The following is a 121,896-nucleotide window of genomic DNA, read 5'->3' as shown; positions in this document are numbered from 1 at the left end:
TAAACAAGCCAACATCTTGTAAAAGCTTTCCCCCCCCCCTATGCAGACTCTGTCAGTCACAGCCAGAGTAGATGTGACCAGGGCTGCATAAACAGAAACAAACGTGATTTAACTCCTAAATAGCAGATAAATAAGCAGTGAGACTGCAGGGGCGTGAGCTATACACAAAAACTGCGTAATTAAGCTAAAGTTGTTTTGGTGACTATGGTGTCCATTTAAAATTCAATTTACAGAGCAGGAGATAAAATGTCTAAAGTAAGTTAACTTTTAATTGAAAATGGCACCATAAACCAACCTAAATTGGGCTAGCAAACGCCTACTTCCCAACATTTCAAATAGACAAAGCGGAACACTTTAATTTTAGGGATGTAAGTGGGGGTGTGGCCAAGGTGAGGCTGTTCTGAAAAATTAAATGTATGCAATTAAAAAGATTATTTACAAGAACAATGTATCTTATTTACACAGACACATTTCTGAACCCATTTATTGTAGTTTAAATAGACACTACTGTGAGTATTACTGTGTTATACATTCAGACACACCAACAATATGGAGTTCCCAGAAAAGAGGAACATTAAATAGGGACACGTGTAAAAATATGGCAAAGATCTTATATAATTCTCACCTGCTGCCTGCCTCCTGAAGTACTGTACCAACATTCCAATACCTATACTTCTATTTTAACCCCCAAAGTTTCATGAGAGGCTGCAGCTCACATCCCTGAATTCCATGTTCCACAGCAGATATTCTGAACTTTGATTGGGTGTTGTGATTAACACTGCTCCCTTGTTACAAACGCAATGCAGACTAGTAGTTATATATCTACCCATTCCCTTCTGAATGACAGAGCACTACATTGCGCGTTGAACATTCTCTGTAGCAGTACTACCATCCCTCCAGCTCACTGCTCGTTTTCTGTTATTGTGCAGTGTTTAAATAAAGATTTAGATGCGTTTCAAACTGTGCTAGAGCCATGACGTGGCGCTAGGCATGCCGGGGGTTGTAGTCCAGTGGTACAGAGAGCCCTAAGTCTCTTGATCTCTCACGTGAGTGCCTTGAGGGTGTCGAGGACTTGCAGATTTGGTCACCTGGGTAATTTAATGTGGTTTTGTCACATGGTGGTTTGAAGTGTTGTGTTAGCAGTCCAGATTTACTAACCTGTGATGTATGTGTTATTTACATAACGACATATTCCTGTTAGTACAAGGGACAGGCACTGCTGTGGGTTTTAACCCGCATCTAAACTTAATCCGGATTTGAAACGAATTATCGCACAAGCGGAAGGGGAGAGCTAAATAGCACACGGAGTGCACAAGTAGAGGGAAACAAATCCCAGGACCAGCTCCTCCCTCAACCCCATGTGAAATAAATCAGAATTGTTATCAAATTGGGCATGGGCCACTGAACCCCTAACACTGGCAAGAGGATAGGTGGCATTATTCCAAACACAATGACATGGGATAGGTGCAGGGTGAATACAAATTGTGTAGTTGTATGGCTTGGAGCAACAGGTATTTGCTGTGAACCTTTTTTTTTACATTTTTAATGTAAATATCAGACTATAGGAGGGTAGTCCTAAAGAGGTACTGTCACCAGGGCTGACATCAGAAATCGCAGGGCCCCTTAAAAAATATTGTCTGTGCCTCCTCATCTAGATACACATACACTCTCATACACACACTTTCAGAATACACGACACACAAATACACAATGTCATGCACACATAGTTGGACATGTACACGCAGCCAAACACACTCTTATACACTATCAGATGCAAAGACTCATGCACACTTTGTCAGACACTGGGACATACACACTCACACCCGATAGATACACATACTCTGTCAAACTGACATGCAGAGATACACACATAGTCAGACACTGACAAATCCAGTTTCCCAACCTCTTCCTTCCACAGCAACGAATAAATATGTCCTGCCCCTATCCTTTACTCTCTCCAGACAGTCCTACCTAAGATGCCATGTATAGTAAATCGAATTCCCCCCATGGCAGCATAATTGAGATGCAGAGGGTGGCAATATACCATGCCTTATCCCCTGCTGCTCTACACATTATCTTAGTGTGACCCTCAGCTGCCAGTTAGAGCAGCTCTATGGTGACACTGGGAGCAAGTGACATGTATATCACTTCCTTCAGAGTTTCCGCCTGGGAGAGAGCTGTGTAGACTCCCTTTGACAAAGAGCTTACTCTGAAGCTACTAGCCAATACATTCCGATTCAGGGAGATATATCAATCTCCCCAATCTGACCAATAAGTGCTATAGGGCCATATGCGTGCCCCTGAGATGGACCAGGCCCCTTCCAAGTGTTCTGACTGGGTTTGAATTTAATTCAAATCATAAAACAGAGCAAAGAAAGACGTGATGAGAACGTGCATTGTGCATGTATAGAGCTACTGAGAATTTTAAGGTGGAGGGTTTGCTGGAACGTAGAAGCGCAGAGGAGGGAGAGGTTCAGATTAGATCTCCCCTCCACCTCTTTCCTGCAAGAGAACAATGCTGTTTTAAAGTAGGTGCAAACCTATAAAGTATATAAACCTAATTTGCAACATGATTTAAACATTAAAATGGCACTTTATGGACTACAGCTTTTTGTAGTGGTTAGGTGGGAGATAACCCTGGTGCTGCCCCCTTGATTTAATATCAAACCATATACGAGTAGCTTGATGTAGAGCAGAATGATCACTTCCATTTTGAACAAATTGATAATGCTATATTAACACATCCTCCATATTAATAATCACAATTTTGTCCAACGTGGCCTATGGTGATTGGCTAAACCGCACCCACTACATTCAGCCAATTACTGCCATCCAGGTTGAAAGAAACTGACATTGAAGCCAAAGATGGCGGCAGCATCAGGAAGAGTCTTGGTTTGTAAACTTTTTCTAAACTTTTTTTGGTAGTAAACCAGTCCCGGGGGGACTCTATGCAGCATAAACAGGACAGCACACTGTAGTGGTTAGGTGCTCAGAGTGTTAACATTAAAAATGTGAAACCTTTGCACTTTGACCCTGAACATTTTTCTTTTTTCCTGAGATGGAGACTATGCCTATTCTAAGATGCCACCAATTTGATAATCTTCAGTCTGGCCATTCACAACAATACTTGAAAGCTCTTCCATTAGGTTCTGCCTTCAGGAAACTGACATTAAGATTGGAGTTAAAAAATTCCCTTAAAGGGACATTCCACTACCCAAATACAAAAATAATTACTACTTCGTAGTTATACCCCAATGAAAACATGCATGCATTTAATGATGTATATTTTTTTCCATTTGGGATATATCTAAAAACAATTTGCAAATGCTGCAGATCTTGTCTGCAGCCCTTACAAGCCCCCACCCCACACCCCCTTCTTTCCTAGGCCATACTTTATGAGGCTTTCCAATCAAAGACTTCCCATAGCAGCTCAATGAGAAGTCTTTGCAAGGTAGGTGCTCTGAGCAATTGCTGCCTTTTGAGTATAACAAGGTTAATTATAAAAGTGCCAGTTTCTATTGAAATGTGCGCTTTTAGTAAAATGCCAAAAGAGTACACACATAAAGTACTTCTGCAAACTAAAATGCTTTTGTTCGTAGTAGTCCTTGAAGAATTTAAAGGATCACTATAGGCACCCAGACCACTTCAGCTCAATGAAGTGGTCTGAGAGCCAGGTCCCCCTAGTTTTAACCCTGCAGCTGTAAACATAGCAGTTTCAGAGAAACTGCTATGTTTACATTGCGGGTTAATCCAGCCTCTAGTGGCTGTCTCCCTGACAGCCACTAGACGCCGCTTCCGCAATCCTCAATGCGAAAATCGTGTTGAGGACATGCTGACGTCCATAGGAAAGCATTGAGTAATGCTTTCCTATGAGCGGTTTGAATGCGCGCACGGCTCTGGCCGCACATGCACATTTGGAGCTGACGTCGGCAGGGGGAGGAGAGGTCACCAGCGCCGAGGGAACCCGACGCTGGATTAAGGTAAGTGGGAGGGGGGACCTAATAACCCTTTGAGTTTTCCTGGCACTATAGTGCTGATTTAAGGCTTGTATCACCCCCCTCCTTTAGTTCTTCTTGTTCTTGTCTCATTACTGACTCAACACTTTCTGTTCCCTGTATAGTCCTCTGTTGAGTTTGTGGCTCATTCTTTCAGTTCATTTTGTTCTTTGAACGCCTTTCCCCTTACTTTTTGCCCTCCATATATTGTTAGCAAATTCATCTCTTTTGCCACTATTGGATGCACTGAGTGCCTCTCTTCATTTTGACAGTATTGGTACGCTGACCTGCCGTTGCCCTTGTACTGTCAAGTCAATACACACAGGCTGTAAAGGTGAGTAGATGATAAACATAAAATTAATCATGGGGAAACAGGAGAGAAACAAACAAACAATATATTGTTGTATGGAGTGAGTAAGGAAATATGTACTAAATATTGCTCAGTCGGGGAAGACCATTTGAAAAAAAATAAATGCATTTCGTGAAAAGATGGATTCTCAGAATAAGGGCCTAACCCTAATGTTATATAAACAGAGAAAAGAGTCCCTACAAATGGGGACCACAAAAATGGTTACCCACTTTGAACTGAATATAATCTAAGTAAATAATTTCTCCAAGCGTAGGTGGTTAAAGATAAAAAAAAATCACCTTTATTTAATAAACCCAAAATATTAAACGTTGTGCAGACATATACAGGGAGAGACCGTATTTTAAAAGATGTATATTACCACCTACAAACTCCTAATGCAATTTGTTATGGGGAAATTCCTTTATTTTATGCTAGGATGTATGAAGTGGTATATCACCTAAATATCTATCATGACAGGGAACTAACTTGAGACATGAAGAGTAAGTAGAAACTTAAAGGGACACTATAGTCACCAAAAATTATTTTAGCTTAATGATGAAGTGTTTGTGTAAAGATTATGCCCCTGCAGTCTCACTGCTCAATTCACTGCCATTTAGGAATTAAATCACTTTTGTTTCTGTTTATGCAGCCCCAGGCTCACCTCCCTAGCTGTGACTCACACAGCCTGCATTAAAAAAAGATGGTTTCATTTTAAATGAGATGTTAACTTGTTTTTGAAATTTGTATCTCCTGCTCTGTAAATTGAACTTTAATTACACGCTGGAGGGCTCCTGCAGGCCGTAGAATGCTTTTAACAGTGTAGGAGCTAAGTAATTCTAAATTAAACCGAATTTGCAATAAAGGAAGTGTAAACATTAAATGACTCTTTACGGGAAGTGTTTAGGAAGGGCGATGTGACTAGGGTGCATAAACAAAGTGATTTAACTCCTAAATGGCAGAGAATTGAGCAGTGAGACTACATGGGCATGATCTACACACCAAAACTGCTTAATAAAGTTTAAGTTGTTTTGGTGACTTTAGTGTCCCTTTAATTGCCAAAATTTGCTACAAAAAAGATAAAGGCCCAATAAGACTTACTAAATTATTGTGCTACACTATATACAAAGCAATAATTTAGTAAGCCTTATTGGGCCTTTATCTTTTTTTTAGCGATAATTGGCAATTAAGTTTCTAGGTTTGTAGGTGGTAATATATATCTTTTAAAATATGGTCTCTCCCTCTATATGCCTACAAAAGGTTTAATATTTTGGGTTTATTAAACAAAGGTGTTTTTTTATGTTTAAAGAGAGACTCCAGGCAGTTCTTTTTATTCACCTCGTTCCAGCGCCGGGAGCCTCGTGAAGCCGCGCCCCCTATTTCGTCAAAATTACGTGCGAGCAGGGAGCAATCAGATGCTTCCTTTTGGAAGCGTCATTGCTCCCTTGTGCGCATGCGCGGCTTCGCCGCACCTGCACACATACTTCATAGGGCAGCATACTTCATACCGCGCATGTTTGACCTTGTTTTCTACCACTACGCACTACCACTAGTTTGACCTTGCTTTCAATTTTTCTAATTTGCCTGTTCGCCTGTGTTCAATTGGTCGAATCCACCTGTTCGCCTCACTTCATGAGGCGAACAGGTGGATTCGACCAATTGAACACAAGACGAACAATGAAATTGACCAATTGAACACAGGTGAATAGGCCTACATAGGCTGCCAGGTGACCCATTAAATGTAATCAGTTTTAATGTCCTGGCAAGATTTAATTAAAATCGTCAGATCTGTCCCTGAATAGAGAATTGCTGTCCAGTACATATAAAGTAATATGTGCTTTTTTCAGCAAAACCAAATACGTGGAACCAGGCTATAGTTGACATCAGTTTTTAATGCGTTAGAAATGTTATATGATATATAATTGCTGGTAATAAAGAACTCTCTGTCTCGTCTGATTGAGGGAATAGGCTTTAATCCAGCCTTCAAAAATGACTTCTTGACTGGAACATATTTAAATTGCATTTTGGTATCACTAGTGAGTAAACTATATTCATGTCATCCTATCAGGATGAGTGTGCAAGAGTCCTCATCAGATATTATCTGGGGGCTCCAAATCAAGTTGGGAGTTTATGGGGAGCAGGGAAAATAAGGGAGATGATATATGAAATTGGAATTTGGAGCATATCAAACGGGGTGGGGCAAAAAATACCTTTTCACTTATTTGTTTTGTCATGACTCTTCAAGAGCTGATGCTGGCTTCATCTCGACGGGTCATCCAAGCCCTTCACATCACTCCTCATTTGGTCGTCAGAAGGAACATCTCTCATCAGGGACCTCTCAAGATGAGACTGATCCAGTTTCAGAACTCAGGTGCCCGGAAGATTGGGCTAGAGCTGGGATCTGGAGGAAACATTGTTGACTTAAATGCCTTTGATTATTCACTTCCGTGTAGCATGAAAGAGTTCCTAGAGGCTGGAGACACTGCCTTTCAGAAAGCAAAAAGGTACAATGGCATGATAAGTAACCACTTCCAATCCAAAAAAATAGTCTATAGCTACTGGATACATTTTTGGTAACCGTAATGGAGTGCTTTGCGGTATCGCCATCTGGTGCCAAAATGGTTACCTTGATGATCTATTTTCTACAACAGACATGCACCAAATGGAATTTAACCCCTTAAGGACCAAACTTCTGGAATAAAAGGGAATCATGACATGTCACACATGTCATGTGTCCTTAAGGGGTTAAAGAGAAATTGTCATATCTGATATTGTTTTAAATCTAATAGCCAAAACAAACCATTAGAATCCTAAGATGACTTTAGTGCAGGCTTGTTAACATGTGTATGTTCAAATTGCATCATGAGAAATTGGACAATAGTATATGCATTATAACAGGTTTTTGTGAGGATGGTAAGTACATGTGCAATGCATCATAGGAGCATACCAATAATATTACCTAGTACTAAGCATTGTGTGTTTGGGGGTGTTTTTGTTGTTTTTTACACACCTCCTCTGTACATGACACTTTAGTAAATGCATCAATAATGTTTAAGTAAAAGGTGACTAGATGTTGCTATATCTCTGTAAAGAAATCACTTCACCCAAATAAACTTTGATCACTATACATAGACCCTCTTGTTCTCCAGGGCGCTTGAATCTGGACAGCATATCCTGAATCGGTCTCAGGTGTCATTCCTGCCTCCCATTACCAACCCAGAGAAGATAATGTGTGTTGGGATGAACTATGTGGATCACTGCCTGGAGCAGAATCTCCCCGTTCCCAAAGAACCAATCATATTTAGCAAGTTCCCTAGCTCCATTGTGGGTCCATTTGACCCAATAATTCTTCCAAAAGAAAGCAAGGTAAATACAGTTATGGTCTGTGAATGCACAATAAGTTAGTGGATAGGTAAAACTGGAAATAATTGGTGGAATGGAATAAATATTAATGGGAGAAAGAAGGATACAAGAGGGTGATCATGAAGAGGTGAGGAAAGATAGAAAGACAGTTAACAAGAAGTGTTTCTAAAGCATCATATAAAATAGGCACAGTGTGTATTGTTCTTTCTTTGAAGTGAAAAATAATTTCAGAGGTGCGTAGCTTTAAGTACACAACCAGACGGCAGACAATGGAGATCTTCACATGTCAAAAACTGTGTGTTTAGATTGTCATATTTAGAGGGGGGATGGAAAGAAGACTTGAGAACAAAGCAGAGTAAGTGCTGATTAAAGCATATTGCATTTAGAAGTATGTGCACAATGTATGCAGTTATCTCCTAAATACACTATGGGATAACATTTCATGATGTCTCATTTGCAATATGATAAATGGGCTCCCTATAATAAAATATTAGTGCTCCTACCCTCTCTTTTTGCACTTCCTTAACCCCTTAAGGACACATGACATGTCATGATTCCCTTTTATTCCAGAAGTTTGGTCCTTAAGGGGTTAAAGCACCCCAACATTGTAACTTAGTCAGCTGTCTGCTGTTCCCAAATTTATGTGCTTTATTTCCCAGATCTGGTCACTTGAAACTCTCTGTGTATATTATTTTGTGAAGAATTGACTGCCACTTCCGGTAGTATGTTATTTTTCGAGCGATTGCTATGAGCATTGTTTGCCTTTGGTACTGCAATTGTGCATGAGGGGCAAAGGTAGGCATCAGTTGCTGCATTGCCAGTAGTTAGCTATCAATGGCCTACTCACCAAGACAGATTTTACTTTTACTAGAGCATTTCTGTCGACTTGATTTTATGTACACGCCTTGTGAAACATGGATTTTCCCAGCATCCTTCATTGTCTGTCTCACTCTCTAAGATATATGCTTTTCAACAGACAGTGGATAATGATGCTCTAGCAAAGTGGATTTCTTTGTTGCTAAGTACAGGTATTCTCTGAACTTCATGTAAGTAAACAGTAATTTCAAGAGCTGAGATACTCATCAGTGTCTGAAAATGAAATAGCAGCTCTGTGGTGTAATTTAGAAGATTAACCACTAGATGGCACTTTTAGCCTGTGTGCTATAATGTTCTAGTAGTCTCATCTTCTAACTTTGTGTTTTGGATGCGCCTCTGACAACTGGTTCTGTTTTGTAATTCAGGAAGTGGATTGGGAGGTCGAACTCGCCTTTGTAATTGGAAAGGAAGGGAAAGACATAAAGGTAAAATCAAACTCCAGTTCAGTGTCTAAATTGCGCAGAGAAGCTATCATCCTAAACTGTAAGTCATGTCCTGTTTATCTGTACTTGAATCACATTACATTTTAAGGGACATTATAGGTGCTCAAACAACTTCATGTCAGTGAAGTGGTCTGAGTGTCATACCCCACTCATGTTATCCCTGCAGTGTAAAACATTTCTAATCTGCAAGAACGGCAATGTTTATATTGCAGGGTTAAAAAGGCTTCTGACAAAGTAGCCCAATAAACCTCGGCTATCTCAATCAGATGGTCTCATAAAAATATATCATAGAGGCATATTTGTATTCCTAAGGCAAGCATTCAGCATTTAAACAGTATGTATGAGTCTTAATATATTTATTGTGATCAGCCTGTGTTAGTCTTTCTTTACATTCAGTGTGTGATCAGCCTGCCTTAGTCTTCCAATACGTTGGTGTTCCTTTACGACTTTTGTTACAAGGTCATCATGGCACGTATCGTCATGCATGATATAGACCTGCTAACATCCACGTTTGCAGTTGACATTTGTCTTTGTGCAGGAGGAAGATGGGATGGATTATGTGGCGGGATTTACTGTCGCACATGATGTTACTGACCGGGACTGGCAAAAAAGAAACGGGAATCAGTGGTTGCTGAGTAAAACATTTGACACCTTCTGCCCAATTGGGCCGGCTTTAGTAACCAAGGACTCTATTTCAGGTACAGCAATTTACGTTTGTGTAACAGGAACGAATACGAGGCACTCACCCATGCACAGCACAGTCACAGTGGCTAAAGTTAACAATGAAAGCTGCCCTGCATGTGCTATTCTAACATTCTCTGCCTGGAACATCCATCTATACCATGTCTTCTAAATATCTATGCTTGGCAGAGAAGCCGGATGGGCTGTTGATATTCTGCTGACTTATGTCTGTTGATCTATTGGTGTCTGGAACAGATTTCTGACACTAGGCAGCAGTCAAGTGGTTACAGGAGGAAGACAACAGAGATCACTTACAGATAACAAAACATGTCCATACATCCAGGGACCTATTGCAAAGATTTTCACTAACTTCTGAAAACAAACTATAATAGCTTACTAGTGAATAAACACATCAACGTTTTTACCAGTCTTATTAAAGGAACATGCATCACTTGACAATTATTTTTTTAAATGAGCAATCAAACACTTTTAAGCATATATACAAACCAAAATAAAGCAAAAACATTTTAAAAGTATGTAGTAAATGTTTATAAACTTGGTCAGATTGCATTATTGGACATGCCTCTCAGCTAGGAGAGTTTCTTCAGCTAAAGCTTTTGAATGAGACGGTTGTCTCAAAGTGATGCATGGCCCTTTAACCTCTTAAGGACCAAACTTCTGGAATAAAAGGGAATCATGACAGGTCACACATGTCATGTGTCCTTAAGGGGTTAAAGGGAAACTCCAGTGCCAGGGAAACGATCCGTTTTCCTGGCACTGGAGGGCCCCTCTCCCTCCCACCCACCAATCCCCAGTTACTGAAGGGGTGTTAGGAGTAGTGGGAGTTGGCACCCAGACCACTCCAATGAGCAGAAGTGGTCTGGGTACCTACAGTGTCCCTTTAAATATGTGCATTTAGCTAGGCTGGATATTTGTTAGCTGAAATAGAGGCATGGTTCAGAGATATAAACCACTTGAGTTGACCCATGTTTCCCCATTTGGCCCTCAGACCCACATTGTCTTGGGATCCGCTGCCGTGTGAATGGAAACCTTGTGCAGGACAGTAACACAAACCAGATGGTCTTCAAAACAGGAGCTCTGATTGCTTGGGTCTCCAAGTAAGTCCATTATCCTAACAAGCTCCAAGGCAAGAGAGTGACTACACATAAATCAACAGGAGAGAGGAAATGTATTGGTACAGTCAGTGACCGCAGTATTACAACAGCTGTTCCTAATAATAGGACTCTGAGTGTTTCCATTCTCCTCAAGCAATGAGAGGTCATGTACTAACCCTTCATAGTTCAACTGGTTGTAAGTTGCATTTCTAAATGATCAGTGTTTATATGACAAACTTTGATGCCTACATTGTCCCAGTAATTTTTATGGTTTGATAATATCAGTGTGTGATCAATCTGTTCCAGGTTCTGAGTACTAACAACGAGTGATTAATCTCTAGTGTTTGTCATTGTTTATCTCTTGCTGTCAGTGCCTGTGGTATGTGAGTATCTGCTCTTTGCAATCATTTTACAGGATTCTTACTGTTTGGACAACTTGTACTATATTTGGTTCAGCATTTAAACAGTATTGTGATCAGCCGGTGTTAGTCTTTCTTTACATTCAGTGTGTGATCAGCCTGTGTTAGTCTTTCTTTACATTCAGTGTGTGATGAGCCTGCCTTAGTCTTCCAATACGTTGGTGTGTGATCACTTTGGACAATGAGTGTTTGTTCAGCCTGCATGAGTCCTTCTGTACATTTAGTGTATGATCAGCAAATGTGAGTCTTGCTACACATTTACATTTGTTTCAGCGTGTGATCAGTTTGTGAATATGCGTGTGATGAACCAATGTTAAGTCTTTTCATACAGTCAGTGTGTGATCAGCTTGTGTTTCTCTAAGTACATGTAGTGTGTGATCAGCCTGTGTGAGTCTTCCCATATGTTCATTATGTAATCAGCCTGTGTGAATCTCTTAGTACATTCATCATTCACTAACCTCCAAATTGCAGCGAATTGAAACGCAAATTCTAAATGTAAACAATAGCCGATTTAAAAAAAAAATTCTCCAGGTCAGCTGTGTAGTTATTCTTCGGCATTTTAGCATTTCATTCAATTTTCAATTCACTGCAATTCAAAGTTTAGTGAATAAACTGCTCTGTGTGACCAGGCAGTGAGTCTCCCAATACATTTAATGTATGATCAGCCTGTGCTGTCTTGGAGATTACTGTCTTGGAGTAAGTGAGTTATGTTATTAGTATTGTGTGTGTGTGTGTGTGATACTGTCAGTTTTGATAAGCCACTTTTGGGTTCCCAGGTTTTATAGTCAACAGCCTGTCTTTACTTGCAGCCTATAATGGGTTAATGTCAGCCTGTCTGTTCTTTGTAGCCTACAATGGGCTTGCTATTATTAGCCTACATGTGTGTTGCAGACTGCAATTGCTATTAGGGACCAGCCTGTACATTGCAGTCTGTGATGGCCTATTAGTGGCCTGCATGTACATTGCAGTCTGTGATGGGCTATTGGTGGTCTGCCTGTACATTACAGACTGCAAAAGCTATTAGTGGCCTGCCTTTACCTTGCAGTCTGGGATAGGCTATTAGTGGTCTGCCTGTACATTGCAGTCTCTGATGGGTTATTAGTGGTTTGCCTGTACATCGCAGTCTAATTGGCTATTAGTGGCCTGTCTGTACATCGCAGTCTCTGATGGGTTATTAGTGGTCTCCCTGTACATCGCAGTCTAATGGGCTATTAGTGGCCTGTCTGTACTTTGCAGACTGTAGTGGCTATTAATGGCATACCTGCACCTTGCAGTCTGGAATGTGCTATTCATTGCCTGCCTGTACTTTGCAGTCTGTGATAGGCTATTGGTGGCCAGCCTGTACTTTGCAGTCTGTGATGGGCTATTAGTGGCCAGCCTGTACTTTGCAGTCTGTGATGGGCTATTAGTGGCCAGCCTGTACTTTGCAGTCTGTGATAGGCTATTAGTGGCCAGCCTGTACTTTGCAGTCTGTGATAGGCTATTAGTGGCCTGCCTGTAATTGGCAGACTGCAGTGGCTTTTAAATGCTTGCCTGTACTTAGGAGTCTGTGATCGGCTATTAGTGACCTGCCTGTACATTGCAGTTTGTGATGGGCTATTAATGGCCTGCCTTTACATTAGAGTCTGTGGTGGGCTATTAGTGGCCTGCCTGAGTTTTGCAGTCTGTGATGGCTATTAGTGGCCTACCTGCACCTTGCAGTCTGTGATGGGCTATTAGTGGCCTACCTGTACCTTGCAGTCTGTGATGGGCTATTAGTGGCCTACCTGCACCTTGCAGTCTGTGATGGCTATTAGTGGCCTACCTGCACCTTGCAGTCTGTGATGGCTATTAGTGGCCTACCTGCACCTTGCAGTCTGTGATGGCTATTAGTGGCCTACCTGCACCTTGCAGTCTGTGATGGCTATTAGTGGCCTACCTGCACCTTGCAGTCTGTGATGGCTATTAGTGGCCTACCTGCACCTTGCAGTCTGTGATGGCTATTAGTGGTCTTCCTGTACTTGCAGCTTGTGATGTTTTTTTGGTGGCCACCCTGTTCTTGCAGCACATGAAGGGCTAAAGTTGGCCTCTTTACCCAAGCACTATCTAACTAAATAACAAATTGGAACCAGTAAGCGTTTATTACATTATTTCACCTGCACATTTTTTTAAATATATTTTCATCCTGTGCTCCTCAGGTTTGTCACATTGAAGCCTGGGGACCTTTTCCTCACCGGAACTCCTCCTGGTGTTGGTGTATTCAGAAAGCCACCCGTTTTCCTTAAAGTAAGTGCCTATGATATAGTATCCTACGAGCCAAATAATATTGTATTAATGCATCTGTGTGTGTCTGTAAAGTTGGTCAGTCTAATGGGGTGTCGCCTGTGAGAGTGCTGGTTAGTCACCTCTGAGCTTTAATAGTGAACATAACAAATCAGTTTAGCTATTGAGTATGCTACTATTACTGACTTTACAGGGTTATTCACTAGAGTGTGTATTGCCTAGAAATCAAAAGTGAATTACAGATTTTAGGTCAGAGTAGTTGAATTAAAAATGTACCTTCCCCCCCCCCCACCCCCTAATTCTGTTGGCCTAAATACTGAAACTTTGAATTTCTGATAACTCAGAGTTTAGTGAATAACCAAGTTAGTTATTGCATGTTCACTGATTTATGTCTACTATCGTGTTTCTCCGATGCTCGTAATATAAGCCTTACCCTGAAAATAAGCCCTAGTCGCTAGTGTGCTAATCTATGTTCGGGGAATTTTGATTTGCGGCCTTTCATTCGTGATTAAGCTTATCTATGTTTGGGGATTCCATGCTCTATTGAACAGGTCTGTGTTCAGAGGAATTCCCCCAAACGTAGACCTGCTTTCTAGCGTATGTTTGCTATCATTCCCCCCCCCCCCCCCCCCCGCCCGCCCTGAAAATAAGCCTTAGTGCGTTATTCCAGGAGAAAACCTTATTTTTGGGCAAACACCATATATATTTTAGCTTTTCATTAAAATAACCTACATTTTCCAATCTGGGTACATGTCCTCTCTTGATGCTGGCTTGGAAGTAGACGTTTGTGCTTTATTTTATTAGAAATAGCTGGAATTCATGCCTGGAAGCTTAAATCTGCCACAGAAAAGCTCCAGTTTGGCTATTAGAACTTCAAATAAAATGATTTACATGTGAAGGGTATCATCAGGATATTTCAAACCTTAAAAGGAACACTCCACTGAAAATGTATTTATTGTTGTGATAATTTAGTAGATATAGTGGTAAAGTGGTTTGAAGAAAAAACAAAACACATCTTACAAAAGCTGCAGACCTGCAGCCTTTGCAAGTCCTCCACAGGTTTCTTAGGCACATACTCTCAGGCTACGTCAAGGAATCCTCCAATTAGAAGCTTCTCATTGAGAAGCTCACACGTATGCCATCCCAGCTTTCCTATGCTTCTCAATGAGCTATAATAAAAGCTGTTGTCGCTAGAATAGGAGGTAAGACATTTTATATTAAACACATTATACCATAAAGGATACTTTTTCAGGTAATGTGTAGGGAGGTTCTATGTGTCCCAGTGAGTGGTTTGGGAGACATAAACAAAGTGGTTTAACGGCTACATGGCTGAGAATTGAGCAGTGAGACTCTAAACTCATTGTTACCTTTTATTTCTCTCTCGCTTTGCTACAGCTAATACAGGTTAGTTGCATATGACTGCTCAGTAAAATTTGTTTAGAAAAAGGGGTTTGGTTTTTCAACACTATATGAATCAAAATAAATAATCTTTAAAAAAAAATGATCTAAGTAATTCAAGTCCTTAATATTTACTGGTTTTATTTGTTGGTTTCTGGAGTTGCAACCACAAATGGTTTGTTGGAGGCAGCTAAAAAAAAATGGAAATTCCATTGATTTTATGTTCACTCATCCAATTCTGTGGTAATTGCCAAGCTTTAGACCACAGTGGGATAGTTTATTTGAAGTGGTCAGAATATCCCCAAGAGGGCTGCACTGCAACCTGAACATGCTTACATTATAGGGTGCTGCTGGGGCCAAAATATACAAAATACAGAATCCAGCGCACTCGCTTATTAACTAAACAGTGATTTCAAATCTTAGAGATTGTAATAGTTTTATTTAAAAACACCTCACCTAGGCAAAAAAAAAGGGGTTTAGTTTCATTATATGATCATATATTGCATAAGCCTGCCACAACGTCAAGGTACTCCATTTTTGGCAGGTAACTAAAAAATAAATAAATAAATAAATATATATATATGTTTGTGTGTGTGTGTGTGTGTATAACTTTGCTTGGGGTCTTTATTTAACTGAGGATATTCTGCCATGTCATTTGTATGTTTTGAAAAATCCCTGATTTGGTTGAACTTTGCCCCTCTGTGAATATAACAGAATGATGCGTCCACGGTGCTTTCCTTGTCTAAGCCATGCTAATTTTAAAGAGCAGAGGATTCCCTTTCTTGATTGTTTTCAAACTTGACAGTACCAAACCTTAGCTGTAGGTTGTCATGACACCTTGAAACTGGATGTGCTGAAAACAAATACATAGTACTGGTATGTGATGATGTATTTGTACTACATATTGCTAGCGGTTCTCCATATTATAGCAGCTAAAGGCAAGCAGCACAGTGCTTACATTGTAGGGCAGGCTACTGGATACCTCCTTCTTTGCCTCCACATAGTTGCTGGTTTCTTCCATAAAGCTAGTGCAAGCATCTGGTGGTAAATGTTATACAGAGATTCACACTCTGTGTCTGCTAGATCAGGTTTTTATGTTAACTATTTGACTGGCAAGGAAGATCAGGAAAGAACTCCCACAGCCAGTCCTTCTGCTCTTCCAAGCATAGCAACCACAGTGCATGCGCTGTGGTTGCTATGATGCACTGTGGTTGCTATGGAAACTCTATCCAACGATGCTGCACTGTTGTATAAGAACGGAAATACTGATGTCACATCGTTCAGACGCTGGCATGCTGGCAATGAAGGTTACACAAAGAAACACCCTGAAGGTGGCGATACTTAAAAGGTGAGTAGTATATCTTGATATCTTACATTAATACATGAGGTATTTTTTTGAAATACGCAGGGCCGGTGCAAGGATTTTTGCTGCCCTAGGCACAAGAAAAATTTCCCACCCCATTCACTCCGTCCTGTAGGTTTAACCCAAGATAAAACCTTGCCTTACCTTGAAGGGTTAAACATGCCCCAACTCCGCTGTTGGAAGTGCATAGAGCTTGCCACTTATGTGCATCAGGTCCCCAATGCTCCTGCATGAGGAACATTGGATTGGATCAGTGTTTTCCCATCAGTGACATTAAAAGCGAGGTAAGGAGGCAAGCAGTCAGAGGGAGTCTTGGTGCTTAAAAAATGTAAATGAAAGTAAATCCCCCCCTCCCCCCTTTATTTTTTTAATCATTTTATGGTCAGGGTTGTTTGAATCTAAGTAGGAACAGATACACTATAGTATTTGGAATACAGGTTTATATTCCTAACACTAGAGTGTTTGTTTTTTTTAAAGTATTGATTTTAAGGGACATGGTCCTTTCTGCCCAAATAAAATCACTGATACATACATGCATGCTCACACTCAATGGTCCACACAATCACAATTGGTGACCAATGCACACACACACACTGACTCAGACATCAAATGACTTGTGTTGGCTGACACACATACTATGTGTGTGACCCATGCAGAGACACACTGTCCCCAGCAGACACACACACTCACAGTCCCTAGCAGACAGACACACTCTTTAAAGCACACACTATGAAGACCCCCTCTTACCTTAATTTCATATTGGCTCTCCATGTGTCCCAGGCTTCCTCAGTGTGCCTTTCTGCCTCACTCTCAGCTCCGCCTCCGCCCCAGAGTAAAGGGAAAGGGGCAGGAGTGATTGAGCAATGCGCCCTTGCGCTGCCGGCTTTTTCAATGGCTGGGGGCAGCTCTCTGTGGTCACTGCGTGCAGCGGTTGATGCCACCGGGCGCTAGTCTGCATCTATGTAAGGGCTCCCTAGCGCCCGGTGGCATGCAATTAGTTCCTATTATGCTATTAGTTCCTCATAGAGGGTCCAAGACTAGCATTAGAGCTGCTGCCAGCGCCCCCACTTGATCAGCGCCTTAGGCGGCCGCCTACTATAGGGAGCGCCGGCCCTGCTTACAGCTCAGTATAATGTATTACTATAACCTATTTACTGCTCCGTATAATGTATATTTATAACCTCACTTACTACTCCATATAATGTATCGTATATTTTATGTATACGAGGGCGATTTAAAGCTGTTAGTTTTTTCATTACAGGTTTATTTTAAAGGTACTAGGTGTCACATTGATGTAGTGTGGGTGAGTGATGGGTGAACATCTACCTCTATAAGTTACAGGGAAGAAGATCCGATGCGTACTGAGCATGTGAAAAGGGACATCTAAGCTCTGTTTTTACCAATAATGTGGGGGAAATTGACTTACACATACCAAATAGTAACAACCCCTGGATGTTGGGCTAAGGTAACATCCCCAGGACGTACTTGTAAACCAGAGTAATCTGAATGTACCTTTCCTGGTTAAATACTTTGTTATTATTAATATGAAGGAGAATGAGAATGGCCTTTCAAAGCCTTTAATGTGCAAGTACACTACATTTTTTTTCAATCAAAAGTTTACAAGTAAACACTGGTTGGCTGTGCTTCTTCACATGCTCAGTCTAGCTGGGATCTGGATTAATGAGATACTTTAATCTGAGAGGAGCACTCTGTATTTTACACTTTATTGGAGCTACTTCAATCCAGCTGGCATAGTGGTCTTTTAAATGTTCATTAGTCCTTCGTTGAAGAGAATGCCTGAAACCAGACTACTTTTACAAAGTCCCAATGTAGCATGCACTGTTTATATTTGCATAATAAAATGTCAAAGCAACATATTGAGGATTTAAGCATTAAATACAAACATGTCTTCCTGACCCTACAGTATTAACAACACTATCTAGTCCCCGTCCCCGTCCCCTCTTCTAGAATATTACCTTTATTCCAGTCTGCTGGTACTGGCTCTGCCCCTTATCTGAATCCTTGGGTGACATCATCAGAAGTGATGATCTCAGCCAATCACAATGCTTTCACATCGAAAAGCATTGGATTGGCTGACAGTGTTTACTGCAAAACGCCTGCAGGGTTGACTATACTCACCAGAACAACTACATTAAGCTGTAGTTGTTCTGGTGACTAGAGAGTACCTTTATATTTTCCAGGCCCAGTAGCTACTACACATCAATGCAACATGACCTCTTTCTAAATTACTTCTAGATACATCTGCTAGTGTACCTAAGACAATAGTGTCCTCATCTCAGCTTGCCATTCAAACTGAAACCCACATCCAGTGTCTTAGTTATATATGATTTTAGTCTCTTACATGTAGTCATTCAGTCTATTGCATTAATCTGTGGAAGGTTTTATTAGCTCACTTGCCCTGTCCCTTTCATTTTACTGTTGAACTCTAATGGTACATAGGTGTGTTACTGCTAGTCCCCCTAGAGGCGATATATCAGGTTTCCAAAATAAAACTAGACCACTGCTCAGTGACCCACATTTTGAGAACACGTCATCTAGACTGTAAGTATTTTTCAGCAGGGCTATCTTCAACTCTTGTATCTAGGTGTTTTTAGAAAATTTCTAAATAATAATATTGACACCTAGAAGAAATTTTTTTAGCACTTCATCCTTCCAATATTTTTTCTAGTTTGTTTGGTTCTTGAATGATGGTTTATAAATTGTTTTTGTAATCTCATACTTTGCTTGTGTGTTTTCTATTTACAGGCTGGAGATGTGGTGGACTGTGAAATAGATGAGCTGGGAGTTATCAGTAACCAGGTGCTGTGAGGATTTGCAGGGCATAGCAGACCGTCTCACATCATTCTAACACTGACATTTATTAGTGAAAGAAATGATATTCATGATGAGAAATTCAAATTCTACTAAAATCTACAAATGAAGTGCATGCACAAAAATAAACCTCACACTAACTGTACTGTAAACAACAAAAATTATCATTTTAAGTATTGTGTTTGCATCTTGTTTTTTTCAACGTCAGCAGTTTTGAATAAATGTGTCTCAAAGATAATGATCTAAATATTGACAAGCTGTGACAAAATGCAAATATAACCATGCCATGTGAAATTAACCTAAATAATAGCTCATCCACTCTCCTCATAATGTTGTTGACCTGTGAAATCAACACTCATATATGGTGTCATCTGTAATCTTCTTTGCGATCTTCTACTCTTCATAATTTGTAAACAAATTGTTGGATAAAGGAATTCAGTTTTTTGCAGTTCTCTTTAAGCAGGAATGTCTCAGAGATGTGAAGGGTTCCTTCAGGACTGCTTGTAACAAAGACCTGGTAAGGCAAGAGACACACAAGAGTGTGTGTAAAAAAACAAAATCAAAACACAACTATTTAAAATAGCAAACTACAAAATCACTGCAGACATCTGTTGTTTTCTTTATAGTATTGTAACAGAAAAAGTAAAGTTCCAAGCTAAATATATGGCTTTAAAAGTTGCCACATATATTTGGATGCTGCTAATCTAATGATTTAGAAGGGAACTGTCACTTACCAGCATTCTTTACAAATAATTTAAATTTTTGCAACGAAGCAGAATCATTACTGCAAAAATCAGAAAGGGACCGTTCCACCATTTCGAAAATTGAAAAACACAGATGTTGCATAGTGGTCATCAGATAAGCTATACAGAAGATACAATATGCCATCACTGAACTAGATACATAGCGGAAGTCAAATGTATCTGTAAAGCAATGTACAACAGCAAATATGTTCTGAGAGTCGTTGGTGAACTCACTTTATCTAGCTAACAAAATAAAATTGAATATACCTCCCTCACACCAATCTAGCTGTTCTCCCCAATACTGGATCCCATTTCTTCTGCAGTTTGGTTAACAAATTGAATGCTGTGTGAGTCATATATTCCATTTGACAACAATTATCTATTACACCTTTGATATGTGCCATATCGGGAAATCAGTTTTCCAATGTTTAGAAGAATTTTAGTTTATGGGCATCCTGCAGTACACTCTTTGGCAAAATATATAAATGAGCAATTTCTGCCTGAAATTTTAATTGTAAGAGCATAATCTCCTCTACCAACTGAGAGTTTTCAACTGCTTGTGTATAAGGGGTCAAGACCAGCATACGTGAATAAGGGTTCCTTCACTATCGCATCTTTTCCAACTATGGGTAACATATGGCTCAGTCAAACAGGAGTGTAATACCACCTGAATTAATGTTTACAGAATAACTCAATGTAATTCATAAAATTGGAGATACAGGCATGGTTTAAAAAGCATTGAAAAAAACCTTGCCCAGTTCAGTGTCTTTCTTGTAAAAGGCAGGCTTATGATCGTAATAATCTAATTTAATCTGAAAGCAAACATAAACTGCAAGTGCTTTTAAATCAGAGCTAGGTCAGTCTCTAAAACTATTGGGGGGGGGAGAGAAAAAGATAATATTATACACTTACATTTGGCATGGGCCTAGAACTTCTGCTGCACTTTCTCTGTGGACTCTGTAACCCCACACCCTGGTACTGTGAGCCAATGATGGTTCCTGAATAGAGAGGCCAATTGCATGCCTCCACTCATGGGCAGCTGGCTCTACTGCCTGAATGGCAACTCAATGGTAATCCACTGAAATTCAATCTTAAAGGAAATGGGGCATGTGCAAAATAAAGATTCTATATCCGTCTTATTTTTTTTTCCTTTCAATTTATAATTTTTTATTGGTTTAGTATACACATGTATACATTTGATTAGTATCTGAGATTAATAGTAAAACAAGTAATATTACAAGTAACATCAGGAGCACTGCAATACAACAGGACGTTTTACCATAACTGGCGGAAAGGTAAGGTATAAGGTATCATACAGGTTAGTGTGCCTCGTTGGGCTGGTGAGGTAGTGAAGCAGAGAATATAGAGATATTAGAAATTATAAAGAAAACTCTCATGAACACAGTATGTCTATTAACAGGAAGGACAGTTCTCTGCGGCCCATCGCTCTATCCCTTTCTTGCTTTCATGGGTAATTGGGGTTTGGCTTGTGTCTTCGAGACGCCTTCTCTTGGGTCCACCTTAATTAGTTTCCTTTCAGGTCATCGCTGTGTAGTTGCAGGTCATTTAAGAGCGTCTCTGGGTCTTGGTCCTACCTGAGAGAGAGGGTCTTATTTCCTTGTGGAACTAGTAAGGCTCCTTTCGTGCCCCATCTGTACCGGACTGATCGGTCTCTCAGCAGCCTGGCAACTGGAGCCAGCTTGCCATTTTTCTATGCGGACTGCGAAGGGTATACCTCCATATAGCGTCCTCCATATAGTGTTACCTCGCTATTCTCGAACTTGACGCTACCCAGAGCTCTGGAGCGGGCCATGATCGCGGAGCGCACCACTATGTCTCTTGTCACCACTATTATGTCCCTTGGGGAGCTAGCTGGGGCCGTGGTTGCTTTCCGAATCCTAAATGCCGACAGCAGCAAAGGTGAGCCCTCTTCCACTCTGATTCCCATAGTGGTGAACAGCCTCTGCAGATAGAGCAGCAATGCTTCCCAACTGACCTCTTCTGGAATGCCTCTCAGCCTGACATTCCGGCGCCTGTGTCGAGACTCCATGGAAACCACAGCTCTGTGCAGTCTTTGGACCTCCTGTGTAAGATCCTTCAGATTGGTCTCTGTGGCTTTAAAGGACCACTATAGTGCCTGGAAAACATACTCGTTTTCCTGGCACTTCTAGGCTCTCTAGGTCCCCCCCACCCTTAGGGTCCCCCTCCCGCCGGGGTCTAGGGTGAGGAAGGGGTTAAACACATACCACTGGGCTCCCTCGGCGGTGGGGACTCTCCGCCTCCTTTCCCGTCATCAGCTGAATGTGCGGCAAGCGCATTCAGCCAGTCCATAGGAAAACATTCTCAGTGTTTTCCTATGGACGCTGGCGTCTTCTCACTGTGAAAATCACAGTGAGAAGCGCGGAAGCGCCTCTAGCAGCTGTCAATGAGACAGCCACTAGAGGCTGGATTAACCCATAGGTAAACATAGCAGTTTCTCTGAAACTGCTATGTTTACAGCAGAAAGGGTTAATCCTAGATGGACCAGGCACCCAGACCACTTCATTAAGCTGAAGTGGTCTGGGTGCCTATAGTGGTCTTTTAATTCTGTCATCCCTAGCTCTCTCTCTCTCTCGGCTCCACCTCCTTAACCATCTGAGTCACGATGACCAGTTCTCTTTGGGTCTCGTGGAGGTCGGCCTTCCACACTTTGCAAAGATATAGTAGCAGCCTGTTGATATCCCCCTTTGTGGAGGGTGTGGAGTCTTCATCAGACTCTAATTTCTGATCGGGGATTCCACTTCCTCATGTGACTCCTCCGAGTCTTCTGGCATGGGTTGCGCCGCGGCGCCATCTTGGAATTTTCTCTCGGAGCAGGCCTCTAAAAGGAGAGTCTGATATCGGGGAGTTTGGGGCGCTCAGGTACTTGGAACCTCTTATTTTTGCGGCCCATATTATCAGCTGGTGGGGGCAATAGGTTGGGCGTTCTCCTGTGTGGGATTGCCAGGGTTAATCTTTGTTTTATCTGTTTCTGTTGCGAAGCTGCACATAAAAGCGACCGCTCAGTCTGCTAGTTAGCCAATGTGAATAATAAGTATTCATTCCTAATACATTTACACATACTATGTTGTTTTTAAACTCTTTTTTTATCTTTAATTGCTTATTTGGTTATATTTTATGTTTTAAAGTTAATTAATGTTCAGGTCACATGATCAGTGACATCTTCTGACCGTTCAATTTCTCAGCTATTTAAGAGTAAAGGTCTCCTACTCTGTAACACTTTGAAAAAGCCTTCTGTATAGGTGAAACGCGTTAGTGTGCTACTTACTTTTCTTTTTATTTGTTTAATAAAATTAATCTGTATTGTACCCCTGGACCTTCATTGGACATCTTTTATTGGAGAAGCTGTATCTCACATTTCTGGGTGGGGGACAAACCACCTATGCTGTAAAGGACTGAGCAATCCCTATTTGCTCATCCATTGTGAGTATATTTCTCTCGTTATTTTATTTCTTTTATTAATACAACAATATTCCTGTTCTTTTATATCCTATATATATCACTGGAGCATCATCTGGAATACACCACGTGGACTATTGGCACAGGGATACGTTACCAGAGGAAATCAGGACCATCCTAACATCCACAGACGGGGATTGTACAGTCCATACGCTGTGATCTGGAGCTAATCTTGAGCTCCAAAAAAGTGTGAGTGAAATATATTTTTTCCTTATATTCTGCTTCTGCTGTTAGAGACATACTACACTATATTATTATTCCTGTCCCATTTTTTTTTCTTCCTTATATTGTCTCCATTGGACTCCACACCCGGCTTTTAATTATTAAGCGCTGTTTCCCTACATCCCCCGCTTTACAGCTTAATGTAGTTGTTCTGGTGAGTATAATCATTGCCTTCAGGCATTTTCATGCAGACACTGCCTTTTTAGAGACAAGGCAGTGTGTTTACATTGCCCCTAGGGACACCTCAAAGTGGCCACTGGAGATGCTTTCTGGCTTAGTGCTGCACAGTAGGCAGCACTGCCGTTTAGCGTCCCCACGCTGTGCATAGGGACGCTGAATTTTCCTCAAAGAGATGCATTGAATCAATGCATCTCTATGAGAAGTTGCTGATTGGCCAAAATGGCATTTGGCCACGCCCCATTGTCGGTTTTAGCCAATCCACTGCTTTCCCCATAGTAAAGCATCGGATTGGCTAAAAAATTGGCAATTCTAATGTCACCAAGTGGGCGGGGCCAGCGCCGGCAGAGCCGAGGGGAGCTGAAAATAAGGTGAGTTTTCACCCATTGTGATGAGGCTAAGGGGAGGCAAGCCACCTAAATGGTGGATTTTCACTATAGGGTCAGGAATATATGTTTGTGTTCCTGACCCTATAGTGTTCCTTTAAATGTAAGTGTGTTTACACCCCATTATTTTATGTTTAGCAAGGATTGTTACCATCTGCGCCATTTGTTGTTCTCTCTGTTTATCTTTAATATGCTGCTGTTTTAACATTGCTATAGTACTGCATACTGTGAGGGGATAAGATACTCCTTCCCACACAGAGCTCCACTTTGTATTATAAGTCTTGCACTTGAAATATATATTGTTATTTATGATTTCAAGAGAAGTGCCTACTATATTTTTCTTTTCCATGACCATCAGTATCTAAAACTGAGTGTCCAGTTGTAAACACAGGTCCACCAACTGTTCTTTGACAAGGATTATAATTGGCTGGCAGAGACCTATGGGAACTGTAATGTAACAGCTGGATAACCGAGGCTGAAGTGTAGGTGTAGAGAGAAGAACTGCTGTCATCACTGTGAGAAGACATATTTAAGCAATTCCTGACAAACTAAATATGATTGAGTTGAGTGGCACTTACCCCAAGATCTATAAAGGTCCTAACAGCACAGGCAGCCAAGGAATACTCTGCACATTCTATTAGCAAAAAAAAACAAAAAACAGAAAATGAAAATAATATGACATATTCTCCGTATACAGTATGTCTCCCATACAATATCACTTATTTGTTGAGCTTAAAGATTCTCGGTCATCTCCCTGTAGCTGAAAGAGTATGAAGCGTAACGAAAGCTCAAGATAAAATACTTTGTATAATGGTGAGAATGAAGCGTAATATAATAGTGCAGGTGTTTTTCATTTTTCCACTGCAGCTGTAGTGGCTATCATTTCCACTGATGCTCAGAAAGCTTAATGGATGGTTGTCATGAAATCGTAGGTAATTTAGTCCAAAATCTAGTGCAGTGCCCAAGACTAGCCATCATTGTTGTACATTATATCCTGTCTGCTGACATACCAATTAAATGCTCAAGTTCTTTTAGTGAGGTTTTCTATCATTTAAGATTTAGTAAAAGGATTTTTGTCCTGTTGTCCTACTTAAAGGGACTCTATAGGCACCCGGACCACTTCAGCTCATTGTTAGGTTGCCTTTTGGTCACCTGACGCTGGACATTTTAATGCTATGCATGAGGACATCCAGCGTCACCAGAAACCCCACAGGAAAGCATTATACAATGCTTTCCTATGGAGAAAGTACTAAGACTGAGACTGATCTGCTGCTTTTGCAAGCTGTTTCTTGCAAAAATCAATGCATGCTTTCATAGGTATAGGTATATCTACTAAACAGCGATTTTTATTTATTTGTATTTGGACAGTGGAGTGTCAAAGGGATACTATAGGAATCAAAACAACCAACTTTAGTTTAATTCATTGTTTATTCCTTCCACCTCTATCGTTTTCTTGGTTCCATCTGAAAGACCATCAGCATGAGTAATTTATTATTAAGTAAAGTGAAATATAAACAGCTGTTATTTCATGAGTTATTATTTAAACCCACCCACTTATTCTTTAAGCTTCTTCAAGCTTGTTTGATACCTTGGCTTTCCTCCAATATATACCTAACCATTTTTGCATTAAACCTTTGTCTGGGACCATCTTATATCCTGCAGCCAAAGACCCCTCTTTATGACGTGGGAGTGTTTTTTTTTTAGTATTTTCACATTAATTTACATATTTTTTGTGGGGAAGATCTTTTTGTTCTATGTAAAGTACACGAGTAAGGAGGGAAGAGACTAGGAATTCCCTAGTCAGATATTTACATTTAGCAATTGCATTCACAGGCAATGCCTGAATACGTGGGCTGAAACTAAGACTTTAGTGAAGAGAAACTATCATTGTATGTGGGTACTGCTCACAATTACACAGCTATTACATACCATTTCAAATTCTATAACAGGAAAATATGTTTAGTAACTATTCAAATGCTATAGTGTACAGCAACCAACACAACTAATACATTTTGTAGCTTTAGACCCAAAAATATACTGCATTTTAAATGTTAACATTTTTCTATTTTTTGCATTCTGCATTTTAGTCATACCTCAATTGCCCTGCATTCTCTATTCCAAAACACTTCCTTCTATTGTACCCAGATACAGCCCTCTTTATGTTCTCCCAAAACTAGTGTCCAATAGCATTTTTGTATGAGTCATCAAGAAGCACAGCAACAGTAACTTAAAGGGAAACTATAGTGCCAGGAAAAAAAAATGTTTTCCTGGCACAATAGCTCCCTATAGTGCCCCCTCCGTCACCACCACCACTCCTCTCCCCCCAGGTGCAGATGGGGTTAAAAAAACAACAAAAAAAACTCTCTTTCACTTAACTGAGTCCAAGACCAATGTCCTTTGCGCTGTTCGGAGTCCGCTTCTGGTCTTCTTCCACCAACGCCAGTTGGCGGGGGGAGACCTGATGTGCAGCAATGGGCGCACTCACATTAGTATAATGCTTTCCTATGAAGTGTTGCATGGCGCTGAATATCCTCATGCATAGCATGAGGGCGCCCAGTGTCAGGCAACCAAAAGTCGCCTAATGACATGGAAGTCCCTCTTAGTGGCTGTTTTGTAGACAGCCACTAGAGGTGGAGTTAACCCTCAAATGTAATTATTACAGTTTATCAAAAACTGCAATTATTACTTTTGCAGGGTTAAGGGACCTTGGACAGTGCACCCAGACCACTTCAATGAGCTGGTGGTCTGGGTGCCTATAGTGTCCCTTCTATAGTGTAACTACATCTTTTATAAATCCCTAATCTTAAAGATTTTGTTTACCCGTCATCTATTACATACCTCGGCAGTATAATCTGGTACTGTCTGCATAGAAAGTAAAACATAAGGTAAAACGTCTGCACACCATTCTCTTACCTTCAATGTTTTTAAATCAAAGATAAATACTTTCAAATCTAGAGTCGGTTACATATTTTAATCAGAGTTCACATACACAGCGCTGGGTTTATTCTACACAGCAGGTATTCATATTGTGAAACCACTCATTCATCTCTCACCAATTCCAGAATTTTCTTTTAAAGTGCCAACATAATTGGTATATGGGGGAAAGCAGGGCCTACGCGAAAAGTGACAGGTTGAAACACACAGATGGTTTTCCAACAGATGGTTGAAAAGTTCACCCAAATGTTTCAATCTCATAAGGAATGTGGATAATTGACTGAGAGCATTTGTGATTCCGCAAGCAATTCCCTTGCATTACAGACCTAGAAGGAAATAGAAAGTGAGAGATGCTTAGTGGCTTAATATATGGGCAAGTAACTCAACATTGCTCATCAATGATGACGATAAAGGTCCAAAACAAAAAAGAGGATGGAATCTAACAAATGGACAGGTTACTGATCACAAAGGACTGGAGACACTGGGTTCAAGAAAATAAGTTACTGTGTTGCAATAAAGAAATGTGTCAAAAGTAAAAACTGACAGGTTTCTAGGTACAGTGGGTTAAGAGACGGGGCGTAGCTTAGACGTCGTGCTACATGTATGGCTTAGTCCCGAGCTCAGGCCATAGTGCACATTAAAATGCAAATTCTAAACACTTTAGGGCAAAACTTTGACCACTATCCCACTAACTTCCACCCTGCAAATCATGATGTCCTCCCAAAAAGTTGCAACAGAAGCGGGACCCAATAGTGGCCCAACTCTTTACTATGCAACGTAAGGAAATGCACACAGCTCAAATTGGTGGCAGACGGAGCCCATGTGGCTCGATAGATGAAGAGGAGGACGCAGCCTCCAACCCTATTCTGAAGACACTGTGAAAATTCTGCAGCAAATGAAGGCTGACAGGGCCTTCTTGGTCAAGGAAATAGAAAGGAGCATGGGGAAGGTGAAGGGAGAAATCCAGGCCCTAAGGACCTGCTGCGCCGAGCTTGAATCCAGGGTGGAGACGATGGTCTCAGCACACAACACTATTGTGGACTGCACCAACACATTACACAGCAGCCTGAATGAAATGGAGAGTCTGACACCTTTCTATCATGGCCAGCATTATGTTTTTCAGCAACTGAGCTACAGTATCTCTTCTATGTGATCGGACCAGATGGGCTTGCCTTCGCCCCCCATTTGTAGCAATGAGCCTTGGGCACCCATGACTTTGACGACGGTTCACTGGTTGTCCGTCCTTGTACCACTTTTGGTACGTACTAACCGGGAACACCACACAAGAGAGATGCTCTGACCCAGTTGCCTAGCTATTACTTTTTGTCCCTTGACAAAGTCACTCTCCTGCTTCCAACATAATTCAAGAACTGACTGTTCACTTGCTGCTTGATATATCCCATCCCTTAACAGATGCCATTGTAACAAAAGAATCAATGTTTTTCACTTCGCCTGTCGATGGTTTTAATGTTTGGCTGATCTGTGTTTTTGGCTTAAAGAAACCCCAGAGGTCACTACTCTGCACTACCTATATGGCCGTTCTAATGTCCTTCTCTATTTGGGATAGAATAAAATATAAAGGCAGAAGGAGATGCTTGGGATGCAGGGGCAAGGGTCTCTATATAAGTTACAGCTCAGAAACAAATGTTTACATTTTATTAAGATGGAATGGCACTGTGTTGAATGGGGAAAATACCTTCAGATGATTGTTGGAGATAATATGGACATTGAGGTTCTTACTTCCACATGTGGCGCACCTGTCAGGTAAATCGCCCCATACTGGGAGGGAAGGACCTTTAGCGTCTGTGTTCCAAAGACCCCTTGATCTGGACCCCTGATTGTTCCTGTTGTCAAGGCTTCTAAAAGGCTTTCCAAAAACTTACAGAAACTATTCAATAAACTAACCTTGGCTGAAGAAGGAATAATAATAAAATAACCTTGGTTGGAGCAGCATCATAGTACGGTGAGTCAGTCCCTATGATGGGAGAGGACAGAGCTTAAATAGAGCCACAGTGCACAATATTTTACCATCGTTTTATAAAGCCTGGGGCCCTTGATGAGAATTTGCTTCCACGGCATAGCACAGGTGATTACCAAAGGGTTCAGGTAATTACAAAAGAGTTCACACTAACCTCACCACGCTGAGCTCCCCCTCACCCTCCCTCATTTTCAGTTTTTTTGTCCGACAATTTGTTTCTAATTTCACTATAATGTGACATTATAACATTGTATTTAAAAAGAGACAAATGCACTGTAACACTAGCAAATAACTATGTATGTGAATGATGATTATCTCTAAAATAAGGAAATTTAAAAAAATTATATAGCGTCTTGGTAGAATGAGATTCGAAGCAGCAGGCTTATAAGATGAGGAAATTATGGTTCGACGGAAGGAAATGGACAGATATGGCATGGGGCTAGGCAGGCAGGTAATTTTAATATCAAGAAACCTGTGATAAGGGTAAAGATTCAGCTTGCTTCCGTATTTTGTTTCAGTGTCATGTATAAGCATGTATATGCAGAGGTTAGTACTTTCAAGTGCAAAAAAAAAAAAAAATGTGCCCTCATTTTATTTCTTCAATCATACTGCATAATGACTGTGATACAAATATAAGTCACACTTGCATAAAATATACTACACACAGTCATCACATAGAGATATACTGCATGCATCATATTACATACACATGACAGGTGAGGATATGATAAAGCATATAGTAAATGCTTGTCTGCCAGCTACATGTGTGAGGATATTATAATGGTGATTCCCTTAGCATGTTATAGGACAGCAAAATAAAATCTGCTTTTGCTAAACCTGCACATTACAATATTGAAGAAATCAAACAAGCAGGATACAAGAGTAAAGATCTACTTGAAATGCAGGAAGCAGAGTGTTCCACATGGCAAGACTTGTGCAAATGTAGAAAAAATTAAACGTTAGGAAGTGAAAGGCTTATCTCAGGGGGGTTACAGCAGTAATGCGGAGAACTCAGGTTTACAATGGTGTTTACGCACAATATAGTGTAAAGTTGATGTGGAAAAAGGTAGATTTCGATCTAGTGTGCAACTATATCTGCCTTGCCAGTCTTAAGTCTGGAAAAACATCCTGTAAGCTGTACTATTACAGATCTATTTGGTAATGTAAAAAAATAATGGTATATTATGTGATTATTTTTACATAATTAACATATCATATCTAACACATATACAAAACAATGCCCTATCAAACGAATTATACAATACCCAGAATAAAAAGCAGCACCACTCCTTCCGGGGGCAGGATGAGATACAATGTGTGATATATATTTCAGATAACGCATGTTTTTTTTTTTGTAGCATTGCTTATATTATTATTAAAAGCATCATTTGTAGCACACAAATGCTTAGAAATCTGAAAGTCCACACAAACCAACAGCAAGGTAGCTTGACTGGGTATTTCCGATTCAGAAACACTCTGATCCACAGAACTAGTAAATATAAACATGATGTCAGGAGTTGTCCTTAGTCTTATTTAAAACACAAGAAAGTGACTTGATGCAAGGCTAACAATAAGTTTTCATTTGTGCTTTACCCTTACCATGGCTTGGCCCATCCTTTCTCTCTCAAAATAAGCCACATTAAGTAAGGCCATAGAGACAACCTACAGAGTCTCAATAAGAAAAATATTTATGTAATGGTAGAGCTAAAGGGACTTAAAGTGGCACTATCATGATAGGTAAATCTTGAGCCTAAATGCTCAAGATTTAGCTGTCAGAGCACTCTGATTGGTTGTCTTAACCCAACCAACCAGACCGCTCTGTGTCAAATAGCAGGGTGTGGGAGGGCTTTAAAAGACTTTCCTCGCCCTGCGGAGCTCAGAGCCCTCGCTGAGTGAAGATTGATTTCTATTTTTTTTTTTTGATCAACCGGATTTATGGCTTTTTATTTGACCCTTCTTGGGGATGAAAAAAGAAGGTTTTAGATAAAATAAGACATCTAAGGGTAAGTATGACTGTAACGAGACCAATCTTGCCACATTGCATTGGAGGAGCCTGGTTGCCCGCCTGCTGCCTTTGGATTATGGACCGGCAGCTAAAGGGTTAATTTTACTGTGCAGAAGGATTTATTTCTCCCTTTCTGCACAGCCATTCGATAGATTCTATCTACCGATCAAACAGCCTGTTTGCAACCTCCCCAGAGCCGTGGGAAGCCGGCCGGCGCCGTTAATTGGCCACCCAGGAGCTGGAGTGTGCTGCCAATTTACCTCCCTGAAGCTGCGGTTAAGCGCAGCTTAATTGATTGTTACTGGGTGGCCGCTGTTACACTTAGCGGCCGCTAGGTGGCGGTGTTCTGGAGCTCCCCGGGCAGCCAGCGCTTTTCTGCCCAGCTTTCATGCACCAAACCCGGACACTTTTACGTGCAGGCACCGCTGAACCTCCAGCCCCTGGTTCTAATTCGTATGGATTAAACGAATGCATGCAAATTCGGTATTTTGTGTTGGAGGAATGTTTCAACCCAGATAGCCATGCCATGGAGCATATTAGTGTAATTAAAGACTCTGGCTCCATGGCAATTAAACTGTATTCGTGTGGTCTGAGTGCCATTCACCTAATAATGTGCACTCAGACCTGAGCTATCTGGGGATATGTTACATGTCTGTGTTTTATGTGCAAAAAGTAACTTTGTGTATTTTAAAGTGATAGTCTGTCTTTGTGTCCCCACGTGTGTAATGGAGTTTTGCCTTTGTCCTGGGAGATAATTGAATTACTTCTCCAGGGCAGAGGGAAGGAAGCCAGGATGCATTGTGGGGATGTTTTACTTCTGTATGTCTGTAATTGGTACTTGTCTGTCCATCTAGGGGAGTGTCCACCAGGTGGGAGACCTGCATAAATACAGGGGCAGGTAGTCCTCAATAAACAGACCACTGCTTGACCCTCAACACTGAGCCTTGTCTCGTTCTTGGGGGGATTCACTGTATGCTGATAGGGACTGACTGCCAGGAGTGTACGCCACTTGGGAGCTTTTCCTGTTCGTCTGCTAGCAGCTATTCGTGAGATTCCAGTTCGGGAGTTTGGAGTGCTACCTTATTCCCTTGTATGCAGTTCGGGAGTTTGGTGCATTCACTTATATCCAATTTGTGAGTTTTGGTGATTCTACAGTAGCTGTGCCGGTCTGTGAAAAGGGGATTATCGCCTAAACGATTTTAACCCCTTGTCTGCTGAAACGGTCCGTAACAATGACTTTTTTTTTTTAATTTACAGGTTTTTAGTTTATTACTCCCCATCAATATTTTTAGGGTGACAGGGTTAGGTAGGGTTTTATTTTTTATTCGGGCGGGGGGGGGGGAGAGACTATGGGACCCCTTTTCACTGGGTAGGGGTGACTAGGGGCTTGGGGACCCCTAGTTACCTGCGGGGGGGTTATTTTTATGTCTAGCCCCCACCCGCTGCCAATAGGTCGGGTGGGGGGAGACAGTAGGTGGGCCCTCATTGTCACTTAAGGCCCCCACCCGCCGCTCATGGGTGGGGGCCAGGGAGGGCAGTGGGTCTCCCCTGTTTGTCACTTAGCCACAGGCTGCTCACTCTTTGATAGCCATGCCCCTACTCGCGGCATGACAAGTAGGGGCAGGAGGGACATTTTAATCTCTCTTATTTACTAATACTAACAAATTTTCACTTAGTGTTAGTAAAGTAGGCTGAAAGACAAATTTGTATCTTAAAACCTTTTAGTACATAGCTCCCTAAATCTTGCAGCCGAACAAACTGTACACAACCAAACAAACTGTACACATTTTGTTAGGACAAAATTCTGTGAATTCCCCGGCACCCTGTCTATATGACAGGATGTTCAAACGGCAAATGTAGCAAGGCGAGAACACGGAGGAAGGGTGAGTATTGTGGGTGAGTAGTCCCTACTTTGTCTTGTGTTTTAACGAAAACTAGATCAGATATGAAGAAAAGAAGAACAGATTCTGAAAGAGGAAGAGAAGAGGAAACAATAGCAGAAAGGTAAAATGAAATGAGGCTTAATGCTTATACAGAAATAGTTGTAACAAAGGTCAAGAGGAGTGGGTTAAGAGGGCATAGAATAGCTTTAAGTAAAAGCACAGAAAATGATATAAATGCAATAGCTGAGATGCACCTTTTGAGGCTTGCCTTGACGTGGCAGGTGAGCTTATATTCAAATGGCCATTGGAATAAAACTAAAGAGCCTCCATTTTTTAAAATGTACATAGGGATTTAGGCCAGAGTGCAGGAAACTTTATCTTTGTTTGTAAAATTCAGATTAAGTTGAATTTAATAGGTATCCAAAGCGTACATCTAGTGATGTTTTTATAAATGTATAGTATTGTTGTTCAGTCCTACTTTTCGTAAGTGTTATCAAGTGTAGGTTCTGGGACTATATGAAATCACTCCCCAATAAAATTAATTGGGAAGTTGACAGCAATGTTGCAGTCACATTCTATACCTTTTTGAGGTAGCCATGCTTTGTAAATAAATGGTTTTTAAACTCTGCAAACATCCACAGTGGAGGTTCCACAACATTAGTTAGAGGCCAGTTTATGTTTCTAACTCAATGCACAATGGGCAAAAATATGGTTGTATCATCAAAAACATGTAAGCTGTTCTAAGTCTCTTATTTTGACCTTAAAATTTATCTTGTCATGATTATAACAACAGAAAATGTGTATGCTTTTGAGTTGAAAAAGAAGCTACACAATACATCACTGGTTTTCTAGGCATTATTTCCCATTTTGAGGCAAAACAAAACGATAATGCACTTGCGTAATTTGCCATTTCTGATGCCAAATACTGTTGAGAACCTTCCCCTTTAATTTGGAGAATAAGGTTTTTCTAGCCTGTTTAACCCCTTAAGGACCAAACTTCTGGAATAAAAGGGAATCATGACATGTCACACATGTCATGTGTCCTTAAGGGGTTAAAGCATTTTTGCAAAATGCAATAATCTTACTAAACATCCCCAACATCCTTAACTACCAATGGGACAAAAACATAACCTGTTTCTACTGCTTCAAGAGTCCATTTCTCTGCAGCCCATTCTACAGGTGCACCTTCCAAATGCCAAAGTCTTGTAACCGCATATCCATCATTATAGACTGTGAATCTCCATTTAGTATAATACATAATTATCTTCTACCCATTTCACCAACTCTCCCACCCACGCAGATGTTCTACAATTATATTTAATATCCTTTAAATTCTACAACCATTAACCTGAAGTTCTCTTTTGTTGCCTTTTGTCTCAACTCCCATTATTTCCTGTAAACGTAGTAATACAAATGCTAAATTATCAGCTCACAGACGGGGATGTCTCTTTGTTCTGCACTCATGTGTCTATTTATATATTGTAGTGTTTGTAACTCCTCAATTGTGCATAATTACCGTTCCTTGTACATCGCCCTGGATGCAGGCACTGTATAGGAAATAGTAAACAGATATATACCGCAGCCTTGCATCGTGTTATAGCAGTTAAACTCACATCGTAGCATTTCTGGCTCACCATTACACTTATTGGAGAAGGATGTATGCATATGAAGCAGTACTTACCAAATGAGTCATCCTCTCTTGCTTTTTGCTGAAGGTACCCATGCAGTCTGCTCACATAACCTACCTCTGTATCTACAAACAGAATGAGAAATGTAAATCCAAGCCTAAGTACACACTGCAGAAAGTATTGGCACCATGTCTACCAGGGAGCCCAGCACTTACTATACTTAAACTGTTTCAATACTAAATTCCAATAAAAAGTAGAAGATTTACAGACTCCTGTCTTGCCATTAGTATAGCCCAAACATTATACAAATAGTCTTCTTATACCTTGCCCACAATCTGCATGCTGCTCCAGAAACATTGCAGCTCTTTCATATGTTTTCAGCATTGGTCTCAGAAGGCGGCACAGAAAGAGAAATAAATCAGCATTACGGCTGGAGCGTCCCAGCTAGAAGATAAGAGCAGAGATTTATTACCCACCAAATACTCATTACCTATGCTCTTTATTAATAGTTTATGTATAAAACACATGGCAGAATCAATGCAGTAGTGGTTGATTGCAAGTGTCCACATGTGACAACAAAAGAGCAGGAGTGCCCAAAAGGTAGATCACCGGATGTTTTAAAACCACAGCTTCCATGATGCTTTGTCATTCTTAAGGTATGCAAAGCATCATGGGAGTTGTAGAACTAAACCATATGGGGTTCTACCTTATGAACACCCCTGGTGTAGAGTTTATGGATGAGAGCTTAGTCTACAGGGAGTGAGGTCACAGTTATACAAGACTGCCTCATTTCTGCAGTTTTCAGATCACGTGAGGGTTCTTTCAGGTGTGGAATTCACCTATTCCTAGTTATAAAAAGAGAAAAGAGGGTTGCACTCAATTATAAAAATCACTGGGTGCTCACTGAGTATGGGTCAACAAAAAAAATCTCAGGCACTCACTGTGATATGTTAAGCAACTTTAATGCATACGTTACGTTTCAATGAAACATTGTAGTATCCATTAACGCTGCTTAACGTATCAAAGTGAGTGCCTGAGATTTTTTTCTTGACACTATTCCTAGTTATAGACATAACTCAATTATACAAACATTGAGATGTTATACCCATGTGTGCAGTAATCCCATCACCTTTCAGTACAAGAGTTTTCTTATTTCACAATAACCTGATAACATCTAATAAAGTTGGCCAATTGTATTTATTTTTCTTGCTCTGCACTGTGTTTTTTGACCCCTGATCTCAAATTGCGACCAAGTGTACCAATATGTTAGAACTGCATAATGATTAGTTTTAGGAAATGACAATATTTATTCATTTATCCTTATATATTTTCTTCATAACCTCTAGGTCTCATATCATACCTCAACTACTGCCTTTCCTATGATTCCGATCTATTTCCTGTTACTTTAGGTGGCACCTCCCCAGCACATGGCCATTTCTCTTGTAATAACTGTGCTTAAGGGTAAGATGTATGAAAAAAAAGCAGCACTATCCTTTGACAAGTGAAATGTAAGTGGGAGGACAAAGCATTGATCTAATAAGATCTAAAGTAAAGTGTTTATTCTTACGAATTAGCACTTTTCTTGTAAACTATTCATCCAGAGTTATAGTTTTCTAGAAATATTGTGATTTGCTGGGATTTCATGCTTAAAGGGTCATTGTAAGCACCACAACCACTGCAGATCATTGTAATAACTCTGGTGCTAGAAGGCGCTCGGTCAAACCATTGTTGGACTGTTGTTCCCCCGGTGACAACTGTGCATTAACAATATGAATTTAATCCATGTTTGGATATCAATGATAAGCAATATGGCAAGTGAGGGGTCAGGCCATGTGTGCCTACATGCACCCTCATTTTGTCAAACTTCTCAATAATGGTTTGTCACAGAACAAAAGGGATATCATACTAGCACTAATTGTTATATTTCATACACTGTCCCTTTAACCCCTTAAGGACCAAACTTCTGGAATAAAAGGGAATCATGACATGTCACACATATCATGTGTCCTTAAGGGGTTAAAGAACCAGTCCACACACATAAAGCACTTCAGTTTGCTGGAGTGTTTTATGTTTAAGGAGTATGCCATGTTAATTGCACTTTATAAAAGGGTCTATTTCCATGAGAAATATATACTTTTATTAATCAATTAAGAAACACCACCTCAGCTTTCAATCAAGCCATGGAGGTTCTCTTACTCTTCCATTCGCTTCACTGAGCTAATAGAACTAGTAGGAGTCACTGTGAGCCTATGAGTGCACGCACTCGTGTGCACACCTCCACAAGGCTCCATTTTACCTGATCCTCCCTGGCTGCTTATGCTGACCCCTGTTCCAGCATCCTCACTGGCAGCCTCTCTCACTGAACGCTCGCGGGGTGGAATCTAAAGGCTTCTTTCGGTGTGAGCTGGGAAAAGAGGGGATTGCTTGCAACGACTGCAGACAGAAGATATGCAGCTTTTGAAAGCTCCCCCACCCCCCATAAATGACAGCATACATAAATAAATCAATGCATGTTTGCACTGGCGTAGTTCTATAAATAGTGATTTTATTTAGTCCTCTATGAAGTGTTCCTTTAACTAAATCAAATTCCAGTTCTCTATTACCCCAATTGTGTTTGGAATCATAAAGAAAAAAAACATAATTAGTTAAAAAAAAAAAAAAAAAAATTACGGCTTGCGGATAAAGTCTGAAATTATTATAAGTTGCTATATAGCTTTAACATTTTTGAAATTGGAAGCGTTGAAGAAGTCCCTTCTCAAATGAACTTACAACCTATGAGGATTTGAGATATTTAGCGTTAGGTGTTTTGCCTAGGCATGTCATACGACATGTTGCCACTGCTCTAACCAGCCAATATATTTAAATATTTATTTATTCCAGCTTCAAAAATGCAGTGTACAAAATTGGGTCATTTACTAAACAACAAAATGCATTGTATTGAAAATTGGACTGCACAATTTAGGAAACAATAACCAAGCTTTGGCTGTAGATAATCATTTTTTCAATTAATTCTAAATCAGCAATTCCTGAATTTTTTTTGGATAAACCCAAATACTTCACCTTGTAGTAACGTTTCACATCTTCCTCCATGTAATCGCTGTCACTGTCAGCAAAATCGTCCACAGATTTCCACAATAGCTGATCTAAGAAACGATTCCTTCCAGTGTCACAGACAGGCGAGGCGCTGGGATCCTAAAGAGGGGGGAATTTTTTTTAATCAAAATGTCTACATTACCCTAACATTTTCAGAGGAGAGGTGGATATACATTGTATTTACCAATATTAAAACACAGACATGTCTTGAGCAGTTTTAATGTATATATCAGTGGTTCCCAAAGCCGCGGCCCAGGTGATCATGTAGGACCGGAGGGGAGATCAGAGATCTCCCTCACTAGCCCGCTAGCACTTTAATGCTGGCAGCCGGCAGAGGAGGGAGAGAGGACCCGGGGAGCTCTAACCTGCAGCCCCCCCACCGAGTTCTCCTCTCGCGAGCTCAGAGCGTTGCCATGGTTACCACGTGGAGCTGCAAGAGTTCACTCTCACCACTGGGACCACCAGGGTTTAGTACTGTCCCCCCTCCCAAGCAAAGGTAAGAAGGGAGGGGGGATATGAATTGAAAAAAAAAAATATATATATATATACACACACACACACACTGCCTGACCAAAAAACAAAAAATGTATGTGTATGTGTTTTTGTATGTATGTCATGTGTGTGTGTGTCTGTCTATATATGTGTGTATGTGTGTCTTGTCTTTGTATGTATGTGTATGTGTCTTTGTATGTGTGTCTTATGTATGTGTCTTTTATGTATGTGTGTCTTGTGTCTGTCTGTGTCTTTGTATGTATGTCTTATGTGTGTGTCTGTGTGTGTGTGTGTCTGTATGTATGTGTGCCTGTCTGTTTGTATGTGTCTCTTGTGTGTGTGTCTGTATGTGTGTATGTGTGTCTTGTGTGTGTGTCTGTATGTATGTATGTATGTATGTATGTATGTGTGCTGTTATAGTGGGCTATAGTGAGTAATACTAAGTTCCTACTTGGCACTGCTATAAGGAAGGTTAAAAAATGGAAAAAAGGAAGGAAAAAAAAAGGTGGGGAGGGGAATTGAGGGAGAGAAGATGAGCTGACGCACAGATGAGAAATCATATTATGCGCAAACAGAGAAGTCGTCTGAATATCACCGAAAGAGGAGACCTTCGTTTGTTCCTTACGAAAATCTAACCAGATATCAAATATTTAGTCTCGCAGCATCAGCCTCAAGGATGTCATTAATCACTAGTAAAGGTAATTATAATTTACTTTATTGTTTTCTCATTAAACTTCATAAAGTTAAAAAAGTAGAAATAAAAAGATAAATGTACATACATTTATTTTATTTTTTTAAAACACCTGCCTTTCTAAAAAATATTCTGCACTTGCGCGAAAACTGGTGGGCGGTAAGGAAATTTTTCCATCAAGAAAGATGCATTAGTGGGCGGTAGGTAGAAAAAGGTGGACTACCACTGTTCTACACCATACCACCTGCAATTTGTGGAATATATCTTTTTTTTTTACCATTTTTACTAACATTGGGACTCTCACTATTTAGTAATTTGACTAGTTATGCTTTTTTCCCATAATCTTTCTAAGGGGAAGATTGCCTAAGCGCTGATACTATTTATTTTGCTATCTGTTGTCTTTTGGAACTTGGGACGGTTCTATTGTATTTAGCTGCTTTTTTTTATTGCTTGGAATATTTTATATTGTTTGTGCGCTCTCTTATAGTGTATACTGTATAGATCATACCTCTGAAATCTCACTGCTCAATTCTCTGCTATTTAGGAGTTAAATCACTTTTGTTTCTGTTTATGCAGCCCTAGCCACACCTCCCCTGGCTGTGACTGACACAGCCTGCATGAAATAAAAAAAGATTTAATTTTCAATCACGTTAATGTGCTTTACATTTTTTTTTTATTTCCTGCTCTGTAAATTGTACTTTAATTACATACAGGAGGCTCCTGCAGGGCCTAGCAAGCCATTAACAGAGCATGAGATAAGAAATTCTAAATTAAACAGAATTTGCAATAAAGCAAGTGCAAACATTAGATGAATATTTATAGGGAGTGTTTACGTAGGCTGTGTAAGTCACATGCAGGGAGGTATGACTAGGGCTGAATAAATAAAGTTATTTAACTCCTGAATGGCAGAGAATTGAGTAGTGAGATTGCAGTGGCATGTTCTATACACGAAAATTGCTTCATGAAGCTAAGGTTGTTTTGGTGACTTTAGTGTCCCTTTAATAGCAGGGATCTCAAAATGCTGATTTTATTAAATAGAAAGGATTAACTTCTCATCAGCCATAAATGTATGTTACTCACCTCATGTGTAGCAATAAGCCCACACTGAATCAGCTTGTCTAGGATTTCCTGACATATGATATATGGAGACTGACAAGGCTGTAACACAAGAGGAACATAGAACAATGAACAGGAGAAAAAGGCTTACGACTCCCACAATCCCAACTCGAATTGAAGTGTATGAATTCTAGGCTTGCTGGGCATTTTGTAAAGTTGAACTGAACATAATTGTGAACTATGTATTGGATGTTAGATAGAGGTATGAATGGAGAATCTCTAGCACTTGTCAGATTTGTGCCCATGAGCCCTGAATGGGATAAACCAATAGTAAACAGATGTGAGGAGTAATGTTTGTACCGGCTGGAGCAAGAATGTCCTGGGAAGCAGGGTGCACAGACACAGCAGCTTGTCTAAGAGCTCATCATGGGCAAGGAACATCTCAGACATACCCAGAACAGGCAGCTGGGACAGAAGAGCATGCAATGCACAGGCTGTATTGGAAGAGAAAACATAAGCGGTTAGTAGGAGGATGTGTGCAGAGAAATATTGAAGAAAATTTTGCAAAGGGATGGTAACAAGATGAGTATGAATTGTCCAGAAATGAAACTTACATACAATGGTATAAAACCACGGTTACATAACATCATACAAAGTGTGTGAGACAGGGTATCTCACAGATATTAAATCAGGGAAGAGCAACAAGATCACTAGAAAATAGGAGTCAATTAATAATAAAAACATAAGTCCAAAAGCAAAATGAATGTAATGTAATAGCTGGGGGTGAAAGCTATGTGTCGCCCATTCTTCTCATCAGGAAATGCAGAGCAGCAGCGTTCCAACATCTGGACTTCTGCAAAGACTTAATGATACTAAAGAACCAAGCTCTACAAACTCTTTCTTCCCGTTTTTATAGTGTTCACTCTGCTCTAGAAGAAAGTTCGACTGGACAGGATGTCAGAAATAATCTGAATTGATTTAACCAGGAAGGATACATTAAGCTATCTCCAGTTTCCAAGTACTCTTAAAGTTCTGATGCTGAAGTGAAAGGCTAACATGTGGTAATCATTTCTTATCTTGAATTTGGTCTATTTACAGGGAAACGGTTGTCACACTAGGGGTGCATTAGCAGGTGGACTTTGGATTTCTACTCTTGATCTCACCTCCCATGGATTCATGAAGCAAGACAGACAGCAGAGAAGCACTATGGTGACTCAAATTCAGAATAGCCTCTTGAGAGTTTCTGCTTAGCACATAGGTGTCACCAGGAAGAGCAGAATACAATGACACACTCCTCCGCAGAATTTGTAGGCTGTGACAGACTAGGTCCCAGCGCTGACCCGAGAATTCCACATCAAACCCATGAAGAAGAATGTCCTCTGTCAGCAAAGTAAAGTCAGAGAGCAGCCTGGATATTGAGACCCCCTGAAAAAAGTGAAGAAAAAGTATATCACAGTGACTCAATCTGTCCAATTGAAGTGTATTGTTTAAGAAATGATAATGAGAAGAAGTGGGAGCCATAATTCAAGGTGTTAAAGTTTGGATTTGCATGTAAGATGTGGGCAAAAAAAAAAGATGATATTATGGTGTCAGAACGTACTTATTACAGGACATGACAGATAGGACAAAAGGTGGGGGTGTCATAGAGAAAAACAAAAGGGCATAGGAGAAGACAAAGGTGGGAATGTCAAAGAAGAAAGAATAGAATGTCACAGGAAACAAAGATGATAAGAATACCTTAGAAGAGATAGCTAACAATTCTGGCAAATCACGTATGAGAATTGTTATGTAACCAATTTTGAGACTATTTCGTTCATAGATCAACATAATTGCTATATAATTAATTTTATTTCCTTTTGTCTCCTTTGTTACATAGAAAACATAGGAAATATATATTGATAAAATAATATACTGTGGCTCAATGCTAGACAGACCACCCCCAGCATTCCTTTGTACTTACTTTCCTGTATTTGTGCATCAAAAGAGCGGCCATGATGTGAGAAGGCATGATGGCAGAACAGAAAATGGCTGCTGTAAAACAGGAGAATAAACAATCTTTAGTCCATAATGGGGATATCCCAGCACATTGGGACAGAAACAGACAACCAATTCCAGACTACCAATTCACAAGGTATACAGATACTGCAGCTGGAATACTTTAGTAAATAGCCAAAATGTACACAGCAGGTGAGAAATACCAAGATAAGAATAGCAAGAAAATTATATTGTACAATTTTGTGAATAATTCCTGCCTGTATTGATAGGAAAAATAGGTCTTCCTGGCATTGACAGGAGCACCAATTTTATACAGAGCAATATGCCCTATCCATATTTTGGTTATCAATGTTCAGTATCTACATAACTTATCAAGATCTCAAGTTTGGGGTTTTCAACATAAAAAGACTGGAGAAGAGGTAGCTGGACAAAATGGTGCATAGTCAACCATACAACGTATGATTAGAGATCATAGTTGGGATGTGCAGGAAGCACAATAGATAACTAACAATATAAACATATGTGTTTCCTAATACCTTGATCGGTCGCATATAGAACTTAAGTCACTAAAAGTCATTAATAAGCTGTGCATGCATTATATAATGAAAAAGCAATGCTCGGGGAAGGGCAATATTTGCCATTGAAAGAACCACTTTAAAGTTCTAATCTCCTCCCATAAGTACATGTTTGGAATACATTAAAACATTAATTGCATTTCTCTCTAGGTTGGTATGGCAATACAATTTAGAACAAATGACCAAGATATATGTAATGTTATCAAAATGTTTATTTGCAAGAGAATGTTTGCAATGCAGACCCTATATCTAAAAACAGGAATGTTGTTATAAGATGTTAATGTTGCATTTTTCTTCTGATACTCTGATACATGTTTAGAAAGGAAGGTATAGGATAAATCAGGGGTTCCTAAAGCAGCTCTCTAACCTCTGGTCATACTGAGCATTTCATAAAGATAAGAGTTCAGGGAAGTATATCTACCTTGATATATTGAAAATTAATTGCCTTCAATAGACAATTCCCAGTGTCAGAAAGGTGACCATTGCATTTAGGAGCACAATTCTGCAAACCGAGCATTTGGGGCAATTACATTTAAATGGATTTCTAACCTATTTTAAAATTGAAGTATGGGGGTGGTCAATGCCTTGTGTGTAATTTGGGAACCTGATTTTTAAAAAATCTAATAAAACACTCTGGGGTAACTAATCCTACGCTCACCACAATACTCAGTCTGAATAGGTTTATAGACTTCACTTCACTTGATTGTAAAAGCAGATTTTTTCAGTTGTATACAAACATTAGCTATAAGGAAAGATATATAAAGAGTTGATAAGATACAACACGAAGTACCGTATTCAGGTAAGGTGTGTTTGGGTTAAAGAAGAGGACACAGTAGGAACACCATTACTAAACGGGCAGTTGTAATTTTATAGGGTCACGCATCAGAACACAGTGACAACTTCGATAATATTGTTGCACTCCCCACCCTTTTGTTCTGAATTGTTGTCATCTGACAAAAGATCAATTCAGCTTGTGTACGTAAAACCCGCATGTATCAAAGTATTCAATAGACTCCCAGACAAAGGGAATGAGAGAGAAGGAGCAATTTACATTAATGAAGAGGAAAGGCATAAGAATAAATCTGATGGCCGCCCACGACATGATGCCAGGAGGAGCAACTAGCTGTGGAGAGACGGAGGGGGGATATATGCACTTAGATAAAGCTTGGTAATTAAACAACATTAACCCCATCTCTACCAAGCCGAAGATATATTATCCAGCCACCTTTCAGGATACGTGGACTTAGTCACTAAACCTCTGATTGTATGAACATATACATAACACCAGAATACTAAAGGTAAAAAGAGCAACACATTGCAAAGTGTTAAAGTGGTCAAAGCCTGTCCTGTTCGTGTGATTGAGAATAGAGTGCATCCACAAACTTTCCGTTTTAATACCCCAGCATACAATTTGGCGTTTCTATTTGCTAAAGACTACACAATAATAAGTAGAAGGACAAATAAAATCTTACCCAAAATTCCAAAGTTGATCAAAAAAAGTAACATATTTTTCATGTGTTATTTTGACATGAAGTATGCAAACAACCAATTGTTTATTAACACAACCTTAGCCCTCCCTCAATTACAGAGTAGTGACTGCCACAAATAATGATTGTATCCTTCCAATATCCAGGGTGTTATGCCATGAGGCAGTAACTAAGGAGTTGTGGTTCTGTTTGCTCTTACACACATGATTAAAGTGAAGATGTTGGTTTGCAGAAGTTATTTTTGAACTTTTGCTTCTTTCACCACTGACCTACCAGGAATGTCATGATGTAAGTGGATTTGTCTCAACCTTTGTCCTTCAGAAGTTAACAATTGTTTGGATCATATATGACATTTTACAATATAAACATTATTAAAAATGGCTTGTTATAGAAATCTGATTGCTATTCTGTTATGGAAGAGTGTTTTCTCCATTAAAGCAGAATGGAAATCATTTTAATGGGAAACAGAAATATAGAGTGCTGGAATGTTTATCTTGACGGGCTTGAGTCACTTCTCAATGTAAATTACTATGTGAGAAAAATGTCTCAAACTGTTCATAAACATGCCTACAGAAAACAAATAATGTAATAAATGTGACGGTATATAGTTGCAATATATATTACAAAAGTAATACAGTGTATTTCTCATAGACTAGTTTAATATAATATTCCCAATACAATCAAATTAAAAATATTTTCATCTAAATCAACTAAGGTAATTGCAACTTCGTTTCAATCACCATTTAAAGGAAGACTCCAAGCATCATCATTTATACAGCACACTGTAGTGGTTATGGTGCCTGATGTATCCTGGTGCCAACCTAAACGAAAGTCTGTTGTGAGCAGGTCACGTCCTCCATTCATAGCCAGAATCTCCAGCAAGAAGTCTCTCAGCCAATGAGCTAAGCCCTGCACGCCAGCCTAGCACAAAGTAGTGATCTTCCATCTGTCAATGGTGGAGGTGATTGGTGCTCTGTGGTTCCCACATACGTTTTTAAACTATTAGAAAACAGTTTGACTACATACATTGGGGGTGTCAGGGCACTCCTAGCATCACAATCACTGTAGAACAATGTAGTGATAATTGTACTCTCAATAATTCTTGAAAGTTATAAATAAATTTTGGTATGGAAGCAGCCATCTTGGAAGTACAAGTTAATGTTCTCAACCAATCGGCAGGAGCTGGTGTCCCACCTTCAGGGTCAAACTGTTGTCAGATGGTTTGACCCCTGAAAGTAAGATGGCATCTTACCCATAATAGACACTCTTGACCCATAACAACTTAAACGAGCTGACGTTCTTACGGGGGTGGCAATTTTCCTTTTAAGACATATAGTGAAAAAAAGAAGTCTACTGACAATACACAAATAAAATGGTCCTGTTACCTCTCAGAGAATGCAGGATAAAGCCATCAACCAAGGCCTGTTCTTGTTCATCTGCTGTGCAAGTAACCATCTCTAATTCAAACTCATCATATATCTTGTTTCTAATCAGAGAAAAAAATAAACATTCTCATTTAAAACACACCAACAGTAATAGGCACTATCATTGGCACCAAAATAGATATATAGCATATTTGGTTTTGTTGTTGAAACAAATCATATGACCAGTTGAATGAGAGTTTCTACCATCAAATTTTCTAACCCAGTGCTGGATGACTGCTGCTTTCAAATGGTGTTGAAAATGAACTCTTATCCTCCTCTCTACTGAGCAGTTACCCTGGTGCCTTGCTCGAAGGAACGGGTTAGTGACCTGACAGGCCCAGAAGAACCAGTATGTCTCCCAGTCTTGCAATAGGGTCAAAGTAAGGTCATAACCACCCATGAGGTCCATCAACAACAGACTTTTCCCGTTGTATCAACCTTTATGATTGCATTACCTGTAGCCCAAAATGTAAGGAAGCAGTGTGTCCTTTAGGGGAAGAGGAGGCGATAAATGTCTCCATTGATGGTTGAATATGTATTCCTGCAAAACAAAGAAAAGTTAATTTGTTGTTGAGACAGGAGTATAAAAGTAACTCTGAAACCAGTCCAAAGGCGCTAAAAATGTTAAGATTAAATGTACGAAAATGCAAACAATCAGCATACAGGTATGGTTTGTAATGGGAAATCTTAACTATGTCTGTCTCCAGAGGTGCTTGGATAGTAGCTTTGTTTCCATTCTGTCAGACACCTGTAACTTTTTTTGCCAGACACCAGCAACTCTCAGTGCTCATATCATGTAGGCATGCTTAGGCTAGGCCACATGTAATGCCATGGTACAAGACAATAGCATTGCACCTGAACATGTTTATTGTAAATCGCCAGGGAAGCAGAGATTACATGAAGATCTGGATAACCAAGACTGCAACAAGCAAGAGTGTGGGCTTCGTATAAAATAAATCTGCACACAGATTCTTCATTTGCTGTTAGAGAGATATAAAACACTGCACTTTAACCTAAATGCCATTCCTCCATTCTCTATGTATATAATATGCTGCAAATATATAGGACATCATTCAAATGAATTTACAATGACATGCTCAAATGACTGGTAATGAGGTTAGTTCTGTAGCAACACGTTATGTGCTACCTACCTAAAGTTCCCTCCTTTCCTGTGGGTTTTGTGGACATTATAGATTTCTCGACTTGGCTCAGTAGCTGCTTCATTGTGATAATTAATTCAGCTACTTTGGGTTTTTGAAGCAAAGGTCTAATCTTAAGAAACTAAGTATGTGCTGATGTTATAGGGAAAAGCTGCAGTCTATTCAAGGTGTCTCAATATCCCTGTCCTTTAACTGATTTATATAGAGAAGGGAAAAAAAGAGTGACAGAAAGGAGTGAGTGACAGAAAGGAAGTTGTAACCACATATGCAGACACAGTGGCCACAAGAAGGATATATTCTAGAATAGTGTGACAGAGGAGGCATTGTTAACGGACCACTATAGTGCCAGGAAAACAAACTCATTTTCCTGGTACTATAGTGCCCTGAGGGTGCCCCCACCCTCAGGGTCCCACTCCCGCCGGGGCTGAAGGGGGAGGAAGGGGGTTAAACACTCCTCCTCCTCCTTTGGGGACTCTTCTCCTCCTTTGGTTGTCATTGGCTGAATGCGCATGCGCGGGAAGAGCCACGTGCGCATTCAGCCAGTCCATAAGAAAGCATTCTCAATGTGAAAATTACAGTGAGAAGCGCGGAAGCGCCTCTAGCGGCTGTCAATGAGACAGCCACTAGAGGCTGGATTAACCCATTTGTAAACATAGCAGTTTCTCTGAAACTGCTATGTTTACAGCAGGCAGGGTTAATCCTAGATGGACCTGGCACCCAGACCACTTCATTGAGCTTAAGTGGTTTGGGTGCCTATAGTGGTCCTTTAAGATACATAATGCTACTAAACATTTTTTAAACTATGTAAAATATGTTTTATCCTTAAGATCTGTGGCCATAGAACGTTGATGTGTATATTCGATAAGAGCACTACAACAGTGGCAGTGCTTTTTTGTGCTTTATGTTTTTGGTGTTTGGGAGGAGGGTGCTCCCACTCAGAATTTCTCCTTTGTATCCTAAGATATATTTTGAAATGTCTCATAACAGTATATATCAGAAGCATACTTGCAACGAAATGGGCTGGGCAAAATCCACACGTGCACATCCTAAGGTGATGAACCATGGGCAGAGAAAAGACAGAAAGGATCGCAGAACGCCAGATAACAATGCCTGTGGAAAATGACGACATGGAAGGAAGAGCAGGGAGATGAAATGTAGTATCTAAACGTGCCTGTTTTATTTAACAATTGAGACCAAATATTCAGTAACTTTTATGGATGACCAAAGATCCACAAGTCCACCCAACAGTTTTAATGCGATTTCACGTGATATGTGTTATACATATTCTCACCTTTCCTCCAAAGACACTATCTTCTGGACGACAGTCATAGGAAATCCCAACTGGTACAATAAGGATGTCTGATACTGTTCTAGAATGAAGAGTTCCCATCACCTGCCGCACCCATTCACACCCGACTGCTGACAGGGAGCGAGAGCCATGAGATGATGGACATTCCAAAAAGATAAGCAAAGAGTGGCCTTCAGCTAGCAATGTCCAAGTATACTGAAACAGAATTGACAGCAAGAGTAATGGTTTTAGCAGTGGATGCGTAGTGTGTAACAAAGTAGCAAATAATAATGGAAAACAAAAATAGAATATAAAGGCATAAAGAAACAAACAGATAAGAATATGAAGACAAAAGGAAAAGGAAGGAGAAACTGTAGAACTGAGATGGAGACGGGAAAGAGACAGTGACTGACAAATAGGACATAAACAGACAGAACTGGGAAATAAGAGAGTGGCGCAGAATATCAGACAGTGACTGATAATGCCTGAAAATAAACAATGACAGGATATACAAATTATAAAGGGCAGAAGCCTGAATATAGCACATAATGACTTTTTAAATATATCTTACAGCTGAGAGTACAGCATCACTCAATGGTCCTCGATCTGCAGGGAGGAATACAGCTCCCAAACGCTGCAGGACACCCCTACAAGGACCAAACAAACCCCATTAGCACTTTTTAATGCCAAAAAGTTTTAATGGCTGCAAAACGGAAAGCTGCAAGAAACAAGTGAATTTTGCAATCTGTGTTAGCTGAGAGAGGCTTTCCTTACTATACCAGCTATATTGGTAATTCAGTGCTGCTTGTATGAAGATGACACAACACCAAAAAGTTCCTTATTTAAAATAAAAATTACTGAATAAAACCGAATAAGTGGTTACCTTAACAAATATTATACTTGTTTCTCTACAGCATGAAACATTAATCTCTGTTGGTGCTTAAATGATAAATAAAATGGTGCTTTGTTATAAGCTATGTGTTTCTGATTACTGAATAGCAGGACATTTAAATACCTTGAAACCTTGATTTAAATGAAGTTTGGTGAAATTAACATGTAGCCCTCTGCTGGGCGTACATTAATAATACACCTTCGTTTAACACAAGCCCTACATAGGCAGGCAATGTTAGGGGAAAATTGACGATATAAAAACATGGGTGATATAAACCACAAAATAACTAACATTAGGCAAAGTTAAAACAGCATTTTCATGGCTATACCAACTACTAAATATACATGTTTAAATAAAAGAAATGTATTCAGTTCCATATCACTGATCACATTAAAACAGTTCTCCCCAGGAGAAATACTTTCTTCTGCTCAGCTCAGAGCACATGCCAGCGATCAATACCCAGTGGATGTACTTAAAGCAGCAAGCCACCCCATACAAAGTTTGTCTTAGACATGGGGCTAGTTTAAAAAAAAAAAGGAATAACACACAGCTCAAATAACCACATTTACCATGCACACCTTATAAGCTGGGATAAACTGCGCCTTCTCAGCTGTTCTGTACAAACGGTTTATACACATTCATACAGATACACAGTGATGTATGCAGAAAAAAAACACATATACATATGTATAAACATCTTACTCTGTATACAAATCTGGTTTCTGTTACACCTGTTTTATAAGTACTTTATTAGTACTGAATCCGTGTTTAAAGGAACACTATAGGGTAAGGAACACAAACATGTATGTCTGACCCTAAAGTATTAAAAACACAATCTAGCTTCCCTTTGCCCTCCCTAAACATACTAAAATCTTACCTTTACTCCAGTCTGCTGCTGCTTGCTCTGCACCTGATCTGCATGCTTGCTGACATCATTAGAAGTGTTGTTCTGAGCAATCACAATGCTTTCCCATGGGGAAGCATAGAATTGACTGAGACTGTCAAGGAGGAAAATCAGGGGCAGAGTCAACACAAGTCAAACACAGCCCTGGCCAATCAGCATCACCTCATAGAGATCCAATGAATCAACGCATCTCTATGAGGAAAGTTCAATGTCTCCACGAGGGGGTGGGGACACCGAATGACAGTGTAGCACTGCCCCTGGAAGCACCTTTAGCAGCCATATGAGGAGTGGCCAGTGAAGTTATCCCTAGGCTGTAAAATAAACACTGCATTTTCTCTGGAAATACAGTGTTTATTGCAAAAAGTCTGAAGGTAATGACTCTACTCACCAGTTGTTCTGGTGACTATAGTGTCCTTTTAATTCTATGAGGGTTATGCACTAAATGCTATATTTCCAGAGAGTAGTTTTCCCAGTGAGAATCTGCTATTTTCACAATTTTACCATATGGAATTGATATAGAAAATTTGCATTTTAGTGAATAACCCTCTACGTGTTGCCATATTTGCTGTGCCTGAAATGACTGACCTAGAATTGTCTCATACACTTTTCTTTTGCCGGTTATATCTACACCTTTGCTATACTAACTTGGAACTGCAAATAAAAATATTGTTTTTGCAAAAAAAGCTATAGCATCGCCAATACTATAATCACAAACTGTACAAAATGTCAAATTTACAATGGAGATATTGCTTTTGTGTATGTAGAAATACAATAAGCATTATCATTCACACATTATATATCAATAAATATTTGTGTGAGTGGCTAATATTGTGTATGTGGCAGTGAGAGTGGCTAATATGAAAGTAGAGTGTTAAAATGTATGGTGTGTACTGGCTGGGTGTGTGGTGTGTGATGTGTGCTGACTGTGTTCGTGTGTGTGGTGTGCTTGCTGTGTATACTGTGTTTGTGTGTGCTCTTGTTTTCCTTCCTCTTGCATAGCTTTCTGCAAAGAGGGGAACTGTGATCCATGTTGGTCCAATAAAGGCTTAAAGTTCCTTGTAGTCGAGTGGGGGAGCATGTTGTATCCACCTCTGGCAGGTGCAGACCACAGTAATAACTCCCTTGTAGTTCTTGTGCTCAGTGAATCAGACTGCCTATGACACAATGCCACACTCATGGATATAGGAATGAAAGGCTCTATATACGAGGTCAACAAAACACTTCATCAAGAACTCAATGGGCAGTGGAGACATCTATAGAAGCCAATTTCAAGACAATTACACAAATGATCAAATGTGGCATATATCAATGTGATGTTCAGTCATTCGGACTACATAAGTGTGGGCGGGTGATAGCAAAAAGTGCCAGAAGGCGAAATAGGAGAGGTAGAGAACAGCTTCAAGTACCTGGGGATACCACAAACTCATGGTAACCTTGAGGAAAAAGCAAGGACAGCAACATCAAAGTACCTCCAGATAATCAGACAGGTCTTGAACTCTCAGCTCAAGGGCAAGATCCATGTAATCAACAGATACAACCAACCATTAATCAGGTACCCACCTGGGACAATAACCTGGCAACAAGAAGAAATGGACACCATGGATATCAAGACCCAAAAGCTACTCACTATGATGGAGTATTACACCCAAGATCCAACAGCCAAAGACTGTATACCGGATGGAAGGTCAAGGCCTGATGACAGTCAAGGCCACAGTCCTGGAAGAAACACAAAGCATCCACAAGTACGTATTAGCATGGCTCCCAAAGATGAGCTGCTAATGCCTAAAACAACAATTGATAAAAGATGCAAAAAATTAGGCGGTTTCATGACAAGAAAAATCTCTCCATAGGATGTACCATCGGCATATAGGAATGTAACTCACTTACAAGATTCTACCAGATCCTACCGGTTGGAAACAGCAGGACTGAAAGAGAGCACTAAGGCACTAATCCTAGAAGAACAGGAATTGGAACTCAGCACTAGATGAATAGAAGCAGGGGTCTACCGCACCAGACAGGACCCAAGGTGCAGACTGTGCAAAGAAGCTTCTGAGACAGACCAGCACATATTATCTGGATTTAAGATTTAAGCAGGGACAGCATACACTGAGGCCCAACCTAGTTGCCTGGATTGTGTACCGAAACATCTGCATTGAATATGAGTGGGACCTAACTAAGTCTGGATGGGAGGTACCATTAAGAGGAATTGAGCATAACAGGGCTAAGATCCCGTGAGACTTCCAGATTCAGATAGAGAAGCAAAAACTGATAGGGGTAATTGGGGCTATAACCCCAAAGTTAGAACATCAGAGATCTCTGTCTAGTAGAGTGCAGTTATAAGAACAACTAACTGCACAGAACCTTCAGACTCTCAGAGAATGAGGAATACACAAAATACCACCTGGAGGAGTAAGGACATTTCTTTTTATTATTTATATCATGTAACATACAAGATTCAAAAGAGTCAAACCTGTGTCATCTCAGGGTTCTGAAAACATTCATTAGACACACAACCTTTGGTCTTGTGGTTTACGATGCCATTATTTTCCCATAATAGTTGCGTGTGTATCTGTGAGTGTGATATACCGTATTTACTCAAATCTAATGTGCACCTTTTCTGGATAATAACATTTCCAAAATTGTAATGGCGCATTACATTCGGGGCACAATTAGAAATTTTCCGGCAAATTTACACAGGTGAATTAAACCTGGCGAATTGAAAGAGGCGAATTAAAACTGGTGAATTCAAACGGGAATTCACAGAGGCAAAATTTAATTCAAAAGAATTCACAGAGGCAAATTTCATTCTTGGAAAATGGCTTTAGAAAGAATAGACTTAAATAGCATCAATATTATTATGGTATATGGCAATCAACATTTTCATTGCAGCACAATGTTGTATAGTAGTATCTTCTTGTATAAATGCGCATTACATTCGCCAGCAAGAACATTTTTCAGCTTCAAGGTTTAAAAAATGGAGGTGCGCATTAGATTTGATGGTGCATTAGATAAGAGTAAATACGGTATATAGGGCTGAAACTTCCAATTAATTGACTGTGCCAATGCCCATCCAAGCAGTGCCTTGCAGGAGCTATATCATGAGTGCCCTCCCTCCCTAGTATTATTATTTAGTACGGGGCTTGAAAACGTTGCTTGGAATCTTGGAGCCAGCTAAAAAAGTTAGGAGCCTGTTTTTTGTTTTTTTAACTAACAAAGCTTAATTTTCAACTACAAAAACACAACTCAAAGGAATTATAGCTTAACCCCTTCAGGATGGAGTCAATAGTGCACGTTCTGATCAAAACAAAACGTAAACAAAAACTGGAATTTGCGCTATATGTCTGTTCACCCGTAGTTCCCCTCTTTCAAATTATATGCACCCACACTTATTATATATCATTTTGTTCAGGAGAAACAGGGCTTTAATTTATCATTAACTATTCATATATGGAACATCATTTATTATGAGTAAAATAAAAAAAAATGTGAGAAAATAAGATTTTTTTAAAAATTGGCATTTCCGTCTGACATTTTAACTGTGAATGTCAAAAAAATGCACATATTTGTAATCAGTGATGTCTCACGAGTACAACAGTACCCCCCATTAACAGGTTTTATGTTGTTTTGGAAAGTTACAGGGTCAAATATAGAACATTCCATTTTCAAATTGAACTTTCCAGATTAGTAATGTTACCTTTGAGACGGTGTGGTAGCCCAGGAATGAGAATTACCCCCATAATGGCATAGCATTTGAAAAAGTAGACAAGCCAAGGTATTGAAAGTGGGGTATGTTTAGTCTTTTTTAGTAGCCACTTAGTCACAAACACTGGCCAAAGTTAGCGTTCATATTTGTTTTTGTGTGAAAAAAGCAAAAAACGAATATTTGGCCAGTGTTTGTGACTAAGTGGCTACTAAGAAAGACTGGACATACCCCACTTGCAATACCTCGGGTTGTCTACTTTTGCAAATTGTATGCCATCATGGGGGTAATTCTCATTCCTGGGCTACCATACGCTCTCAAAGGCAACATAACCAATCTGGCAAATTTCAATGTGAAAAAAATGAAATGCAAGCCTTATATGTGACTCTCTAACTTTCCAAAACACCATAAAACCTGTACAGGGGGGGTACTGTTATTCTCGGGAGACTTCACTAAACACAAATATTAGTGTTTTAAAACAGTAAAACATATTACAACAATAATATAGACCATAAAAGTGCAGTTCGCTTGTAAAAAATGAAAAAATGTCACTTTTACTTAAAATATCATCGTTGTAATACAATTTACCAGTTTGAAACACTAATATTTGAGTTCAGCGAAGTCTCCAGAGTAAAACAGTACCTCCTATGTACAGGTTTTATGGTGTCTTGGAGAGTTACAGGGTCAAATATAGTGCTTGCGATTTAAATTCTCTGCACTTCCTCCCTGTGTTGTCAGGCATGTCAATCAAATTTGAATTAATCAAATCACATAATTACGTTAAAAGATTATTTAAATATACACGTAGAATTTTAATATATATGCATTTATAGGTATTTAAATTCTACGTGTATACTAATGTAATCTTTTATGTAATTATATGTATTTATCTATATATATATATATTTGCGGTTATTTGTATTTTATATATAGATAGATATATATAGAATGTCATTCTAAGTGTATTTTGTTACCGATATATATATATATATTAATAACAAAATACAGTTAGAATGAAATTACATATGCATATATAATTTATATTAAATTTTGTTTCAATATTTTATTTATTTATTTTATTATTTTATTTATTTATTATTTTAATTCTACGTATTTATATATAATATATATATGTACATCTATTATATATATATAATATATATACATATTATATATGTAACGTCATTCTAAGTGTATTTTAATATTAATATATGTACTTATATTAATATTAAAATACACTTTGTATGACGTTACATATATATAATATGTATATATATTATATTTAATTTATTTTTAAACATGTTTATTTTATTTTTTTTACACCTCCTACCATCAGGGGGACTGTCTGATATTTCAAACAGTCCCCCTGCTGGCAGATCCATAGCCAGCTATAGGGGGCCATGTGATCGCTCTTTGAGAGCGATCACATGGCCCCCGGGGGCCTCATTTGCCGGAGGGGGGCTGCCTGGGCTGTCAGGCAGCCCTCCAGAAGAGGATCGCGGCGGAGGTAAGTACAACTCACCTCCTGGGGCTGCAAGCCGTTACGGCGTACCATGCCGTCGCAACGGCTTTAAAGCCCATTTAATGCGTGACGGCATGGTACGTCGTAACGGCGGGAAGGGGTTAATGTAATGGTTCTGGTGTCTACAGCATGTCACTGCAAGCTTTTCACTATAAACACTACCTTTCAGAGAAACAAACACACTCACTGACAGACACACACACACACACCCTGATAGTGACACACTTTCACAAATTATCTTACACACTCACAAATTATTTAACAAAAAAAAAAAACACCCAGCCTGGAATGGATCCTTTCCCTGGGGTCCAGTGGGGCTGCTGTGCTCCTGTAATCTTCAAGCTCTTCTTCCTCTGGTCCCTTGTGCACTGTTTAGGGATGCCAGGGCCACAGTGACATCATATCATGGCTCCCGGCATCACAGCAGGGTGCGCTAGGGAGCAGAGCACAAAAAACTCAAAGGTTACAGCGGTTTCCCTTGCCACCCAGCTCAATTTTCCCTCGGCTGGTCAGCCACTTCCATACTTCCTCAGCTGAACAGGCTGACAAGCACCCAGGGATTTGTCATACCCTGATTTAGTATGTATGCTATATGTTTGTATGTATGTATATCATTTTTTTTATTTATTTGAATATGTTTATTATTAGAATCTATTGGATTATGTCTGTTAGAGAATGTGATATATTGAATTCGTACTTTTACTTGTTGTGGTATATTATTGGGGTAAGGTTATTCCCATTTAAAAGATAGAATAGACTTGCGTGGCAAGTTTTATTTAGGTTAAAGCTGATTGACTAAATGTATTTTGATTTTAATGTTGAATTTATGTATTTACTTACATGTGGACCGTTAATAAAAATCACCATGGCCTTACAGAAAAACTTAAATGGCGTCATGTGTGCTTCTTTACTATTCATTATAGCATGTGCTGCTGTTTATGAAAAAAACATAAATAAATGAAAACGTATAACAGTCAAACACACTTCCAGTGACTACACACTTGGATGAATGACATAAGAAGTTTGAGCTGGTTCCTTTGCCCACTGAGATTGTCGTTTCTCTTCTAATGGATTTACATTCCCAGCTGACTTACCATTTACACTGACTAAAGCAAGGTAACCCATCCCATTGGTATACACAGTGTGTGGTTTATTATATGGGATTAATATTGATTGACTTGTCATGGGGCTGCTTTGCAGGAATAAAAAAGGTTTTGTATTGGGTCTCACAATGGTTTTTACAACCTCCAGCAGTCATGTTGTTTACTCGGGGTGACTTTTATATTTGTTCCTGTAATTATGTTTTCACACTAAGGTCATTAAACCACAATTTTTTAGTGCATCGTATGTTTCATGTTTTATTTGTTTCATTGATTTTTAGATTTTATCCAACAGTCAAAACTTGGCTAATTTAGCCTTGGTTTTGCAGTTTAGTCAATAATCCAGTGTCAATGTTTCTAAAGTATAAACAAGTAGGAACTGAGAAATTAGGCATGTTTTGCTTTGTTTTTTTCAGATTGCTAATCTTTCCTACTTCATTAAAAGAACTGAACACTACTTGTGAATTCCTCTTAAAATAGAAAGTACCCAAAAAACAAAGAAAAAAATAGAGGATGAACGTTGCATGAAAAGTACTTGTGAGAGTACCTTAAAATCTGCATACGTTCATAATGATCTCCAAACCACATATCTATAACAAAATATCTTGCCCCCAAAGAAAAGGGAGGTAGAATCACACAGACAATTAAAGGAACACTACAGGGTCAGGAACACAAACAAGTATTCCTCACCCTATAGTGTTAAAAACACCATCTATACCCTCTGGCCACCCTAAATATAATAAAATCTTATGTTTATTCCAGTCTGCTGCTGCCTCTGTCCATGATCTGCCTTCTTGGCTGACTTCATCAGAAATATTGATCAGAAGCCAATCTAATGCTTTCCCATAGGATTGGCCGAGACTGTCAAGGAAGCAGATCAGGGGAAGAGCCAGCAGAAGCCAAAAACAGCCCTGGCAGCATCTCCATCTTGAATCAATGTATCTTTATGATGAAAGTTCACTGTCTCCATGCAGAGGGTGGAGACACTGAAGGGCAGCACTGCCCAAGGAAGCACTTATAGTAGCCATCTGAGGAGTGGTCACTGGAGGAATCTCTAGGCTGTAATGTAGTGCTTACTGCAAAAACCCTGAAGGGAATGATTATACTCACCAGAACAAATGCAATAAGCTGTAGTTGTTCTGGTGACTAAAGTGTCCCTTTATAATAAAAAAAAAAGGGATTATTTATTAATAAACTTAAAACATTGTTCCAGGCTTGTTGTGACAGCACTGCTGTCTTTGTTAGAATGTTAGTTACAGATTAGTTGTGATACTGCAACTGTGTGTATGGTGTTTGTAACATCTATACTGTGTAGTCCTCAGGCACCTGTGACATCTACATTATGTGGTTCTGCAAGGTTACTGCATTCTGGCATTGACATCATGGCTTTATGAGGTAGTAGTAACATCAGTGTATGAATTTGTAAAGTAGTTTCAGGGTAGTTGTGACATCAATATTGTGTGCTTCTAAGACTATAGCAGCTTAGTTGCAACAAAATGTGTGTTGAAGCGTACGTGTGCCATCACTGCTGTGTGTCTATCATTTAGTTGCATGGCAGTTTTGATCTCAAATGTGTAGGATTCTACAGTTATTACTAGCCAATTGTGACATCACTGCTGTATATGTGTAAGGTGTTTAAAGTGTAGTTGTGACATCACTGCTATATGTTTGTAAGGTAGTTACACGGTAGTTTGGATTTTAAAGGGACACTACAGCTTACTGTATATGTTCTGGTGAGTATAATCATTCCCTTCAGTATTTTTGCAGTAAACACGTTCTTTTCAGAGAAAAGGCAAGAAAAGGCAGTGTTTACATTACAACCTAAGTATACCTCCACTTGCCACTCGTCAGATGACTACAAGAGGTGCGTCCTGGGTAGTGCTGCACACTGTGCAAAACTGCCATTCAGTTTCTCCACCCACTGCATGGAGACACTAAACTTTCCTCATAGAGATGCATATATTCAATGCATCTCTATGAGGAGATGCTGATTGGCCAGGGCTGTGTTTGGCTAGTGCTACCTCTGCCCCTGATCTGCCTCCTTGACACTCTCAGCCAATCCTAAGGGAAAGCATTGTGATTGGCTCAGATAATCACTTCTGATGATGTCAGCCAAGCAGGCAGATAATGAGCAGTTGCAGACTTGAATAAAAGTAAGATTTGACTATATTTAGGGATGCCAGAGGGAGACAGGGGGGCTAAATTGATATTTTAAGACTATTGCGTCAGGAATACATATTTGTGTGCCTGACCCTATAGTCTTCCTTTAATGTTGTGGGTTTATGTGGTACAGTTGTGACATCATTGCTGTGTGTTTGTAAGGTTGTTACAGATAAGTTGTGAAGTCACTCTCGTGTGACTAAAATTATGAAGGTTTAGTGTAATCTGATGTCTGTGTAACTAACTGTTGTGCAACAATAACATTACTGCTGTGTTTTTCTAAGGTTATTACAGGATATTTATGACGGACTCTGGTTCAGTTTCCTTCCCTCATAGGTCATGCTTTATTGAGTCTTGTTCCATATTTTCTTATTCTGCAAGTGATTTTGTTTTTTTAGATTTGTTTTTCTATTGTACCATTGGTTCTGGTAGTGTTTCTTTTCTTCCAATCTCCTAGTGGTTCTCCCAGCCATTCCAATGTCCTTCCGAGGTCCTCAAGCACATCAAGTGAATTATTTTGTAGCTTCCTTGTGAATACAATTTAGTCACCTGATAGCAGGCCTTGCAGCTTAGGTAGTCCGTACAGTTCTACTCACCATATTGAGGAAGAAAATGTTAATTTAAAGGACATTTTGTTCTCCTTTGAATTGGTGACATTTCCAGGTAAGCTAATTTTAACACCCCTAGTTAACATGATAATAATCACTATAGATTAGAATGGGAGGCTGATTTTTAATGAAGCCTCTCCCTAGTTTGGGAGGGATTTGTTTTCTGCTTACAGTGTATTAGCCGTAGATGCTTGAAATTCTTCCTGACAGCCAATAGAGACACTTCCTCCTCCATACCGAAACTCTGCCTGGGAGTCAAATCCTGCTAATAGCAGCATTTCATTGGAGGAGCACAGTTTTTGGTCACACATTCCAAATTCCAATCTATTACTTCTCTATGAGAAGCAATGGATTTTAGGAGATTGCGGGTGATGTCAACTTGGATGCTGACATCACCAAAGGAGGAGATAGAGGCTGCGGAAAAGGGAGTCCTGGCACTGGAAAAGAGGTGACTAAACTTTATTTTACTTAAAGGGATCCTCTAATCTAGGACCTAACAAATTTGCTTTGCATCTAGGAGCCAGCTATTAAAGTTAGGAGGCAGTTTTTTTAAAAACAACAAAGCTTTATTTTCAACACAAAAAAAAAACAATTCTTTAAGGGACAGTCTTTGGTATTTTGTGACATTACTGCAGAGTGTTTTTGCTGCAGCTAGGGTTAGAATTACATGCTGGGTGCCTGTAGGAACACAATTCTAAGGTGCCCCCTGTTCCCCAACCAAAAATTAAATAGTAGATATAGTGAGTTTGATTTATCAACTGGATGTTGCAGGCATAAAAACATATACAAAAAAACCCAAAACATATATTAATATATATTGTGTTCCACATGTTATGAACTACATATACCATAATGCTTTTACAGCCATAACGCTGGCAAAGCATCATGGAAAATGTAGCCCACACCATCTAGAGTGCCATGGTTGCCTACTCTTGATTTAGGTTTTACAGATCTACCTTACTAGTTACTAGTATTTCCAGACTTGCCTCAAGCCTCATGTATCAAGAAATATCGGGGTACATGCCGCAATAGCTCGCCACCAAAGCTAGCATAGGGTGTCTCAAGACTATAGCATGGTTTAGCATTATCAGATATTTGGTGTGACCACTAGGTGGAATCCTGCCTGACTACCTCACTCATGAGGAGGACAGCTATTGCTGAAATGGCATCAGACTGACCTGTGTTTGTAAGGCATTTACACAGCAGGTTCTGTCATCACAAAGTACACAAGGGGTTAATAGGTAATCTGCCATCACAAAGTACACAAGAGCTTAATAAGTAATATTTGGAGCAAAATTCATAAATGCACAGCTTTGAATCAACAATTATCCTGTAACAACCTTACAAACACCCAGGGAATGATGTCACACCTACCCTCTGATAACATTAAAACAGCAGTAGTGACATCATTGGCTAAGAAACATACAGAAGAGTTATTAAAAGTGACCTATAACAATAGTCTCATTGTAAATTCACAACTTATCTGAAACAAGCTTCCAAGCAGCAGTGATGTCACAATTTCTCTTTAATTATCCTAGAATCACAAAGCAATGATACCATAACTGAACTGCAACTTTTATACACAAGTGAAGGGCCTCAGGCTGCACAGTGTTGGGTGAACCATATAGTTTTATTGTTGAATACAGGACAAAACAAGGATAACAAATTTCAGCCTTGAGGCTTTAATCAGATATGGCCTTGTTTTTTACTGTATTCCACAATCAAACTATCTGGCTCACCCTACGTTGTGCAGCCTGTTGCTCTTCACTTGTGGTTATATTTGAAGGTTACCGGACTCTACCACAGACCTTCGGTGCTACTGATAAAAGTGTGCAACATTCTACTACTTGTCTGCAACCTTTATACACACACACACACACAATTGATGTCACAACTTGTCTGCAAAACGTAGATGCAACAAAAAAAGCCTTCGCAAAAAAAAAAACAGCAACAAAGTAATAATGACACAATTACCCTTCAGCATTAAACCCACATAGCATTGATGTCACAAATCGACAGCAACAATCTTAGACATAAGGGTAATTATGTTAAAACTACCCTATCCCAATCTCAGGAAAACACAGCTGTGATGGCACAACAAGCTGGCAACTACCTTAGAACCACACAAAAGATATGCCACTACACAAAACAGATCCAAGTCTGCCTTCTTCCCGTAGTGCATTCTGCTGCCATCTCTCCCCCACGTAAGTGATGCACACGACCTGGCCATCCACCTGATGTAAAACACGATTCATCAGACCAGTCAATTTTATTCATAGCTCCATGGCTCAGTTCTGATGCTCCCATTCTTGTTGAAGGTGTTATCGGAGGTGGACAGGGGGCATCATAGGCACTGTGACTGGTCTAAGGCTCTGCAGCTGAATACGCAGCAAACTGCAAAGCACTGTGTTATGACACCTTTCTATCATGGCCAGCTTAAAGTTTTTCAGAAATTTGAGCTTCAGTAACTCTTCTTACTAACTTCTCAAACGTGCTAGCCTTCGCTCCCCATGTGCATTAATGAGCCTTGGGAGCCCTTGACCCTTACACCAGTTCACCACTGTTGGTAGGTACTGGCCACTGCACATCGGAAACATGCCACAAAACTTGCCATTTTGGAAATACTCTGACCCAGTTGTCAAGTCATCACTATTTGGTCCTTGTCAAAGTCACTCAGATCTTTTCGCCCATTATTCCTGCTTCCAACACATGAAATTCAAGAACTAATTGTTCACTTGCTGCCTAATACATCCCACCCGTTGACAGGTGTCATTTTAACGATATGATCCATGTAATTCACTTAATCTGTCAGTGGTTTTAATGTTGTGGATGATCAGTGTATGTCGCAAATGACTTTCAACAACATAAGACTCATACAGTTTAGTTGTCTCAACTATCATGCAACAACTTTACAAACGCTGCAGTAAAGTCACAACTAGCCTTTAATCATCAGAGAGTCAAACAGTCATGAAATTGAAACTGTTATGAGCAGCCTGACAAGTACCGATGTCACAACTGGTATAACAACTTTAAAAATACACATCAGAAATATCACAACTTAGCTGAAACAACCTCACAAACAAAAAGGAGTCATGTCGCAGCCTACATGCAGCTAAACACATTGAAGTCATTATGCTGCTAAGAGACTATGGGTGCAACCCCCTTGATATTTGTGAGCCAGTTTAGGAGCATGTGTGATAAAACGTTGCTTTTGCTGGCACCCAGGGAATGTTGCATCCTCAAATGCATTGAAAAAAGGGAATTTATGATTCTACATGATCAATTGTTGTGATCAAAGCAGCACTGTCACCCCATCTTAAAAATCAGTATTTAGGATGGGGGTGACTTTTCCAGGGCTGCACCTCTTCTGTGGAACTCCCTTCCCTTCTCCGTAAGAATTTCACCCAGTCTCCACTCATTCAAAAAAATCACTGAAAACTCACTTCTTCAAGAAAGCTTATCAATTAAACTGTTAGCAGGTTTGTATCCAGGGCCGGCCTTAGGGGTGCGCGAGCTGTGCGGCCGCACAGGGCGCCATGGCAACAGGGGCGCCGGGCGGCCGACATAGCTCGCACTCAGTCACTCACAGGCCGGCCCGAGTCATGTGCAGAGCAAGTCAAGTGCATTGTGCTGTGCACTTGACGTGCAAATGATGAAGAGAGCAGCGGCCGGGAGAGTGAGGAGGTCAGGAGCACGGAGGAAGAGCATGCTCCGCCTCCACAGTCATTCGCGGAAGGATCCGCACAGTGAGTGTGAGGGAGGAGGTCAGTGCTGGTATCAAGGTCGGCAGACTGGGACACTGTCAGGAGGGTCCAGGGAGCAGCACGATTTAATGTGAGTCTGCTTATTCTTGTTGTAAGTATTGTTTTTCTTTTATTAAATAGATTGTTGTTTTTGTGTGGGGGGTGGGGGGGGGTTTGCAGAACGGGAGCAAAGGTTTTCTGGCTGGGATTTTGGGGAAGGGGTTTTGTAGAAGGGGAGGGGTTTTGGTTTAGGGAGGAGCAGAGGTTTTATAGAAGGGGTTAGGGTTTTGGTGTAGGGAAGGTGTTGTAGAAGAGGGGGCAGGCATTTCTGGTGAAGTGGCAGGGGAAAGGATTTTGTGGAGGGGCATGGGTTTTGTTGAAGGGGGAGCAGGGGGTTTGTAGAGGGAACAGGGGCTTAGTATAAGGGGGGCAGGAGTTTAGTATAAGGGGGCAGGGGTTTAGTATAAGGGGGGCAGGAGTTTAGTATAAGGGGGGCAGGAGTTTAGTATAAGGGGGCAGGAGTTTAGTATAAGGGGGCAGGGGTTTAGTATAAGGGGGGCAGGAGTTTAGTATAAGGGGGGCAGGAGTTTAGTATAAGGGGGGCAGGAGTTTAGTATAAGGGGGCAGGGGTTTAGTATAAGGGAAGCAGGAGTTTAGTATAAGGGGGCAGGGGTTTAGTATAAGGGGCAGGGGTTTAGTATAAGGGGGGCAGGGGTTTAGTATAAGGGGGGCAGGAGTTTAGTATAAGGGGGAAGGAGTTTAGTATAAGGGGGCAGGAGTTTAGTATAAGGGGGCAGGGGTTTAGTATAAGGGGGCAGGGGTTTAGTATAATGGGAGCAGGGGCTTAGTATAAGGGGGCAGGGGTTTAGTATAAGGGGGGCAGGGGTTTAGTATAAGGGGGGCACGGGTTTAGTATAAGGGGAGCAGGGGCTTAGTATAAGGGGGCAGGGGTTTAGTATAAGGGGGTCAGGGGTTTAGTATAAGGGGGGAAGGAGTTAAGTATAAGGGGGCAGGAGTTTGGTATAAGGGGGCAGGAGTTTAGTATAAGGGGCAGGGGTTTAGTATAAGGGGGGCAGGAGTTTAGTATAAGGGGGCAGGGGTTTAGTATAAGGGGGTCAGGGGTTTAGTATAAGGGGGGAATGAGTTAAGTATAAGGGGCAGGAGTTTGGTATAAGGGGGCAGGAGTTTAGTATAAGGGGCAGGAGTTTAGTATAAGGGGGGCAGGAGTTTAGTATAAGGGGGCAGGGGTTTAGTATAAGGGGGCAGGGGTTTAGTATAAGGGGGGCAGGAGTTTAGTATATACGGGGGCCGGGGTTTAGTATAAGGGGGCCGGGGTTTAGTATAAGGGGAGCAGGGGCTTAGTATAAGGGGGCAGGAGTTTAGTATAAGGGGGCAGGGGTTTAGTATAAGGGGGGCAGGGGTTTAGTATAAGGGGGGGCAGGAGTTTAGTATACGGGGGCCGGGGTTTAGTATAAGGGGGCAGGGGTTTAGTATAAGGGGAGCAGGGGCTTAGTATAAGGGGGCAGGAGTTTAGTAGAAGGGGAGCAGGGGTTTAGTATAAGGGGGCAGGGGTTTAGTATAAGGGGAGCAGGGGTTTAGTATAAGGGGGCAGGGGTTTAGTATAATGGGAGCAGGGGCTTAGTATAAGGGGGCAGGGGTTTAGTATAAGGGGGGCAGGGGTTTAGTATAAGGGGGGCACGGGTTTAGTATAAGGGGAGCAGGGGCTTAGTATAAGGGGGCAGGGGTTTAGTATAAGGGGGTCAGGGGTTTAGTATAAGGGGGGAAGGAGTTAAGTATAAGGGGGCAGGAGTTTGGTATAAGGGGGCAGGAGTTTAGTATAAGGGGCAGGGGTTTAGTATAAGGGGGGCAGGAGTTTAGTATAAGGGGGCAGGGGTTTAGTATAAGGGGGTCAGGGGTTTAGTATAAGGGGGGAATGAGTTAAGTATAAGGGGCAGGAGTTTGGTATAAGGGGGCAGGAGTTTAGTATAAGGGGCAGGAGTTTAGTATAAGGGGGGCAGGAGTTTAGTATAAGGGGGCAGGGGTTTAGTATAAGGGGGGCAGGAGTTTAGTATATACGGGGGCCGGGGTTTAGTATAAGGGGGCCGGGGTTTAGTATAAGGGGAGCAGGGGCTTAGTATAAGGGGGCAGGAGTTTAGTATAAGGGGGCAGGGGTTTAGTATAAGGGGGGCAGGGGTTTAGTATAAGGGGGGGCAGGAGTTTAGTATACGGGGGCCGGGGTTTAGTATAAGGGGGCAGGGGTTTAGTATAAGGGGAGCAGGGGCTTAGTATAAGGGGGCAGGAGTTTAGTAGAAGGGGAGCAGGGGTTTAGTATAAGGGGGCAGGGGTTTAGTATAAGGGGAGCAGGGGTTTAGTATAAGGGGGCAGGGGTTTAGTAGAAGGGGAGCAGGGGTTTAGTATAAGGGGAGCAGAGGTTTATGTAGAATGAGTACAGGGCTTTTGTAGAGGGTGGCAGTGGTTTTGGTGGAGGGGGAAGGTTTTAGTGATATTATGTGTACATTGCTGTATAGTTGATATATATATATATAATGATAGCATGTGTTTTGTTAAAGGGGGAGAAAATACTTTGTAGAAGGGTGGGCAGGGGTTGTATTAAAGGGAGAGCAGGGGTTTTGTAGACGGGGCAGGTGTTTTGTAAAAAGGAGGGCAGGGATTTTGTAGAAAGGGAGGCGGGGGTTTTGTGGAAGGGTTTTGTAGTAGGCGGAACAGGGCTATTGTAGAAGGGGCAGGGGTTTTGCTGAAGGGGGGGCGCCATATGTTGGGCTCGCACAGGGCGTCTGATCACCTAAGGCCGGCCCTGTTTGTATCCCCCACTCTCCATGACTCCTCTCCTGCAACTGTCAAAAATTAACTTCTAAGCCCTCAGTGAATACTTTTCTAACAACTTACTTCATACCCCTACTTTTACCCTTTGTGTCACTATACCCCACTCACTCTAGAATGTAAGCTCATTGAGCAGGGCCCTCCACCTCTCTGTTCCAGTTCCTATAGTCACCTAAATTACTTTTGCTAAATAAAGCAGTTTTAGTGTATAGATCATTCCCCTGCAATTTCACTGCTCAATTCGCTGTCATTTAGGAGTTAAATCACTTTGTTTCTGTTTATGCAGCCCTAGCCACACCTCCCCTGGCTATGATTGACAGAGCCTGCATGAAAGAAAAAACTGGTTTCACTTTCAAACAGATGTAATTTACCTTAAATAATTGTATCTCAATCTCTAAATTGAACTTTAATCACATACAGGAGGCTCTTGCAGAAAATCTTAATTAAACAGAACTTGCAATAAAGAAAGCCTAAATAGGGGTCTCTTTACAGTAAGTGTTTATGGAAGGCTGTGCACGTCACATGCAGGGAGGTGTGGCTAGGGTTCATAAACAAAGTGATTTAACTCCTAAATGGCAGAGTTTGTGTGAAGTATTTGTGTTTGAATGAAGGGGTGTGTTTGTATATTTTTTTTTTGTTTGAATGCAGGGGTGTGTGTATGTAATATTTGAGTTAGATTTCAGGAGTGTGCTTGTATGCTGTGCTGGTGTTTGACTGCTTGGATGTATGCACATACACTACCACATACATACATACATCCCTACACAGATACACATTAACACACAGATGCATATAAATACACCAACACATACACACAAATTCATATAGACACCGACACACACACACACACCAACATATACACACATGCACCCCGACACACACAAACATTGATACATGCCCACACCGTGACACAAATACACACACTGACATAAAAACACACACCCTGACACACAGACGCACGTACACAGATGTACACCGACACATATATATACATATATATATACATACACACACACACAGATGCACACCCTGACACACACACATTCACACACACACAAGTGATTTTTTTTTCTTTTATATATATCTCCAGCCACCCTCCTTTCAGCTTACCTTCTGTGCCAGGACAGTGGCTTGGAGTTCTGCTGCTGTGGGAGTGAGAGGTCTGGAGCTCTTCATGCGCCTCTCCCCTCACATTGTGGTTGCTTGCTCCCGTGCTGCCTCCCTGCAGGATGCTGGGAGGAAGTGACAGGCTGTCAGTTCCTCCCAGCCGGCCGGCATTACAGGGATCCAGTCGCGGTCTTAAAGGATCGCGGCACCCGACCGGGCACCTGTTTAGCAGTAATGTTTCCCCGGTGCTATAATCATAGTACCAGGGAAACATTCCGCGGCACGCCTGTGTGCGGTACACAGTTTGGGAACCTCTGCTTTAGAGGCACTACTAGGGGCAGTGTGTAGGAATCCTTAAGCCATGTGCTTCTGGGAGTGACATGACAGGCCAGCCAACTTAGGAATACACTAAATAAAAACCAGATGTAGGAGGAATTCAGTCTCTTTGCCTTACCTGACTAAACCTAAGATGTAGTACCAGCTTCCGACTTAACCCCAGCCAAAGGGGTGGGGCCTTGTAAGTAATATGAATCCATTGTAACATTTAGCAACTGTTATAGCCTTTTGTAAGGAATATGTTGTAGTTATTGTATTGTATAATTCTTGTAGTACATTTACATTCTGCTAGCATTGTTTACATGTTATTATAATTATATTAAACATACATTTAACATTACAACGTTTTGTGTATTTTCTATCCACATATTCAACCATAATACCACGAACTATAAAAAAAAGAATATTGTTACTTATTGCTTAATTATAATATATTAATTACAAGATTAATATTCATATTTAAGGGGCGGGGCCGGACCGCCGAGCTGGAAGGTCGCAAGCAAGATCTGCTCCTGCAAGATTTCTAAGATTAAGGCATTACAACATGACCTACAGCGCAAAAGCGGACCAACAGCGACAGACCTCAGCACATGGAGCACACTGGACCCAGGGAGAGGCTGGCTCATCGAGCTGCAGTCCCCTGGAAGAGAAACCAACAATGTTTCAGTCGGGGCCTTCTCTGGTGGTGAGCGGGGTGGACGGCCGCTGCCCCGCTACCCTACCAAACAGCGCCCAGCCAGAGGCCCAGCTCTGAGTCGACCAGGCCCTGCCCCCCCCCCCCTATGGACCGGTGGGGGTCATCCCGGTCCTCACCCGACGGCCCCGACCACAGCACCACAACCAAGGCACGGTCACAACGTTACAGTGGTCGGCGGACCGAGCGCAGCAACTAAAATGGCGGCCGCCATGTGCTTGAGAGGCAGGGGTACATCCTGCTCTCTCCCCACGCCAGTAGTTCCCAGCGACCCGTGTCCTTCCGACCTCACGAGGTGGATGAGCGGAGTGACCCTCACCTGTCCCTGCAGCTGCCCAAACCGGGGGCGAGGTGTGAAGCCCCATCCACACTACCGACAAATGCTACACCGAGGGGACGAAGCACAACGACTATTCCTTCCAGAAACAACTACTCTTGCCGACAGGCGAAGCAATCCTGCAGCGAAGCTGACCTCACACTCACCTCAAATCCGGCCAACATCTTGGAGACCAAGGCAAACCCAGCGGGGAGAGAGGCAGCAAGCTATCACAGACGCCATCCTGCACCGTACCTCGGAGAACACTAGTTCCCTGAAACATGAACAGGGCAGACCCAACCTACCTCGATGGCAACTTGAAGCCTGCATACATGGAACCCAGCTCTCTGACCTACTGGACACTAACCCCCTGCTTCATCAATATAGCAGAGCGGGCATCAGCTAACAAAAAGACTGCTCCCATACATGTGACCCCAAGACCACCATGCTGCCGACCCCTACCTGCCGTGGAGCCGCCGGAAGCCTCGATTAAACAGGATGATATCCTCAGATTCAACATGTTATTAACCTATGACAGTCCTGTCTCTCTCTCTCTTGTAAACGCATCTTTTGCTATTGTCATTCGCAATGTCTACTCTACAGAATCACTCAGCATTACTCTAACATGTATAACAATGTGCCGTTAATCTTATTGCACCAACTGTATTATTGGAACATAAGCTCGAGGACTGCTGTTGGGGCACCACGAGCCTGCATGTTATTCATTCACAGCACAATAAAAATAAAGAATTAAAAAAAAAAAAAAAAATATTCATATTTAAGTCACGGCCACAACATTCTAACACAACCGTGAGCATAGAGAAAACATACAGGGAAGTGGAGAAATTAAAGAGTACAACATTATGATCTTTTTAAAGAGCATTCAATTCTATCTATGCGTCGTTTTAACATATGTGCTAGCAAATGTATAGATTAAAAGAAAAAACTTTAAAAACAGGTCTTTCTCCCACTGTCAATTAATTCTTCAGCATAGACTCTACGCCAAAGAATTGACTGACAGTGGAGAGCAGAAAAGACTTCCTACAATAGCATCCACCATACATAGCAACTAATTAAACTAAAACAACCTCACATACACACAAGCACAGCTGTGATCGCTCCCCTACAAAAGTGCCTTACAAGCATATAGCAGTGACATCATAGTGGCATCACAATTTTTCCTTTATTTTAGAATTCCAAAGCAGTAATGTCACAACGTGACTGCAGCAATCTTAGCAGTAATGTTACAATCAACCAGCCTTAGAGGCAGTTATATATGACATCTAACATTTTATTATCTTAGAAACACACAACAGTGATGTCACAATTAGCCTGCAACAACCTTAAAGGGACACTCAATCATCAAAAGAATATAGCCTCCCTACATACTGCCTGAAAATAATTCACATTTTAAACATCTCTTATTGCACAGTGTGTTTAATTTATAAATTATCTCTGCTAATTGCCCACTACTGCAGCCTCCTATGTGTGATTCCTCCTATGTGTGATTACAGTTAATTAACAGGACACTATTGGCACCCAGACCACTTCAGCTCATTTAAGTGGTCTGGGTACAGTGTTCCTATTTCACTTAGTGCTGGAATGTAAAACATTGCAGTTCCAGAGAAACTGCAATGTTTCCATTGCAGCACTAAGTCTGCCTACAGTGGCTATATACCAGACAGCCACTAGAGGGGCTTCCGGAATGGACGTCCTCTCGCTGGACGTCCTCACCCTCATCCCACATCAGCTATTTCCCCATAGGAAAGCATTAACTCAATGCTTTCCCATGGGGAGGCCCTAATGCAAGCGTGGCACTTGCCGTGCAGGCGCATTAGAGCCACTTCATCGGCAACGTCATTTCAGTAATGGGTCTCCGGCACTGGGATCAGGTAAGTAAATAAAGGGTTATAACCCTTTATTGACCACCGCGAGAGAGGGGGGAGGCAGAGGGAGCTTTAGTGCCAGAAAAACAGATTTGTATTCCTGACACTATAGTATCCCTCTAACAGAATATAAGAGCTTCTAAAGTAAACACACTGTGCTGCAAAACTAGTTGCAATGAAATTAAACGTTTTATATGGAGGCAGTGTGAGTCACAGTAAAAAATAAAATAAATAAAAAATAGTTCATTGTCCTAAAGTTGTTTTGATGCTTAGAGTATCCCTTAAAAATCACACATCAGTAATGGCTCAACCAACCTACTGGCCTTAAAAATAATATAATAAGTAAATGGCAGTAATCCACAATGCCCAACATACTTAGCTTGGCATGTGCTGCTCACATCAATTTTCAATGTTTTTTTTCTTTAGTTTTTCCAGTATAGTTGATAAGCAGTGGATTGCGGTAATCTCATGACACAACTGCAAAATGTCAGCGAAAATAGTGGAATTGGTCAAATTGATACAACTCAACATACATTTTGCGTTTTTGTTGTCTAATCTCCACAAGCCACTGTTTATTTTGTAAGATTTTAGCATTTATTTCTGTAAAGATCAGCATACAATAACAAGTACAGTTGTTGACATTCATCTTAATAGCATGGGTCTAACATTATTACAACTGAAGGAAAAAAAATATCAGCCTTGTCCACTGAAACACAAACACTTGTTGTGTTTCTGTAGATGGTAACCAATTACCTTATAGCTACAATAACACTACCAAATTACTGACAGCACTTTCTGACATCAAATTAAGTGTCTTCTGAATTCCCTTCAACCAGTGTGTGGCCTGAATATAATGGTCCCAAGGATACAAGTGTTAACCTGCTTACCTGAGAAATAATGGGCAGTTTGCCCTGTCCCACACTACACGGGGCATCTTGAGATTTTGTGAAAAGAGAAGGTAAGGGAGAAGGAGACCATCCAGCCATGAGGGGTGAGCGCACAGGAAGACCATTGGACACTCAGGACACTAAAATGAATAAATAAAAAAATGTATAGAACCTGGTCCATCAATAAATTCCATAATGTCTACAATTGCCCCGGGGAACGTTCTGCCACCATACTATGACCTAAGTAATATGAATTGGTCCAAATGACACAGACACCTTTAAACGATTGGCAGATTCTGTCCATTAGATACCTACATGTGAGAACCTGCCAAGTTTGCCCCAGAGGCTTTCTGTTTTGCAGCTCATTACTGGGTCCCTGTGGCAGTGCACAAAAATGTATATTTTTTTTTTATTCATTTTACATCAACCTAAATGAATTAACCCTCACTATGTCAGATTTAGCCCAAAATGACTAAAACACCACCAGGCTGGTGTTTCACAAGCTTTCATCACAAACTATTAATAATAGCATACAGAATGTCAATATTTGGTGAATAACTACTTTTAATGGAATTACTGCATAGAAAAGGCAGAACACATCCACAAAGGACAATGTTACAGTTTTAGAACCCTGGAAAAAAATAAATAAATAAAAAAATAAGAAAGCTGCAGAGGTTTACATGAATCGTGACATTATCTGATTGTTTGTTTTCTCACCGGTTTGCCACATGACTTTAATCTCTTTGTCTTTGTAATTAAATGTATCCACATTACATCATTGTCACAGTTGTTATTTCTGAACAACAGAACAATATCTTCAGTTTGATCCCTGATGACAGTGATTATATAATTTGTCCTGACAAGTGTTTTTAGCATGCGAGTCTAGAACTGGGGCTTACAACAGACTGAATTTACACAAAAATTATTCTGGAGCACAGTGCTAACATTTTATTGCTGATTTGTTATTTGTGAAGCTCAAAATTGCGACATGAATCTGTCATGATTATTCGTCATATCATACGAATGGAAGAATAAATTCACTTTAACTAAAGGAGGAATTTTACATTTTTTATCTGATTAATCTATGAAAAAATGCTTGACCTTGCTTCTACTCTACTGCTTGGGTGAAACCAAGTTGAGTTAAATCAACACTGTCACTTCCCTGGATTTGTAGTATTATGCTTACTTATCTCTATGTATTTGCGAGGTGGGAAAAATAAAAGTAAATATTAGAAATATACACATGTATCCTGCAACTACGCATCTCTGTCTCAGCAAAAAAAAAAAAAAAAGATTTTACACAAATTAAAGGGATTTTTATTTCTTTTATTCAAACGTGTAAATCCCAGAGAAGTGATAGTTCTTTATGAAATGAAAATACTTCACTGGAGCTATATCACTAATCCAAAGTGGCTTAGTACCTGTTGATGTGGACCTCACATTAAAGTTTACAGCATTGCACAAAGAAATGTCTCATTAAATAAGGAGCCCAATCTACCTAATGGGGTCTGTATTTCCCTTACGATTCATTTTAATGTATACAAATAGTAAAATATATATAAAACATAGGCTTGGCTAGACTAGAGAATACTTTCTGTACTGTACTGCTGGCTTATTATGTTGATAACAGGATTTTGGATTGTCAGTTCTTTTAGAAGGACCCGGTTAGTTGCAGTGCGAGTTAAGCAACGCAGTCACAGTCAGTGTTCTGGTCATAGAGGAGTGTTTCATTCCACATAATATTTTGCCCAACAACATCAGTCTGATCAGTTAATTCCTGTAAAAAGGCAGAGTTTAAACAGCAAAGCTTTTTAATTGATGGTAGCACCTGATAGCTGCTTCCTGCAGAGAAAACAGCAGTACTATTTTATTAAAAATTAAAAAAAATTAAAATAAGGGCTTTGATTTTAATAGTAGTTTATACCAGATACCAACTGGGATTTGACACAGGTGCAGTGCAAGTACACTCATACAAGGTGAGATCTCCACATAGGGTGTGTAAGGTGGAGGTTTCTCACCTGATAATATTACACCATCTGACGTTTTATCCCCCCAGATTGTCATTGGAATCATACCCCTAGGAGTGTTGGAGGATTCTGGAAGGAGTGACTGCATATTTGGTGTGGACTGTACAATTTCTGAACTAATAAGGAACTATTATGTAAATTTCAGGATAATACGTATATATATACATATATTTGTCTCTACATTGCTAAATTCTATTCCAAATAAGTTCTGCCAATTTTTTATTCCTACAAAAGAATATTTTTTCAAGTTTTGTGCGCTAACTCACTGTTTTCATTAATTGGTAGTTTATTTTAAATCGACAATTAATTGCAAACGTATTACACTGGTAATGATAAGTGAATTCATATAATTCATATAGCCTCACCGATTTAGATGCTTCTCGGACTGTGGCCATCTGACCACAATGAAACTGTACATGCAGATAGAGGGAGCATAGCAGTTTAACAACGACCCAATGGGAGACTCTTTCAATTAAAAAAAAAGATACAGAGAAGAGATTAACTGAAATATACTGGTGTGAATCACACAAAGGGTATACAAAAATAAATAAATTTTTTGCCTACCTCACAAACATGGACTCAAGGTTAATCTACCTGGGGGACAATAATTAAGTAGTCATCTCTCATGGGTGCAATTCTGCAGTAGATCCAAACTACCATGTGCACTTGAACATACAAATCAGTACACACATCCGCAACTATACACTTTAATACACCCACACAGTCCCATACACATAAAATAGACATGCACATAAAATAGGTTTCCACTGCAACTGTAACATGGCCAAGCTTTTAATGGAGGCTGCATTCTTGCATGTGTGGACCAGTCATCCTAATCAATACATTTCTGGCAATCGACCTCAGAATGCCAGAATTTTACTAATAATGTTGGCAGGAGCACACATCACAGGCAAACAATGTTCTTAAGACTGTTAGCCTCAACAACCACAGCAAATAAGGGTGAAATTGCAGCCAAGTTTTGGGCCAGGACACAAGCATCATAGATAAGTATGTCCAGGACTCAGATATACCTCATCATTCCAGGGTGGAAGAAATTAAGGGGACAGAGATACAGTTATGAACGCACCACATAATAGTGTATTCTAGTTCCAGACAGGTGCTATGATGACAGCAAATCAACATGCAAAACATCACAGAACAATTTTTCAAATGCATATAAAATTAACTCCAATAACTACAGTAAAAAATACTGTAGCATAAACTGCAGACTTTTTCCAATCCTCTAATAATAATATAAATAATGAGGAATTTGCTCTAAAGTTTAATGCCTTCCTAACTAGAAGACAAGAGTAATACCTGAGAAGCCAAGGAGAGAGAGACCGATGAATCTGTCCCAGAATCTTTAGCACCTCAATGTGAACCTTTCCACTGCAAGTGGATGGCAGGCTTATAGCATGTGTGTGTTTCAGAGGTTGCTCCATTGTGAGATCCTGATTTATTGCCAACTGCACACTAGTACCACAGAGATATAAAATAAAGATGGTTAGAAGAATAGAAATAGGCAGTAAGAGATATTTTTAGTTACACACTTACAGAGTTGTTTGCTAAGGCCAGAGTAGCCGAACTGAAAGTATAACGGACTTAGAGAATTGTTCCAGTTTGGCTATTGTGACCTTAATTTTGAGATTCACTTTGAATTTACCTTTAATTCTCACTTTCGTGAATAACCCTGTATGATTGGATAACCTCCCAACCTGCCTTGAGAAACAAATACCCAGGAATAGAAATAATGTTGAGAGGGCCAAAGGGACTGCAAAATCTGGAGATTGTTTACATTATACAACAATGTCTGGATTTTGCAATTAAGGCCCCAAACGGCGTGAACGTGGTCTGGATTTCAGATGGATCTAACACCACTGGACAACTGAAATCTGGACCCGAATGCTTCAAATCCTGGCCTGAATACTTAAAATCTGGGCACAGATATAAACAAAATCCAAACTATTTGCCCGCTGGCTGTTGGCACTGACAGTGGGCAAATAGTACTTTCATGAAAAATAGCACTTGCAAAAAAAGCTAGTGAATAATAATTTGTTCAGCCATTTTGACCTTAAATATGAAATTCACTTTGAAGTCTCCCTTTAGTGAATAACCCTGATGGTGTGTGTTTCAACCTGGTAAAAATCCATACTGCGTTTACAGTCCTTTAGTCCAGCTAGTCCTGCCTATACAATGCCATTTCTTCATTAAAGGGACACTATCGGCATCCAGACCACTTCAGCTCATTAAAGTGGTCTGGGTGCAGTGTCCCAGATCTCTTAACCTTGCAAAAGATAAATTATTGTAGTTTTTAAGAAACTGCAATAATTACCTTTGTGGGTTCACTCCACCTCTAGTGGCTGTCTACTGAGGACATCCAGTGTCAATCGAAACCCCATAGGAAAGCAGTGTACAATGCTTTCTTATGGGGGAAGTCCTATTGCAAGTGCTGCCATTGCCACACATGCGCATTAGTTCTCCCCCACCTGCGGAGCCCGAGTCAGCGCCAAGCGACATCGTTATTGGAATGGGGTAAGTCACCAAAGGGTTTTTAACGCCTTCTGCACCAGAGGGGCTACAGTGCCTGGAAAACAACTTTGTTTTCCTGGCACTACAGTTTCTCTTTAGAGCCATTTATCAAACTTCACAAAAGTAGAATCCTTCATTCTTCAAGATAACACAAATGTTGTGGGTCCCACAACTAATTTGCCCACCCAGTACAGAAAGTATTGCTATACTGCACCTGAAATACATTTTCTAATCTGAAACAAAAGCCTTGATCAATTTGCTCACAGTTCCACATGAAAATAGAGATAAACAACACGTGAAATGAGAAGCATACCTGGGGTGTTTAAAAATTTTCTCAGGCAGATTGGGGGACAAGTCTTCATCTACTGAACATTCCAGTATGAAGATGAAGCAGCATAACCTTCTAACTAGCCAACCTCGAAATCTACAAAAGAAAAGACAAATTGTACAAAATACTTTTTTTTTTTGAAAATCTTATTCTTCATAGCAGTTATAAACATTGTCAGTTAAGGTAATATGGGAATTAACAAAGATGCAATCCAATGAGAAAGAAAAATTATACAGCACAAGAAATTAAGAAATTCTAAATAAATGAGTCTGTGTGATGGGGGAGAAAAAGAAGGTTTAAGATTGCTCAAAAATGGGAGAAAGACTGAGGTGGGGAAAATAGATCATATCCAAACTAAGAAAACACAGCTTAAACAAATTTAGTGAACCTGCAAATGAGGAATGCGGACAATGAAAAGATGGCAACTCAAAACAGATCCGCCAGGAAAAGGTATGGATCTAAAAGAATAAGTGGTACAACTGAAAAAAGAATAACTAGAAGTAACATAGGAATACAGATATGATGGCATACAGTATGTATAAGAGGGTGACCTGTAACCACATCCACACACAATCCCATACCTGGTTTCCTCCTCTGTAATATGCAGTGCATTACGGAAAGCCATTTGATTGTACCTCTTGTAAGAGAAGGTTTCCTGAAAGCAAAAAGCTATTTTAAAAATAAACTTCAGCTAAAACAAACCAGTATAAATATGTAAATTGACAGACATTTATTGCTCCAGCAATATCTAGGAATGTGGCAGATATTCTTCAAAAAAGTCATAAAAACGTCTGTGACCTGGTATTAAACACTCACCAAACTTTTTGGAGTACATATTTGGCATGGTTGCCCCACAAGAGGTCGATAGTTTCCCTGAAATGGAGATACTGTTTCAATCTTTAATCCAAAACCCAAGGACCAAATTCTGTTCTGGAAAAAAAAAAAATAAGAAGCATAATCAATGGATATATTACATTGGCCTTGTTTGGGCTGCCAATTAGTGTTAATGGACGAGGAACTGTGTGTGACATTAGAGAGAACTCTATGAAAATAAAGATCATGTGATACGGTGTTAAGGACACCGTTGTAGGAGAGGACAAAACTTCACTTTATTTGTAGGCAAAACTATGTCTAGTAAAGGGGTAGCTAACCAATGGCAACAAAGATTTTGTAGAAAATATCACAATGTGCAGCCATGCAAACATCAAGTAAATAAATGTAATGTAAACGTTAAGTGTAATTATGAGTATTTCTAGCTCTAAATAAGAAAGAAAGAAAAAAAAATCAAGTTTTACATGGAGAATTGTACTGATATATATATATATATATATATATATATATATATATATATATTTACATAAATCATAAAACAAAAATCCACATATTTAACTGTGGATTTTAGAAAAATACCAGAAGGAGGACCAGAACAAAACCAGAATAGGAGAATATATTGTGTATCCTAAATAGAGATATTAGCATGAATAGCGATTATTTGTGTGCACATGTGTATGATTGGCACAAATGGTGTCTGGGGAAGATCCAGAAGGATAATGTCAATGTATCTCATATACAAAAAATATGTTCTTTTAACTATAAAGGCATAATCTATGCATTGTTCTCCAAAACTGCTAGCACATAAGCATTTTTCTTGTGGAATATGTGACACGTGGATGGGGATACTGAGAAAGGAGACAGATACAGTAGGAATTTTAACAGTTGGTTTGGGACAGATGAGTGTTAGACACGAGAAGAGGTTTGGGACAAAAGAGGTGTTTGGGAAAGTGAAAGGAGACATGGGAAGTGAATTATAACACTGAATGTAAGAGACACTTGAGTAAGACTTGGAGGGAATTGAGACAGCTGGAGAAGGCACAGTGAGAGGGGAGAGTTAAACATGATGGTTAAATATTTTAGGAATGTGTAAAAAAATACTAGAGAATGATGGAAACACCACAAACGCCTGTCTGCTCCAAGATGTGTGTGTCAATTCACCCAACAATGCCTAAATGCTTAATATTTCAAGCTGTGGCCTCCCAACAGGAAAAATCAAGAGAATACTTAAAGGACCACTATAGTGCCAGGAAAACAAACTCGTAGACTATGTAGTCCTTAGGTCCCCCCCCCCCCCGACCCTCATGGCCCCCCTCCCACTGGGCTGAAGGGTTAAAACCCCTTCAGCCACTTATCTTTCTCCAGCGCCGGGCTCCCTCAGTGCTGGGGAACTCTCCTCCTCCTGCCGACGTCAGCGCCGAATGCGCAATGCTTTCCTATGGACGTCAGCATCCTCTAACTGTGATTTTCACAGTGAGAATCGCGGAAGTCTCACCAACAGCCACTAGAGGCTGGATTAACCCTGCAGTGTAAACATAGCAGTTTCTCTGAAAGGGTTAACACTAGAGGGACCTGGCACCCAGACGAATTCATTGAGCTGAAGTGGTCTGGGTGCCTATAGTGGTCTTTTAAAGCACCAGAAGAACTACAGCCTTGTCATCACTTTATTGTAAGTAGTCAAACTGTTTTGGCTTACCTGAGGTTTACAGCTCTACCTCCACTACTTCCGAAGGAGAGACAAAGCTATTAAGCAGTAGCTTCCATTAGTTCTCTGGAGCTAAGCAATGCAGTGCAGAATTATTAGTTAACACGTCACCAGGTTTATGGAGGTAGTGGAGCCAGGGAGAGGCATTTGTGGGCTCTAGGTACCACTTACAATGGGGAGGCAACAGGGCACTTGGTGAAATTCAGTGTAACAGAAGAATAATAAATTCTTCTGAAAACCAAAATTTTCCCTGACTGAAAAACTACACTGATCTAAACCTAAAAAGGGCCCCAGCGGACGCACGACCCGACAGAAGTCACTAAGGCAGTTAGAACAGATAGGGGGGTAGGCGACCCACTGGCCTTCACCACACACTGACCCATACACCGGATAGTACAAGTACTAGCCAAGCACATGACCACGCCACTGGGGAGGCATATCACCCCCGCAAGTCCACTCTTCATGGAACCGCCCCACACCCATTGGGGATACCAGTGAGAGGAAGGGATGGTGGGGGGGGGGGGGGGGGGGGAGGGGAGGGGAAGGAAGAAATAACGTACACCCCAGGGGGTAAGTGGTATTACGGCTATAACAACTACCCCTCTGACCTAACGTAGTAGAGACCTGCGTCTCTTGCAGCCCATGCCTACTGAAATGGAAAAACGAAGCCTACCTATCCACGGTCAGTAGGGCTACACACACGGCCTCACCTTGAATACCAACACCGTTCTGCAAGGTCCAGACCTCACCTCACGCTTGAATCCATTAGACCCCTGTATCTGACACGGTCGAATAGGGCGAGGGGGGGGGGGGGGGGGAGATGGAAGGGAGGGAGGGGGGGGGAGGAGGAGAGGAGAAGGGAAGGGAAAGGGAGTGGAAGGATAATAGACACGAGAGAAAAGATACCTATGCCATGCGGTGACCTGCGTGTCGCCATTATCTGATTGATTGTATACCAATTCCAAATGCGATTACCAATGTTATAAGCTGTCGGGACCTGCGTGTCCCTACCGAAGTTTACTCAAGGTTAAATAACAATATGAACAACAAAAAACTTCAATAAACATATATTTACAAAAAAATAAACCTAAAAAGGGTAAAAAAAAAATAATTCAAAGGCAATAATTTGCAAACTTAGCCATCAAATATGTAAATGGAGAGCTTTCAGTGACCTTGGCCTTTGCAGGATTTTGTAATGCAGGTAATTTTGTTTCCATCGTAATGTTTGTATGATCTGCAGGACAGAGTCTGTAAAACATATAAAACAAACATCATAACAGTTAAAGGAAGAAGCCGAGATATGCAATTGTATGTTCATATGCCAGATCTTAAAAGAATGCTGTAACGGAGGGTTCCCCCTCTCTGACATGAGCTAAACAGTGCACTGAATAGTTCAGTGAAGAGAGCTTCTTACTCGCTAAGAGCTGTAGTGGAGGTGGGAAGCAGCACCCCTATCGGAACCCAGGTAAGAAGTCATATTAAAACTAAAACAGATTGGTTACATACAATAGGGCCAGGGCACTACTGGTCCCATAACTTCAACAGTGCTTTTTAGTGATTATGGTAGTTGGCGTGTTTTCTTATTTAACTGCTTTCATTCCTGCAGCATTTAATGCTACCATAGATATTTTTTCATGCGCAGACCCAGAGCATGAACTATTCCCAAAAATCCTACCCTTTACAAGCATGGTTTTCTACACAGTAGAGCCTTAACATATCTGAATAAGAAGTAATTTTGTATTTCTGCAATTATCAGGGAATAACAAGTATTTACAACTAAGTTACTGAAAAAGGTAATTTATAAAATCAAGTTATTTTAACTGCTTTTAAAATACACATAAAGCAATTTTTATGGTGGGAGAGGGATAATTTGTTATGTGAGAGTAATTTATTCACTACAAGATTTTACACTTTAGAGTAATGTATTGCTGGAGTTTTGCCAGTAATTCAAACAGAAAATGTCTGCTATTCAAATATTTTATGTGTTGTGATGCAAAAAAATGTAGGTGAAGTGATATTCTAGTATGCAAAAGGATTTTATTATCAACAGTGTACAGCAAGCATGTCAAACTTGCGGCCCACAATGAATATTTTTGTGGCCCAGCGAGCTGTGAGTTATATATACTTACTGCTAAGGCAGAGTAGGCACCTGTTCTCCCCACATTGCAGGTGCCTACTCTGCTAACATTTTACTCAGCCCGGGGGAGAGGACTCTGGCGGCAGCGAGGGAGCTCAGCCTGTTCTTCCTGCTCCCCCACGCGCGCCCTCTGTAGTGATGCCGGGTGCCGGAACATGACATCATTCTGGCCCGGCATCACTAAAATGCACGTGTGAGGGAGCAGGAGGGAGATCTCCAGAGAGAAGATCCCCATTGGACCCCAGGGAGAGGCCCCACACAAGTTCCCAAAGGTAGGGAGCAATAAATAAAATGATTTGTGAGTGTGTGCAAGAATGTGTAAATGTGTGTGTTGTCTGTCAGTGTGTGTGTGTTGTCTGTCAGTGTGTGTGTTGTCTGTTAGAGTGTGTGTCTCTGTTTGTCAGTGAGTGTGTCTGTCAAAGAGTGTGTGTTGGTCAGTGTTGCGATGGCTGCAGGTGGACAGTGGAGGCCCTGGAAGTGTACGAAGGCATGAAACGCCACATTCCGACGTGACGTCAACGTGCTCCACCTCCAAAGGGTTTCAAGTAGTAGCGGTGGTATACACTTTGGCACAGGATGCGGATGGCGCCATTGGGGGTATACCAGAGCTATGGACTCCGGAGTAGCATACTAGCAGCGGCAATGTGAATGGAGTCTGCTCATTGGCTAATATTGTTTGGGTTTTTTTAAACAGGGGCTGGGGTTTAGTACAGGGGGGTGCTGGGATTTAGTATAGAGGGGGGACTGGGATTAATTTTTATTTGCTTGGTGTACAGAGTCACAAATACAGTGAAAGTCCCTGGATCAGCTCTACTTAATATATGAACCATTTCTAAAGAAAACACTACAAAGTCACTACAGCTCAAAGAAAATTACAGATGTCACATCTATCAGTTGAAATTTTAGTGGATCCTCTGATCACTATCTGATTTTTAATAATGATTTGTTCCTAATTTTAATTGGCCGCTTCTGAGTTTGAAAAATATAGCCAAGAGCAATTATTACTCTCTCATATCAGGTCCATTAGTACACCCAAACCTATGTAAAGCAGGAACCAGCCACCATATTCCTCTTTCTTTATGGTTTCTTACTCCAGGTCTCTTTGGTTATTCTTACTTGTGGTCCTGTAGCTAGCCTTTGCCTTTACTTTCCCCTGCTGCGATCTGCGGTATTCTCTTCTATCCCTTCTCTCTCTGTTGGGCTTGTCTCCTCTGAGCCATGACCACGTTTCTCACAGCAGATTCAGTGTTGATTCTTTTTGGTGGATGCAAATCACAGTGAGCAGCTATCTTTGTGAACCTCCTTCAAGTTGCGCATGTTTTTTCTGTGCCTTAGCGAAGATAAGGATTCCAAGGAGTCCTAATTGGACCCTTAGATTATCATAAGGGAAATCCACCTGCTCCCTCTTATCTCTCTACTGGGGAAAAGCCATTGTCCTACCATTCCCGATAATGTTTGTCAGACACCTATAAGTGGACCCCAAAAGTATTCAGTTTCTAGGCAAAATGTGGTGGAAACCCAGGAACAGGGTGGAATGCTTCTAACAAAAATGACAGGATAAGATGTAGGACATCTTGGACCCTTTGACCAAGATATTCAAAGCAGTGGGAGGTGCTCCAGCCTCGGATCAACAAATTGGCCTACTGAAGGCACGGGGCTGGATTAATTGAATAGTTCGCCTCATTGGTAATGCAAACACTGCAGTCACTACTGACAGCCTCAAGGCTGTCCTATTCAGGGAAAACCACTATTATAAACTCTAAACCTACACTGACCTTCTTTCCATAATGTAGCGAACCATGGTCTTCCAAAGACACAGGGGGTGCACTATTTGGACGCTGTCCTTATGGTAAGCTCTCACTTCCCTTTCTTCCCTACAACTGGTAGGATGGCTCGCCTTTTTTTTACCCCATGTTTGGCCTCTCATTATTTCACTCACTTAGGTCCTACAAGGGGTAACAGGGTAAAGCACATAATTGGTGTCTCTTCCTATTTAACCTTTTATTCCCAGGGAGATGTTAATCTCTTGTTTTTTTCTTAAAGCCTAGCCTTATTACATGGAATTGTTATTAAAGCAACTTTCTGCCAAATTAGTCATACTTTTTTGCTTGATCTCTTGCAAGAGAGTATCCAATGCCCATGCTCTGAATACTGATGCCCTTTATTTTACGCCAAAAAGCATCTCTTTTGATATTTCTCTTAGGTCTAAGACTTCCTCTCGATCGGCTTTTTATCCTTCATTTCCTCCGAGACCTAAACTTTGTCCTGTTGCATGTTTACAAACATTTGAAGCTACAACTGCATTGCTTCATCGCCCTTCAAAGTCTCCTCTTATTATTGCAAGCCTCATCTTCCAGTCCCACTCTGGCTCATTGGTCAAGTGGATTATGTTATTGGCAGAAAATTATACTGTATTTCTCTTTTCTTCTCTCATTTTGCACAAGTAGCTATGGCCTCGAAGACGTCTAGCAGTTGTAGTTTGGAGGATATTTTGAAGGCAGCTGACTAATCTTCATTACTTACCTTTCCAGATTTTTATTTCAAACCCATTTACCATTTTTCGGAACAAATTATCTCTCGGCTTTTAACAACAACCATAATGTAAGCCTCTGTGTATTTAATAAAATTCCTAGATTTTACTAGTATTATGACGTAAAGTCAGGATTTTATTAATAGCATGGAGGCAAGTACTATTCCCATCTCGGGTTGATGTTCCTATTTATCTCGCAATAGCTGCTTTGAGTTATGATTTACCTTTGTATTGCATATTAATATCTTCATAGATATATTTATTCTGTTTGGCATTTGCTATTTTGATATTGTAACTGTATTTGTTTTATGTCACTTATTTTGCATAATAATATTTATTTGATTCTACACTTACCATGTGATATTACCATATTGTTTTCTTTCTCTCGTAGCCTGACAACGCTTTTGAACATGTACTATTTCATCCTGAAGGTACAAGTTGTCTTCTATCGTTGTTCATTGTTTTTTTCTTTTGAAAAGTTGTCATACTCCTATTTTCATCAGATTTTTTAATTTCTGATTCACAGTTCGAGTTATATTTTCAAATTAAAGGGATTCTCTAGTGCCAGGAAAAAAACTTGTTAAAAGCCCTTCAGACACTTACCTGAATCCAGCGCCGATGTCCCTTGGAGCTGGGTCAGGCTTCGCCCACGCTCATCCCTTGACGACATCCGCCGGCAGGGAAGACCCAATACACAAGCGCGGCAATGGCCGAACTTGCATAAGGATCTGTGATGTAATTCCAGTAAAATACAAGTTTAGCAGGCTAAGATTGCCACAAGGCATATGTATGTATATGTGTTTGTAGTATCAGTTAGTTAATAACACGTAGCTAAGATACTGTCATCACTGTACTGACCAGGTGCAGGAATGTAAGAACTGGAATTACGCGTCCCTCTCCTTTGTATCAGATGAGCCACGTGGTTAGACCGGATGGATGAGTTTAGACTCTATTCATTAAATAGGTTAAGGGTATGTGTGGGTGTAGTTAATTGTGGGAGGAGCTACAGTGCTATATAAGGAATGTACTCTATGTATTCAGTACTCAGACTTTGCTGTATTTTGGTGACGCTAGTCCCTCTGAGTCCCGATCGGTGATCCAATAAAGAATCTCTTCCTTCCTGAAGAAACCTGTGTCCATCTCTCTGTGCTTGGCTTCCGTCAGTTTCTCCGGTATCATTTGGTGCATTGGCCGGGAAGCTCATCGTTCAACGGTAGCTGAGAGGCAGAGGCGTGAGACGGTCTATCTTTGCCCACGTTCTCTACGGCTGCACCCCTGAACTTCTGCGTGGACCTCCCTTCGTCTCGGCGCCACTGGTCTGTTGTCCAGGAGATCATCGGCCTCTACGTAAGAAGTGCTGGGGTGTCCCCGTCGATGAGTGTGAACTCAGGTTCAGGAACGAGGAGGTAAGATAACTGCTGTTTTAGACGGCAGGACCCGCTAGGGGTATACCGATTGTGCGGTAGGCCCAAAGGGGTTTTTGAATCTGTATCTGCCCCCTCTGTCGGAGGGAAGGAGCGAAGGCGCACCGCTCGATCGAACGCTCTTTAGTCAGACCGTTTGATTTGGTTAGTCAGGCGGGGTCCTGGTGTAAGATAGCCCTAGCCGGACACCGGTGTCTTGTCTAGACTAGCGTTCTAGGGTGTATATTACGTTCGCTAGGTCGGAGGGACCGGGAGACTAAGCGGCGCCTGTGTAAATTCGGTTCGCTAGTTCTCATCCTATCTGGGCTAAGTGGGAAGGCGTGTAAATTTGGAACCCACTAGACTTTTGATAGTACGACTAAGAGGCGCCTGTGTAAATTCGGTTCTCTAGCTCGTTGTATAGTGCGACTAAGAGGCGTCTGTGTAAATTCGGTTCTCTAGCTCGCTATATATGTGGTGATTGGGCAGTGTGGCTAACCAAAACGGGTGTATATAGTTTTAGGTAGTCCATTCAAGGTACTGGCCAATAGTTTAGTTGGGAATTGTAAATGTGTTAACGATTGTTTTAGTAAAGTGTATATCTTGTTAGATAGCGCGAGCTCAGCCGTCTAGCGAGAGTGTTAATAGTGTGTTGCTGTATTATAGTGCACGGTACCATAACCCTGTATATTTACTGACATTATATAATAAGTACTAATCATTGTCGTCCATTGCATGTTTAACACCATAACCACTAATAATTGTATTGTGACCTTAACTTGTGCTTTGACCTATGCTAACCGTACTGTAACCGCTATTTGTAAAAGACGATGTTACTGGGGTGTGTTATAGACGGGTAATTCGTATATAGAGAATTATAGCGTGGGTGACTGTGTAGTTACGCCAAAGGGCATAATATTGATTATATAGTGACTGGTGTAGCAGCTGTGTGTGTACGGGAATTCCCTGAGTGTTTATTGTTATTGTGTACGTTTCACTTGGTAACCGTACCACGTGGTGCTGTTGCCAGAGGAAACGGGTGTGACTGTTGAATAGTACGCGTGTATAGTAATCGTTGTCGACGACGTTCCACTGTTAAATATGGGTGCGTCGCAGTCAACGATTCCGGATCCCTTAGGATGTATGGTTAAGAATTTTAAAAAGGGATTCAAAGTTTGTGATTTTGGGGTAAAGATGTCTCCTGTACGTTTGGTCACTTTGTGCACTAGGGAGTGGCCTACTTTGGTTGCGGCATGGCCGCCACGTGGCAGTTTGGATCCAACTCTGGTACAGCGCTTACACGTGGCTGTATCAGGTAGGCCTGAACTTTACGGACAGTTTCCTTATATTGATTGTTGGAGACAGGCCGTAAATGACTCGCCAAAATGGCTCCGGACATGCCACGAGGAACAGTGTCGCCTCATGGTAGCTAGGACTTGTTCGTCCACTAGGGCTGGTGTTAGGCCCATTTTGGACACGCCCCCTGAGTCCGAGATCCCTTTGCCGCCCCCTTACTTTCCGGTAAGAGGAAGTGACGCAAATACAGGAAGTCCTGTAACCCTTCCCTCATTACCCTCATCCACTTCCGCTTCCTCCTCCAGTACAGGATCCACCCCCCCTCGTACTAAATCTCCCCTTCCGGAACCAGAACCCACCCCCATTAGAAACGAATATCCTGATTTGGCGCCACTTCAGACTTCCGGTCAAGCTTCATCTAGCTCGGCCCGAAGTGTTCTATTTACCACCTTTTCCCAAAACCAACCTCCCACATCCCCATACCCTATCTCTCCCCGACCGGAACCCATGACTGACGCCCCTCCACGTAGCCCCATACAGACCCGACAGTTGACCGGTGCCCAACAATTGAGACACTATCAGATGCCTCTTCGTCTGAATCCCGGGTCAGCCTATATTAATGCCGCAGGTCAAATGGCACAAGCTGACCCTGTCTTCGTATATGTTCCCTTCACTACAACCGATCTTTTAAACTGGAAGACCCACAATTCCTCGTATACTGAGAAACCACAAGCCATGACTGATCTGTTCACCTCAATAGTACAGACACATAATCCGACATGGGCTGATTGCCAGCAGTTATTAATGACTTTATTTAACAATGAGGAAAGGACAAGAATAAATCAAGCAGCCATTAAAGCATTAGAGGATAGAGCCCGTGCTTTGAACCAAGCTAATCCAGCAGCATGGGCCGCAACACATTATCCCAACACTGATCCCGATTGGAACGTAAATGGTGCTGATATGGTTCAACTCAGAGCCTATAGAGACGCTATAATTGCTGGCATGAAAGCCGGAGGAAAGAAAGCCATTAATATGTCAAAGACAGTTGAGGTGATTCAGAAAAGCGATGAAGCGCCCAGTGTCTTTTATGACCGATTATTGGAGGCGTACCGCTTGTACACCCCCTTTAATCCGGAAGACGCAGACAATTCCCGAATGGTGAACTCCGCCTTTGTCAGCCAAGCTTACGGAGATATTAAGCGCAAGCTACAAAAGTTAGAAGGGTTTGCAGGTATGTCAATCTCCCAACTAATGGAGGTAGCTAATAAGGTCTATATGAATAGGGAAACAGAAAGCAAGAAAGAGGAGGAGCGCAAGATGCGTAAAAAGGCTGATATGCTAGCGGTAGCGATCGCAGGCGTAGATAAACGGGGCCCAGATAGAGGCAATAATAGATGGAGTAGGGAGCCTTTGAGTAGGGATCAGTGTGCGTATTGCAAGGAAGAAGGGCATTGGAGGAACGAATGTCCGCAAAGAGAGCAGTACGAGAGAGACCAACCCAGGGCAGGCTACGGAAACTTTAGAGGCAGAGCGAGAGGTAGAGGAGGCCCCGGAGGGAGTAATGGTTATAGAGGGAGTAATGGGAACAGAGGAAGTGTTAGGGAAGACAGATATATTCCAGCAGCGCAAAGGTCCCGCGATAGAGAAGGTAGGGACTTCGTAGGATTGGCTGACACGGTCATGGAGGACTATTGATACCGACCGGGCTCCATCCCCCTTGGTCGAGCGGAGCCTATGGTCGATGTATCAATAGGGGGGAAAAGGAGTGCGTTCATGATCGACACTGGTGCTGAACATTCAGTGGTGACTAATCTAGTTGCTCCTCCATCTGGAAGGACTATTACTGTGATAGGAGCAACTGGAAGAAGTGCTGAAAGACCGGTTCTTAAAAGTCGACTCTGTACATTGGGAGGCCACGTAGTAAAACACCAATTCCTTTATATGCCTGAATGTCCAGTCCAATTGCTGGGACGTGATATGCTATCCAAATTACAAGCGCAGATTACGTTCCTACCAGATGGAACAACATCTTTAAAGTTTAATGGACCTTCAGGTATTATGACTTTATCCGTACCAAAGGAAGAAGAGTGGCGACTTTATACAGTGTTGACTAGCCAAAACCCTAGGAGTGATGAGACATTGTTTAACATACCAGGAGTTTGGGCAGAGAACAACCCACCAGGACTGGCCCGCAATATTCCACCAATAAAAATTGAACTGAAACATGGGGTTTATCCAGTGAGCCTAAGACAATATCACATTCCGCAGAAGGCTAAGAAGAACATCCAATCCTATCTGGATAAGTTCATACGGTATGGTATCCTAAAATTCTGTACTTCCCCCTGGAACACCCCATTGCTGCCTGTTCAAAAGCCCGGCACAGATGAGTATCGACCTGTGCAGGACTTAAGAGCAGTCAATGATGCGGTTGTTAGCATACATCCAGTTGTACCCAATCCATATAACCTGCTTGCTTTAATTCCGGGCGGGGCTACTTACTTCACAGTTTTAGACCTCAAAGATGCCTTCTTTTGCCTCCGAATTGCCGCAGAAAGTCAATGTATTTTCGCTTTCCAGTGGGAGAACGCTGTAACGGGCTCAAAACGCCAAATGACTTGGACAAGACTGCCCCAAGGGTTTAAAAATTCACCTACCCTATTTGGTTCAGCCCTAAGTCAAGATCTATTGGATTTCGAGTCCATCCCAGGAGAGTGTGTATTGTTACAATATGTAGATGACTTGTTGATAGCAGCAGTTACAAAAGAAATCTGTCAGCAAGCAACGCACGATCTACTACACATTCTCTGGAAGGCAGGATACAAGGTGTCTAGAAAGAAGGCTCAGTTGTGTTTGCCAACTGTCAAGTATCTAGGATTCCATATCTCTGAAGGTCAAAGAATTATGGGGCCAGAGAGAAAAGAGGCTGTCTGCCAAATACCAGTACCCAAGAATAGAAGACAAGTGCGAGAATTCTTGGGGGCAGCAGGCTTCTGTAGGATATGGATTCCCAGCTATGCGATACTGGCAAAACCTCTGTACGCAGCTATCAAAGGTACAGAGCACGACCCCTTCCTATGGACCCAAGAAAAGCAAACGGCATTTGAAGATGTGAAGAAGGCTTTGATGAGTGCCCCAGCATTAGGTCTACCTGATCACACACGACCATTCTACCTGTATGTACACGAGCAAAGAAGAATGGCTGTGGGAGTATTGACACAGTACTTGGGATCATGGCAAAGACCTGTTGCCTACATGTCTAAACAATTGGATGCAGTGGCCAGCGGACTTCCACCTTGTCTAAGAGCCGTAGCTGCAGCCGCCCTGCTAGTAGCTGAAGCCGATAAACTCACTCTGGGTCAAGAACTTTATGTACGAGTCCCACATGCAGTACAGACGTTGTTGGATTACAAAGGAAATCATTGGTTTAGTAACAGCCGTATGACCAAGTATCAAGCAATGTTGTGTGAAAACCCAAGAGTGCATTTAGAGACTGTAAACACCTTAAATCCAGCTACCCTTTTGCCACAACCTACTGAAAGTCAACATGATTGTCTGGAAGTAATGGATGAAGTATTCTCAAGTAGACCAGATCTTCGTGATTTTTCCATCCAGAACCCCGATGTTCAATATTATACAGACGGCAGTAGTTATGTGAAAGAAGGGATCCGCTATGCAGGATATGCAGTAACAACCATAGACAAGGTGATAGAAGCTCGGCCACTGGCGAAAGGAACATCAGCACAAAAGGCAGAATTGATAGCACTGACACGAGCGTTACAATTGGCTGAAGGTTTAAGAGTGAATATCTATACGGACTCTAAGTATGCGTTTTTAACCACTCATGCCCACGGAGCTTTGTATAAAGAAAGAGGACTACTGAATTCAGAAGGCAAAGAAATCAAGTACGCAGCTGAAATCCTACAACTATTGGAAGCAGTGTGGGAGCCGAAAGAAGTCGGTATCATACATTGTCGAGCGCATCTGAGAGGAGATGGTGATGTAACCAAGGGAAATCGGATGGCAGATAGTGCAGCTAAGCGTGCTGCTGAATCAGGAAGACAGGAGTATGTAGGGCATATAGCTGCTCTTATACCAACTCCACTGTCCCAATGGACTCCAGTTTATACAGCTCAAGAAGAGGAGTGGTTAAAGACTGAACCGGGAAAGTATCTGGAGAACAAGTGGTATCAGCTAGAAGATGGAAGAATAGTTATACCAGCATCGCTAGCGGTAGAAATTGTCCAAAATTATCACAACGGGACACATTCTGGGAGAGACAGTACTGAAGAATCTCTTAGAAAACATTTCTACATACCAAGATTGTCCAACTTGACTCAGGCCATTGTACGTAGATGTGTAACGTGTGCTAAAAATAATGCAAGACAAGGACCAGTAAAGCCACCAGGAGTCCAGTTTATGGGGGGACTCCCCATGTCCGATCTACAAATAGACTTTACAGTGATGCCTAAGTCGGGTGGACATCGTTACCTGCTGGTAATTGTGTGCACCTATTCAGGCTGGGTAGAAGCATGTCCTACTCGTACAGAGAAAGCAGGAGAAGTTGTGAGATTCCTGCTACGAGAAATAATACCCCGATATGGACTACCCTGTTCTATAGGATCGGACAATGGTCCAGCTTTTGTTCACCAGTGCCTACAACAACTGACTCATATGCTTGGTATAAAGTGGAGGCTTCATACTGCATATAGACCCCAGAGTTCTGGTAAGGTAGAGAGAATGAATAGAACTATAAAGAACCAGTTGGCTAAAATGTGTCAGGAAACCCAACTTAAGTGGAACGTTCTCTTACCTATAGCCTTATTGCGAATCCGCAGTACCCCTACCAGAAGGATGGGCCTCTCTCCTTTTGAAATCATGTATGGGCGACCACCTCCCGTACTTGGTAACTTAAGGGGGGACTTGAGTCAGTTGGGAGAAGGAATTACTCGGCAGCAGGTTGTAGAGTTGGGTAAGACTATGGAGGAGGTACAGAAATGGGTACAAGATAGATTACCTGTGAATATTTATCCCCCTGTTCATAGTTACCATCCAGGAGACCAAGTGTGGATTAAAGAGTGGAATACTGTACCGTTAGGGCCCAAGTGGAGAGGTCCTTATGTTGTTCTTTTGTCTACCCCTACAGCAATAAAAGTAGCAGAAGTGACTCCGTGGATACATCACTCCAGGGTTAAACCAGCAGCAGTCGATTCTTGGCAAGTTACAGCAGATCCAGAGAATCCCTGCAAGATCCGGTTAAAACGCACTACTCAGTCGGAGTAACGAGGAATTATTGTGGATTACAAATTTTATTGTTACAGGTGTGAGTGAGAAGGCCATAATAAAGCCTGTCCGCTTACCATCACATAGTGTATAAGCCAGGAAAGTCTCGAAGGGACACCTGTGAAGATGAGCAGAACTCCATTCCCTGCAGCCCCTCACATCCTGGAAGCTGAGGCGCCATCGCACGGACGAAGACTGAGGATGATGGCGAAAGATGTGCTTTTGATAGTGTTTATTTATATGTGTTTTTATATTCAGGAAGGTAGAGGTACCGACATTCCTAGCTGTGAGGTATGCATTAAGACTACGAGAACAGGTAACCATATATCCCAAACCCTAATTTGGCATTCACAATACGAATGTAAAGGAGATGTATCGAGATGTAGATACTTAAATATAGATTATAGTGTGTGCCATTTAGGAGTAGGAGAACCTAAGTGCTTCAGTCCGGAGTATCAGCCTCGTACAATTTGGTTGACTCTCAGGAATGGAGATCCTCAGGGGACCCTAATTAATAAAACGGTGTTAGAATCCGTACATTCTTCGGGTGTTCTGCTATTTGATGCGTGTAAAGCGATATCGAGTGGTAGAAAGCCGTGGAATGTATGTGGGGATCTTAGATGGGAGAGGACGTATGGGTCTAACGATAAATATATTTGTCCCAGTAGCAAAAATAAATATGTAAGTCCTAGATGCCCAAATAAAGACTATAACTTTTGCCCATATTGGTCTTGTGTGGGGTGGGCAACTTGGGGACAGACAGTAGACAAAGACATGATAGTGACTAAGTTGCCGACTAGCCCTTATTGTAAGTCTATGGAATGCAACCCAGTCCATATACTCATTAATAACCCCGACAAGTTCTTAGATAAGTATGGAAATTTATTTGGGTTTCAAATATACGGGACGGGTTTAGATCCTGGGACATTATTGTTTATAGGAATAGAGACTGATACGGTATCCTCCCAGACTCATCAAGTATACCATTCCTTTTACGAAGAGATGAGTATAGATAATAAGATCCCCCATAATGCTAAAAACCTGTTCATCGATTTAGCTGAAAGTATTGCCGGTAGTCTTAATGTTACCAACTGCTATGTGTGTGGAGGTACTAACATGGGAGACCAATGGCCTTAGGAAGCAAAGGAGGTAATGTCCGGTTCTGAGGCAGTTCAACAATTAATATCTTCACAAGCCGATTATCAGATGAGTGTTAGAGGTAAATCTGAGTGGAGATTAAAGACCTCCATCATAGGTTATGTTTGCATAGCAAGGAAAGGAATAATGTATAATACTTCTGTAGGAGAATTAACTTGTCTAGGGCAAAAAGCTTATGATGATGATACAAAGAATACAACTTGGTGGTCGGCTTCAAATGTCTCAGAACCATCTAACCCGTTTGCTAGATATGCCAATTTAAAGGATGTGTGGTTTGATCTATCCATCACATCTACTTGGAGAGCCCCAGCAAATTTGTACTGGATCTGTGGTAAGAAAGCCTATTCGGAGTTGCCACAGGACTGGGAAGGGGCATGTGTGTTGGGTATGCTCAAACCATCCTTCTTCTTGTTACCGATTGAAACAGGTGAGACTTTAGGTGTTAAAGTGTATGATGTGAATCATAGGAAGAAAAGGGGACCCATAGAGATAGGCGCCTGGGAAGATGATGAATGGCCTCCCCAGCGTATTATAGATTACTATGGGCCAGCCACGTGGGCTGAGGATGGTACCTTTGGTTACAGAACCCCTATTTATATGCTCAACCGTATTATAAGATTACAGGCGGTGGTTGAGATTATCACAAATGAGACATCACAAGCGCTCAATCTTCTAGCGAAGCATAACACCAGGATGAGGACAGCAGTCTACCAAAATAGATTAGCCTTGGATTACCTTTTGGCAGTAGAGGGAGGTGTATGTGGGAAGTTTAACCTGAGCAATTGCTGTCTTCAAATAGATGACGAAGGGCAAGCAATAGCTGAGCTTACTAGCCATATGGTTAAACTAGCGCATGTGCCTACTCAGGTATGGAAAGGGTATAATCCAAGTAGTTGGTTTGGTAGCTGGTATGAGTGGTTTGGAGGGCTTAAGGCAGTGGTAGGTGGAGTCCTACTGATTTTACTGTTGTGTCTACTCCTACCGTGTCTTATACCCTTAGTAGTTAGGTCTGTGCAAAGCCTGATAGGAAGTATAGCAGAGAGGAAGGCTGCTGCACAGATAATGGCGATATATAAGTATAAGGCTCTAGATCAGGGAGAACCAATGCAAGAAGATGAATGTTGAAGATTCACATCATAAGATAAGTCTGGTCTGGTTCATGGTAACCTGAGGTATATGCAAACCAAGGTTAAGTGATGCCTCAAGTAATTGTGAAATATCAGAGGCATCAAAGGGGGGAATGTGATGTAATTCCAGTAAAATACAAGTTTAGCAGGCTAAGATTGCCACAAGGCATATGTATGTATATGTGTTTGTAGTATCAGTTAGTTAATAACACGTAGCTAAGATACTGTCATCACTGTACTGACCAGGTGCAGGAATGTAAGAACTGGAATTACGCGTCCCTCTCCTTTGTATCAGATGAGCCACGTGGTTAGACCGGATGGATGAGTTTAGACTCTATTCATTAAATAGGTTAAGGGTATGTGTGGGTGTAGTTAATTGTGGGAGGAGCTACAGTGCTATATAAGGAATGTACTCTATGTATTCAGTACTCAGACTTTGCTGTATTTTGGTGACGCTAGTCCCTCTGAGTCCCGATCGGTGATCCAATAAAGAATCTCTTCCTTCCTGAAGAAACCTGTGTCCATCTCTCTGTGCTTGGCTTCCGTCAGTTTCTCCGGTATCAGATCTCCCCATAGGAAAGCATTATTCAATGCTTTTCTGTAGGGATTCCGGCGACGCTGGAGGTCCTCATGCATAGCGTGAGGAAGTCCAGCATCGTTTAGATGACCACAAGTGGTCTAAGAACCCGAAAGTCCCTCTAGTGGCTGTCCGGTAGACAGCCACTAGAGGAGGATTTAACCCTGAAAGGTAATTATTGCAGTTTTACACTTGCAGGGTTAAGGGTGATGGGAGTTGGCACCCAGACCACTTCAATGGGCTGAAGTGGAATTGGTCTGGGTGCCTACAGTGTCCCTTTAAGATGGTTGCTGGTCCCTTCTTCTAGGATTAAGTCTACTCTGATTGACTAAAGTACTGCTGAATGCTTAATGCTATTTTGCATTACCATGTTTCCCCAATGTTTTCAATTGTTCTTACGTTGTTGCTGAGGGAGGGAGGAAAGCTGCATAATACTTGTCTCTTTTTGATAAAATCATTATTTTACTTAGTACAATATGCTAACGTTTCCTGGTAAATGGAAGAACTTTGCTTCATTTTATATTCATGCATTTGTTTTTCTTGGCATTAACTGTATTAGCTCACTGACCCTGTTTTGGGACCCCAGTAAGATAATGAGAGTGTCCAACTACAAAATGGGGCTGCCTGCCAGGCCCTGGTATCCTAGACACATATCACTCATACAGGTTTGCGGGCTGCAGGATATGGACTTGAAATACTGCAGGTAGTAATAAATGAACCAATCCGGGATCCAGCAGTGTCTGCATGGGTAATGTGTGACAGTGAACACGTGCTATATGAGCTAGTCACATTGCTCCCGGTATCCCCGCTGCATGTCACATGGACAGTCAATGTGTGGGGTTTCTGTTTTGCGGGGGGGGGCTGTATTTTTCAATGAGCCTGTCTGCCAGTCTTAGTAAATATAAAACACAGAGTCACCCCCTCCCTCCCCTCCGCATTCCCGCATTGCACACTACGTACCGCTCGCTTCCGGAGGTCGGGAATAGCCTGCGGCGCGCGTGAGTGACGTCATCCGGCTCATGTGGAACGCGTCATTGCGCGAGACCTTGCCCGGGCGGAACAGCGTCATTGTGGGCTAGACACGTGCTCCGCGACCCTTGGCCTGGCATGGCGGTATTAGTAGCTGTGTGTATCAGCCAGGGACTTTGGTTTGGTTTCTGATATTGTGTGTCAGCAGTTACCAGTTCAGTTTATAATTGAAATTCCCAATTCTATACAGAGTGTACAAGCATGCATTTGTTGTCAGCCCAGCAGCCATCCCAGCATATCACATCTCACTACCCCCTTTACGCCATAAATTCAAACTGACCCTTGATCCATGGTGTTATGGATAGGATCTTTTTTCCCCCTTGTCTCTTTAAAGGGAAACTATAGGCTTGGAATACAAAATTATATTCCTAACACTTTAGTGCTCCCCATCATTAAAGCGGCACTGTCATGGCTGAATTCTGTTTTGTTTTTTCAACCCCCCTCCCGACTCCACTACATCTAATTGTCCCCCTAGTCACCTCCAAATGCCCCATAAACCCTCCATATTACCTAGTTTTTCATCTTTATTTTTACCTTCGTTGTGTGGGTATGTGATGTAATTCCAGTAAAATACAAGTTTAGCAGGCTAAGATTGCCACAAGGCATATGTATGTATATGTGTTTGTAGTATCAGTTAGTTAATTACACGTAGCTAAGATACTGTTATCACTGTACTGACCAGGTGCAGGAATGTAAGAACTGGAATTACGCGTCCCTCTCCTTTGTATCAGATGAGCCACGTGGTTAGACCGGATGGATGAGTTTAGACTCTATTTATTAAATAGGTTAAGGGTATGTGTGGGTGTAGTTAATTGTGGGAGGAGCTACAGTGCTATATAAGGAATGTACTCTATGTATTCAGTACTCAGACTTTGCTGTATTTTGGTGACGCTAGTCCCTCTGAGTCCCGATCGGTGATCCAATAAAGAATCTCTTCCTTCCTGAAGAAACCTGTGTCCATCTCTCTGTGCTTGGCTTCCGTCAGTTTCTCCGGTATCATTTGGTGCATTGGCCGGGAAGCTCATCGTTCAACGGTAGCTGAGAGGCAGAGGCGTGAGACGGTCTATCTTTGCCCACGTTCTCTACGGCTGCACCCCTGAACTTCTGCGTGGACCTCCCTTCGTCTCGGCGCCACTGGTCTGTTGTCCAGGAGATCATCGGCCTCTACGTGAGAAGTGCTGGGGTGTCCCCGTCGATGAGTGTGAACTCAGGTTCAGGAACGAGGAGGTAAGACAACTGCTGTTTTAGACGGCAGGACCCACTAGGGGTATACCGATTGTGCGGTAGGCCCAAAGGGGTTTTGAATCTGTGTATCTGCCCCCTCTGTCGGAGGGAAGGAGCGAAGGCGCACCGCTCGATCGAACGCTCTTTAGTCAGACCGTTTGATTTGGTTAGTCAGGCGGGGTCCTGGTGTAAATAGCCCTAGCCGGACACCGGTGTCTTGTCTAGACTAGCGTTCTAGGGTGTATATTACGTTCGCTAGGTCGGAGGGACCGGGAGACTAAGCGGCGCCTGTGTAAATTCGGTTCGCTAGTTCTCATCCTATCTGGGCTAAGTGGGAAGGCGTGTAAATTTGGAACCCACTAGACTTTTGATAGTGCGACTAAGAGGCGCCTGTGTAAATTCGGTTCTCTAGCTCGCTATATATGTGGTGATTGGGCAGTGTGGCTAACCAAAACGGGTGTATATAGTTTTAGGTAGTCCATTCAAGGTACTGGCCAATAGTTTAGTTGGGAATTGTAAATGTGTTAACGATTGTTTTAGTAAAGTGTATATCTTGTTAGATAGCGCGAGCTCAGCCGTCTAGCGAGAGTGTTAATAGTGTGTTGCTGTATTATAGTGCACGGTACCATAACCCTGTATATTTACTGACATTATATAATAAGTACTAATCATTGTCGTCCATTGCATGTTTAACACCATAACCACTAATAATTGTATTGTGACCTTAACTTGTGCTTTGACCTATGCTAACCGTACTGTAACCGCTATTTGTAAAAGACGATGTTACTGGGGTGTGTTATAGACGGGTAATTCGTATATAGAGAATTATAGCGTGGGTGACTGTATAGTTACGCCAAAGGGCATAATATTGATTATATAGTGACTGGTGTAACAGCTGTGTGTGTACGGGAATTCCCTGAGTGTTTATTGTTATTGTGTACGTTTCACTTGGTAACCGTACCACGTGGTGCTGTTGCCAGAGGAAACGGGTGTGACTGTTGAATAGTACGCGTGTATAGTATTCGTTGTCGACGACGTTCCATTGTTAAGTATGGGTGCGTCGCAGTCAACGATTCCGGATCCCTTAGGATGTATGGTTAAGAATTTTAAAAAGGGATTCAAAGTTTGTGATTTTGGGGTAAAGATGTCTCCTGTACGTTTGGTCACTTTGTGTACTAGGGAGTGGCCTACTTTGGTTGCGGCATGGCCGCCACGTGGCAGTTTGGATCCAACTCTGGTACAGCGCTTACACGTGGCTGTATCGGGTAGGCCTGAACTTTACGGCCAGTTTCCTTATATTGACTGTTGGAGACAGGCCGTAAATGACTCGCCAAAATGGCTCCAGACATGCCACGAGGAGCAGTGTCGCCTCATGGTAGCTAGGACTTGCTCGTCCACTAGGACTGGTGTTAGGCCCATTTTGGACACGCCCCCTGAGTCCGAGATCCCTTTGCCGCCCCCTTACTTTCCGTTAAGAAGAAGTGACGCAAACGCAGGAAGTCCTGCACCCCTCCCCTCATTACCCTCATCCACTTCCGCTTCCTCCTCCAGTACAGGATCCACCCCCCCTCGTACTAAATCTCCCCTTCCGGAACCAGAATCCACCCCCATTAGAAACGAATATCCTGATTTGGCGCCACTTCAGACTTCCGGTCAAGCTTCATCTAGCTCGGCTCGAAGTGTTTTATTTACGACCTTTTCCCAAAACCGACCTCCCACATCCCCATACCCTATCTCTCCCCGACCGGAACCCATGACTGACGCCTCTCTACGTAGCCCCATCCAAACCCGACAGTTGACTGGTGCCCAACAATTAAAGCACTATCAGATGCCTCTTCGTCTGAATCCCGGGTCAGCTTATATCGATGCCGCAGGTCAAATGGCACACGCTGACCCAGTCTTCGTATATGTCCCATTTACCACAACCGATCTTTTAAACTGGAAGACCCATAATTCCTTGTATACTGAGAAACCACAAGCTATGACTGATCTGTTCACCTCAATAGTACAGACGCATAATCCGACATGGGCTGATTGCCAGCAGTTACTAATGACTTTATTTAACAATGAGGAAAGGACAAGAATAAATCAAGCAGCCATTAAAGCATTAGAGGATAGAGCCCGTGCTTTGAACCAAGCCAATCCAGCAGCATGGGCCGCGACACACTATCCCAACACCGATCCCGATTGGAACGTAAATGGTGCTGATATGGTTCAACTCAGAGCCTATAGAGACGCTATAATTGCTGGCATGAAAGCCGGAGGAAAGAAAGCCATTAACATGTCGAAGACAGTTGAGGTGATCCAGAAAAGCGATGAAGCGCCCAGTGTCTTTTATGACCGATTATTGGAGGCATACCGCTTGTATACCCCCTTTAATCCGGAAGACGCAGACAATTCCCGAATGGTTAACTCCGCCTTTGTCAGCCAAGCATACGGAGATATTAAGCGCAAGCTACAAAAGTTAGAAGGGTTTGCAGGTATGTCCATCACCCAACTAATGGAGGTAGCAAATAAGGTCTATATGAACAGGGATACAGAAAGTAAGAAAGAGGAAGAGCGCAAGATGCGTAAAAAGGCTGATATGCTAGCGGTAGCGATCGCAGGCGTAGATAAACGGGGCCCAGATAGAGGCAATAATAGATGGAGTAGGGAGCCTTTGAGTAGGGATCAATGCGCGTATTGCAAGGAAGAAGGGCATTGGAGGAACGAATGTCCGCAAAGAGAGCAGTACGAGAGAGACCAACCCAGGGCAGGCTACGGAAACTTTAGAGGTAGAGCGAGAGGTAGAGGAGGCCCCGGAGGGAGTAATGGTTATAGAGGGAGTAATGGGAACAGAGGAAGTGTTAGGGAAGACAGGTATATTCCAGCAGCGCAAAGGTCCCGCGATAGAGAAGGTAGGGACTTTGTAGGATTGGCTGACACTGTCATGGAGGACTATTGATACCGACCGGGCTCCATCCCCCTTGGTCGAGCGGAGCCTATGGTCGATGTATCAATAGGGGGGAAAAGGAGTGCGTTCATGATCGACACTGGTGCTGAACATTCAGTGGTGACTAATCTAGTTGCTCCTCCATCTGGAAGGACTATTACTGTGATAGGAGCAACTGGAAGAAGTGCTGAAAAACCGGTTCTTAAAAGTCGACTCTGTACATTGGGAGGCCACGTAGTAAAACACCAATTCCTTTATATGCCTGAATGTCCAGTCCAATTGCTGGGACGTGATATGCTATCAAAATTACAAGCGCAGATTACGTTCCTACCAAATGGAACAACATCCTTAAAGTTTAATGGACCTTCAGGTATTATGACTTTATCCGTACCAAAGGAAGAAGAGTGGCGACTTTATACAGTGTTGACTAGCCAAAACCCTAGGAGTGATGAGACATTGTTTAACATACCAGGAGTTTGGGCAGAGAACAACCCACCAGGACTGGCCCGCAATATTCCACCAATAAAAATTGAACTGAAACATGGGGTTTATCCAGTGAGCCTAAGACAATATCACATTCCGCAGAAGGCTAAGAAGAACATCCAATCCTATCTGGATAAGTTCATACGGTATGGTATCCTAAAATTCTGTACTTCCCCCTGGAACACCCCATTGCTGCCTGTTCAAAAGCCCGGTACAGATGAGTATCGACCTGTACAGGACTTAAGAGCAGTCAATGATGCGGTTGTTAGCATACATCCAGTTGTACCCAATCCATATAACCTGCTTGCTTTAATTCCGGGCGGGGCTACTTACTTCACAGTCTTAGATCTCAAAGATGCCTTCTTTTGCCTCCGAATTGCCGCAGAAAGCCAATGTATTTTCGCTTTCCAATGGGAGAACGCTGTAACGGGCTCAAAACGCCAAATGACTTGGACAAGACTGCCCCAAGGGTTTAAAAATTCACCTACCCTATTTGGTTCAGCTCTAAGTCAAGATCTACTGGATTTCGAGTCTATCCCAGGAGAATGTGTATTGTTACAATATGTAGATGACTTGTTGATAGCAGCAGTTACAAAAGAAAAATGTCAGCAAGCAACGCACGATCTACTACATATTCTCTGGAAGGCAGGATACAAGGTGTCCAGGAAGAAGGCTCAGTTGTGTTTGCCAACTGTCAAGTATCTGGGATTCCATATCTCTGAAGGTCAAAGGATTATGGGGCCAGAGAGAAAAGAAGCTGTCTGCCAAATACCAATACCCAAGAATAGAAGACAAGTGCGAGAATTCTTGGGGGCAGCAGGCTTCTGTAGGATATGGATTCCCAGCTATGCGATACTGGCAAAACCTCTGTACGCAGCCATCAAAGGTACAGAGCACGACCCCTTCTTATGGACCCAAGAACAGCAAACGGCATTTGAAGATGTGAAGAAGGCTTTGATGAGTGCCCCAGCATTAGGTCTACCTGATCACACACGACCATTCTACTTATATGTACACGAGCAAAGAAGAATGGCTGTGGGAGTATTGACACAGTACTTGGGATCATGGCAAAGACCTGTTGCCTACATGTCTAAGCAACTGGATGCAGTGGCCAGCGGACTTCCACCTTGTCTAAGAGCCGTAGCTGCAGCCGCCCTGCTAGTAGCTGAAGCCGATAAACTCACTCTGGGTCAAGAACTTTATGTACGAGTCCCACATGCAGTACAGACGTTGTTGGATTACAAAGGAAATCATTGGTTTAGTAACAGCCGTATGACCAAGTATCAAGCAATGTTGTGTGAAAACCCAAGAGTGCATTTAGAGACTGTAAACACCTTAAATCCAGCTACCCTTTTGCCGCAACCTACTGAAAGTCAACATGATTGTTTGGAAGTAATGGATGAAGTATTTTCAAGTAGACCAGATCTTCGTGATTTTCCCATCCAGAACCCCGATGTTCAATATTACACCGACGGCAGTAGTTATGTGAAAGAAGGGATCCGCTATGCAGGATATGCAGTGACAACAATAGACAAGGTGATAGAAGCTCGGCCACTGGCGAAAGGAACATCAGCACAAAAGGCAGAATTAATAGCACTAACACGAGCGTTACAATTGGCTGAAGGTTTAAGAGTAAATATCTATACGGACTCTAAGTATGCGTTTTTAACCACTCATGCCCACGGAGCTTTGTATAAAGAAAGAGGACTACTGAATTCAGAAGGCAAAGAAATCAAGTACGCAGCTGAAATCCTACAACTATTGGAAGCAGTGTGGGAGCCGAAAGAAGTCGGTATCATACATTGTCGAGCGCATCTGAGAGGAGATGGTGATGTAACCAAGGGAAATCGGATGGCAGATAGTGCAGCTAAGCGTGCTGCTGAATCAGGAAGACAGGAGTATGTGGGGCATATAGCTGCTCTTATACCAACTCCACTGTCCCAATGGACTCCAGTTTATACAGCTCAAGAAGAGGAGTGGTTAAAGACTGAACCGGGAAAGTATTTGGAGAACAAGTGGTATCAGCTAGAAGATGGAAGAATAGTCATACCAGCATCACTAGCGGTAGAAATTGTCCAAAATTATCACAACGGGACACATTCTGGGAGAGACAGTACTGAAGAATCTCTCAGGAAACATTTCTACATACCAAGATTGTCCAACTTGACTCAGGCCATTGTACGCAGATGTGTAACGTGTGCTAAGAATAATGCAAGACAAGGACCAGTAAAGCCACCAGGAGTCCAGTTTATGGGGGGACTCCCCATGTCCGATCTACAAATAGACTTTACAGTAATGCCTAAATCGGGTGGACATCGTTACCTGTTGGTAATTGTGTGCACCTATTCAGGCTGGGTAGAAGCATGTCCTACTCGTACAGAGAAAGCAGGAGAAGTTGTAAGATTCCTGCTACGAGAAATAATACCCCGATATGGACTACCCTGTTCTATAGGATCGGACAATGGTCCAGCTTTTGTTCATCAGTGCCTACAACAACTGACTCATATGCTTGGTATAAAGTGGAGGCTTCATACTGCATATAGACCCCAGAGTTCTGGTAAGGTAGAGAGAATGAATAGAACTATAAAGAACCAGTTGGCTAAAATGTGTCAGGAAACCCAACTTAAGTGGAACGTTCTCTTACCCATAGCTTTATTGCGAATCCGCAGTACCCCTACCAGAAGGATGGGCCTCTCTCCTTTTGAAATCATGTATGGGCGACCACCTCCCGTACTTGGTAACTTAAGGGGGGACTTGAGTCAGTTGGGAGAAGGAATTACCCGGCAGCAGGTTGTAGAGTTGGGTAAGACTATGGAGGAGGTACAGAAATGGGTACAAGATAGATTACCTGTGAATATTTATCCCCCTGTTCATAGTTATCATCCAGGAGACCAAGTGTGGATTAAAGAGTGGAATAATGTACCGTTAGGGCCCAAGTGGAGAGGTCCTTATGTTGTTCTTTTGTCTACCCCTACAGCGATAAAAGTAGCCGAAGTAACTCCGTGGATACATCACTCCAGGGTTAAACCAGCAGCAGTCGATTCTTGGCAAATTACAGCAGATCCAGAGAATCCCTGCAAGATCCGGTTGAAACGCACTACTCAGTCGGAGTAACGAGGAATTATTGTGGATTACAAATTTTATTGTTACAGGTGTGAGTGAGAAGGCCATAATAAAGCCTGTCCGCTTACCAACACATAGTGTATAAGCCAGGAAAGTCTCGAAGGGACACCTGTGAAGACGAGCAGAACTCCATTCCCTGCAGCCCTCACATCCTGGAAGCTGAGGTTCCATCGCACGGACGAAGACTGAGGATGACGGCGAAAGATGTGCTTTTGATTGTGTTTATTTATATGTGTTTTTATATTCAGGAAGGTAGAGGTACCGACACTCCTAGCTGTGAGGTATGCATTAAGACTACGAGAACAGGTAACCATATTTCCCAAACCCTAATTTGGCATTCACAATACGAATGTAAAGGAGAGGTATCAAGATGTAGATACCTAAATATAGACTATAGTGTGTGCCATTTAGGAGTAGGAGAACCTAAGTGCTTCAGTCCAGAGTATCAACCTCGTACAATTTGGTTGACTCTCAGGAATGGAGATCCTCAGGGGACCCTAATTAATAAGACGGTGTTAGAATCCGTACATTCTTCGGGTGTTCTGCTATTTGATGCATGTAAGGCGATATCAAGTGGTAGAAAACCGTGGAATGTATGTGGGGATCTTAGATGGGAGAGGACGTATGGGTCTAATGATAAATATATTTGTCCCAGTAGTAAAAATAAATATGTGAGTCCTAGATGCCCAAATAAAGACTATAACTTTTGTCCATATTGGTCTTGTGTGGGGTGGGCGACTTGGGGACAGACAGTAGATAAAGACATGATAGTGACTAAGTTGCCGACTAGCCCTTATTGTAAGTCTATGGAATGCAACCCAGTCCATATACTTATTAATAACCCCGACAAGTTCCTAGATAAGTATGGAAATTTATTTGGGTTTCAGATATACGGGACGGGTTTAGATCCTGGGACATTATTGTTTATAGGAATAGAGACTGATACGGTATCCTCCCAGACTCATCAAGTATACCATTCCTTTTATGAAGAGATGAGTATAGATAATAAGATCCCCCATAACGCTAAAAACCTGTTCATTGACCTAGCTGAAAGTATTGCCGGTAGTCTTAATGTTACCAACTGCTATGTGTGTGGAGGTACTAACATGGGAGACCAATGGCCTTGGGAAGCAAAGGAGGTAATGTCCGGTTCTGAGGCAGTTGACCAACTAATATCTACACAAGCCGATTATCATTTGAGTGTTAGAGGTAAATCTGAGTGGAGATTAAAGACCTCCATCATAGGTTATGTTTGCATAGCAAGGAAAGGAATAATGTATAATACTTCTGTAGGAGAATTAACTTGTCTAGGGCAAAAAGCTTATGATGATGATACTAAAAATACAACTTGGTGGTCGGCTTCAAATGTCTCAGAACCATCTAACCCGTTTGCTAGATATGCCAGTTTAAAGGATGTGTGGTTTGATTTATCCATCACATCTACCTGGAGAGCCCCAGCAAATTTGTACTGGATCTGTGGTAAGAAAGCCTATTCGGAGTTGCCACAGGACTGGGAAGGGGCATGTGTGTTGGGTATGCTCAAACCATCCTTCTTCTTGTTACCGATTGAAACAGGTGAGACTTTAGGTGTTAAAGTGTATGATGTGAATCATAGGAAGAAAAGGGGACCCTTAGAGATAGGCACCTGGGAAGATAATGAATGGCCTCCCCAGCGTATCATAGATTATTATGGGCCAGCCACGTGGGCAGAAGATGGTACCTTTGGTTATAGAACCCCAATTTATATGCTCAACCGTATTATAAGATTACAGGCGGTGGTTGAGATTATTACTAATGAGACCTCACAAGCACTCAATCTTCTAGCGAAGCATAATACCAGGATGAGGACAGCAGTGTACCAAAATAGATTAGCCTTGGATTACCTTTTGGCAGTAGAGGGAGGTGTATGTGGGAAGTTTAACCTGAGCAATTGCTGTCTTCAAATAGATGACGAAGGGCAAGCAATAGCTGAGCTTACTAGCCATATGGTTAAACTAGTGCATGTGCCTACTCAGGTATGGAAAGGGTACAATCCAAGTAGTTGGTTTGGTAGCTGGTATGAGTGGTTTGGAGGGCTTAAGGCAGTGGTAGGTGGAGTCCTACTGATTTTACTGTTGTGTCTACTCCTACCGTGTCTTATACCCTTAGTAGTTAGGTCTGTGTAAAGCCTGATAGGAAGTATAGCAGAGAGGAAGGCTGCTGCACAGATAATGGCGATATATAAGTATAAGGCTCTAGATCAAGGAGAACCAATGCAGGAAGATGAGTGTTAAAAGATTCACATCATAAGATAAGTCTGGTCTGGTTCATGGTAACCTGAGGTATATGCAAACCAAGGTTAAGTGATGCCTCAAGTAATTGTGAAATATCAGAGGCATCAAAGGGGGGAATGTGATGTAATTCCAGTAAAATACAAGTTTAGCAGGCTAAGATTGCCACAAGGCATATGTATGTATATGTGTTTGTAGTATCAGTTAGTTAATTACACGTAGCTAAGATACTGTTATCACTGTACTGACCAGGTGCAGGAATGTAAGAACTGGAATTACGCGTCCCTCTCCTTTGTATCAGATGAGCCACGTGGTTAGACCGGATGGATGAGTTTAGACTCTATTTATTAAATAGGTTAAGGGTATGTGTGGGTGTAGTTAATTGTGGGAGGAGCTACAGTGCTATATAAGGAATGTACTCTATGTATTCAGTACTCAGACTTTGCTGTATTTTGGTGACGCTAGTCCCTCTGAGTCCCGATCGGTGATCCAATAAAGAATCTCTTCCTTCCTGAAGAAACCTGTGTCCATCTCTCTGTGCTTGGCTTCCGTCAGTTTCTCCGGTATCAGGTAGATGAAGTCCCTGTGGGACACATCATAGTGCTGGGAAATTCCTGTGCATGCCCAGTTAAACACTTGGGTATGCAAACGGGAATTTCATCTATTCATTAATTCGTCAAAAAGACGAATGAATGAATAGAAATGTCAGACAAATAAACAAACTCCGAATGTCGGTGTTTGTTCGTTTATTACAAGGACCTCCTTGTAAAATGTAAAAATAGAAGCGGCAGGGAGCAGTGCTCCCCGCCACTTCCTAAGCCCCTCATGTCCTCCCTCACTCTATGGGGGTCAATATGACCCCCATAATAGCACAAGGGAGATTGAAATCTCCTGAATACCCCTATTCGCGGCATAGCCTGAAATCCAAATATTAAGAGTGCTCTGAGTCAATTTACACAGCATGGGAAAATTCCAAAGAACTTTCCCACGCTATGTAAAATGACTAGCACTCAGAGTGCTCTGAGTCAAATTGCAGGGCGTGGGAAGGCTTTATAAGTATTTCCACGCCCTGTGGCGCTCAGTCTGCGCCGTGCCCTCGCTGGGTGAAGATGGATTCCTTTTTAGCGTCGGGTTTGGGGTTTTTTTGCTCTCAGGTTTTTTTTATTTGATATGTTTGGGTATTATGGGTTTTTTATTTGCCCTTTTTTGGGGCTGAAGAAAGAAGGTTTTAGAAAAAAGACTTCTAATGGTAAGTCTGATTGATTTTTTTCTTTTCCAGGTATTTTGTCTCCCGCTCATTATTTTTAGGGTGAGGGGGGTAGGTAGGGATTGACTTAATTTTATTTGGGTGGGAGGTGACTAGGGGTTTGGGGTCCCCTAGTTACCTTGGAGGGGCGGTGTATTTGTACACTTAGCCCCCACCTGTCGCCCATGGGTGGGGGCAGGTGGGAGGACAATAGGTCCCCCCCATTTTCAGTTAGGCCCCCCACGCACCGCTCATGGGTGGGGGCCAGGGGAGTACAATAGGTCCCCCCTTATTGTTATTTAGGGCCCCACCCGTGAAAGGTGCAATAGGTCCCGCTTCAGTTTAATAGCCTCCACTTGCGCTGCTCGGTGAAGATGGGTACTAAGGGGGGGGGGGGGTTTAACAGTGACCAGCTGGTTTCTCACTGTTTAGTAGACATGCACCTACTCGCAATATAGCGAGGAGGGGCAGAATTTACTAATACTAAGTAAACTTTACTTAGTATTAGTAAATTTGTCTGAAAGACCAATCTTGGTCTTTCATCCTTTTGGTAGATAGCTCCTTGATACCGTTGGAATTATGAAGTTATCTACTAAACGGCTGCAAGATGCAGCCGCGGCAGGAATAGGATCGGAGTTTTATTCATTCGAATGAAATTCGGATCCGAACAAAGTCCTGAATTGCGTCCTAACATGAATGAACAAACTGTCCTAATTTCAGTGGTTTCGCCGGCGTCCTGTCTAAATGACAGGACGTTCAGGAATACTGACAGGAAGCATCGCGAGATCACAAAGGAAAGGTAAGAATTGTGGGAAAATTTCTCTGACCACCGTAAATGGAGCACACTTTGCTCCTTCGCTGGTCAGAGATGGTCAGGCGTAGGAAACCTCCATAAGACAAAGTAGTCTCTACTTTGTCTTATATATTAAAGAAAACTAGAGCAGACAGGAAGAAATGAAGAACAGATTCTGAGAGAGGAGGAGAAGAGGAAGTGATTAAAGAAAGGTACTTTTGGCATGACAGTGCCGCTTTAAATCCTTAATTCACTTATCTGAATCCAGTGCTGAGGGTATGGCTCCTCCTTCCCTGACGTCAGCCGACATCTGGGACCTAATGCAATGCATGGCAAGCGCTGCGATCACATTAGGACAACCCCATGGAAAACATTTAATCAATGCTTCCTATGGGGTTTTAGCTTGCGCTGGATGTCCTCATGCATAGCATGAGGACGTCTGGCGTCAGGCGACCTAAAGAAGACTAACGATCCAGAAGCTGATAGACGGCCACTAGAAGTGGAGTTAACCTTGCAATGTAATTATTGCAGTTTTAATTCCAGGGTTAAACTGACAGGGACAGTGTACCCAGACCAATTCAATGAGCTGAAGTGGTCTGGGTGCCTATAGTTTCCCTTTAATGAAGAAGTGGCATTGCATAGGCAGGACTAGCTGGACTAAAGGACTGTAAACCCAGTACCGATGTTTACCAGGTTGAAACACACACCATCAGGGTTATCTACTAAAGTGAGAATTCAAGGTGATTTTTAACTTTAAGATAAAAATAGCAGATATTGAAAAATTCTGTAAGTCAGTTATGCATTCCATTATACTACTGTGGCCTTAAAGTGACCCTGTGGTCACCAGAACAACTACAGCCTAATGTAGTGGTATACTGCCTGTCCCTGCATGCTTTTCAATGTAAATGCTGCCTTTTCAGAGAGAAGGCAGTGCTTATATTGTTGTCTAATAACACCACTAGTGGCAGTCATTCAGATGGACACTAGAGGTGCTTCCTATCTACATTCTCGGAGATGCTGAACTCTCCCCATAGAAATTCATTGATTCAATTCATCTCTATGAGGAGATGCGGACTGGCGCAGTGTGGCATCTTGCTGCGCATGCTCAATAGCCTTCAAATGTTTTTCTATGGGAACGCATTGGCTTGGCTGAAATAATCAACATTGATGATCTCAGCCATAGAGGCGGGGCCAGCAGTAGCGAGACTGGCACGGCGATGGAGAAAATATTTAGTTCTAATCTGGGGTGGTCAGGGACCTATTTAGTGAGTCCAACACTATAACATATAGTTGTTGATACATGGCCAAGACGAAAATAAGGCCTTGAACTAATGCCTTATTAATACAGGCAATATGTTCACTATTCTCATACTTCTTTATCACATTTAACTTCTTTTCTAAAGAAATATAATTTTTTGGGTGCTTCTCATCACTCAGGAGAAAATCAGCAGGTGACATAACCGCCTGCGGCATTCTATCATTCATATTGTGGTGGAATCTCAGTAAAAATAAATTTACTAGGACAAGATTGCCACGTGGTATGTGCACTTGCATATGTTGATGTATCGGTCGTTTGGTTGCACGTGGCAACGATACAATCAGTAGTGTAAGGAGCATGTGTAGGAATACAGGATATACGAGTATTTCCCCTCCTCCATTGTGCTGGGCAAGCCATGTGGTCAAACAGGAATTTAGTCTCTATTCGGTTGATGGATAAGAGTATGTGTAGGTTGAACTGATTATGGGAGGAACATGCCTATATAAGGGACCTACACTGTATGATCAGGGCTCAGACTTTGCTGTTTTTTTTGTGACATTAGTCCCTCTGAGCCCCGGTCGGTGAATCGAATAAAGATCTCTTCCTTCCTGAAGAAACCTGTGTCCATCTCTCTGTGCTTGGCTTCCGTCAGTTTCTCCGGTATCAATATTTTACCAGATTTTTATTTCAATCCTCTTTACCATTTTTCGGTTATCTCTCAACTTTAAACAACCATAATGTGAACCTCCGTGTATTTAATAGAATTCCCAGATTTTACTAGTATCATGACGTAAAGTCATTATTTTATTACGGTAATCGAAAGAGGCAAGTATTATTCCCATCCCTGCTTGATGTTCCTATTTATCTCGCAGTAGCTGCTTTGAGTGATGTTTTACCTTTGTATTGCATATTAATATCTACATAGAAATATTTATTCTGTTTGGCATTTACTCTTTTGATTAATATTGTAACTGTATTTGCTGACTTGATGAGAGATACGTACACTCCATCTATCAGCAAAAGAAGTAAATATTCTTTTGTTTGTTTTCGCTTATACTCGCTTATACTATCTTATTAATCATGTAATAAAACTATGAAATAATCTTATAACAAGGATTTTGTATGAAAAAAAAACATTAATCATTTTATATGAAACTGAATTATTTGTTGACGTCTGCTGCCTAGCTTAGGCCCAAATTGTAAACGTACAAGTTCGCAGGCCTAGCCTATGCCCAAAAGTTGCACATTATTTTGGGGGTAAATTTATCCAACAAATAAACCTATATTACACATCTAATTTTGGGGAGTAAACTTACATGCTGGCATATCGAGTACATTGAGTTGTAGTTGATACATTTTTTTACTGACTCCAGTAACCCAATAAATACTTCAGACTCCTGCTCCACAGCACTGTTTACTTGGGCTAATAATAATTTTGTGCATGTAGTAATATGGTAGTAATATGGTAGTGTAGGGGGGAGCAGTAAAGAAAATGATGTGAGTGTGTGTCTGTCAGTCAGTGAGTGTGTGTGTGTGTCTGTGTCTGTGTGTGTGTTGGTCACTGTTGCATTGGCTGTGACTGGACAGTGGAGCGCCTGGAGGTGCATGGAGGTAAGCAACGCTACTTCACATTCCGATGTGACATCAACGTGCTCCACCTTCACAGGTTTTCAAGAAGTAGCGGAAGGATCAGATTTGGCACACGGTGCGGACGGCGCCATTTGGGGTATACCAGAGGCCGGACTCCGGAGTCGCTTACTGGCAGCGGCAATGTGAGTAGAGTCTGCTTGTTGGCTGGGGGCGGGGAATAGTGCTGGGATTAAGTAGAGAGGGATGCTGGCTTTTTTCTTTTATACTGTACTTTTCAAAATAAACCTAAGTTTCTATGAAAATGTAAGGTGTGGTTTTTTTTGCAGCCTACATAAACTTAAACATTGTTTATGTGGCCCGTGCTAGACTTTGAGTTTGACATGCTTGCACAGGCGTACCTAGAGCATGTGGCACCCGGGGAGGGTCCTGGGCTTGGCACCCCCCTGCTCCCCCTCTCCAAAAAAAAAAAAAAACACCTACTAAATTTTTTAAATGTGTTCTTTTTTTTACATTTTAAAAAAAAATGTATTGAACAAATTTGTAAACTTTTTCAAACTCCTGCCTCCTTCTGCAAAATCCCTGCACTCCCTCACACACAGTTACTGGCAGACAGTCACACACAAGTACAAGCAGACAGTCACACGCACACAGTCACATGCAGACAGTCACACATATAGTCACAGGCAGTCATACACACAGTTACAGTTAGAGAGATAGAGTGTTACACACACACACAGTCAGTTACAAGCAGTTACACACAGTCACGCACACTGTTACAGGCAGACAGTCATACACATAGTTACAGCCACACACACACACACAGTTACGCACGCACACACACACAGTTACAGGCAGACCGTTACATACACACAGTTACAGGTAGACGGTTACGTACACACACACAGTTACAGGCAGACCGTTACACACTGTGGGGATATTTATGGGATGATAATAGTAAACAGTTGAGAATTGCCCACTATTTCAATTCTCAGATCCCAAAGATCGTTATCGTGTAAGTGAAATGTATTCCATATAAATAAAATCACAATTTGTTATAAAAATAGATACAATTTATTGTGACAATTTAAATAATAATAAGTAACATGCGTGACAATAATCAATGAATATTCAGTATAACATGGTATGCAATTAATGGCAATACACATCAATGGTTGACAATGATTTATGATAGTACTTCACAGAGAAACGAAAGTGAAACTTACACACAGACACAGAGCTTGCAGCTTAAGGCCATAAAACTTAGCTAACAGTTAGAATAACCCTTTCAATGGTGGCTAGACCTCCTAGGTAATTAAGCCCTATTCTAATGTAATGTTAAATAACATAACATTTAAACCAGCTCATTAGTAATTTCCTGGAACCATCCAATAAGAGTAATCTACCATGTTCTATAAGCAGAATCTTAACTTGCCTAAACAGATATTTTATCTTATTTTAGGGCAAATCAACACACCTGGATAAATATCACGATATGCTAACATGTGATAAATCACATAAATACATAATTATTCTTTTCCCATCTGCAGATTGGGATATTATAACTATATATTCTTTAGTAACTAAGATTTCTAAATATCGAAATCTGATCGTGATTTATCCAGTCATATATCATGCTATTAGAACATTTTAATTAATTTAGATGAATTAAATGAAATCAGTATAATTACCAGTTGAGTAGATATTTTCATCAGATTAGTAGGTAGTCTCAGGAACTGAATGGATGTGTGATTGGTGTGTAAGAAATTCTAAGTGCCCTGGAGTGGATATCTGTCATGGATTTCTCTGCATTGCCCCGACTGCTTTGCTTCCTTTGCATACCTCTCTCTTCCCTCTGTCTTAACTTTTTTTTTTTTTTTCAATAAGTATTTTATTGGATATTCTTTTGGGAAAGGGGGTACAGAAAGAAAAAAGGGGAGGGGAGGTCGGGGAGGGGGACACAAATATACATATATATGCATTTCTCACAGAAGATGGTGCCACAAGTGTGGCAAAGGTACTCACAATAATAGTCCGTTACATAATGGACATAAGATCCGGACAACAGTACAAGATAGCGGCATGTCATGTTACAGTAAAGTATAATATATATCACAACATAGGATACCACAATTCAGACGCCCCTATCATCCTACGTCGTTGGAGTCTGAGGGCATTTGGGAGTATTTGGGGGTAGGTACCAGGTACAAGGTACAAGGTGTGCGGTGGCTCCACTGTATGGATGAAGTGGGGAGTGGGAGGTGTTAGGACGTGTGTACGGTTCCTTCTAGCTCTGCCCACCTCTGCCAGTTGCTTTTCGTGCTGTTAGAGTGTTTCAATGTGGTCATAGATAGCAATTCGTATTTGAGGAACTGATTAATCATGCGTTTCACCATTACCAAAGGCGGACACCCTGTTTTTTTCCAATTGCATGCAATGACATACCTAGTTGCCAAAATTGACAGTATCACTAATTGCTTGTCTGCGTGGGGTATATTACCTGGGAGAACGAGAAAGATACCTGTGGAAGGTGTGAATGGTGTGAGTGTAATTCCCAGTTGTTCCCAAATTTTTTGCGTTTCTACCCACAGTGGCCTAATCTCGGGGCAGCTCCACCACACGTGAGACATTGTTCCTTCTTCTGTCTCGCATCTCCAACAATTAGGAGAGGTATTAGGGTATATCTTGTGGAGTCTGGACGGTGTGTAGTACCACCTGAAAATAAGTTTCTTGTGGGCTTCAATATGCGAGTAGCAGGAGGTGATGCCTTTCAGGGCATGAAGTGAGGTTAACCATGTTTGACCTGTGGGTGAGTAATTGCATTCATTTTCCCATTGTGTGCGGTATGTAAAGGTTGGGGAGGTCTGTTGATTCTGTAGTGTAGAGTAGCAGATTGAGAGAGCTTTGGATTTGGTCGGGAAATTGTGACAGCGCTCATATAGACGTGACAGATCTTGGTGTGGTCTGTGTGTGGCTTGTGTAGGGGTAGTAACCACACTCGAGACCAGACTCTTCAACTGAAGGTATGGGAAGATGAATGACGGGGGTAGTCGGAATTTGTTTTGTAGTTCAGGGAATGGCATAATAGTTCCTGCCTGGCAAATGTCTGTAATGCGGTTTACTCCCATGTCTGTCCATCTGTGCAAGGAGAGCCACGGGGAGACCGAGTTAAGGGCTGTGAGTGGGGCCCAAGTGGAGAATGTCGGTTCTGCTATAAGTGGGCCATGCAGATGATCCCATGCGTGGATTGCATAAGTAGTGAGTGGCAGGAGCGTCTTGCATGTACCTCTAAGGGGTTTGGGTGTCCACATCAAATCAGTAGCCGAGTGTTTGGGGTCATAATTATTCTCTATGTCTGCCCACTGTAGAACATGTGGTGGTGCGTGCAATTTTATTGCACCTTCTAGGAGAGCAGCTTTGTGGTATTTTGCAATATGGGGGAGTCCCAAGCCTCCCTCCTTTGTAGGGAGTTGTAGGAGAGATATGGGTAACCTCGGCTTTTTTTTAGCCCATACATAGGTGGAGATTATGCTTTGTAGTTGCTTGCATATAGTGGGCGATAGGGGCATCGGTAACATCCGAAACACATAAAGCAGCTTTGGGAGAAGAATCATCTTCACAGCATTAATCCTGCCTAACCAGGACAGTAACACATTTTTCCATTTGTGGAGGGTTTGTTTGCATATCAACGGAAGGGTAGAAAAATTATGTGTGCTAATACCTCTATACGTTGCTGCAATTTTCACCCCCAGGTATGTTAGGTGAGTCTGTCTCCAATCAAAGGAGTGTGTAGATTTAAGCTGTAGGATATCTGTCATGGGGAGTCGGATTGGTAGTGCTTGGGTCTTAGTTTGGTTTAGTTTGTAGTAGGAGATCGTGCTATATTCGTTAAGTGTGTCAATGAGGTGTGGTAAGGAGCGGTCTGGTGTAGTGAGGGATAGGAGAATGTAATCTGCGAACATAGATAATTTATATTCTACTTTGTTGATGGTGACACCTTTTATGTCATTATGTGTTCTAATTTTGTGCGCCAAGGGTTCTAGCGATAAGATGAATAGCAGAGGGGAGAGCGGGCAGCCTTGGCGGGTGCCATTCGTGATCGGGAAAGGGCTCGAGAGGAATCCCGCGTTGGATACCCTCGCGGTCGGTTTAGAGTATAACGCCATTATGCCAGTTATGTAGGATGTGGGAAAACCAAATTTGAGTAGTACTTGTTCCATGTATGCCCAGTTGAGCCTGTCGAAGGCCTTTTTCGCGTCCAGCGCTAGGAGAAGGCCTTCCATACAGTTTGTTTCCATATGTGCTAAGATGTTCAGGACTTTCCTCGTATTATCCGAACCTTGTCTGCCTTTAACAAAACCAGACTGGTCATTGTGTATGATGCGGGATAATATTTGTGTGAGGCGGTCCGCTATGATCTTAGCATATATTTTAGTATCACAATTTAGTAACGAGATCGGCCTGAAATTTTGGCAGGTAGTGGGTGGTTTACCTGGTTTAGGGAGCGTGGAGATGTGCGCCTGAAGCATATCGGGGGGCAGTGCGCCTGTGGTAAAGCAATGGTTAAGAAGTTGTGTGAGGTGTGGGGTCAATGTGTCCGAGAAAGTCTGGTTATAGAGATTGGTAAAACCGTCCGGTCCTGGTGATTTATGCAGGGGAAGTTTTTTAATCGTATCATTTACTTCTTCTACTGTAAAGGGTTTAGTGATTGCGTCAATGTCTGATTGGGTGAGCGTTGGCAGTTGTACGGTGTCTAAGAAAAGTCGAATTTGTTCCGGTGACGGTGGGGGTGAAGAGGAGTCATCTTTGAGGTTGTAGAGAGAGCTATAGAATTGTGCAAATGTTTCTACTATTTCTTGTGGGTTCATGGCCTTTGTCTTGTCTTGTTTAAAAACGTATGCCACTCTAGAGTTGGCCATACGTTGTTTAAGTTGGGATGCCAGGGTCGCTCCCGCTTTATTCCCTTGGGCAAAGAATTTATGTTTAAATTTTTGTAGGATATAGTTGGTTCTATCTATTTCAAGATCAGCGAGTTTGGATTGTAGGGTTCTCAATTTTGCATAGTGGTCTGGTGAGGGGGTAATTTTGTTGCAGTGAGTAAGGACTGCTATTTGTTGGATTAGGTCATCAAACTCTCGCTTTCGCTGCTTGTTAGCGTAACTAGCGTGTTTGATGAATAAGCCCCTAATGACAGCTTTATGTGCCTGCCAGAGTGTGGTTATTGAAATATCATCTGATATGTTGTGCTGGAAATACATCTCCAGCTCTTGCTTGATTTGTTGCGTTATAAGGGGTTTTCTGAGTAGCGACTCATTTAATCGCCAGGAGCTTCGCCCCGTAGTGGGGAAGCGGGTCGATAGTGACATAGTTATAGGTGCGTGGTCAGACCATTGTATGAGGCCTATTTGTGTGGATTGCACTTTAGATATTAGGGAGGAGTGTAAGAGGAACCTATCGATTCTCGAGTAAGAGTTGTGTACTTGTGAGTGGAAGGTGAAGTCTTTGTCAGAGGGGTGTAGGGTCCTCCAGACATCTATATATTGAGCTTTGTGCAAGTGTGACCCTATGGCAATGGTAGAGTGAGTGCGTCTATTAGCAGTTTTGCGGGAGATTCCCGCAGTGGAGGACGTGTCTAATACATCGTCTAGGATAAAATTCGTGTCACCCCCTATTATTACAGTTCCGAATTTATGGGTATCCGCTAACAACAATATTTTCTCTAGATAGGGTAGCTGGTTGTCATGTGGACCATATACGTTAATGAGGGTATATTGCTCATTATTAATATTGCATTGTAGAAGAATAAACCTGCCCTCCTTGTCTCCAATTTTTTTTTGCAGGGAGAAGGCCACATCCTTACTAATCAGGATGGAGACTCCTCTCTTTTTTTTGGCATAACCTGTGTGAAATCCTATGGGATAGTGTTTGGATGAAAATTTAGGTTTTTTAGCATTCAGAAAGTGAGTTTCCTGAAAGAAGGCTATCATAGCTTTCGCCTTCTTGGCTTCTTCGAGAGCTAGTCTCCGTTTGTGGGGGGAATTTAGGCCTTTAGCATTCAGTGAAAATATATTTAAAGCCATGGAGTTACAACCAGTGTGCTGAGTGTGGCACAGATGTGTACAGGTTTTTCATGGTACAGTCCATGAGTGAACGCCCTATGTATCAACAGGTGTCGTTGGATCGTAAAGCAAGTTACCATTGTCGCAGGTGGCTGAAGACTGGATTGTGCATAAAGTACATTCGTGGGGGGACAAAGGGTTACATTAGGGGTGAGGAAGACAATATGGTATGGAACAAAAACTATATACAAAGGAGGAGTCAGACAGGGGGTATCTGATCCAGAAAACGAGTTTAGTGGCCCCATGGAGCCTAGGTGGAGGGGAGGGCAAACTGTGGGTTGAACTGCCCGGAAAATTATGGCGGCAATACTGAGGGTCTGTATAGAACCATCACTATGTAGCGGGGGTGTACGGCACATAATGCTCCAGAGACACATATGTAGTCTGGCTCTCTATATTGCTAGGTATCCGAAAAACCTTATAATGCACAAACATACACATTAGCATTGGAGAATAGAGCATAGGAGCACAACAACATAATGGAATCATATGCTTACATATCTTCAGGGCACGGTGCCACAATCAGGTCTATACAGTTCTTTATGTAATGTCAGTCTATGTTACTTGTGTTTTGTCCCAGTGGACCATTCGTTAGGTATTTTCAGAGGAGATGATCGGAGACCTTGAGATGGATCCTTGGCGTCTTGTAGGGTCACCGGAATGTTCCAACTCTGGAGTAGTTTCGCTCCTTCTGCTGCTGTGGATATGTGGTAGTCTGTGCCATTCCGCTTGATGATGAGGCGGGTAGGGTATCCCCATTTATACAGGATCTCTGCATCTCTGAGCGCCATTGTGACTGGGTTCAGTTCTTTGCGCTTAGTTAGCGTGGCGGCGGACAAGTCCACGAACAGTTTAACATGTTGGAATTCAGGTGGTATGTTATCCGGATTTCTTGCAGCTCGCATAACCAGTTCCTTGGAGGTGAAATAGTGCATCCGCAAGATCACATCTCTTGCTGCTGTGGGTTGCAGAAATTTCGGTCGTGGTAAGCGGTGAATGCGGTCTAGTCGGAGGTCTCCTTCAGTGAGGCCTGGGCATAAGGCCTTAAAAAGACCGATGGCATAATCCCTCAATTCTGAAGGTTTGATTTCCTCCGGTATGCCTCGCAGGCGAATATTGTTGCGCCGGTCGCGATCCTCGTGGTCAGCAATCTTGGCTTCTAGATACGCCATTCGAGCAGCTATCGTATCGTGCGACGCCGCCAGATCGTTGTGAGCACTGATTACTTCCTCCATTTTGTCTTCAATTGCACTCGTGCGTTCACTGATCTCTTTGATATCAGCTCTGACGTCGCGAGCTAATTTAGCGAACTCCATTTGTAGATTTTGCTGCAAATCTTGTAGCATCTTGTGCAGGGTGAGTTCTGAGGCAGGGGCATTAGCCCCCATAGAGATGGAGGTACTGTCGCTGGTTTCAGACGCTGCTGTTGGTGATTCTGGGCCTCCGGCGCCATCTTGGATTTTGGTGCGCGGCGGTGTGAAGGAGGATACCCGGGTCACTGCCGGTCGAACTTTCGTTCTCTTGGGCGCTTTCTGGGACATGGTGGTACAGGTTGTCGTAAGCTCTTTGACAAACCTAAATTAGGGCAGATATTGCTCTTGTAATCGCTGTTTAGTAGGAGCCCTCACGGGAGCTAACAGATCACGCGTCCATCACCGCGCGCTGCCAGGCCACGCCCCTCTGTCTTAACTTTTTAAAGGGAAAATTCACTAGGTGATAGACCAATAGAAAACTGGAGGTGTGGTTACCTTCCAGATAGCAATTTAAGTATTTGGTCTATAGAGGGCAGTCTCGTCCCACTAAACATACCTATCCAGGAAAGAGTTAACTTTTCCTGGTGGCTATTCTGACGTTATTTACCTTATCTTTATGGTTATCTATAACTTAAGTTTTCTGTCAGTTCAAAGTGTTTCTTTGGGCTTTCTTCAGACTATGTGTCTGGCAAATTCTGCTATAATTTCTGATATGACAGTTATAACTAAATATGACCTCTAACTCACAATGGGATCTTATACAATATCGAAAGTAAAATTAAATTATTTAATCTTCTCTGTCACAAATGTCTGGGTTTAGAATTAATTATATTCCATTAGCATTTATACAGTCTGTCCATCCCCCGTTCTCATTTCTTATCAACAGGTTTGTATATACTAAGCATTCCTTTAGCTCTGGCAAAGTGGTTAGTTTTACAGAAGGGATAGAAATCTTGTGTCTTTTGTTAGCCTGAAATAACAAAATGGAGTCAGCTCTGTTCAGAGTGACTCTGACAATATACATTTTAATTTCTATCATAGCACAAAATGTCTGCCGATATAAATACCCTGACAACACACACATACTATTACAGGCAGATAGTTACACACACGTACACACAGTTACAGGCAGACAGTTACACACACACATTTACAGACAGACAGTTATATACACACACACACACAGTTACAGACACACACACAAGACAGACAGTCACACAGTTACAGACAGACAGTCACACACACATATTTACAGGCAGACAGTCACACACAGTTACAGGCAGACAGTTACAGACACACACACACACACACACAGTTACATGGTCAGGCAGACAGACACACACTCTAACTTACAGACAGTGTGGGCTGGAGGAGTGGATTCCCTGGCCTGAAGTCCTTCCCTGGAGCCTGGTAGGTGGAGGAGCAGGGATTTCTTCTTGCTGCACCTCCATGTGCAGCAGTTACAGCAGCTTGTAAGGACTAGGATCTGCCCCTAAATGGCCCTAGCTCCGCCCCTTCTTCCTCCCGTGTGGCCCGTTTAGCCTGCTGGTCTCCGTGTGAGCTGTGCAACACCCCAGCTGCCATGGGGCACAGCTCACACGTCCCCCATTAGCCCTCAGACCAGGGTCATGGCACCCCCCTACCAGGTGGCACCCGGGGGCGGACCGCCCCCCCCCCCCCCCCCCCCGAGTCCGCCACTGCATGTTTGTAGTAGACCATTAGAACTTTAGAGCTACATGTTTTATCAGTGAAAGAATAACTAAGTATGCAATTGTATGGTTTTGTACACAGTTTTTATTAATATTTGCAGCCATATGTGTAATAATAACAAACTCCAGGGGCATATAATTGTTGGTTGAGTGACCGTTATCACCCTGACATCTTAGGTGTAATATGAAAAATTATATCTCATAGAAATCATGTAATACTTAGAAACATAAACCAAATGATTGGCAGATAGAAATCATGCTGCAAGTTTCAGGTATATTTAAAGAGAATGAGCCCAGTGCTTCTTCTTCCTCTGTTATGGCACAGAAGGAGGAAAAATGTTTTGGCGCAGGGGAGAAGAATGTAGTTAGTTATACATTCTATTTACTGACAGACCTTTTAAGTACGTGTACCAAGGAGCATGACACATGCATTATATTCTTTCCTCTTGCACAAGCCTTGCAATTTGATCATTGCACAATTAATTCATAGCAAAGTCTTCTGTGTGCCATTGTTTTCTGTTGCAAAACTGCAAAGGACCTTCTCCCAGTTTTATTACCTTTCAATCCTTGTGGAAATTCATCCAGTTGCATGTTCCAATAAAAAAAAAAAAAAAAAAAAAAGAAGAGGCCAAGAGCCACTGACTACTCGTTTGCCAATATAGTTTTGGACGTGATCCATGACTGGTTAACATAAAAAGATGCAGGATTCATTTACAATTTTTATGCAAATGAGTTTTGTGTTTTGTGTGTGTGTGTGTGTGTGTGTGTGTATATATATATATATATATATATATATATATATATATATATATTCTTTACTGACAAAATTAACTATCCTGCTCTGACTTGCATCTATTATTCTAGTTTTATAACCGGTCTATACATTTTACTTTATATACTGCACATATATAACCTTCGCAAAAGGTGTGTTAAAGGGACATTATAGTCACCAGAACAACTACAGATGATTGAATTTGTTCTAGTGAGTAGAATCATTACCTTCAGGCTTTTTGCTGTAAACACTGTCTTTTCAGAGAAAATGCAGTGTTTACATTACAGCCTAGTGATGGCTCCTTAGATGGCTGTTAGAGATCCTTCCTGGGTCATGGCTGCCTAAAATGCATCCATTCATTCAGTGTCTCCTCCCCCTGCATGCAGACACTGAATGAATGGATGCATTTTAGGCAGCCATGACCCAGGAAGGATCTCTAACAGCTATCTGAGGTGTGGCCAGTGAAGTTATCACTAGGCTGTAATGTAAACACTGCATTTTCTCTGAAAAAAGCCTGAAGGTAATGATTCTACTCACCAGAACAAATTCAATAAGCTGTTGTTGTTCTGGTGACTATAGTGTCCCTTTAACACACCTAGACATTGATTCAATTCATCTCTATGAGGAGATGCTGATTGGACAGGGCTATGTTTGAATCGTGCTGGCTCTGCCCCTGATCTGCCTCTTTGTCAGTCTCAGCCAATCCTATGGGGAGGCATTGTGATTGGATCAGGCTACCACTTCTGATGATGTCAGCAGACAGCTTGTTTTTCTGAGGCAAACCACATGCAGAGTTACAGCTTCAGGCTTGAATAAAAGTAAGATTTTACTATATTTAGGGAGGCATGAGGGGCCCAGGGTGGCTAGATGGTGGGTTTAACACTATAGGGTCAGGAATACATGTTTGTGTTCCTGACCCTATAGCAGGGGTTCTCAACCCAGTCCTCATGACCCCCTACCAGTCCAGGATTTGGGGTTTACCTGGGTGATTCTAAGGTGTTTAGAAAAAGGGAAAAAAAACACCTTAGACTCTAAGGTGTTTTTTTTTTCTTTTTCTAAACACCTTAGACACACCCAGGTAATCCCTAAACCCTGGACTGGTAGGGGGTCATGAGGACTGGGTTGAGAACCCCTGCCCTATAGTGATCCTTTAATTTGCTGTTTCTATGTTTGCTCAATGAGAAAAAAAGACTAAAAGTGTCTCAGCTTCAAACCTCATGGTAATGGCAATAAAATAAACAGAAATACTCAGGACCGCAGAATCTGCCACTTTTCAATATTGTGACTTGAATACTGCTAGGATTGTTTGAAATTCCTAGAAACATTCTACTGACAAGTCATCTGGAAAGCAGAGTCTTTATTGAAGTCAACTGAGATTCTTCTCAGCACTTCTTTTGTACTTAAATGTGAATAACGCATACTTTTTGAGTATTTATTGCAGTCGGCATATAGCAATCAACAGCACTTCTAATTTACCAGCAGTGTTAATCCTAAACCAGATCTCACTCCTGTCACTTGATGCTCATTTAGATGGAAGCTACATTTGTCTAAATATTAAACCATTGAGTAAAACACTGAAATCACGTTTAACTTGTGTTAACATTTACATGGGATTCTTTGTTTTCCAGTATTTACAGAAAGTACCATTCCGGTTTTGTGTTCTCTCTTTGTTTTCTGACTCAAATCTTCAGTGGATTAATAAAAATAATTGGTTTAGGTTATCAATAGTGATTTCTTTTTATGCATTCCAGTAATATTGCCTTTAATTAGATTTTTGGCAGAGGAGACCTCCCACAAAGCCTCTGTTAAGGTGCTTAATGTAAAATCATTGTCTCTAAATATCTTTTATCTTGTTTGCAATTTCCTACTTTTTGTGGTTCATCCAGCAACAAATGTGGTTTATGGTTCACAACAGATGGATGGAGTTAGTCATCCCTACCCTGTTACATCTATATTTACTTGATCTATACATCAATAGTTTGAAGCCTGCTTTGGTCGTCTCAGTTAATTGCTTTGCAAAGCCTATACACCTTTACTGTATGCCTTTTTATAGCTCTAGGTAATGACCATGGAGCAGTTCTATTCTTGATTCTTTGGTATTTAGTATAAAAATGTGAAAATTCAAGTGGATTTTTTTTTTTTTTTGAAGATAAAAAAATTAGTTCAGCTCATGCACTGTGGCCAAATTAGTGAGAGGTGGAAAGTCTGCAGCGCTGTGACCTAACACACTGTGTCATGTCTGTTCCCCTTCCTGACAGAGCTAATTTGTTTATAGGCGTCGCTGTCACATCAAAGAATCGACCTGTTCCTTAATTATCCATTATCGTCTCTGAGGTCTGTGCCAGCGTCATTTGCAGGGTTAAACCATTGCGTTCATTCCCCGTGTATATTACCTATTATGTTTAATACATGGTGACATGCGGCGTGTATAAAAATATTAATTAATCCATAACATCTCAATGCTTTCTCCACTGAAAAGGCTCTAAAGCTCTTTATGCTAGGGCAGGCTTGTCTGGCGAACATAATAGAAAAGATAAAAAAATAGCCTTCTCTTGGATCAGTGATTCTATCATTTTACAGGGGTGAGCTTTGTCTTATGTTTTCAATTAAAACATTGATGCATATGGCAGCGACAAAATGGGAACCATTTTCTCTGAAAACCA

General features: G+C 41.6%; 2 protein-coding genes across 5 annotated transcripts; one reads left to right on the top strand and one right to left on the bottom strand.

Moving 5' to 3' along the window:
- The first annotated feature begins 972 nt into the window (after positions 1-972).
- Positions 973-19,541, top strand: LOC134603032 (fumarylacetoacetate hydrolase domain-containing protein 2). 4 transcript variants are annotated; one of them, XM_063448623.1, is made up of 9 exons: positions 973-1,046; positions 4,268-4,329; positions 6,587-6,845; positions 7,491-7,707; positions 8,946-9,005; positions 9,562-9,721; positions 10,714-10,822; positions 13,416-13,503; positions 19,028-19,541. In XM_063448623.1, the coding sequence occupies exons 3-9, from the start codon at positions 6,592-6,594 to the stop codon at positions 19,088-19,090; spliced, it is 951 nt and encodes a 316-aa protein (XP_063304693.1). In that variant the 5' UTR covers positions 973-1,046; positions 4,268-4,329; positions 6,587-6,591; the 3' UTR covers positions 19,091-19,541. The 4 variants fall into 4 exon arrangements, 3 of the variants coding, with proteins under 3 accessions (XP_063304693.1, XP_063304692.1, XP_063304694.1); XM_063448622.1 differs by lacking the exon at positions 973-1,046 and adding an exon at positions 1,072-1,092; XM_063448624.1 differs by lacking the exon at positions 973-1,046 and adding an exon at positions 6,189-6,269.
- On the bottom strand, positions 19,494-94,440 carry GPAT2 (glycerol-3-phosphate acyltransferase 2, mitochondrial). Its single transcript, XM_063448625.1, has 22 exons — positions 94,396-94,440; positions 79,097-79,172; positions 76,205-76,318; positions 75,970-76,043; positions 75,374-75,484; positions 73,849-74,004; positions 72,897-72,996; positions 70,505-70,644; positions 48,380-48,455; positions 47,812-48,024; positions 47,526-47,630; positions 45,816-45,901; positions 45,322-45,422; positions 41,840-41,910; positions 41,043-41,304; positions 40,240-40,373; positions 39,904-39,981; positions 37,608-37,739; positions 34,871-34,991; positions 34,601-34,672; positions 24,698-24,753; positions 19,494-19,607 (listed from the first exon to the last, which is right to left on the bottom strand). The coding sequence occupies exons 2-22, from the start codon at positions 79,139-79,141 to the stop codon at positions 19,494-19,496; spliced, it is 2,361 nt and encodes a 786-aa protein (XP_063304695.1). The 5' UTR covers positions 79,142-79,172; positions 94,396-94,440.
- Between the last annotated feature and the right edge of the window lie 27,456 nt (positions 94,441-121,896).

The sequence above is a fragment of the Pelobates fuscus genome, chromosome 3, assembly GCF_036172605.1.
Source record: "Pelobates fuscus isolate aPelFus1 chromosome 3, aPelFus1.pri, whole genome shotgun sequence".
Taxonomy (NCBI): domain Eukaryota; kingdom Metazoa; phylum Chordata; class Amphibia; order Anura; family Pelobatidae; genus Pelobates; species Pelobates fuscus.
This window is presented reverse-complemented; position numbering and strand designations above follow the sequence as displayed.

What these genes read in the sequence shown, in the direction of transcription:
- LOC134603032 (XM_063448623.1), top strand. Translation starts at nt 6,592, where the DNA reads ATGCTGGCTTCATCTCGACGGGTCATCCAAGCCCTTCACATCACTCCT. An exon ending in TTCTTCCAAAAGAAAGCAAG is followed by an intron (nt 7,708 to 8,945) that starts GTAAATACAGTT and finishes TTTGTAATTCAG; the next exon opens with GAAGTGGATTGGGAGGTCGA. An exon ending in AGCCACCCGTTTTCCTTAAA is followed by an intron (nt 13,504 to 19,027) that starts GTAAGTGCCTAT and finishes TTCTATTTACAG; the next exon opens with GCTGGAGATGTGGTGGACTG.
- GPAT2 (XM_063448625.1), bottom strand. Translation starts at nt 79,141, where the DNA reads ATGGAAACAAAATTACCTGCATTACAAAATCCTGCAAAGGCCAAG. An exon ending in AACTGCCCATTATTTCTCAG is followed by an intron (nt 48,456 to 70,504) that starts GTAAGCAGGTTA and finishes TGGTCCTTGTAG; the next exon opens with GGGTGTCCTGCAGCGTTTGG. An exon ending in ATGTGAAACGTTACTACAAG is followed by an intron (nt 34,992 to 37,607) that starts GTGAAGTATTTG and finishes CTTATCTTCTAG; the next exon opens with CTGGGACGCTCCAGCCGTAA.